General features: G+C 36.5%; 2 protein-coding genes and 2 non-coding genes across 4 annotated transcripts; 1 reads left to right on the forward strand and 3 right to left on the reverse strand.

The window, feature by feature from the left end:
* Positions 1–14,434: 14,434 nt before the first annotated feature.
* LOC145607759 (small nucleolar RNA R71) lies at positions 14,435–14,541 on the reverse strand. Its single transcript, XR_014105624.1, has one exon. It is a non-coding gene; the product is annotated as a small nucleolar RNA R71 (small nucleolar RNA).
* Positions 14,542–21,057: 6,516 nt separating this feature from the next.
* LOC145585097 (uncharacterized) lies at positions 21,058–39,770 on the reverse strand. Its single transcript, XM_081641837.1, has 14 exons — positions 39,142–39,770; positions 36,502–36,628; positions 34,899–35,118; positions 34,716–34,816; positions 30,506–30,627; positions 29,993–30,084; positions 29,720–29,825; positions 25,352–25,506; positions 23,937–24,058; positions 22,936–23,075; positions 22,392–22,489; positions 22,020–22,285; positions 21,543–21,924; positions 21,058–21,450 (listed from the first exon to the last, which is right to left on the reverse strand). The coding sequence occupies exons 1-14, from the start codon at positions 39,478–39,480 to the stop codon at positions 21,375–21,377; spliced, it is 2,346 nt and encodes a 781-aa protein (XP_081497963.1). The 5' UTR covers positions 39,481–39,770; the 3' UTR covers positions 21,058–21,374.
* Positions 39,771–40,722: 952 nt separating this feature from the next.
* LOC145598074 (uncharacterized) lies at positions 40,723–43,802 on the reverse strand. Its single transcript, XM_081654377.1, has 3 exons — positions 43,518–43,802; positions 41,289–41,371; positions 40,723–41,198 (listed from the first exon to the last, which is right to left on the reverse strand). Exons 1-3 carry the CDS (start codon positions 43,606–43,608, stop codon positions 41,016–41,018), a joined length of 357 nt encoding a protein of 118 aa, XP_081510503.1. The 5' UTR covers positions 43,609–43,802; the 3' UTR covers positions 40,723–41,015.
* A 15,279-nt stretch (positions 43,803–59,081) lies between these two features.
* LOC145607445 (small nucleolar RNA R71) lies at positions 59,082–59,188 on the forward strand. Its single transcript, XR_014105564.1, has one exon. It is a non-coding gene; the product is annotated as a small nucleolar RNA R71 (small nucleolar RNA).
* The last annotated feature ends 84,991 nt before the right edge of the window (positions 59,189–144,179 follow it).

Raw genomic sequence — 144,179 nt, forward strand, 5'->3', positions numbered from 1 at the left:
CTTCGAGCTCTGTTGCTGCTGAAATATCTCTGACGCCAAGAATTGACTCTGCCACCAGACGATGAGATCTAGCGTCAAGCGCTGAAATCTATTTCCATATGCTAGATGTTGTCGTCTGGCGCTGGAGTAGGGTCTTCCCTATCCTGCCGTACCTGTATTTATTTTTTACTATAGAACTTTGCTATTCTCTTTAATTATCTTAGGGTTAACCTAAGGTTTAGCGTCGCTTGACTCATTGACTTGACACGACTTAAGGCATAAACTTGACTCGCTGTGATTGACTCGAGGTTGACTCGACTCGAAGTGAAATGACACGTGTGACTCATGACCCGTGTTTGCATTGTATTGTGATCGTGCGACTCAAAAATGCAAAAAAGCAAAAAATTTCCGTCATTTTTGTGGAGGGTACCGACTTTCTCCCGAAAAAGAAAGATGTGAAAAAGAATCGAAGTTTTGAGGGTGCATGTTGAATGAGCTTAGTCAAATGTTGTTTGATACTATCTCTCAAGGTGCAAGGATTAATCCATCCTAGGCTATCTCAATGGTTGACTCAATGATGAAAGTATTTGGGTAACTTAGGCACGGAGGCTAAGCACTTCATACTTCGTGATGCAATGATGATTGATGTTGATATGACAATACATGCTTCAGCGTTATGTTAAGATTTCATGACAAAGGGTTCCTAAGGGAAGTATATTTGGTCATGTATCTGTGATGTGTGTGATAGTGATTCTAAAGTTAGGCCGCAAAGGCTAAGTGTGTGGAAAAATATTGTTTTTAGAAGAGTCAAATAATGGTGACTCTTAGGCTAGGTAAGCTAATGATGTAGGGATCAAGCCCCCAAGTCTAGCTCTAAGTAAATAGGGATGAGCATAGGAAATCCCTTGATATGATCATGGTGTGTGAATGTGAATATGAATGCATTTTTATTACAGTCGCGCCTCGATGTGAGGTTGCCTACGTATCTGTTAGGAATCAGGCCGAACGTAGCTCTAGCCGAACCACGCACAAGTGTGTGTAAACCTCAAAAAGGTCTTTTAAGGGGTTGTAACGTGGTTAGGCTAAAGGTTATAGAAGAAAGTGATAAAGGCTCAAGACCCTAGATAAGCCCCCAAGGTGTGCAACCTTGCTTTTGAATCTTTATTTTTATGCTTGAGGTTTCTCACTCTTTTTTATTTCTTTTTTATTTAGAATTTATTTCATTTTTATAAGTGTGGGAAATCCCGATCATGCGATCTATCACTCACTTGGCATTCATGTTTCTCAGGCACGGTACCGAGCACTCCATAAGAGACGCAATCTGAGACGTGTTCTTATCAAAGATATTTTCATATCAAAGACATTGGAACACTTACCCTTTTGTACACTTCTATTTATTTTTTTCTTTTGCTTATTTTTGCTATTATTTTTTATTTTGATCTTTTGAAATCACTCAAGCTTTTGAGATTGCATAAGTTACACACCATCCCATCCAAAGGTTAGGTTGATATGGGTTGAAAAATGAATGGCCTATCGTTAGACAAGGCTCAAAGTGGTTTATGAAGAAAGGATTGTATATTTTAAGGGTGAAAGGTGATATGATGTGGCTACAAGAGGTGCCTCAAATCATTGGTATACCTTGTGCTTAATTCGACATGAATTTTTTTTTTTAATGCAATATAATGGAATGATCATATGTAAGAGAATAAATGCTCATTTTATTATAAAGGGAAAATAAAGAATCTACAAAATTAATCTAAGAGAAAAGAAAGATGCCTATGATAGACTTATTGGGGAAAGGGTAAATAAAGAAAAAGAAAAAAAAGATGTCATGAAATCTCGTCGTTGAAGCTCGCCTCTTGTCTTGTGTTGTTTGCTTTATCATCACTCGCTCTTCTTGTTAACCCGTGTGGGAAGCTTGTTATTATCAATCAAATGTTGGATAGCCTCCTTTAGCTTCCAACAGCTCTCAGTAGCATGACCCCTACCTTGATGGTACTTGCAGTGCACATTTGGATTCCAACTAGGCACTCTCTTCTCAAGCGAGGGATCTTGAAGAGGTCCAATAGGAGTGATGAGTCCCTTGGCATGGAGTCGATCGAAGGCATCATCGTAGCTAATTCCAATAGGGGTAAAATCCCTTTTTTTTGCTTTCTAAATCCTAAGATCTCATTAAGGTCGAAAGTACCAACACTGTTGCTAGAGTAGGTGTTTTTGGAAGAAAAAGGATAGTCGTTCTTCTTCCCTTTACAGCCACTGTTGTTATTGTTACTGATCTTGGCCTTCTTGTCGCGCGGAGGAACATGAAGGAGATTTGAATCAATGAAGTCTTGAACACGATCCTTGAGGCGAGACACTTTTCAGTAGTGTGACCGCGACCTTTATGGTATCGACAATAGGAATTTGGATTCCAATTGAGAAAACGTTTTTCAGATGGAGGGTCTTGACTGGGACCAATGGAGTAAATATGACCTTGATCATGAACACAGTCAAAAGCTTCATTGTAAGTCGTTCTTATTGGTGTGTATTCTTCAATGGTCCGTTTTGCCCGTGGCTTAGGAGCATTGAATTCTTCATTAAACCCTTGGCGAGAATTTTGTTCGATGACCATCACCCGATTTGCTAATCCTTCTACCACGTTCAAGAGCATGGCAACGACATCTTGCAATTTTTTAACGTCCTCTTTTAGACTTGACGAGTCTTCCCTTGTATTATCTAAGAAAAGACTTTCATCCTCCCCAATCATGGCCACTTCATCAAGAGAGTTCATATAAGCTATCTCGATCATGGGCTCTCCTACAGGTGTGATAAGAAGTGATGGATCGAAGGATGCTTGGTCATCTTCGATGGCTAGAATCTCAAAGTTTCATTGTTATCGATCAGATTTTGAATAGCTTCTTTAAGTTTCCAACACTCCTCAGTGTCGTGACCCTTTCCTTGGTGATATTTACAGTTCTTATTGGGGTCCCACTTGGGTGGCCTGGCTTCTGGAACTGGATCTTTGATAGGCCCTATGGGCATGACTAGTCCTTTGTGATGTAGCTTCTCGAAAGCTGCTTCATAACTTATACCAAGTGGAGTGAACACTCTTCTTGACCTTTGGATTCGCGATTTAGAGGCGTTCGTAGCATGTACCTCATTAATGGGAGAGGAAGAAGAAGGATGGTCGTTCTTCTTTCCTCTCGCACTATTATCTTTCAGAAGGTCATCTTCAATGTCAATGCCTATATTATACACAGCCTTGAAAGTATTCAAGTTGTGTTGGTACTTTAAGTGCCTTGAATACTTCCCTTGGAGATTCTTGATAAACATCCTCACAGATTCTTTTTCGGTAGGAGCCTTAACCATATAAGCGGAAGTTTCCCTCCATTTATTGAAGAAAGACGTGAACCCTTCGTTTTCTTTTTGTTTTAACATCTCAAGTTGTCTATGATCCGTCTCGTCTTGGATGTTGCACTTATATCTATCTATGAAAGTGTTTGTTATCGACTCCCAAGAAGAGGTTTTCTCTAAGAGTGAGGAATAGCTCAAGTGGTTAGAGCTCCCCTCCCGGTTCCAAGAGATCTTGGGATCGATTCTCATCACCTGCCCTTGTGGCTCTCTAAGCACCGAAAAAAAGAAGAGGTTTTCTCTTTGTCAAGGGAAAAGAGCCATTGTTGACAAACGGTCTCAAGAGATAGAGAAAATATAGAGGGGAACACTTTCTTGTCAATACCCTTAATACTCATTATAGTTTCAAAAGCTCTTAGATGAAAGTAAGGGTTATCTGTTGCCTTGAATTTAGGGATGTTAGTGGCGTTGAACTTATGCGGAAGAAGTTCCTTGTCCAGCGAGACCCCTTGTGAACTAATGCCCTGAAATTTATAGTCACTAGATAGTTTGCTCAAGCTTTCTTGCATAAGATTCATTTGTTGTTGCTTCACAGGGTCATCAATTTTGAGAGTTAAAGCCTTTCACCTCAGTCACGTCATTCAATTGACTCCTAAGTTCATTGACCTCTGCTTGACTTGCCATTGTTTTTTTAGCCTTCCTCTTTTCACGAATTGGTTTATCGAAAAGTGAGACTTGAATAAGGAGGTTATCCTTGATTAATCGCCCTTCTCTCCTCGACCAAGTACTGTGGAAAAGGAATTTGGGGATATTTATGGTTAATTATTTGACTCAAACTTTATTCAACGTGCAATGGATGGAGGAAGGAATAGAATGTGGAGAAAAATGATGTAGATGGAGGGATATGAGGAATTAGGAATAGAATGTACCCCCAACTTAAATGACGGAAAAAACCGACTCATGCATGAACCTAAGACATGGTCATGGTGACATATACTCAAAGTGTGTGCTAAGACTAGTGAGTGTAGGTGACATGTTAAGACTCGTGTCATGACCATGGGACTTAGTGCCTAGACTCAATTGATGACTTAACAAAGTGTTATTGACAGCGAAGTTTAACTGAATTAATTAGCAAACTGGTTAATTAGACACTAGGTGATGACTCGATCAATAATCCGAACTGTCGGCAAAACAACAGGACTGGTGTCGCACTGTGTAGTGTGGCGCCTGGCGACAGCTTTGGCGCCATTACTGGAGCTTCAAATCTGAGATTGTTTTCGGTGTTATTAATCAATGGGGGTATGCCTAAAGTCGTACTAGGTCAATCCTGATTAAAATATTAGACTTTATTTACTCAAATTAATTAATTAATTAATTAATTAGGTAAATTTCTTTTAGTCATTTATTTTAGTCTTAACACAAGTCAAACAAACGGTTAAGGAAAACATATATCATATGCACAAAAAATAATGCACAATTAGTCAAGTAGGCACAATATGATGCAATGAGTTTGCAACTTAACCATGGCTCTAGTTCTCTAAAGTTCGGGATAAGTTTTAGTCAATAGAGGGTCCATGGTTAATTGTCCGGATGCACCGCGCGGAAGCCTAACCGTGAAGGGTTGGCGCGAGTGGATGGGACACCGCGAATTTTAGAAAAAACTCGCTTCCATGGTTTGGTGAATTCAACATTCTCGGATGTACCCTTTGTTGCTCAGAGCGTTCAATCAGGTAGATGGAGCATGAATTCCCAGAGGGTTATGTACATATGTAGAACACATATGAATTTCAGAAAAGTGAGAAAAAATTCAATCATGAAGTAGGATCGAGCAAGCAATGCGAAAAACTGGTCAAAATTAGAACGCATATTTCTGGCTCGGTATTGGAAGAATTTGGCGCCAGCAAACAGAGGTTAGCGCCAGGGTTTAGCTGTAGCGCTTGGCGACAGAGTTGTCGTCTGGCGCTACAGTTAAATGTCTGGCGCCAACTTCTGTTTGCTGACGCTAATTCCTACATGCCTCAGCAGCTTTCTGCGCTCGATAAAATTTTCCAGTTTCGCGCAGTGTTATTTCGGTCCCAGTTGTGAAAGATATTTCTCAAACTTCCTACGTGTAAAATCCTATGTTTTAACTCATTACAGATGGTCTTTCCAATGAGATCTTTTTTTTATGAATATGACAATAATGTTAATCAAAATTACGCACATGAAATACTTAGAACGTTTCGAGTCTCATCCACTCATTCTAAATCATTGCCGAAACAAATTCAGGAATTAAAATAGAAATCTTCACCAGTGGAGTCGCCAAAAAACTGTGGGGAATATTTCAAGCGTTAATCCCATAGCTTGAACCCCACTGTGATCATACACTAAAGTACGGTGGCGTCCAAAGGGAAAGAAGATAGAGCAAAAGAGTCGCCAACAAGTTTTTTAGGAACTTGTAAACCGTTCACGAGGTGAAGGTTACACCCCTTAACGATCCAAGAGATCGTCAACTCCATAAGGTCTTGAACCAAATAGGGTTCGGGGATGAAGGTACAAATCCAACCTAAAAGAGGTTGAACCTGCCCTAATAATAGGCCTCTACTTTATTCAGATCGTATTCATGTGCGCTTTCTGACTAACAAGCAATAAATAGGTTTACCCTAAACCTGTTTATCTATGTTGGTTGAATATTAATGTACAAATAAATCTATTATTGGCGATCACTTGAATTATAATCAAATTAACCCTAACAAGATTATTAAATATCTTATTAAGCGTGATTACAAATACCAATTCCCTTTAAACATGCATAAAAGGCGCGATCAAGCAATAACAATAAATATCAAGCAACATAATAATAATCATAAAAATAATTATAGTAATAATAAAAATAATCAAAATCATATTAAAGCAAAATATTAATAGCAAGATCCTAGGCATGATACTAACAAGATAAATAACAAACCCTAGCATGTCACTAAACAATAAAAATCAAAGCTTTAATCCTAACATGATACTAACAATCATAAATATTAGGAAGAACATAAAAGGCATCATAAATATTAAAGTTAACCTAGACATGATACTAGGAATCAAAATAACAATCTAAGCATGAACTCTATATCATAATATCAATAAAAACCATTAAAGTACTTACTTTGATGCCTCGTACCTCTTTCTAATAATAAAATACACGCGTTAGTAACTTGAAGGAAAATAATAAACAAAACAATAATTAAATAATAATTGAAATAAAGATTTGGGACCAAACCCTTAGAAATTAAACCTTTCACGTCTAGGGCGAAGGCAACTTCGAATATGGCTAGGTGTATCTAGATCTAATGAGTGTGGAATTTTGTATGTAAAAATCTAGTTTAGAAAAGAGAGAGAGAGAGAAAGTAATCAAGAGAATCTTAATGAGAGTTGGTAGATTGTAGATGAATGAAAATTGGTTTTTGAAAACGGAGTTTTTAGCACGTTATTTATAAAGAAAATCAGCCAAAAAGATAAAATATCAAAACAGAGTCCTGGCGCACATAAAACGATGTTGGCGCCAACGCTGGCTATTGGCGCCAGACGCCAACATTAGCGCCAGGCGCCAAGCGTAGCGCCAGGCGCTACAGCTGGCGTTTGGCGCTGATTCATAAATTCACGCGTTTTCTTAAAATCAGATAGAAATTATCGTACAGGAGGATAAAATCGTATTTTCCTCAAAAAATGTTCTTTGATTCTAATTAAAACTCTGAAAAGTCAACAAAAGTCAATTTATCAATGCTAATTGAATTAGGAATGAAAAGAACCTTCTAGAAGAATCTAGAAGACTAAAAATGATAAATCTATATTAGGCCCTCCTCTAGATCATTGGGCCGCATATAAGGCTCCAACCGGGCCCAGTACAGTAAATTGGTCATAACTTCCTCAATATTCATCGGAATTGGGATTATAAATATATCGTTGGAAAGCTCTTGTCAAGCCCCATCCAACTACACTACTATTGGACCCATATCATGGACCAACCAAACTGGATTGGCTATTTTCTTAAAAATAAGTTTTCAAAAACAAAGAGAAGAGAAAAGAAATTAAAACTATCCGCAACACTAAACTTTCTACACTTTCACTTCATTCGATTATGATTCGACGCGAAAGGTACTCATCACTGGGTTTGGTTTTGCGGAGACACAAATGGGAGTCTACAACATGCATAAAAGGCGTGATCAAGCAATAACAATAATCAAGAAACATAATAATCATAATCATAATCATAATAACCATAATTAAAATAATCATGCTAAAGCATAATATTAATAGCAAGATCCTAGCTAGGCAAGATACTAACAAGATTAATAACAAACCCTAGCATGTCACTAAACATTAAAGATTAAATTTTTATCCCTAACATGATACTAGGAAGCATCACAATAATCATACTTGATATTAGAAATATTAGTTATCCCTAAACATGATACTAGGAAGCAATAAAACATCCTAACATGATACTAGGAATCAATAAAACAATCTAAGCATGATTTCTGTAATAAAAGATCAATAAAGCAATTAAATTACTTACTTCAATGCCTCGTACCTCTTTCTTTCACGCCTAGGGCGAAGGCAACTTCGAACTTGGCTAGATGTTTCTAAAACTAATGTATGAGGATTTTGAAAGAGAGATGATTTAGAAAAAGAAAAGCGAGAGAGAAAGCTTCTAGCTTTTAGAGAGAGAGAGAGAATTAGAGAATTCTAGGTGTTGATGACTTGAAAACAGGGAGAAACTACCCCTATTTATAAGAAAAATATCACGGGATCAAAGAAAATCATATTCGAAATAAAACTCCTCCCGTCGCAAATGACAGGAGCCGGCGCCAGATGACGAGCTCGTGCCAGGCGACGAAGGCCAACGCCAGGTGACGAAGGTCAACGCCTGGCGACGACTCTGTCGTCTCGCGCTGGTCCAAAAGTCAACGCGCTTTTCCATGCGTAATTACCTTCAACACTGGTTGTAGGTAATCATTTGTACGAACAGTTTTCGATCCTAGTTGTGAAAGATATTCCTCAAATTTCCTACGTGTAAAAATCCTATGTTTTAACTAATTACGGATGGTCTTTCCAATGAGATCTTTTTTATGCATATGACAATAATGTTAATCAAAATTACGCACATGAAATACTTAGAACTTTTCGAGTCTCATCCACTCATTCTAAATCATTGCCGAAATAAATTTCACGAATTAAAATAGAAATCCTCCCTAGTGGAGTCGCCAAAAATTGTAGGGAATATTTCAAGCATTATCCCTAGCTTGAACCCCACTGTGATCATACACTAAAGTACGGTGGCGTCCAAAGGGAAAGAAGATAGAGCAAAAGAGTCGCCAACAAGTTTTAGGAACTTGTAAACCGTTCACAGGGTGAAGGTTACACCCCTTAACGATCCAGGAGATCGTTAACTCTAATAGGTCTTGAACCATGACTGGTAGTTCGGGGATGAAGCTAAGGTACAAATTCAACCTAAAAGAGATTGAACCTGCCCTAATAATAGGCCTCTACTTTATTCTGATCGTATTCATGTGCGCTTTCTGACTAACATGCAATAAATAGTTTTAACCCTAAACCTGTTTATCTATGTTGGTTGAATATTAATGCACAAATAAAACTATTATTGGCGATCACTAGAATTATAATCATATTAACCATAAACAAGATTATTAATTATCTTATTAAGCGTGATTACAAGTACAAATTCCCTTTAAACATGCATAAAGGCGTGATCAAGTAATAAAAATAAAATATCAAGCAACATAATATTGGAAATAAATTATAACGATTATTATAATCAACAATATTCATGTAATAATAGTAAGATCCTAGGCATGATACTAACAATATTAATAACAAACCCTAGCATGTCACTAAGCAATAAAAATCAAAGCTTTAGCCCTAACATGATACTAACAATAATAAATATTATGAAGAACATATGAAGCATCATACTTGATATTAAAGTTAACCTAAACATGATACTAGAAAGATCAAAACACCCTAACATAACATTAGGAATCATAACAACAACCTAAGCATGATTTCTACATCATAATAACAATGTAAACAATTAAAGCACTTACTTGGATGCCTCGTACCTCTTTCTAATAACAAAATACACGCATTAGTAACTTCAAGCAAAATATAAACCAATAATTAAATTAAATAATTGGAATAGAGATTTGGTACCAAACCCTCAGAAATTAAAACCTTTAACGTCTAGGGCGAAGGCAACTTCGAATAATGCTAGGTGTATCTAGGTCTTGTGAATGCGGAATTTTGTAAGAAAGGTAGATTTAGAAAAGAGAGAGAGAAAGAAGCTTAGCTTAGAGAAAGAATTGATGATTGTATATTGTAGATGAGTGAAAACGGAGTTTTTAGAAGGCTATTTATAGAGAAAATCAGCCAAAAAGATAGAAAATCGAACCAGAGTTTTGACGCGAAAAAACGAGGTTAGCGCCAAACGCTGACATTAGCGCCAGGCGCTAATGCTGGCGTTTGGCGCCAATTAAATTTCTGACGCGTTTTCTAAAATCAGATAGAAATTAACCGTACAGGAGGATAAAATCGTATTTACCTCAAAAACATTCTTTTATTCTGTTTAAAACTCTAAAAAGTCAACAAAAGTCAATTTATCAATGATAATTGAATTAGGAATGAAAAGAACATTCTAGAAGAATCTAAAAAACTAAAACCATTCCTAATTGCATTAGGAATGATAAATCCAAATTAGGCCCTCCTCTAGATCATTGGGCCGCATATAAGGCTCAAACCGGGCCCAGTTTAGTAATTTGGCCATAACTTGCTCAATTTTCATCGGAATTGGGCTTATAATATGTCGTTGGAAAGCTCTTTTCAAGCCCTATCCAACTACACTACTATTGGACCCATATCATTGACCAACCAAACTGGATTGGCTATTTTCTTAAAATAGGTTTTCAAAAATAGAGAGAAGAGAAAAGAAATTAAAACTATCCGCCACACTAGACTTTCTACACTTTCACTTCATTCGATTATGATTCGACGTGAAAGATACTCATCACCGGGTTTGGTTTTGGGGAGACACAAATGGGTGTCTACACGGGGCCAGCTCGTTGAGCGGTTCTGCATCATACACCTCAGTGGCGTAATCGTATCGATGTTTCAGCACATCAAACTCAACCTTGGGATGGAGAAGACCCCAAGCAATGCGCAGCCGGGCCTCTTTATCCCGCTCGTTCTCAGCAACCAGCCGCTTTTGCTCTTGGGCAATCTCGTCCTTGTGTTTATTCCTTAGTTGGATGAGTTCGACCCCTAGGCGGCTGACGTCTGCTCTCAGCTGGGTGTTTTCTGTATCAGCTCCCTCCAAGGCCTTGAGGTTTAATTGAGCAGTCTTTAGCTCCTCTTCAAGCTCGACCACCCGTTCATTTGCGACGTCATTAGCAGCCGTAAAATTCCTTATCAGCTTATCCTGTTTCAACTCTACTGCTTTAATTTCAACATCACATTGTATTTTACTATATTTAGCAGAGTTGAGAGCTTGAACGACCCTCTGTTTAGCGTCATTTACCTCTTCCCCCTTCCGCCTGAAGGGGGACCCTAAGCCCGTCTACCCTTAGCATCACCTGAAAAGGCGGGGACAGACGGTTAGCAATGTGAGCTAAAAAATTTAAAAATCTAAGTCATAAATAGAAGTTATTTCAGCCAACAAGCCCTGGATCCAGTCGAAATCCACAACCTGCACATCCGACACAGAGAATTTCTCTGACCGGGTGAGTGTTTGTACCATTCTCTTAGCAAACACCTACATGTTAGGCGGAGCTGAGGGAGTATCTGCACCAAAAGAAGTACTTGGTGAGAAAGCAGCATAGGCGGCACCCGACTCATGCCGGCTGCTCGTCGAACCTCCAGGCGGATTGATCCGAGTCTTGACTCGCATATAGTCAACCGACCAGGGGAGTTCGACTTGTGTCTTACCTTGGATGCGGGGCTGTGGATCGGAGTTTCCCCTTCAGCCGCTACAAAGTCGCCTGCAGTAGTGAGTGGCTTGCCACCCTTCGATGCCGTTGAAACATCTGGCTGTTTTCAGCAGATCGCCCTAAGCTTTCACTCAGAGCCTTCATAGCAGTTGGGCCTTTACCCCCGGTTGTAGGACGATTTGGGTTGGTAGAAGAGGAGGTAGAAGGGTTCTTTCTTCCCGTCTTAGACAGGTTTTTGGTCAGCTCATCCCTCGGCCGCTTAAAAAGCTTAGAAATTGAGCGGGGGATTGACTTGCTTCCGCCCTGTGAACAACAAGATAGAAGATACAAACAAAATTACAACTAGAATTTCATAAGTTGAACAAAGGGGGTACATCCGGAAGTTTGAGTTTAGTAGGCGGCTTACCCCTCCCTTCTTGGCTTCCTTGGCATCAAAGGCCGCCTTCTTCTCCATAAGATGCTCTTTCCTAAGAAGAACAGCCAATTTAGCAGGCATCATCTCTGGAGGCACCATGTTCTTCCCTTCGTCTGCAAAAGCAAAAGCAACAGTTGATCAAAAGATGAACAAAAAATTAACAAATAAGGCATAAATACAGACGGCAAATTGCCGGGTGTGTTATAAGTTTACCCCGCTTGAACATAAGGCTAAGCCCGCAGGCGGAGAGGAAGGCCTCGTTTTTAAAGAAGTCCGGATGAGGTATCCAGTTCCTAGGAACAATTGTTTGAGTCCCATCCTCTAAGGGCATAGTTGTGGTCTTAAACAAGCCCAGCTCCATGATTTACTCGTAAGCCCTAGAAGACATCTGGGGTAGGGCACACTTCTTTCCGACCAGCTCCGGGTCTTGATTGTACCGGTGAAGAAACTGGTTGTGCCCCAAATTTGCAGAGTATATCAAATAAATTTATCCTTCCAGCCGGACCATTTGGACAGCTTATCCAAGGTCATTAAGTATTCCGGGTGTGTGGTTAGAGTATACCACGCGCCATACCCGCCTGTGTCCTGGCTCATATAATGCATATGAGCAAACGCAGCAAAACTAGGCTCAATGTCTTGATACTTGATGCGTCTATTTTATATATTATTTTACGCCCGTCCCTTGGTCATAATTAGTAGTGTTTTTGGCTCTTTAGAGCCACATTTATTACTAATTGGTATTTTCTAGTGTTTTTGTAGATTTGGTTGACTTTTGCAGGGATTTATGCTTTTGGAGTATTTTCCCGAGTTATTTTGGAGCAATCACGAGCACTGGAGAAACACGACCAGATTCTATAGCCCAGGGCCGGTTAGAGCCATCGAACCGGTGATTAAGGGCTCGGTATATGTGATACCGGGGCATTTGGACCGAGTATTCAAGACCGGAAGAGGAAACCCAGATTGGCCCGAAGAATTGGAGCCTAATCGCAGTCCAAATAGTGGCCCAAGAGAGCCGCCCGGCCAAAGAGGCTAGCGCCAGGAGGCGCGCCCGGCCGGGCGGGAGAAGTTAAGGTTGGCGCCCGGTGACGCGCCTGGCCGGGCGCGAGATTAGTACATCGAGCAAAAAGGCGTGCCCGATCGGGCGCGTGTATTTGTTAGGAGACGATTAGCGTCGTTTTAGTTTGTTTTAGTTTAGAATTTGTACGGAGTATAAATACTCCTCCGTAATACGATTTTACTCTCTCTCTCCCCTTTTTTTACTCTTTCTTGACTCTCTTAATTGTTTTCTTAGATTTCTTTCTCTTAAACCTTTGTTCTTAATCTACTCTTAATTCCAGATTTATTTTAGTAACGATTTCTCTTCTCTTAATCTTATTTGTTTATTTTATCCCTTTAATCATGTCTTGCTTTATTGCTTTGATTAGTTTAGTTTCTATTATGTGTGAGTAGTTTTCTTTCTAGGGTTTATGGGGATCCATAAATAATATGAAGGGGTAATTTATTGTTGTTAATTATCAATGCTAGATTAATTTCCTATTGATCGATTTAATGCTCTGTGACTAGATTTGCGCAGATCTTCTATGCATGAGTTTAACAATATTGATTCGAGATTCGACATATGAGAATTGATGTTTAGGTCTAGTTTCAATAGGCAGGTTAATTTATAAATGGTTAGGTCGAGATTCGAAAGATGAGATTTAATACCGGTAAATTAATTGTGTGATTATAATACGTAGCGAAAGCCCTTTATAATCTGATTAATATATGCATTGATGAATTATTATTATATTCTACCCTGGAATATTATTTATTGGTGAACCTATGCCCTAGATCATTTTATATATTATTTTCTCCCCATTCTTGATCACTATAGTTTAGTTTATTATTCAATTATAAACATTGGTTACTTCATAATCTAGATTATATTAGTTAATTAGGAATAGAAAGATCCGTTTCTCTGTGGATTCAACCCTACTTCCCTATCTACATTAGTTAGAGGATTTAGGAATTACTTTTGATTAGGGGATACGACTTTACCCTGTCAAAATTTGGCGCCGTTGCCGGGGACACGGTTTTATTTTTGTTTCTGATTATTATTGTAGTCTAGATTATTTTCTTTTTGTCTCAAAGAGCGTTAGTTCTCTGAGGAAAATCTCATATTTGCTTCTAGTTTTTGTTTATGCCCAGGTGTTCTAGATCAGGGTACATCCCATTCGATCCTGAGATCGAACGCTCCTTCCATAGACAGAAAAATCTCTACAAGCAAATTCTGGCGGATTCTGGTGATAATAATAATCACCGCGATCCTCCAACTGATTCTAGCGATTTAGAGGTATCATCAGACGCAGAATCAGTGATGGCGGTTCCATAGAAGCTTAGTGATTACGCACAACCTAAGCTTACAGATTTTCCACATCTCACCCCTACTCCGGCTCTTGATGGGGTTCAATTCGAAATTAAACCTCAATTTATAACGATGATAGAGAGGAAGCAATTCAGTGGAGCCAAGGGTGAAGACCCAAATCTTCACATTGCCGACTGTTGTCAATATTGCAATACCATCAGGCAAGCCGGGGTCACTCAAGACCAAATCAGGGAGATTCTCTTTCCCTTTTCTTTAACTGGAAAAGCTAAATTGTGGTTTAATGGCTTAAATAGAACTGCACTTAGTATAACTGACTGGGAAACTCTTGTTTTGAATTTTTTCAACAAGTATTATCCTGCAGAGAGAACAGCCGTACTACGGAGTGCGATTCAGAACTTTGCCCAAGAAGCCGATGAATCTTTATATGAGGCTTGGGAGAGGTTCAAGGATCTACAAAGAGACTGCCCCCACCATAATTTAGCACAATGGCAGTTAATCCAAGCCTTTTATAATGGCCTTGGAAATTCTTCTCGAATAATTTTAGATTCTGCAGCTAGTGGGAGATTTATGAATCTTGATGTTGAAGATGCAGGTCAGGTTATTGAAGACATGGCGATACACAATTCCCAATATGGGAATCCTAAAGGATTTGCTAACAAGGGGAAGCATAGTGTTGACTCTGTATCCTTTTTGCAAGCTCAGCTGACCTCTATTTGCCAAAAATTAGATAATCTGAGCACTGCTAATGTAGCTAATGTTTCCGTGATTAATAATAATTCTAATGAGGCTTTCTGTGAAAATTGTGGTATTATAGGTCATTGGGAACAAGATTGCAGGAGTTCCGTGGAGCAAGTTAATGCCTTTCAAGCTTATAGGCCGAATAACCCATACTCCAACACCTACAATCCTGGGTATCGGAATCATCCGTACCTTTCCTACCGGAGTACTAATGTTCAAAATCCACCACCACAAGAACCACAGGCGCCACAGCAACAACAGCAGAAATATTATCATCCCAATGCTGGCCAGAAGAACCAACCACAACAAACCTCCTCATCTTCCGACCCTTCTCTGGTGGAAATTAGAGCAATGTTGGTTAATATGCAAAAGCACATGGAGAGTAGAGATGCGACAATTGATCAAATTCTAGCACATAATAGAATTGTAGATAATCAAATTGCGCAACTTTTCGCTACTCTACAAGCCCGCCAACAGGGAGCTCTGCCGGCACAGCCGACCAGGCCTACGGATCAAGCATTTGCAATTACTCTAAGGAGTGGTTCAAACTATGAAGGGCCCCCTATGCCCAGATTTGATGAACCTGTTTTATTAAATAATGCTAATCTTGATTCCGTTAAACCAAACAATGTAGTTGATAACCCTGCAGGGCTAAAGGATAATACTAATATATCTAATTCTACATTGCAGGGTACGACTCCAGAGAAGGTGGCTACTCCAGACAAGAGCAGCAATGCTCAAAAGCCAATTATCAAACTTCCATTCCCCAATCGTCAATTGAAGACAAACTTGGATAAGCAGTTTGGTAAATTCCTGGAGATGGTAAAAGATTTGAAGGTAACAGTTCCCTTCACTGAATTAATCACACAAATTCCTTCGTATGCAAAATTTATGAAAGAAATATTGACGAGGAAAAGGTCTATTAGTGAGGTAGAGACAGTAGCTTTCACTGCAGAGTGTAGTGTCGTACTTCAAAATAAGTCTCCGCCTAAATTAAAAGATCCGGGTAGTTTCTCCATCCCTTGTCATATAGGCAATCTAATGATTGATAATGCATTGTGTGATTTAGGTGCTAGCGTTAGTGTCATGCCGTTATCTGTGTGTTCCAAGTTAAATATGGGTAAATTAAAAGCTACCAATATAACTCTACAAATGGCCGACCGCTCTTTAAAATACCCCTTAGGTGTTTTAGAGGATGTCCCCGTTAGAGTAGGTAAATTTTATATACCTGTCGATTTTGTTGTTCTTGATATGGCTGAGGATGTGCAAACCCCAATTATTTTGGGTAGACCATTCCTTAACACTGCAGGAGCAATCATAGATGTGAGAAGTGGTAAGTTAACACTATCAGTAGGGGACGATAAAGTTATTTTTAATCTTAATAATACCCCTAAAAGCTCCACGACTGAGGAGAAATGTTTTAGTGTTAATGTGGTTGAGAATTATTCTAACAAGCCCCAAGCTCTTGAAAAAGATCCCTTGAGGCGGTATCTTGTGTTGCATCCCTTTCAGATGAGATAGACAAATGGCAGAAAGAAGTCGATGCAATAGAAAGGGCACTTTACACTGTTGGTCTTGGTTTCGAGGATGAAAAGGTGGAACCGATCAAGCAAGTTGTGCGAATTGAGCCTACGGTAAGTGTTCCGCCAGATCGAGTTGCAAGTGTTGAATGCAATGACAATTTGAAGCAACCTTCAATCGAAGAAGGTTATTTAGTGCGTAGCATTGAATATCCCCCAGTCCAAGTCAAGGAGGATCCACCAGATAAGGTGATTTGGCGTCCCACAGGGTATGTCAGGAAGCCGCATCGCAGCCTAAACACCGCTAGACCGGGTGAGAAACCACCCGATCAAGCGTTAGGCCAAAGGTCCTAGTTATTGTACTTGGTAAGAAGGTCGTGCGGGACCTAGATAAACCAGCGCTTTGCGGGAGGCAACCCGTATTTTTAATGCTTTTAGACTAGTTTTTCTTTCCTTTTTTTTGTTATGAGAGGAGAGATGAGGGAATTTAATGAGTTTTATGAGTGTTTGTACAGGTTTGAAGGAAAAGAGTTAGCCAAAATTTGGAATAAGAAGAAAATAAAAATTCGACATTTAGCCTCGGGCCCGACCGAGTGAAGCTCGCCCGACCGGGTGCGAGAGAAAGGCTTCAAAGTAAAGTAATTTTGCCCGACCGAGCGCAAAATTCGTCGTATACGGACTAAATTGTCCGCCCGATCGGGCGACTCTCGCCCGACCGGGCGCGAGAAGATGTGAAAATTCGATCGATAGATCGCCCGACCGGGCGCGAGAGCTCAGCAAAAACTAAAAAATCAGACCGCCTGACCGGGCGAGCCACCGCCTGACCGGGCGCGAGATACCCGATGCCTCTTTTCTTCTTCTTCCTTCGGTTTTCTCATTTCACTCTTATTTCTCCATAACTTTCTCTCTCTAAAACTCAAATTCTCTCTACCTTCTCTCTAAGATTTCTCCTTCATCCCTTAACCAAATTCAAAACTTTTTACATATTTGTAATCCTCTCTTCATCCTCTACATTTCCATATAAAAATTTTCAGATTTTATTCAAATAAATTTTCAAACCCATTTTCTAACATGGCTTCAAAGAGGGCTAGGTCCATTTTCGGTAGGAGCTCCAGTTCGAGGGAGGAATACGACCCGGATTTGCAACTTCCGTATTGGCCGATGATCCGTATTGCTAGCCGAGAGCAAAAGAAGAGGCTAGAACACTTAATCGGTCGTGAGGTAATTCCTTCTCGGTGGTTACACCGCACTACCTTGGAATCATTTGGTTTGTATGATTTTGTAAAACGATTTTTAAATGACATTGGCATGAGAAAATTTGTTGATATGCACTATCCTACTTTCCGAGAACTTACTTGTGAATTCCTGTCTTCTTTACATGTTGTTAATAGTATAAATGGGCCAAATTTATTTTTTAGGTTGAACAATAGAAATATTAGTTTAACTTTTGTAGAATTTTGTAAATTATTTGAATTAAATTCTGAACTATCTCACCAATGGCATGCGGACTATAAAATGGGTGACATATATTATGCTTTGACTGGCTGGCCTACCCCCAACCCCCAACATGCTAGTACCAAACCTATTCACCACCCTGTCCCAGAAATCTGGCAAAGATTTGCAGGTTTGTGTTTTTTAGGTAGGAACGAGCCCCATAATGCCCAATGTAACGAACTAGCTGTCATAGGACACTATGTGTATGGGTACGGGAAATTGAACAAAGGTAGGTTTATTGTTCACCATTTGAGTAGGCATGCCACGGCTAGCACCACATCAAAAAACCCCATCCGTTTAGGAGGCCTTATCACTCGGATAGCAGTGAAAAAGGTCGGTTTTGTAGTGGATGGACCCCACCAGCTAACCAACTGTGGACCAGATACCTATATGACTGCTAGGTATTTCGAGGAGTTGGGGTGGGTTCAACCGGATAGCGAGCAGACACCCTTTTGGTGTATTAGGACTGGGAGCGAGCAACCTTTGCCCATCTTTCCCCTACCCAGTCCTGACTTGACCGCCTTTCCCCCAGGGCAACCTTCTTACACATATGATGTTTTAGTTGTCAACGCTAGGGGGCAGGCACCTCCACCACCCCAGCCTCATCCTCAGCTCGAGGTGGCATTCTCTCCACCTAGTATGTCTCACTCCTTCCCTCATGTTGACTCTGACCCAGTTTGGGATCTTCAGAGTATAGGTCAGACCTTAGGAGGTATCGAGCATTCCCATACTGACCTTAGGAGGATGGTAGGCTCCATAGACCATAGGTTAGGGTACCTAGAGAGGAACCAGGGTAGAGCTCTCTACCCTATGTATGATGACTATGCTCGTCGGGGCAACATTCCCGACGACGCTATTCACCCTGACTGGTTTCAGCCTCCACCCTAGGGATACGATAGGGATCCCACTGCCCGTGATATTTACACTGACTATTCTTCCTTCTACGGGTACGGCCAGGACATTCCTTTCGGGGGACCGCCGGGGGGGGAGTTTTCATGCTGATTATTTTGGTGGTAGCTCTTCTGGTGCAGGTGGCAGTGGAGGTGCGGGTTTCGGCTCGATGGATGAGGATGATCAACAAGAAGAGGATTCCCCTTCAAAGGAATTTTTTTTTTTTTTACAAAAAATTAATAATCAACAAGAAGAGGGTCAGCAATGAATATTGTCAAAACTCAACTAAGGTGTAAAATGGAGGATGGTTTTCTTAGAGATGTTTTGGTTATATACATAGAAAAAGAGATTGTCGTAGATTTTAGTGTTTAATCATTGTTTAATGATTTTGCTACTCTGAAAAATCATCGAGTACGATTTATTTAATGTTTTTATTGGTGACAATAAAGTATTAGTACACTTTAATTTTTTCCATCAATTTGTTGTCTAATAAGTCCGACCCCTTAGACTTGAAAATCATGGCTTCACCCCGGATTATATCTGACTTTTTATTAGTCAAGATGGGACTTCAAGTCCCCGCATTAGTACCTTTATTCGTACTGTTTGGAGTCTCTAGTTATTTCGGAATAACAGGGTTTTCAGATTAGATTCTTTCTTCCTCAACCAATCCATTAGTTATGGAAGTACTTCAATCACATGCTCTCTTTACATAAGGTGATCCTACTATAGCACCTTTTCACACTCCCCGCCTAACTCCTACCTACATGATTCCAGTGGGATTTTATGCAGCACAACTAGGGAAATTTGCGGCTGTACTTGGCATGATTACAATACAGACAGATGGTTCTTGGTTCGCAGATTCACATAAAGAAGGGATGGGTTGGTGCATAGATAACCAAGATGTGACGAGTTAGAGGATTGTATGCGGCAGTAATTTGGGTTATGCACTTCAACTTACACTTGGCTTTAGCTTGTTTGTATCTCTACGTTGGGCTTCAAACTCAGATATTCAGTCCATCATTATATTTACTGATTCTTATAATCTTGTTACTCTCCTGAGGTGATGGTCAGGGTGACATTAATTACCTTTAGATCATTCAGAAATTAAATTGCTAGGGGATTCTTTTAAACACTACAACATTCATAAGCCAGATAAAAGGCGGGTTTACCAAGCTCACTAGATTGTGGTTGAAGCAGCATAACTTTTAATTTGCTTTTCTATTAATACGTAATTTATTTAAAAAAAAAAAAAAAAAAAAAAAACTTCCTTAAAAAAACAAAAACCAAATAATTCCAATCAAAACCATTTGGTTTCCCTCCAATTTCCTTCACTCAAGTCACTCACAACTATCACAATTCAAAAAAAAAAAATAAATAAATAAAAAATAAATAAATAAATAAAAACTTCTAACACAGAGTATGGAGTATCTTTTCTAGTCCCAATTATGTTCAACTCTACCAAATTCGTTTCCAATAAGGTAAGATTCTATAATCTAAACTCATATACTTCGGACCTACTCACATTTTAATTTCAGTTCATTTCATCTTCTTATTTCTCTCTCATAAAATATTCATTTTAGTTCAATTCAGCTCCAATCAGTTCAGTTCAGCTTCTAAATTCCCTCTCTCATAAAATATTCATTTCACTTCACTTCAATTTAGTTTAGTTCAATTCAACTCCAGTCAATTCAGTTCAGGTCAGCTCAGTTCAATAAATGTGAACAGGCCCGATCAACTCAGTTAAACATTAGTTGCAATTTTGGAATATTTTATATCTCACAAATAATACCCCAAAGTTGCAACAAATATTTAACAGAGGTAGTAATTATATAATTCTTTGTTATAAATATTAAACTCATATATTTTTTGCATTTTTTATGTTCATATACATTTTGTTTATTGTTTTTTTTTTTTTTTTTTTTGGTTAATAGCACCTAAAATTAAGTAACTAAACGGTCTTACTATTCATTAAAACTTAATTAATTTAATTAATTAATTAATATAAAAGAGTTCTTAATACTCTCATATTTTTATTTTATTTTTTTTAAAAAAATCTCATGTAGTGTATTTATAACATTTTTACCTATAATAATCTAAAAATACAAAGAAACGAATCTACAAGGTAATAAAACTATTTATGCGATTTTAAAAAAAAAAAAAAAAAATTCACACAACAAAACCCGCGATCCAATTAAACCAATATAAGCCGTTCCCGCAACAATGTGACCGACCGTGACCACGTTTTTTTTTTTTTCCATGCTTGAGACTTGACCATATTGTGATTTTATATTTAAGAAAAATGCAGTAATCTATGGTGTAATTATAATTCTACACTATTCACATAGTCCGTAATAACCAAGCATAACACAAGTCATAAATGTTAAAAAAAAAATTATGAGTGTTATACCACTTACATAAGTTACAATTATTTCAGTATTGGTCAACCACCAGAATCACAGAAATTCACCTTGTCACACACAGCAAGGCTGCAAAGAATATTTGTAAAGAAAACCATCACGTACGCTTCAGGACATGAATTGTTCATGAAAAGCACCGCGGAAGCGAACAGAAAGCAAATCCAGCTCTTTGTTGCTGTACACAAGGACTCTCCTCCATGTGTGTCGCTTAGATGGTACAAGCAGATAAGACATAGGTCATATTTATAGATCTTAAACGATTTGCAAGCCATCACCATTTATTTCCTTTTTCCGGGATTTCCACACTCTCTGCAATGCATACTGACATCTGCAGATATAGAACAAAAGTAACCAATGAAATTAAAGAGGAAAATATAAGCAGAAGCTTATTTATACAACAATTGAACAAATTCCTCTTACCGCCAGGGAAGATGATCCAGAAACATATAAGGTGAAATGAGTATCTCCTTAAAATTTTGTCGGTCAGCTATGATTGCTCGATATGGTGGCTCTGTTTCTTGAGCTCCCCAACCCTTCAAAAGAGGGAAACTAATTCCCCTTTGTCTTCGAATTAAGTGTATAACAAGGCCTGGAAGATAAAGTTCTGGTGGATCACCAGGTGATCTTCTTACAGATGATGGCACTACTTCCATAAACCGAGATACGGGATCATCATCAGGATTTTCATCAGGGACAATGGTATCAGTTAAATCTTCCAGCAAATCGTTGGCCAAGCACTTGACATTTTCTTTAGCATGAAATTCATCATGCAGGAATGCGTAGTTGCCAAGGTCTGTGTTTGCTGTCATCAGAAGATTAATATGTAAATTCAAACGGAAAGTAAGGGAGAGAGAAAAAGCTGCAAACAAAAAGAATTATCGGGGTGGAAAACATTACCTTCAGGAAAGATTTTAGAATGAGTTCTGTAAACTTTGTCAGTCGTACAGCTTTGAGTAGCATCGCCAGTGATAGCAGCAGCTGGAAGTGGCTTCAATGCCTTCCCATTCTGATACTTGCTCACATAAAGAAACAGCTGTGCCAATTTGGCAATCATAGCTGTATCAGTTGTGCTGCCTTGTGACAATGTAGTTAATGCAGCAGCTCGCAGCCTTAAGATTGAGTTGACAGAAAGAAATGATGAAAATTCACTGTCGTGCACAACGCTGCATGAGAAATAAGAAAACTTAATTCACCTTTCTTTGAAGTAACGATGAATACACAGGAGAAACATTAAGTCATAATATTTCATCCTCACTCTTATCAAACTACCTTGTAATGAAGCTTGAGCATGCATCTGCAATAACTGAGTCAACACAAGGAAGAGGTCCATATGCATACACATGTAAGTTTCGGAATTGGCCATACAGCTGCATTCATTTCAAAAGATCAAGAAATTTAGCAATCAATTTCTCTTAATAAAGATCTAAAATTGAACAGAAATGAGAGAGGCACTGGCTTCAAATAATGTTGTTAAAGAAAAATCCCAGAGAAATGCAAAAAATTATTGAATCATCAGTTTCAATAAACACAATTATAAATAAACAAAGCCACTGCAGAATTACTCATTGGGAAACAGAATACACAGGCAGCCATCAACACTTTCATTGTAATTTAAACATTGGAAATTGATATCACTGTTATTCTTTTTCCTTAATTTGATAGATTTATGGTTCAGACCATAAAACCAAAATTTTATTTAGAGCTGCTTCTAAAAATGAAGCAATACACTAGATGGATTACTACAGACATGGAGAAAACTGTAATATTCTATAGATAAAAGGAAATGCTGACTACTAAAATATTAGTGCGTTACCCTAATACCAAGCAATGCAGCAATAGAACCTCCAAGAGAGTGTCCCACAATTCGAACTGCATAACCATCACACTCACATCCTGCCCCCAGAAGTGATGAAAGATAACCACCAGATTCTATCGCAGAAACTCCACTTGGTCCTTCAACAATTAAATTACTATTAGAGAACACTTTCAAGATTAGGACCAAACTAGAAATTCAAACAAGGTTAAGATATTGTTTCTGAAAGCAGTCATATATCGATCTACAGTGGTCACTGCTTGCAAAACATAAATGGAAATTAGTAAATTCTTGGAAAACTCTGAACCTCAACAAAGATTGTAAAATCCTCAAATTGGAAGTTAACTCGTACAGAAACGCATTAAGAAAAATAATTTGAAGCCACTGCTACGACTAACAAAAGGGGCAAAAGAGAGACAAACAAGTAGTATTCATAACAGCTTATGCCAGGAACGTCTTAAGTTTCCTTGGTCTTTCCTAGTTGCAGGTTATCACTGGTGATCGCCCCTTTTCACTAATTTGGCAGATGGGGTAAAGGGGCAAGAGCTGGCAATTAGAGGAAGTAGGATAGGAGAGAAGATGGAAAGGGGAAAAAAATGTCTGGTACCTAGTTTTCAATTTAATAATTTATCACTAATGATTGCCCCAATAATCAATGGATTAGCTAGCCTCAGGGAATAAAGAACCGTAAATGGAAGGGTGAGAGGAGAATAAATATGAAAGAAGAGAATTAGCCCGAGTCTTTCAAGATTATCACTAGAACTTAACATCTAGGTCTACCATGCAATCCAAGGGTCACGATTTACATAATTCTACATAATATATTAAACAAAGGTTAACAAGCACAAATAACAATTCACTAGGCACAAAGAAAACATGGAGTACAATTATAATTTTAAGAGAATGAGATACATGAAGAAAAAAAAAATATATATATATATATATATGTAAAAGGCAGGCTAAAAAATTCCATCAATCACAGGATGACCTGTATGATTTACCTGAGTAGGCCCCTTCAATATGGTGATAAAGTTCTCTAGCAGCCTCAACTATTCCCGAGTGTCCATGATGTGGAAATGATGAAAGAACAGTTTGGCTCATAGTAGAATCAATATACAAGCCACTGTAAGCAAACAGAAATGCAACTACAGTCAGCAACATAAGTCAATAGCAAAGATCCATTATCATTAGGAGTGATCCAGAAAATCCAGATAGGATGAACATAATATAAATTTGTCTTCAGGAAATCTTATAGTTTCCCTGATATATAGGATCTTTAATATGTAACAGACAACTGTTTTCCATTTTTACATGGTGCACATTGGTGGTCCCAATATTGAGCCTTGGCATCCATATACATACTTTGAGCAAACCTTTTATAGCTAATTATAATGCCCAAAATTTCCCTCCCATCTCATCCTGCTAACCTCGACCACCCAACAAACTACCACTAACAAAATTCAGAGGAACTTCTAGTGGAGAATGAGCCTACTAAAGAGTTTGCAGTAAATGGACACATAATTTATCCATGCTTTCGTTCTTAATCTGAATCCAATGTGGCTGGAACGAAAGATTCAATATGAAAGATTAAGGTGCTTGCTTTATGAATCATCCAAGTGTTCTGTTGTGAGAGAAGTCTCCTTACATATATTCTCGGTTGTAAGATATAGACAAGTCAAGAACTTAGTACTATATTACTTGACTAGAGAATGTTGAAGGACTTAGTATCCTTGAGAGTTTTAAAAATATTTAGAATCTTGAGTCCTAATTTGTAGGCTCAATCAATAATATTCCCCAGAAAAAAAAAAAAAAAAAAAAAAAAAAAAAAAAAAAAAAAAAAACTTTTAATCAGTACTCCATACTTGGTCCCCACTTCACTTCCATTTCTGTAAATTAAGACTATTAAGATTACAACCAAAACTGCAATCTTGAACACTGCTTCTAAGTTCTAACTCCTTAATGAAATTCCTCCTATCAATAACAACAGCAAACAAGTACTCAAAATACTCTCTTTTTCTAAACCCACTTCACTTACATGTTCCAAAATACATAGATATACTCCTCTCCTTCAAGAATAAATTTCTATAACGAATATCTACAGGAGTACAGGGATGACGCTTCTTATTCAATATATCTGTAAATAAACCCTCTTTCTAATCTGTTAATCACATCCATATCAATATATCATAGATAGTCTTCTTCACAAGTACACAACCCTGCACATTCCCGAAAGTCACCTCGCTCAAAAACTTACGTTTCACTCAACAAATTGACTATATAGTCCCTTCAGGAATGTCTCAATATCTGACTATAATCTAAAAGTGTGGGTATTACATAATTGTTTCATGCTTTGTTTTCCTTGTCTAAATCCAATTTTAACTGAAAAAGATGCAATAAGAAGAAACAAGGAACTTGCTTTATTAGTCCATCTAAGTCTTCTGTTGTGAGGGAGGTCTCCCTGCAAAGGCCATCAGTAATAAGATCTTCTGGTGTCTCTGTACCTCGTACTGCTATCACTACAGTCCTTATATCATACAAAACTACAATGAAGTATGCAGCTTGGCACTTTCCCTGTTCAAAATAACAAAAATTGTCACCAACAATAATTAAAATCAAGGACCATAACACATGCATAGGGAAAAAATAAATAAAAGTACAAGGCATGGCAATCATGAGGCAAACCTATTAAAATTACATGATGGTCCATAAGATATATGTGCCAAAATGACAAAGCTGTTTCAATGTAAGGGCATTGACATGGGCTTATAATTCACTAGCTCTTAATAGAAAATATTTTTAAGGGTTCTGCAAGTTCCTTAATCCCGCGACAAAAAATTCCAACTACAGCACCAAATGGGAAGTTCAAACTACAAGATGATTATAGTAAATAAAATAATCAAACCATGTCAAACATTAGGTGTAAGTTGACCATATCTAAAACCAGAGATAAAGACCCCAAGACAAATTACTGCTTGTGACTGCATACCCGTATATCAAATTTATATAGATACTGGCAGCTTAAACATAAAACTCACAGGTACTTCCACCTTCTGTGCAGAACTTTCCGGCCTCACCTCATCATGTTAATCCCCCAGTTTAATTGCATTAACTTGCCAGCATAGACTCTTTAGTGACAATTGTTACAATTCTATGCTCAATCTTACTGATTCCAATACTAAAAAGCCCCACAATTTAGTTAGTGCTTTTAATAAATTCTAGCTAATGTTAAAAAGACTATTCCCCAACAACAACAATAACAAAGCCTTACTTCCGAAATGATTTGGAATCGGCTGACATGAATCGTCATAAGGACTCATACGTAAAAATAGAACAAATAAAGGAAAGTGATAAATGATAGTGGATGAAAAAAATGAGGAAACCATCAGTCTTTGTGAACTGAGGAGAAGGGGAGCTAGAGGAACTGAATGACCTCATTAAGGAAGTGAACGGTCTTAATAGAGGAAGTGAATCTTATGACAAATTTGATTGGAAAGTCCAATGGCAAAAAGAAGGAGATTCATTAGCTCGTTATTTAATACGAATTGGAGGATAAGCTTTATCGTTGAAAGGGAAACCGCCCGGATCACCAGCTAAGGCCCCTAAATGACCACACAGTGATAAAGGAGGTAGGGGGCTTCTTGGGCGGCTGTGAAGCCACCGGAAACAAGCGCATGTAAGATGAAAACCTAAAAGGAGGGTATAAAATATAATTCCAAAAATTTGAAGGAAGAGTAGGGGATTATAATCTCTATATATAAATATAAATATATATACATATATATATATATATATACATATATATATATACATATATATATATATATATACATATATATATATATATAATATATATATATATATATATATATATATATATATATATATATATATATATATATATATATTAAAAAATAATAATAAAAAAAATTAAAAAAACCTTATTAAGAGTTGGACGAAATTATTGATTTATTAAAGGCAAATGCTATAATAACATATTTTATTCTCCTATATTTTCAAGAAAACATAGAATATAACTGATTAATCAATTTATCCAATTACGTAATTACTACTATTCACATCTATACTAATAATTACAATGAAAATGCATTTTCTCAAGAAAAAAAAAAAAAAAACTCAGTTATTGACTTTCAATTCATCTTCTCTGAGAAATATAATCAGCCCCATATGTAATACGTACTGAAACTCACAGTTAAAACTCAATGAAAGAAAGATCTCGTGGGGGCATCAGACCCATACATATGTAACTGAAGCTCACTGATGATAAAACTCCATCAATATATATATATATATATATATATATAAAACAATAGAGCATAACATTTGATCGTGTTTCCCCTTCAATTCAAGGTATACGTATAACTTCTACCAAAAGTCTAATATTTTTTTCTTCTTTTGCATAATTGTACAGTTTCATTTATAATTTGTTACTTTTGCATAAGGATTTTTTTTACTTTTACCACCAAAAAAAATCACAAAATTGTTTTTGACTACCAAAAATTTAAAAAGTTTTATTTTACCACCAAAAAAAAAAATTTAAAAATTATTTTTTTTACCACCTGCCGTCAAAAACCTAACGGAATATTTGAAATTCTTCGATTTTTGTGCCAAACACAAAATATTTAGGGGTTTTGGGGGGCATTTTGGCTCTTTAGATCCAATTTTAGGTTGGAATCGACAAAAAATGATTGGAAATTCTTCTTTTTTCGTGTTTAAAAATACCTCGTTTTGCGTGAAACACGGAAAACGAGGCATTTTCGATCATTTTCTGTCAATTTTGACTTCAAATTGGACCCAAAGGGCCAAAATGCTCCCCTAAACCTATGAACAACATGTTTTGCGCACGAAAATTGAAGAGTTTTTTTTTTTATCCGTTAAATTTAACGGTTTTTTTGACAGTAGATGGTAAAAAACAATTTTTAAAAATTTTTTTGGTGGTAAAATACAATTAAAATTTTTGGTGGTAAAAAACAATTTCGTGATTTTTTTTGTGGTAAAAGTCAAAAAATCCTTTGCATAACCCAATTCAATGAAATCCACATGAAATTGGGATGAAAAGTGATTGTTGGAGGGTAATATATGGAGTTGAAATTGGACGGATTTAGACATTGAATTAACTTCTGCCAAATTGAATAACACTCATATGATATCATGAAATTTGGCCTATATTTTTTGACGAATTTTTTAAGGTTTATCAATTTGGGTTGAAATAATTTTGGGTAGTACTGTAATATATATGATATTGTGATGATTTTTAAGTTTTAGAGTAGATGCTATGGCTTTTGTTTGAAATGTTTGACATGTTTCTAATTAATATGCAGTAAGCTATGTTTTGTTAATAAAAGGCTAATTATTTTCATGTTCATTGCTTGGCTGAATGAATGTGTTTACAGAATTTACAATGCTTGATTTTTATGGGACATGAAGATGTGAAATGGAGAATTTTTAAAATTTGCAGGAGTTTATAACCAGTTTACTATCCTTCTAAAAAAATAAAAATAGTTTAAATGCGTTATTTAATGTAGTGTGATGACAATTTATTCTGTAAATTACACGACATTAAATGAATCAGTTTTTAAATCAATAATAATATTAGATTCCATTAGAATAAGAAAAAGAGCATTAATACTATGAAATTGTTGTTTTTTTATGCATAGCCCTTAGGGCTCTGTATAGCAAAACCCTTTATTAGAAGGTATAAATGTAGCTAAATAGCAGAAGTATATTTAGCTACATTTAAAGTATATTTAAAGTAACCAAATAGGCCAGTATTGTAGCACAAAACAAGATATAATTTACAAGAATAACAGAAAGATTGAAGGATTGTTTTGTTATTCTTGAAAATAAATATTGGCAGCACAACTTGTGATTTTTGAGGGGTTAAGGCCAAAAACAAGTTAGATGTAAATCTCTCATGGTTATACACTGAAAAGACAATGTAATCAAATCAAATAAAAGAAATTAAAAATCAAATTATCCTTTTACAATCTCTAAAGTCTCTGACCAAATGCACACGCTGAAGGAACTATACTATTACAGCAATTAACACTATGTTGTTACAATCACCTTCTTTTTGCCAAATGCACATTCAAATGCTTTTCACTACACTATTACAGCCACTAACACTATATTGTTACAATCACCTATGGCTTATGCATTAAAATGTACTTCCTCCGTTCCAATAATATTGCAACAAGGATGAAATTACGCATCCCAAAGCACATTTCATATGTTAAATATCCATAATTGTATAAGAGTAAAAATTATAAAAAGTTGATATTGTGAAAGTATTTTATGAGACAAATCTAATAAAATCCCACAAGATTATAATTTGTTTAACGTATAAATCATATTATATGGTTAAACAAGGGTGATGAATAATGCAAAAGTCCAGTTGTTGCAATAATATTGGAACAGAGGAAGTATATCTAAAAGTTACGTGAAAAGCATTGAGGACACATAAATAAAATATCTCCTTTAAAAAGAAAAAAAGATCTTAAACAGATCACTTGCAGTATGACCTCATAATTCCTATTCTCAGGCTTTAAAATTTTGCAAAATCAACTTTTCAAGTAATATAGAAAATCCGTACAGAGTTCTATAGACAAATTAGCCATCTATCCAATATGCTTAAAGTCTAAGCCACTCTAGGAATAAATTTAAAGTTGAGGCAACTTGCTAAGAATTCATTCAACCCACATAGACCTCTATGAAATTTTTCCCATCAGCAAAAAAGGTATGAATTGACATAATATGTAGAACTAACCTGATTTACACGACCACATCGAAGAGACTCTAGGGGCAAGTTAACATAATTAAGAAAGGCTGCCGCATGGCCTCTACACCAATTATCCCCTTCTAGCACAGGCCGCCTAATCTTGAAAAAGGAACTAAGGATTAATGAAATTACATCAAGGCAAAGTCGCACAGATTTCAAAAAAAAAAAAAAAAAAAAAAAAAAGCAAAATATGAGATCAAACATCATACTGAAGCAAATAAAGAACAATTTAATCAAGTAAGGTACCCGGTAGACTAAGACCTGTTACGACTCCATGCTGTAAAAACTCCTTGCCTGCGTAGCCAAGCACAGGGAAATAAAATGGGATTTCTTCCAACATCTAGCAATGGACCCTGCAAAGAAAAACAACAAAACTTAAAATCATCAAGATAAAGATAGGAAACTACAATCTCTGATTAACATTTATCAAGCATTGACTATATGCACGTACATTAAAGACAAAGAAAGTGCCTAAAAAGGTGGAGGAAGATAAATAACGTAAGCGATAGAGTTTGTAACAAAAAATTGAGTGTGTAAGAATTATGTGGATAAAGATAAGAGTGAATGAAAATGGGTAAATGTTGTGGCCTTAAAAGGGGTCAAATGAAAAATGGATACGCCAAAAAGCAACATGTGAAGAACATTTAGAAACTGACCAAAATGGCAGATGTTAACATCATTGAGGAATGGAGGTAGTATTATATAACAAGGAATTTTCATCATAAAATAGTCATGTTAACAGTAGAAATTGTAAACAAAATTATCATCGCATACCGTGTAAGCAGCTTCAGCAAAGGGGTGAAATGATGTTGCCTCCTGAATTTCATCATCAGGAGCATCAACAGAATTTGCATCTAATTGAGGATACTCATTATGCATCTGCAATAGAGCCAGACCTGCAATGTACATAACTTACAGCATCAGGAAAAGTGTTGAAACAAACAAAGAAAAGCACCTTGTGACGATAAGTGTTCGCAGAAAAGTAGTGGACTATGGTTCTAAAACTAACATATTCAACACTTGACTTACCCAGAAAAGATTACATTACATAGAGATGTAAATCAAGACTACCAAATCCAGTTCAGAAGTTCCAAAACATAGTGAGCAATGTGCAAGGGTGAGAGTGGGTAAATGGTGCGTTTCCAAGCCACTGGAAGGGCTGGTGCACATGGTTGTTGAAATTGCGATTCATATCTTAGAACACTAGAATTCTACAATCCCAAAATATGTTATTAATAGTAAATCTTAATTCAAAGAAGCATCTCGAAATGGTAGGATCTTAGAATACTATCAAGACTAACATGTGAAGTGTTGCGTATTTAATATGATTCTACAGTTTAAGAATCTGTTCCTACAATAACAGCTTGAAATGATAAAATCATTCTTACATGTTATCGTTTACTAATTAGTTTCAGGAGGTACATATGATTGTATATGTTTATAAAAAAATAAATATATAAATACATATATAAAAAATAAAAGAAAATTAAAACATCTTCAAATATGAATAATTATTAGTATATTGGGATTAAAAACAGCCCTATCAATCCCAAGTAGAATCCCAATTCTAATAACTTTGGTTGTTAGAACTAAACAAAATACACAGAAGCCTATTTTCAAAATAAATTTAGAGAACTGCAATTTTTTTTTTCCCATAATTAATTCAACTTTGAAGTACAGTTTATACTCTTTATAGGGACTTAACATACTTTTCATTGTCACAATGGGATCCACACTATTTCAACTGAGCCCAATGACGTGTCTAATTTATAATATATACTTCCTCCATTTCACAAGATCAGAACACTTGAGATAGGCACACTATTAAATGCAAGAAGAGCAAGAGGGCAAAAAGCTAAAAGTAAATTGTAAATTTTAAAACCAATAGATATGACACAAGAGAAAAAGATTGGGCCAAGTATGAATAAATAGGTGTAGAAGATGTAAAAGTTGTAAAAAAAAAATTATAAATAATAATAATAAATGTGTTGCAATTATTTTGAAACATCCCAAATAGACAAGGGTTGCAATATTAATGAAACAAAGGAAGAATATACTTAACCCCAGTTCTTAACTATTCATTTACATATATAGCTCTCCGAAGCAATAATAATCTCTTTTAGTGAGAATTGGACATCTATAAGTTTATAGATATTTGGAGGATTTTCCATTGTTTTGTACTACCAGAAATTGCCAAGAGAGATTGTGTAGAAAGAATCTTGGTTTGACTATTGCTACATCAGGTCACCTTTGGCTCGTTACATGTGCGCCCAATCGGTGCTATGTTAGAATAGGCCAACTCATAGTTCTAAATTCTTCAACGCACTAGTTTTGCAACAAATGATGTTTTTCTAGACACCGAATTGTGTCTCCCCAAAAACTAAACCTAGTGATAAATACCTTTTATGTCATTGATATTGAGCAAGGTGAAATGTTAAAGAGTATCGTGAATCCCTCTGTTTTCTCAAATGTTTTAATAAAATTAATTCATTTCTGTTTTCGGAAATCATTCATTTCGTATCCTATTAATGAAAAATGTCTAATCCAGTTTGTTTGGTCCATAATATGGGTCCAATAATTGTGCGGTTGGATGGGTCTTGAAAAGACTTTTCCCACGATATATTATAAGCACAGTTCCGTGAATAATGAGGAAGTTATGGCTCAAATATTAAATTGGATATTAAACGAGTATTATAGGTGACCCAATGATCAAATGGAGGGTCCATTTAATCATCATTCCTAAAGTCATTAGGAATTACTTTAATTTCTAGAATAATCTAGAAGGTTATTTTAAGTTCTAAAGAGATTAGGATTAATAATTATATTTTAAGAAAAGAAAAAGAATTTTAGTTGGAATAAAACAAGTGTTTTAAAGGATTTCATCTGATTTTAAAAGATAAAGTACGGACTCTAATTATCGAATAATATTCGAAAAAGGATTCCATACGGATAAAAATTGTCTAGCCGCATCATCGTGCCGCGATGGAGCCATCGTGTTGCGATGGTCCTGTCGCGCCGCGATGGATGCAGTTTTAATCTCATTTGAATTCGATTTTCCCTGATCGTTTCCGGATGTTTTTCTCTATAAATAGCGGGGATTTTGCCAGTTTTTAATCATCAACCATCACCATCTTTCTCTTCTCTCTTTAAGCAAAGTTTATTCTCTCTCTCTTAATTTTCTAAACCTTGCCTTTTCAAAACACCATTCGACCATCACGAGACTTAGACACACCTAATCAAGCTCGAAGTTGTCTTCGCTCTCAACGTAAAAGGTTGATAATATATAAGGGTTTGGTCCCAAATCTCTATCACAATTATTTAAATTAATTATTTGATTTTATATTTTATTGAAGTTTACTAACATGTGTATTATGCTAATAGAAACAGCTACGAGGCATCAAAGTAAGTTATTAGGTTATTTCCTTCTTGTAGAAAGCATGCTTAGATTCTATTAATTTCTAGTACCATGTTAGGATGTTTTTAATGCTTGCTAGCATCATGTTTAGGTTACTTCCTATTTCTTCTATCATGTTAGAATTATGTTAGGCTTAAAGCTTTGATCTTTATTGTTTAGTGACATGATAGGATTTGTTATTAATCATGTTAGTATCATGCCTAGGGTCTTGCTAATATATTTCTATGCTTTACTGAGATTATTGAGAAGATGATGATGATTGTGGTACGGATACGCAAAACGCTACTTGTGGTGAATCCGGTACGATTAGGTACGAAATAGTAAATTAATAAAAAAAAAAAATATAGGTGATTTTTATTAATAGATTTTATATTAGAAATTAAAATAAATACAAGTATATAACAACTCCTCAATAAAATATGTATTTAGGTGAGTGGATTGCTAAAAAATTAGAGTATATAAAATAAAAGGCCCAAGTTGCTCATTAAAAAAAGGCACAGTGGTTAGAGGTTTAAGCCCATTCACTAATTGAAACAAAACCCTAGCCGCCATCCTAGTAAAATGTTACTGCTATGTAAGAGAGAAAAAAAATTCAGAAAATTTCAGAAATTAAATAAGCAAATGCACGTGAAAGAAGGAAGAGAGAGAATATTGCACTGCAAATGTGAGGAAACAGCCCATTAGAAGTTGTAGAGGAAGAACAACCGTCTTTGATCAGCCACAACTAGGAGTCTCCACCTTCAGCATTCTGGTTCGCGACCACCAGCGACACAGATCGCGTTTGTTCCGCATACCGGTTCGCCCGAATCATTTCGCGATTCGTGGCACCGTACCGCATTTCTTGTAACGTTGGTCTATAATTATAATTCCACAAGGTTAAGACATTTCTAGGATGCTCCATTTCTTTACAGATTTTGTGGAAGATGTGTTCTGGAAGGTGTGGAAACCTCCATAATCTCACTACATCAATTTTCCTCGTGGAGGTCATGACGATGCCACCAGGAAGTCTAATGCAGTTTTTATAAGTCAACCTTATGCATACATCAAATCAAGTCTTGCGATCGTGTGAAAAGGATAGGAAACGACTTTAGGAGAAATGTAATTTCCCTAAACAAGTGTATGAGGTGATAAATTCATGGGATCATTCGGTTTTGTGTGGAAAAATTACATCTAGGTAACCGTAGACTCCATCTCCAAAAAGGTTAAAGGCCATCACGACCCTCATGACGCTCATGTAGTGAGTAAATTTTTCCAGAAATTATTAATCGGGTCGGCATTTCTTAGAAAACCGGTTTAAGGCAATGTAATATGGAGTATATCATTGACTACGGTTTGAAATCACCCAAAAATGATTACACTTTATTTTAAATCCTTGCGACATCTAAATCACTTTGGCAACTTCCCAACAACACAAGCTCCAGTAACCCTATTTGTACCAAACAATGACACCATACCATGTACCAAAGCTCTAAATATATAAATAAAATAAAATGATAAGGAGGATGAATTTCTTCAACACAAATAGCTCATAATAGGAAGTTTGTACAAAGAAAAAAAAAAACCACAAACCTGCCAAGAATTCTAAGTGTCCTGTGCCAGAGGCACGATATGTGACAAGATCACCTAACATTTGTGCCACTGAGTTTACTTCATCCTCCTCCATGTTTTTCCTGAAAAAAAATTCAATCAAAAAGTTTAAACTTATTATCATAATCTAAAATTAAATGGAAAGCCAACTGCAAAGTGGCTTACAAGTATTTAACACGGCCCAGACAGCATAAAGCCTCGCGAATACCGTGGTCAAACACCTCCTGATAATGAGCTTTCCATGCGGTATCTTGCATGTCATAAAACGATCTCCATCGTAGGACATCAGAGCTGGCAAAACACTGCAGCATTGCTATGAAGCATGCCATTATCAGAAATACAATCAACAGATGCTTCCTCCACCATCCATCACTTGAAAGTGAGACTGCATTACAGGCATATCCAAGGTAAGGCCTAGTCCGAACACTCTGAAGTACAAAGAAAGGAGGAAATGCCAATACAAGAAATGACAAATAGGAAAATGAGAAGCTGCAGCTTACAAAGCTGCTTATATATGACAGCACTATAAGTACCTCCAAAGTGACAAAAGAAAGATATCAAAGACCCAATTAAAGAAATATCACTCATCTGGAAAAACTAGTACAGAATAACAGGAGCCAGTAACAAGAAAAAACAAGAAATTAATCATAACCCAACCAATGTTTTACAATTGTCCTCTCTGATACTGGATAAACTGCAATTGAATATGAGAACATATGTTTATTGGAAGTCACATGTCAATCAGTACATTGAGCATAATCCTTTGATCCTTTCAACTCTAGTTTTGATATCCTGACGTCCTATGGGCATGGCAAGAATTCCCTAGTAACATGCACATCAAAAACAACAGATTGCCTAATTTGAGCACAAAAAGGTTTACCATCACATAAACATTCTCCATTGAGCTAGTACACGAGACAATTCAGAAAGATAAAACAATTATTGATTTATTGCTTTCGGTTTTGCATTTCTACATATTTCATTGTCTCAAAACTGATTAACAGTTTCCCACTATTTTTCAAAATTTCAATTACCTGATTTGTATTACAATGCAAACATATTTATCAACAACCTTCTCCTCCTCAGTCTCTTACTTTTTTCTTAAACTTTGTGGCATTGCACATTTTGTCAATTTTACTTTATCCAGTTAGAGCATGTGACAAGAAATTTTTATATTAAGCAGTTAATACCGCAGTCAGAAATAGGAGCCTAAGAGGTTTCTTGCCAACAATGTCTCATAAATGTGAGTAATATTAGCCTATCAGATACAGTTTCAAAATACCCCTGCCGTCCCAAAACCTGTCCCTTTATCTACCTTTATAAATACCTGACATTCCTTTTATACCCGAAAATCTTTCACTGTCTTCATAAAAGATAAATGCACAAGAGTTTGCCCAGCCTCGTCATCTTGTTCAGCAAATTACATCTTGAAATCGCTAAATTTCATGTTTTTGTAGGAGTTTTAATCTTGCCTAAATAAAAAAAAATTGCTTGAAGAAGAGTCTTGTTGAGAAATTACAAATCCTTCCCTATTATTGCTCTTGCTAAATTTCACCATGTTCAGATTAACTTTGACAAGAATCACAGCTAATTTCTATATGCCATCACTGTAGTCTGAAAATTTACTTTTCCATAGTCTAGAACTCTAGACTTCTTAAAATCACCAAAGTTATGATCTTTTAATAAAAAGAAAGCTAAACAAACCTGAATTTGAAGTGAGTAAATAAAAGGTGTATTTATTAAATAATTATAGAACATAACATCTTACCTAAAGCACAGTCATTTGATGATATATTACTACCCACCACAAACATGATGTACATTGCTAGTAAAAATTGCACCATGGTAACAACTGTTGCAAACCTCGTCCACCAAAGCCAGCTTTTGTATCTTAACTGTAAAACATATGATAGCAACATAAATTTTGTGTCAAGGTATGTAATAGCTAAACATAATAACTGTACAAGACATAAACTATACCAATTCCATAAATATACATTCAAAATCTAGAACGCAAAGAATATGCTGTCGCAAAGAACTGTGTGTCACATTTGCTACCTGTTTAATTTTTTATTTTTATTTTGCTACAATCCAAATCCCTAAAATATTTATTTCACTACCAAATGACTTACGCCGTTACTATTTCCGTTAGTTGGGTTTAGCCACCGTTCAACCACCTTGTAGCCACCCCTCCCCTCAACTGCCACCCCTCCCCCGGCCGACGCCGACGCGAACCCACCCCCCTCCCTTTCCCCCACCCCTACGCAGCCAGCCCCCCATCCCTTCCTCGTTCTTGCTCCCCCAACCCCCACCCCGAACCAAAACCACCCCCTTTCCCTTCCCCCCCCCCCCCCCACACCGAAATCGACCCCCCTCCCCTTCCCCTTCCCCCCATCGAAATCGACCCCCTCCCCCTCCCCTTAGGTCGGGCAGCAAGAACGGGGAAAGGGAAGGGAGGTTGGTTGCGGTGGGGGAAAGTGAGGGGGGTGGGTTTGCTCTAGGCGCCGGCGGGGGGGGGGGGGGGGGGGGGGGGGGGGGAGGAAGGGTAGCAGTGACGTGGAGGGGTGGCTGGGTTACTTTTTTTAAAATTTTAAATTTTTTTTTTTTAATAAACTTAACGGATTCCGTTTTTTTTTTAATAAACTTAACGGAACCTTAAGGGATTCCGTTAAGTGGTAGTGAAATTTTAATTATTTGATTTTAGGTGGTAGCAAAATAAAATAAAAAATTTAACGGGTAGCAAATGTAACACAAGGTACTTTCACTAGTAGTAAATGTCAATTTTTCCTAAGTTTTAACCCAACAAAAAAAAAAAAAAAAAAAAAAAAAAAAAAAAAAAGTCAAAAATAACCTCTTTATGAGTGCCTAATAATTTTATTGTCAGCTCACATGTCATGACTGGATAATCAACTAGTTTATCAATATCCAAGAAGATTCAAAGTAGCTCATCACAGAGTAATGCAAAATGCAAAATATTAGCACCTTAATTTCAATTCATTCTAACAAGCTCCACAGCTTCACAATCACCCTAAGTGAGTTTTTTTTCCTTTATTTCCTTTGTAGGAAGCAGGTAAGATTATTAGGGTAGACAAGTGTCTTGAGGGGCAGGGGAAATAATAATATAAATAAATAAAACTTTGCTTCACAATCACCCTAAGTAAATCAAGAATTTCATAATAAATGCATGAGTTTTACCAATTACTCATGTTAATCATATAACACAATCATCGAAACATAAATGTTGTTAATTAAACGAAACAAAAGGTACTTGCATAAAGTCTCATAAATGGCTAAAGCAATAGACACAAATGACATATGCAGCCGTTCAGCCCAAGCCATTAGTCCTCCTCTTTTCCTTAAAATTGTTTTAATGGTAAATATCCAAAATCGATTCATCCAAAGAAATGTTTGAGAAAAGCTACAGTATAATTATATTGCCTAACAGATTCCATAGTGGCATCCAATTCTAAAATTGTATTAGCATTAAGAAAAACAAGAGAACTTTTCTACATGTATATGAAGTGCGCGAAGAAGAATTTGATAGGTGACAGATCCCACATCAAACAGACGGGCAAAGACCTAAGTTTACTTTATAATTTTCTAAGAGCTACTCGGCATATCTTTCTCTTAAAGCTCTTTTGAGGCATTTTATACCAGCCATAAAGCACTGATACAGTAATACCATGAACTAACTCCCTATAACAAAACATTTGTCACATCGTACTCCTAAAAGCATCATCGCTAAAGCTACACTCTAGGTAGTCAATGCTCTATCTAAGTTGTACTTCATCCCATCCTCTTTAACTCAAAGAAATCATTCAAAAGTTACATACACTTAAATATGAATAATTCTCTTCAGCACCACAATTGTATCCACAAATACTATCCCACAAACACCGTGCACACTTGCATAGTTACATAGCCACAATGGTGAAAATGTTTACGCTTTCCGAAAATTGACATGGGCAAAGAAGTCACAAACATTCCACAACATCCCATATCATCTTAACAACCAAAATATCAAACAATTTATTTTCCTTGACAAAACTGAAACAATAATAATATAAAACAGCTTAACTCACTACTATCAAACCCACTAATTCAGTCCTCAAAACATAATCACAAGACAAGTCCTGTGGCGGATCTTGACCGAAGATATGAGAGAGGCTGCGATTTGAATCTTTTGCCTCTCGCTTTAAACTAGTGACTATAAGTAAAATAAGGTTATTTAAATTTATTAACTAATTAATTACAATTATTTACCAGGGCCGAGCCCAAATGGCCCCGGTGGAAAGTCTACCCCTAGACATGACATCCACATTACCAATACACAAACTAAACAACAACAATCAAGAAAACAAAAACCCCAAATAAAATCTTCAAAGGCGATAACAAATTCGCAACATACCCGTCTTTGAACACGAGAAAGATTATCAGAAACAACCGAAGCATCCGGAGAAGAACCCAGAACAGCAATGGCAGCAGCTTGCTGTTCAATTGCGCAGCGTATCATAGCCATAACACGAACCCCAGCAGCAGACATGACCAAGAAAAAGGGGAGCAACTGGCTCCGACTGCAAGACTGGCTATGCCCACAAAAGAAGAGTGACCCACCAATGGCAATCACAGCAACATTGCTGATACCCAATATTATGCTCGTCCATCTCAGATTTTTCACCAATTTCTTTGATGATGTACTCATTTTTGCCCGATTTCTCTCTCCTACCCTTTTAAGGCGTTTTCTCATTGCGTGAAATCGTACAAGATTTGATGGTACATTGATGGGAAATGATGGATATCGATCATTGTTGGATTTTCCTCTTACCCCACGCAAACGAAGAACAATTGTTCAATTTTCTGGTTTCCTGTATTTCTAGTTTCTGTTTCTACGAAAAATATATCCTGACTCCCTGAGCACGGTGCACCTTCGTGTACAATGTAAATTGGTAAAATTCAATTGATAAATTATCTTTCACCAAAATTATTATGTTATTTCCACTTTTTTTTTTTTAAACTAATTTTGATCTGGGTTAGTTTCTTTTACCAATGGATCCGGTAAGTCTATAAGTCAAAAGATTCGATCATTTTAAAATAGGTCTAGATCAATGGAGTCGCATCCATTCACCATTTGCGATTTTCATTATTTAGGTAATTTATCTTCATAAGAAAATTTTGTAGGTCGGAAAACATTGTCAATTACTTCAACAAATAATTGATTCAAATTGGTTAAACTAACAAAATGATTAGTTCACTAGGTTACAACATGTGCGATGCACGGTTTATATAAAGTCTATTTTTAATTTGTACATTTTAAAAATAAATCTCTATTATACATGAATATGAATAAGAATTACGTATATTTGGTAATTTTAAAATTTTTTATTTTATAATCAAAATTATGATATTGTATATGTCCAACGTTGTCTAATACATAGTTCAATGTAGGAGGTCATTTATTAGTGTGCTATTTAAAATTGTTTCAATTTCCTACTGTAAATTGATAGGTTTTAATTGTAATGTAGAAACTGGACAATGGTGATGTCAGCAACTTTTGTTTTACTAATAGTTAATAGATTACAATTGTTGTAGTTATGTGTTAGATTATTTTCAAAATTAGCATACTAGGATTTCAAATTATTATTATTTATCTTGGTAGCTTATAAGTACTTAATATTCCTCGGTGTTCCTGCAATGAATCACCTCTACAGTTCCAAACTGTTGCATAAGCATTATCAAGGTACGATGTGCACGAGCGTAGATCTCAAAAACAGCTTGCCTATTCAACTTTTAAAGGAGAGTAGGAAGTTTACCTTCCTACATAAACTCAAGATGGTTGTGGTAGTTTCCTAATGGGCAATTAGTTAGTAATAAAAATCTAATATTTCCCTCGTGAGGCGAGATTTCTAACACTTTCCCTCTTTTTCATACCTTAATATAAACAAATAAAAAAAGTAATAAAATTCTAATGGAAGTTTAACAAGCTATAATGAAGTCAAATAGATAGCCTAATAAGAGTCGCCAAAATTTTATATTCTCTAAAAAGGCTCATCCCTATTTTTCTACTAACACATACATGAACTTGAACCTAAGAAGACTAGTAGGAGAGTAAAAACGAAGCTTACAAATGGTAAACACTTACCACATCTGGGGCTCCATCCTACTCCTTGCACACAAACTGGCTGCAATAAAAGTAGGAGTGGGCCCCACGTAATACATACGAAATAATACACGTCTATATAGCTATAGGATATGGTCCATATCTCATGACTCCTGGCACAATAATCACCTATGGCAAATACATTTGTAACGATATGCACTGTTCAAAGGGTCATTGCCATCAACAGGAATCTGTTCAGCCCGGCACCTGTATTTGCATCCTTTGCATTCATTATAGGTACATGTTGGTGCCGTCGATCCTATTAACATAGCCTTTGGCTTTTGGTCTTTGGATTTATCATGATCTCCCTATTGTCCACATGGTGATGTATTAATGAAAGAAGCAAAGCATAGAGATAAGATATAACGAATTGAAGAACACAAACCGAGTCTTTTTACCTGGAACTGTAATTTCCTAGCAGATAGATGTAATCTCGATGCTACTGTTTGACTCTCACTTGACGTTGAATGCAAGGCAATTACTGCACAGTTAATTGAGGATTTAGCAATTCACTCCAATTATGATAAGCAAGCAGATAGACAAGCAAAGGAAAACTAACATTGCAAACCAATGCTCTTTTTTTTCAAAAAACTAACAAAGAAATATGAAGGAGTGTGTATAAGAAAGCCTCACAACAGCAAGATAAGCAATGCAAGTAGAAATTCTAGATTGCCACCCTCTAGGAGAGATCCAAGTCACCCAACAAAGACCATATATGTACTTCACACTAGATTAAATACAAATGCATAAAAAAAATTCTTTTAACTATACAGCAAAAACAAAGACTTGGAATCTTTATCATTTCAAAATTAAAACCAATGCATCACAATATAATCAGCCCTGAACCTGTCCTCCAATATAGGAGAGATGGAGTTTTTAAAACTTTAAGTTTGTATTCACTTTAAAAACATTACATAGGAGGGTTACATTTATTTACAAGAGTTTTAGCTTATAGATAAGTAGCATTTACAAGTTAACATTAGAGTTGATAAGTCAGCAGTATAAGAAACAATGCTCAAAGCTCTAACTGCATCATACGATACATGATAAATGCAAGTATAAGAAAAATTATACAATAAGAACTCTAATCCAATGATAGACAACTATAACTAACACTATGTTTGGATAGAAAATATTAAGGGAAAGGAGGGAGGGAAGTATAAAGAAGGGGGAGGGAAGTATAAAGAAGGGGGAGGGAAGAAAGGGTAGGGAGAGAGTGAACTTCTGTTTTCTTTCCAAATCTTTCCAATATTGTAGGATTTGGTTTAAATAATGAGAAGGAAAATGTATCATTCCAATTCCCTCCCCTTCCCTCCTTCCATATGCTATCCAAATACGGGATGATAGCAATTAGTAATAATGTTTGCATGATATTATATGGGCTTACAGTGCTCCTAGCTACAATCACCAACAATTGCTAAACAGTCACATAACAACAGAATCATGCTTGATATAACTATAAAGGTAATTGAACCAAAGATTTTTAAAACCTAATGGATGCACACAATTGTTTTATTTGGGGAAAAAAGTTATTTTAAATCCTTGATTTTTTTTTCATGGACTGTTTCCTTGCCTGTAGTGTACCATTTGTAATGAATAAAAAACTATAACTTTTAAAAATTTCCTTTTATTAGCTCTTCAGGTCATCATGCTAAGACATAAACAGAGTGATGGTTACATACTTTTAACATTGTGATAAGCCGGATAACTATGGAATACCTAAATATGGTCTTTAAAATGCCTGTTTTACGACTAAGGGCCAACTGGATCGAACTCTTTGGTATTTAAAAGGTAAGACACCGACCACCTTACCTCTGTCGGAGGAGGAACTTTTAGCAATTTTAGTCATTAAGAAAGATAATATCCAAAGTTTTGTTAACTACGTACCTTTAGCAATTCGACAAAAAGATGGGTGCATATGAAATTGAAATTGGGAACTGAAAACTAAAAAAGACTGGTAAAGACTGTACTTTGAGAAAAGCATACGCATAATTCCGAGTAAATGCCAATAAAACTAACTATATCCATACAGTATTCATAAGATGGTATTAACAACTAGATTAAGACATGATTACATACAAAATTAGTAAATTACAAAAGATTCTTTAATTATTTCAGCAAATCTATTATTGCTGTCTACTCGGCACACCTTGCTAACTGAAAGAACAATAAAGTCTTAATGGTCTAATTTTTTCTCGGTTGAAGCTTGGTTGGAAAATTAGATTTAAGAAAAAATAGAAAAAGGTATAGCCTTGAATCCTTGAGGTACAGTATTGTTGAGAGAAAGAGGTACAAAGTATAGAAGTTGCAACTTCCCTAAAATGTGCAGCTATTTGCATTATTAAAAACGAGTCAAAAACTTTGGAAAGAATTAGAAATCCTTTTACTGAAAATCAAACCAAAGACAGACAATTTCCAAGAGAATCATACACCAAATCAGTTTAATAGAGTAAACCACATTATTGAGAAACTCATTGATAAATGGGTGAAACAAAGAAGTCATAAAAACAATAATAGCAGAAGCAGAACAAAACTTCTCTGACTTCAATGAACAAAGAAAACAAAAAAATGCAGCATTACACATCGTTAAAACACACTGCATACAGAAACAAAGTAAAAATTTTGACCTGAATCAAAGAGGAGTGACGCAATCAAAACCGTCATGAAGACTGAAACCACGACGTTAGCTTGTTCACCCCCGAGCACTGTTGCTGCCATATTTTCACACGCTAACTTAAACTAATCTAATCCTCTAGACAAAGGATGATTATGGCGGAGGATGAGCAAAAGAGGATGCACATATAAAAAGATAACAACGATAAATCGTGGGTGAATAATGACCATTGATCCCATAGCTATAGCAAATGCTGATAATAATAATAGATAAACAAAACAACGAAACACGAATACATACATACGAGGTCCCCCCGGTCCTCCCCGGAAACTGACAAAGGTGGGGGTCTCTCTCCATTCATACTACCAACTAGCAAGTGAAACTCATCATCTATGTAACTAAATTTGAGCTCAATGAACACGCGTTATTCTGATTAATGCATAATTACAAAAATTCAGACAGCATCTTCAGTCTTGTTAATTATTTTGGACCCCAGTTTTTCCCTGTCATTCGGATCCAAAATTTTGCAGCAAATTTGGGGCCCATGAATGTGCGATTGATTATTCTGGAAGTTCATTCAAAGTTCAACGGTAATTCATTCATTCTGACACGTTGTACTGCCGTTTTCTTCATAATTGAGCTGATTAAACTTCAATTATAGGATTTCAAAGCGAAAACCCTAAATTTAAAATCACAAATTTACACCTTATAAATTAAAATATATCTGAATGTAATTATAACAAATTAGACTGTAAATGTGGAAGATTTGAGCAAAGTAAACTTCAAGGAAGGGATTTCAAACATAAACCCTAAATTAAAATTTACAAATTCGATAATGCCTTAAAAAATTGGAAACAATGGGATGCAATTTTAACAAATTCGGCGATAATATTCGAGATTTGAATTGGAACTATGTAGAAACTGTAAATTTAGAATGTGATTGAATTGGAAGCAAAATTGAAGAAGAAAGACCTAGAAATTTACCTTGGTGCAGTCGAGTTTAGCGGTGAATTTCGAGTTCGATGAGGCCAAAATGATCATCGATTCTGATAGCGGACAAGAGCTAGCGGGGGAGGCTACATGTTAGAATGTTTGAATTTTTCAATCTCAAATTCTCAATTGTTTATTATAGAAATAAATAAATACGAAATAAAAATAATAAGGTATTGTTTGGTTGACATAAAAATACTGAGTACTCTGTAAATTCTTAATGGAAATTCATTTTATGGGAAGATTTTTTGGTTGTTCACTAATGGCTGATACACATGCAACTGTTTGCCTCATCCCCATATAAAGAGCCTAGGTTGCTCTTGATAAATTTTTTTGTAGTTTTTTGTTTATCTCAATGGCATTTATGTTAATATGTTCAAAATTGTTATGCCACATAAGAACATCCAAAAGCTTGTACTATTGACGGAGTTTAAAACGAATCACCCAACCTAGATCTTCTTCTTCCTCTTGCTAATTGTTATGGGTCATTTTGTACGACTATTGACTGACATTGACAACCAAGACTAAAATACACAAGACAAAGTCAAGATAGTTATGGGTGCTCCCTAAAGTCATGGAGATAATATCTACCACTAAGAACAAGTCAATGAAGCCAGTGCATGTATGTGTACTCAGCTGTCTACATCCATTAGAAGACCAAGCAAAGAAATTAACCGCCGCTACAACTTTTATGGAGGACACCCCTCACTACTCTCCAACAACCTATCCAAAGCCTTATAAATAGAAAAGTCTTCCTTCCCTAAACTCTATACATATCCCCACATAACTAACCCTCTATACAATTACATACGAATGATTATCTAAGCCTAAGCCTCCCCACTCCACCTATTGCTTATACGGAAATATTCTCATGAGCTTAGTCCACATATATACTCCATTACAAAAGCCATACCAGCCATGTAGCCTTATTACTCCTATGCTATGATACCTATTCTTATTAACCAATAATCCATTTGCACAACTCACCAACTTTGCTACTATATTTTAATCCTCAAGTACAACTACAAATACTAGTATAAGCTTCTACCAATGTCACTCTAAGTATCCTCATGCTAGACTATGAAAGATATGTAATACGTCTTGTAATACCCCATATTTTCATACGTATTTTTCTAATTAATTAATTAAGAATTATTTTATAAAAAGGGTATTTTAGTATATTTATTATTTGGAGTCAAAATAATATTTGAATTTTGGCGCCAAAAGTATTTTGAAAACTAATCATTATTTTGGATAAGATTTATTATCCATTTATCCTATTTTAAAAACCGAATTATTTATATTTCAGATATTTTAATTAAGGCAAAAACTATATTTTATTATTATTTTAATAGGTCCAAAAATCCCAATTAATTAGCTAATAATTTCGGATTTTCCTATGTGAAAATCTGATTTTTATTTAGTTAAATTATTTGGTGAATATTTAGTATTTTATTACTTAATTATTTATTACAATAAATATTATTTACACAATTATTTTTAATTCCTTAAAACTAGCAAAATATATTCCTAAATACTAAATAGGAGGGCCGAAAATATGAGATTAGGAAAGCTCAAAAATTTCGGCCATCCCATGAAGATTTTGGGAAAATATTTTGGTAATTTGTATTTTTAATTATCTTCTTAAAATCTCCTATTTTCCATAATTCTAATTCTCCATCTTTTTGATATCCAATTATTATATTTTCTTGCCATTCATTCTTCTTAATTATTCCCCAAGCAATCCCAATTTCCTTAATATTTTTCATGACATACATACGTACCTTCCATATTCAATTATACACAATCCCTTCAAATATCAAAACTTTCCTTAAATCTTTGCTCACTTCTCCAAGTAATCTCTTAAACTCTAATTACCATAATTCTTCCTACATTTTCCTACCATAATTCATGCTCATACTAGCCTATAAATACCCCTTCATACCTCTCACATTCTTCACACCAATTCTCTTCTTTTCTTCTCCTCAATTTTACACAAATCATCCCGTTCATCTTTGAAGCCAATTTTCGGGCACTTTTGGTCAGTTTTTGGGGTAGTGACGTTTCACAGAAAGTTGTTCCTTTCGAAAAATCCTTTAGTTTAGGCTCAAGAATCACCCAATTAGGAGCTATATCAAAGGAGTTATAGCCTCTGAAAGTTCTGCCTATTATTTCCTAAGCAAATCCAATTCTTTTCTTCTCCGTTTCTTTTATTCAATTATTATTATTATTATTATTATTATTATTATTATTATTATTATTATTATTATTATTATTATTATTACGATTATTATTATTATTATTATTATTATTATTATTATTATTATTATTATTATTATTATTATTATTATGGGAGATTAATATGAAATTATTATAAGTATTTTTAATTATATAAAATCAGATTTTAATAATGTTCATGTTGAATTAATTTAAGAAGTTCATGTACATATAGTTGGGAGGGTTTAATTTAATTATTTGTGATTATTTGTTAACCTTATATTGATTAAGGTTATATTTAATTGTAGGGTGTTTTTGATCAAGCTACTTGAGAGTTCTTTTGAAGTGTTGTTGGCTAAGTGAAGATCAAGGTAAGTTAGGTGGCTAGATACCTTGAAAGTGATCGATTTGAATGAAAATGTTTGAATGACTTTATGATGAATTGAATTAAATTGAATTGAATTATGGTTTATGAATTAAAAGTATGTTTAAAAGGTTGGTTTTAATGATTGAATTGGAGTATTGATTTTTATAACATGTTTTGATTAATTAATTTATTATTCATGTTTAAAAAGGATTGATTTTGAAAGTAAGTTGGATTTATGGAAAAGGAGTTTGGATTGTTTTCATTAAAAGTTGAATTATTGGATTTAAAAGAGGATTTATTGAATCATGGATTTATTATTATTTATGCTTTATAAGCATGTTGGCAATCCCACTATGCGGATTTGGTTTATTGATAAGGCCTTGGACTTTGCATGACCGGGTCTGTCTTCAAGAATAGTCTTGTAACATAAGGAGACTAGCTTGGGGGGTGTGCACACTTGGGAGAGGAATTGGTTTTAATATGAGGAATTGGTTTTTAAATAATTGGAATTGGTTTTATTGATTATTGATATTGGAATTATTGAGAATTGGTTTTAAACCATGAGTTTGGAATTATTGGATTATTTATTGGAAATTGGTTTTAAAGCATGTTTGCGAATAAATTGAGTTTAATTATCTTGCACTTACCGTACTTATCATATTTTGCTAACTCGTACTTCTTATTTGTTTTGGTTCGCCCTGTTTACCGTAATGGTAAGCAGTGTTGCTTATTTCAGGTTGGAGTCAATAAATGATGCATTGGAGTCCCGGGATTGGTTTTCACTAAATTAGGAATTTGGTCTTGTATCTATTTTGAGTACTCATAACATTGGTTACTATTATGGTTATTATTAATAAAGAAGAGTATTTTAGTTTTCGCTGCAAAGTATTGTTATTTTTAGTAAGTTGAGTAGCCTTGCGTAATCACGCGGCGGTAATACGCCTAAGTCTATCTCTACGGTATAATTATACGGATAATACTAGTATTTCCGTTGAGGGAGATTTGGGGGTGTTACACGTCTACTCGTATTTATAATCTACATTATACTTTTTATATATCAAATGTACAATGTAGTTGTAATCATTAGCTTTATCACTTTATGCTATATTATAGTGGATTGGTGGACTCATTGCCTCCCGCAGCTTTAACCCATTTTTATTGGGGGTTTTCGCGTCACCATATCATGTCTCCTCTCTCACTCTTTATTTTTCTGTCATTTGCTTTTCACATTTAACGTTCGTGATTTTAATATAGTTGATTTGCAGCTCCTATCCCACATCATATCCTAAGTCCAAAATTTAGCATAAACATTTTGGCGCCGTCTATAGAAATACAACTTGATTAAAATCTCATCCCTACAAAAAACCCCTCAAAACACACTCAAATCCATATCTATCAACAAGCTACATCTACTTCCATTCATAGTGATATCGACCATTTAAAAATTATTTGTCATCTCGACATCATGATAGCCATCATCGACAAAAGTCACCGATGGCGAGATGGTGATCGTCGACCAAGTGATAGCTTAAATAATTTAGGGTCTCTAGCCATATTGGGGTCATCGTCAATTCGACACCAATTACTGTCAATTAGTAATCGTCCTCGTTGATGGAGATAAGCTAAGTGATGTCATAGTTGAAAGGAATGGTGTCCTTCGAACAAGTGTACTATTCCGTTAGTGGGTTCAGAATTATTAGAAAGCTAATATATTCAGTAAGGTCAAGTGATCGGAATGCCTATATTAATACTATAGCTTAATCTTGATTGAACCCTTCGGGTCACACCCTTAGCAGTAAACAAACCGAATCGACGAATTAATTCGAAAGAAATTAATTCGTCGCCCAAGTATTAAATATTTAGACGTCGGTAATTTGAGCTTGGAGCGTCGAAACCGAGCGTTGGAGAATCTCAAATGTCGAGCCAAAATTTAGGATTTGGCAAGACGGGAAAATGCTTCAAGTAACAAGTAAAATCCTAGCCACTCGAATGGCTAAAAGAGTGTGCCAAATAGGAGCGTGCCACGTGGCAGCACACATGGCAGCGTGCCACGTGGCAGCGTGCCATGTGGCATCGTGCCATGGTGGCAGCACGCCACGGTAGCGGCACGTGTGGCAAGGAGCCATGGACCCGGGTGACGGGTCATGGACACTGGCCAAAAGAAAGTGGCCCAACCGAACCCAACTTGGGGCTCAAGGTTGGGTGACACATGGTTAGCTCACAATGCATGTGAGTTGCCTTGGGGACCAAGTGGGAAAGTGGTCCTCACCTAACCATGTGACACTTGTTAATTATTCCTTGGTTTATTTAACTAAGGATTGAATTCATCAATCTTTCCATGTGGGATCTTTTTGTGAAAATGTCCCACATTGAAAGATGAGTTGAATTCACAAGCTATCCTTCCTTATAAATAGCCAAAGCATGTCTTGAGAATTCTTTGCTTGAGTAGGAGTTCAATAGAGCATTGCATTAGCAAAAACTTTTAAACTCATATAATACTCGGGTTTTGGTCGGACCTCGCTAACCTCGAGGTAACGGACCTAAAAGTCGCTAGTAGTTTTTGTGGGTGGATTTCCGTAGGAGGCTCGCGTATTTTAGGAGCTTAAGCTTTCAAGTAAGAGCCCGACTTTGAGGGCGAAGCACGCTTCAAAGGTAATTCCGATTTTATCCTTTTATTTTATTTGTTATGTTTTATGGTTTTATTAATTGCGAGTGGTTCTTTGGGTCAGGGTTGTTTCCGCGGTGAGTCGGACTCACCAAACCCCAACAACGGTATCGGAGCCTCGCTCGTTTATTTTCAAAATCATAATTTTTTCAAGGTGTTTTTTATGGCTTAATTTTTCTGGTATTAAGTTGCCAATCAGATTAGTAGCTCGTTTTATTTATTTTAACCTCGTATAAGAGCTGTCTTCAGCTCTCAAACCCAGATTTCGACCCAAAAATAGTGAATTTTGGGTGGAAAAGGCGTTATGGAAATGGTTTTACCCTTTTAGGACTCGGTTTTTAGCCCAAAAACGACCAGAAATGCACTTTTCGAGGGATTTTTCGTTTTGACGAAAATTTTTAAGTCTTTCTAACCTTGAAAATTAATTGCATATTTATGGTTATTATGTAATTGGTTCAATACATATTTTATATGCAATTTTAAACCTCTTTAGGCATGATTACCTGGTGGTAATTTGTGTTTGAAAGCTTAGTTTTATTTTTCACATAATTGCAAACTAATTGCATTAAGTGTGAAATTGTTGTTCTGTGAGGCTTCCAAGTACTAAAGATTCAATCTTTAATTATGTTAAATGATTGAAACTTTGAGTTACTATATTTCATGAATTTTTGTTGAACTTTGTTGATTTAATCATTTTTTAGTTGATTGGAATCATAAAGTTTGAAACTTGTAATAGAAATTTGTTTATCTTCATATAGGAAGATATAATTTTTCAAGGATTCACAAGTATTAAAGTTGGAATCTTTATTGAACTTATGTTCATTTTTCCAACTCCCTTTTATTTTGTCAAAAACTCAAGATTTAAAATAATTAAATTGATAGTGAGTAATTGCCCTCTTATTTTTTTTTTGTTGCACCAAGTTAAACCAATTTAATTAAAGAATGGTTCTTGGGAATTATTTTGGTTAGATGCACTTTGAAAATTTTATTTTAAGTTAGACTTGTTTAAATTTTCATTTTGCTCGATGAATTAGTTCTAAAATTAATTTAGAATTAATAATAATGTCACGGAAATTTTGGGATCAAAGTCCCGTGGCAAATGACACGCAAATCAAGGCGTAAGCACCCTTGGCTAGCCGGGCTGCATAGAAGCCCGCATGTGGCTGCCAAGGGGCTGACCCGATGGTGCGTGCAGCCAAGTTGTGTCTGGTGCGCACGGTCGCAAGCAGCAGCATCACAGCAGCAACACGCTGCCTTGATGGTGCGTGCGTGCGTGCTGTGGTGCGTGGTGTAAGGGCTGCTGTGGCGCGGGTGTGGTGCACGAGTATGGTGTGCTTGGCCTTGGTGCATACGTCGTGTAAAGGGGCAAGCAGCCGTGGCCTCGTGTCTAGCACCTTGTAACCCGTAGCAAACGCTACTAAGGTGTACCTAGCTAGTGCTACGTGGGGTGGTGAAAGCACGTGCGCCAAGCCGTATAGTGTGGGGTTGTTAGTCAACCTTGACTTTCATGTGGCACGTATAAAGTGCGTGAACCACTTGAGTCCTAACATGTCGTGGCAAAGTGAATAAATTGTTAAGAGAGCATTAGATGCGACGATTTATTCAACAAAGAGTTGCTTGGAGCCATTAGCAAAGCGTTGCTTACCTTAGGAGATTGAGTGTTAAGACAAGCTAAAGCATGCTTAACCACTCTTTGTTTCTTTGGATCTTGGAATCAACTTATTCTTGCCAAATGGGGACAATTTTAATGCGTGGATAAGACGTTTAATAAGATTGAAGATTAGCTTGAATACCTTTTAATTTTCAAACTTATTATGTATTTAATTGATAAATGGTTATACTTTGCACTTATATTTATAGTATTCTAAATCAAATAATATTGTTTCCATGATTGGTAAAGGAAATCTTTGAGAATGATTGACAGGGTAAAGTCGTATCCCCAAATCAAAAATAATTCCTAAATCCTCTAACTAATGTAGATAGGGAAGTAGGGTCGAATCCACAGAGAAACATATCTTTCTATTCCTAATTAACTAATATAATCTAGATTATGAGGTAACCAAAATTTATATTTGAATAATAAACTAAACTACGGAGATCAAGAATAAGGAGAAAATAATATATAAAAGGATCTAGGGCATAGGTTCACCAATAAATAATATTCCAGGGTAGAATATAATAATCGTTCATCAATGCATATATTAATCAGATTATAAAGGGCTTTCGCTACGTATTATAATCACACAATTAATTTACCGGTATTAAATCTCATCTTTCGAATCTCGACTTAACCATTTATAAATTAACCTGCCTATTGAAACTAGACCTAAACATTAATTCTCATCTGTCGAATCTCGAATCAATATTGTCAAACTCAATGCATAAAAGATCAGGCCTAATCTAGTCACAAAGCATTAAATCAATCAATAGGAAATTAATCTAGCATTGATAATCAACAACAATAAATCACCCATTCATATTATTTATGGATCCCCACAAACCCTAGAAATTGAACTACTCACACATAATAGAAACTAAACAAATCAAAGCAATAAAGCAAGACATGATCAAAGGAATGAAATAAACAACTAAGATTAAGAGAAGAGAAATAGTTACCAAAATAAATCTGGAATTAAGAGTAGATTAAGAACAAAGGTATGAGAGAGAGAAAATCTAAGAAAAACAATTAAGAGAGTCAAGAAAGAGTAAAAAGAGAGATCCTAAAATCGTATTACGGAGGAGTATTTATACTCCGTACAAATCCTAAACTAAAACAAACTTAAACGACAAAATTAACTCCTAATAAAATCACGCGCCCGATCGAGCGCGCCTTTTTGCTCTTTAGGTTGAATCTCGCGCCCGGCCGGGCGCGTCACCGGGCGCCGACCTTTGCTTCTCCCGCCCGGCCGGGCGCCAACCTCTTTGGCCGGGCGGCTCTCTTGGGCCACTATTTGGACTACGATTGGGCTCCAATTCTTCGGGCCAATCTGGGTTTCCTTTTCGGGTCTTGAATACTCGGTCCAAATGCCCCGATATCACCTATACCGAGCCCTTAATCACCGGTTCGATGGCTCTAACCGGCCTTGGGCTATAAAATCTGGTCGTGCTTCTCCAGTGCTCGTAATTGTTCTATAATATCTCGGGAAAATACTCCAAAAGTGTAAATCCCTGCAAAAGTTAACCAAATCTACGAAAACACTAGAAAACACCAATTAGTAATAAAAGTGGCTCCAAAGAGCCAAAAACACTACTAATTATGACTAAGGGACGTGGGTAAAATACTATATAAAATAGACACATCAAACTCCCCCAAGCCAAACCTTTGCTTGTCCCTAAGCAAAGATCTCATCAATGAATCAATAAATATGCTTCACCCCAAAAAGTAAAAATCAAGCACAACTGGTTCAGGGTAAATCAAATAAACATGCTTCAAAATCAACCAATCAAATCCATCCAATTACCTTTCCTCCCTAACAATTGTCAAATAGAGCAAACCACAAGAGCATATAGAATTCAAGACTAGTGCTCACATACTCAACTCTCATTTATGTGGCGAGTAAAAGATGTACTCGATCGCTCTCCAACCAACCCTTTTATGTGAACAATGCCCTCCCAACTCACACTCTCGTGTGTATAAAACAATGAACGCTCAACCTACTAGTCGACTCGAAATATGTCAAATCATAACTTGTATTGATAAACAACACTTTCACATTCATACAACTCTATGCACAAAGGTCGGAAGGTCTTTAAAGCTTGTAATGTAAGGCTAGGGTAAAGGGTAGGAATCATTTGGGAACAAGTGAGAGAAAAGCCATGCTTAAGGGAGCAAATCCTAGTAGCACCCATGATCAAAATAAATAATGATCAACATCTCCATAACCAACTCTAACATCAACCAAATATACTCCAATCATAATAAACAATCCCAACTCTTACAATTTCACTCATAAAAATATAATAATGAAGAAGTGGAGTGAATAAACAAACTTTATTTCCAAACTTGAATTTTTCATTGAAGCTCTATTTTTTTCTTTTGATCAACCTCCAACTAGAACATTTGAACATTGAACATTTTTTCCTCTTTTTGCTTTTTTTTTTCCTCTTGAAGTTCACTTATTTTTTTTTCTTGAACTTCTCTTTTATTTCATAGCATCATGCTTTATTTTTTTTTCAAGAAAATATAACTCTCAAACTCATTAAAAATAAACATGATCAAAAACAAAAAAAAAAACTTCTCAAATCCCACCCAAATTGTGCAAATAATAAGCACACTACAAACTCCCTCACCTCACTCACTAATAGCTCCCCCAAGCCAAGCTTGGGACTAGTAACCAATGGGGCAAAATAGGCTTGTAATGTGGCTAATAAAACAACAAAAAGTCAAGGCAACAACATGGGTAGCAAGAAGGGAACAAATGTATCTACAATCATCTGGAGGCCACCTAAAAGAATGAACGCCTTCGTCCTCCTCAATGTGCATAATAATGAATCATATAAACATTACTTATAGTTGCAAATAAATACTCAAATTCATTGACATACCAGGAACTAACACACATTCATAACCAAATCAACTAGTCAAGCACTATATTCACAAGCAGTTGGACAAAATTGACGCATGTTAAGGTTTCAAGGCAATCAAACATCAAATCATGATCAACTAATCCACAATTCTTATCATCATATACCAAGAATCAAAACAATTTTCTCAAGTAAGGGGCACAAGGAAGCATAATTTACAATTTATTGGAACGTATTTTTGGATTTTTTATTTTTTAATTTTTTTTGTATTTTTCATATATAAGAAAGCAATAAAACTAACCTAGAAAGCAATAGATCTAACCTAAGAAAACACACCAAAAATAAAAGAAAAGAGAAAAAGAAAGATACCAAATAAAAAATCTCCCCCAAGCCAAAATCAGACAATGTCCTCATTGGCTCGAGAACTATCCCAACATAGCTAGTCCTGATCATCCTCATCCATCGAGCCGAAGCCTGCACCTCCACTGCCACCTGCACCAGAAGAGCTACCACCAAAATAATCAGCATAAAAACTCCCCCCCGCCGGTCCCCCGAAAGGAATGTCCTGGCCGTACCCATGGAAGGCAGAATAATTAGTGTAAATGCCATGGGCAGTGGGATCCCTATCGTATCCCTGGGGTGGAGGCTGAAACCAATCAGGGTAAATAGCATCGTCGGGAATGTTGCCCCGACGAGCATAATCATCGTACATAGGGTAGAGAGCTCTACCCTGGTTCCTCTCCAGGTACCCTAACCTCTGGTCTATGGAGCCTACCATCCTCCTAAGGTCAGTGTGGGAATGCTCGATACGTCCTAAGGCCTGACCTATACTCTGAAGATCCCAAACTGGGTCAGAGTCAACATGAGGGACGGAGTGAGACATGCGAGGTGGAGAAAACGCCACCTCGGGCTGAGGCTGAGGCTGGGGTGGTGGAATTGGTGGTGGTGGTGCTTGCCCCCTAGCGTTGGAAACTAAAAGATCATATGTGTAGGATGGTTGCCCTGGGGGAAAGGTGGTCAAGTCAGGACTAGGTAGGGGAAAGATGGGCAAAGGCTGCTCGCTCCCAGTCCTAATACACCAAAAGGGTGTCTGCTCGCTATCCGGTCGTACCCACCCCAACTCCTCAAAATACCTAGCAGTCATATAGGTATCTGGTCCACAGTTGGTCAGTTGGTGGGGTCCATCCTCTACAAAACCGGCCTTTTTCACTGTTATTCGAGTGATAAGGCCTCCTATACGGATGGGGGTGCGAGATGTGGTACTGGCCGTGGCATGTCTGCTCAGATGGTGAATAATATACCTACCTATGTTCAATTTCCCGAACCCATACACATAGTGTCCTATGACAGCTAGTTCGTTAGTTTGGGTGTTATGGGGCTCGTTCCTACCTAAAAAACACAAACCCGCAAATCTTTGCCAGATTTTTGGGACACAATGATGAATAGGTTTGGTACTAGCATGTTGGGGGTCGGGGGTAGGCAAACCAGTCAGAGCAAAATAAATGTCACCCATTTTATAGTCCGCATGCCATTGGTGAGGTAACTCAGAATTTAATTCAAATAATTTACAAAATTCTACATAAGTTAAACTAATATTTCTATTGTTCAACCTAAAAATTAAATTCGGCCCATTTCTACTTTTGACAACTTTTAAAGAAGACAAGAATTCACAAGTTAGTTCTCGGTATGTAGGATAGTGCATATCAACAAATTTTCTCATGCCAATGTCATTTAATTAAAAACCGTTTCACAAAATCATACAAACCAAACGATTCTAAAGTAGGGCGTTATAACCACCGAGAAGGAATTACCTCCTGCCCGATTAGGTGTTCTAGCCGCTCCTTTTGCTCTTAGCTAGCAATACGGATCGTCGGCCAGTACGGGAGTTGCAGATTTGGGTCGTATTCCTCCCTCGAACTAGAGCTCCTGCCGAAAATAGACCGAGCCCTCTTTGAAGCCATGGTAGAAATGGGTATGAAAATTGATTTGAAAGAAATTCGAAAATTTTTATATGGAAATGTCGAGGATGAAGAGGGGATTAATAATATGTAAAAAGTTTTGAATTTGGTTGAGAATTGGAGAAGAAATCTTAGAGAGAAGCTAGAGAGAATTTGAGTTTTAGAGAGAAAAAGTTATGGAGGAAGTAGAGTGAAATGAGGAAAAAAGACGAAGAAAGAAGAAGAAGAAGGAGAGGTCGGGGCGTCGCGCCCGGTTAGGCGGGGGCTCGCCCAGTCGGGCGATCTAAGTTGCCCGATTTTACGTAAACTCTTGCGCCCGGTCGGGCGCCCTTCGCCCGGTCGGGCGATCTAACGCTCGAATTTTCGCCTCATCTCGCGCCCGGTCGGGCGGACAAAAATGTCCGTATATGACGAGTTTCGCGCCCGGTCAGCGCCCATCGCCTGGTCGGGCGAAATTACTTGATTTTAAAACCTAGCTCTCGCGCCTGGTCGGGCCCGAGGCTTATTGACGAAATCTCTACTTTCTTCCTTTCTTAAAATTTTGGCTAACTCCTTACTTTCAAACCTGTATAAACACTCATAAAACTCATTAAATTCCCTCATCTCTCCCCTCATAAGAAAAAGAAAGAAAAACTAGTCTAAAAAGCATTAAAAATACGGGTTGCCTCCCGCAAAGCGCTGGTTTATCTAGGTCCCACACGACCTTCTTACCAAGTATAATAAATAGGACCCTTGGCCTAACGCTTGATCGGGTGGTTTCTCACCCGGTCTAGCGGTGTTTAGGCTACGAAGCGGCTTCCTGACATACCCTGTGGGGCACCAATTCACCTTGTCTAGTGGATCCTCCTTGACTTGGATTGGGGGTTCTTCAATGCTACGCACCAAAGATCCTTCTTTGATCAAGGGTTGCTTCAAATTGTCATTGCATTCAACACTTGCAACTCGATATGGCGGAACACTTACCGTAGGCTCAAATTGCACTACTTGCTTGATTGATTCCACCTTTTCGCCCTCAAATCCAAGACCAACAGTGTAGAGGGCTCTTTCTATTGCATCAACTTCCTTTTGCCATTTGTCTATCTCATCTGGAAGGGATGCAACACAAGATACCGCCTCTAAGGGATCTTTTTCAAGAGATTGGGGCTTGTTAGAATAATTCTCAACCACATTAACGCTGAAGCATTTCTCCTCAGTCATGGGGATTTTAGGAGTATTATTAAGATTGAAAACAATTTTATCATCCCCTACTATTAGTGTTAACTTGCCACTTCTCACATCTATGATTGCTCCTGGAGTGTTGAGGAATGGTCTACCCAAAATAATTGGGGTTTGCATATCCTCAGCCATATCAAGAACAACAAAATCAACGGGTATAAAGAATTTACCTACTCTAACAGGGACATACTCTAAAATACCTAAGGGGTATTTGAAAGAACGGTCGGCCATATGTAGAGTAATATTAGTCGATTTTAATTTACCCATATTCAGTTTGGAACACACAGATAATGGCATAACACTAACGCTAGCACCCAAATCACACAATGCATTATCAATTATTAGATTTCCTATATGACAAGGGATAGAAAAGCTACCCGGATCTTTTAATTTGGGTGGAGATTTATTCTGAAGTACGGCACTACACTTTGCAGTGAAAGCTACTGTCTCTACCTAACTAATAGACCTTTTTCTTGTCAATATTTCTTTCATAAATTTTGCATATGAAGGAATTTGTGTGATTAATTCAGTGAAGGGAACTGTTACCTTCAAATCTTTTACCATCTCCAGGAACTTACCAAACTGCTTATCCAAGTTTGTCTTCAAGTGACGATTGGAGAATGGAAGTTTGATAACTGGCTTTGGAGCATTATTGCTCTTATCTGGAGTAGCCACCTTCTCTGGAGTCGTACCCTACAATTTAGAATTAGATATATTAGTAATATGCTTTAGCCCTGCAGGGCTAGTAGCTACATTGTCAGGTTTAACGGAATCAAGATTAGAATTATCTAATAAAACAGGTTCATCAACTCTGGGCATAGAGGGCCCTTCATAGTTTAAACCACTCCTTAGAGTAATTGCATAGGCTTGATCCGTAGGCTTGGTCGGCTGTGCCGGCAGAGCTCCCTGTTGGCGGGCTTGTAGAGTAGCGAAAAGTTGCGCAATTTGATTATCTACAATTTTATTGTGCGCTAGGATTGAATCAATTGTCGCATCTCTACTCTCCATATGCTTCTTCATATTAACTAACATCGCTGTAATTTCCACCAAAGAAGGGTCGGAAGATGAGGAGGATCGTTGTGGTTGGTTCTTCTGGCCAGCATTAGGATGGTAATATTTCTGCTGCTGTTGCTGGGGCGCCTGTGGTTCTTGTGGTGGTGGATTTTGAACATTGGTACTCCGGTAGGAAAGGTACGGATGATTCCGATACCCAGGATTGTAGGTGTTGAGTATGGGTTATTTTGCCTATAAGCTTGAAAGGCATTAACTTGCTCCACGGAACTCCTGCAATCTTGTTCCCAATGACCTAAAATTCCACAATTTTCACAGAAAACCTCATTAGAATTATTATTAATTGCAGAAACATTAGCTACATTAGCAGTGCTAAGATTATCTAATTTTTGGCAGATAGAGGTCAATTGAGCTTGCAAAAAGGATACAGAGTCAACACTATGCTTCCCCTTGTTAGCAAATCCTCTAGGATTCCCATATTGGGAATTATGTATCGCCATATCTTCAATAACCCGACCTGCATCATCAACATTGAGAATCATAAATCTCCCACTGGCTGCAGAATCTAAAATTATTCTAGAAGAATTTCCAATGCCATTATAAAAGGCTTGGATTAACTGCCATTGTGCTAAATTATGATGGGGGCATTCTCTTTGTAGGTCCTTGAACCTCTCCCAAGCCTCATACAAAGATTCATCGGCTTCTTGGGGAAAGTTCTGAATCGCACTCCGTAGTACGACTGTTCTCTCTGCAGGATAATACTTGTTATAAAAATTCAAAACAAGAGTTTCCCAGTCAGTTATACCAAGTGCAGTTCTATTTAAGCCATTAAACCACAATTTAGCTTTTCCAGTTTAAGAGAAGGGAAAGAGAATCTCCCTGATTTGGTCTTGTGTGACCCTGGCTTGCCTGATGGTATTACAATATTGACAATAGTCGGCAATGTGAAGATTTGGGTCTTCACCCTTGGCTCCACTAAATTGCTTCCTCTCTATTATCGTTATAAATTATGGTTTAATTTCAAATTGTACCCCATCAAGAGCCGAAGTGGGAGTGAGATGTGGAAAATCTGAAAGCTTGGGTTGTGAGTAATCACTGAGCTTATTTGGAGCTGTCATCTCTGATTCTGGATCTGATGATACCTCTGAATCGCTAAAACCAGTTGGAGGGTCTTGGTGATTATTATTATCACCAGAATCTGCTAGAATTTGCTTGTAGAAATTCTTCTATCTATGAAAGGATCCTTCGATCTCAAGATCGAATGGGATGTACCCTTATCTGGAACACCTGGGCATAAACAAAAAAACTAAAAGCAAATATGAGATTTGCCTCAAAAAACTAACGTTCCCTGATACAAAAAAGAAATAACCTAGACTACAAAAATAATCAGAAACAAAAATAAAACCGTTTCCCCGGCAACGGCGCCAAATTTTGACAGGGTAAAGTCGTATCCCCAAATAAAAAATAATTCCTAAATCCTCTAACTAATGTAGATAGGGAAGTAGGGTCGAATCCACAGAGAAACGGATCTTTCTATTCCTAATTAACTAATATAATCTAGATTATGAGGTAACCAAAATTTATATTTGAATAATAAACTAAACTACGGAGATCAAGAATAAGGAGAAAATAATATATAAAAGGATCTAGGGCATAGGTTCACCAATAAATAATATTCCAGGGTAGAATATAATAATCGTTCATCAATGCATATATTAATCAGATTATAAAGGGCTTTCGCTACGTATTATAATCACACAATTAATTTACCGGTATTAAATCTCATCTTTCGAATCTCGACTTAACCATTTATAAATTAACCTGCCTATTGAAACTAGACCTAAACATTAATTCTCATCTGTCGAATCTCGAATCAATATTGTCAAACTCAATGCATAAAAGATCAGGCCTAATCTAGTCACAAAGCATTAAATCAATCAATAGGAAATTAATCTAGCATTGATAATCAACAACAATAAATCACCCATTCATATTATTTATGGATCCCCACAAACCCTAGAAATTGAACTACTCACACATAATAGAAACTAAACAAATCAAAGCAATAAAGCAAGACATGATCAAAGGAATGAAATAAACAACTAAGATTAAGAGAAGAGAAATAGTTACCAAAATAAATCTGGAATTAAGAGTAGATTAAGAACAAAGGTATGAGAGAGAGAAAATCTAAGAAAAACAATTAAGAGAGTCAAGAAAGAGTAAAAAGAGAGATCCTAAAATCGTATTACGGAGGAGTATTTATACTCCGTACAAATCCTAAACTAAAACAAACTTAAACGACAAAATTAACTCCTAATAAAAACAGGCGCCTGATCGGGCGAGACACCGCTTAATCTGGCGCGCCATCGCCCGATCGGGCGCGCCTTTTTGCTCTTCAGGTTGAATCTGGCGCCCGACCGGGCGCGTCACCGGGCGCCGACCTTTGCTTCTCCGGCCCGGTCGGGCGCGCCTCCGGGCGCTAGCCTCTTTGGCCGGGCGGCTCTCTTGGGCCACTATTTGGACTACGATTGGGCTCCAATTCTTCGGGCCAATCCGGGTTTCCTCTTCGGTTCTTGAATACTTGGTCCAAATGCCCCAGTATCACCTATACCGAGCCCTTAATCACCGGTTCGATGGCTCTAACCGGCCCTGGGCTATAAAATCTGGTCGTGCTTCTCCAGTGCTCGTAATTGCTCTATAATATCTCAGGAAAATACTCCAAAAGTGTAAATCCCTGCAAAAGTCAACCAAATCTACGAAAACACTAGAAACCACCAATTAGTAATAAAAGTGGCTCCAAAGAGCCAAAAACACTACTAATTATGACCAAGGGACGGGGGTAAAATATTATATAAAATAGACACATCAATGATTATTCTCATAAATGATTTTTATAACAAAGTCTGAAAGGACGGTTGGACATCATGTATTCAAAATACTGGGTAGTTTTGATAAAACATGAAGTATTGAGTTGCAAACTCAAATTGTCTATATTGACAACCAACATATCTTTTCGCTTAATACATAGATGAGTAGGACTCATTGATGTAGTAATTCAAGTGTGAATTAAAGGAAAAGATGGAACTTTATTTTACGGCTTATTAGATGCTTAATTATGCCTAACAAAGTATCAAAGTCAAAGACTCTTAAAGAAATGGTTCTTAAAATATTATGAGATAAAGTATGATAAGAAATATAGGAAACGAGGAATGAAGAAAAGGAATAAGATTCCATTTCAACCCATGAGTTCATGTTATTGTAGTTAACTTAACAATTCGTTATCTTCACAAGTATCGGATACTGCTTGAGTGTTCCACTTTGAAAGTAACCTCAAACTATTGAAGATAAGCTAAGTTATCGACTTACAAGCTAAGAATGAAGCAAGTGGTGCTACATCAGTTGTAAGGACGTATGCTTTGTTTAAAGACCTTAGCTTTAAGCTAAGGCTGGAACAAATAAATGGTTATTGTGTTCCATAATCAGCAATTGATCCGTTTACACACGGAAAGACTCACATTCAAAGCAATGACAAATAGTTGAAAATTTATTTGAATGGCATGGTTGTCTAAACCACGAGTCAAGAATGCTTGATTATAAACAAACATTATCTTAACATGATAAACTAGCAAAAGCTCAAATTCATGGGCATGATTTGCGTTCCAAACATCTTTAGCAATGTCACATCGACAAGAACATACTCAAGGCTCTATTAGATAGGCTCTAGATAGTTGATCGATTTCGGAATCGTTCTAAGACAAGCAAGTCTTACTTGTTGAAACCGACAAAGTAAAGAGCTATTGTTCTTGGTATAGATTATTGACTCTGAAAGCTAAAGAGGATTCATTTACTTCAACGTTTCACAAAGAATTTGAAAGAATATGGCTATATTCATCAAATGTGAACAAACTTGAACTTGAATAGTTCAAGAGTTTAGTGAAGTACAGAATCGACTTGGCAAGATATCAAAACGTCTAGATTAGATCGAGCGATGTTTGCTTGAGCCAAGCGTGACCATCACAAAGTTATGAAATTGAAATTTTCATAAATAACTCCACAAAGAACATAGTGTGTCTTCACGGAGACCTCGATGCCATTTAAAAATGACTCGAACAATGATGGATCACATCCCTTCCTATAAAGTTCTTAAGATTTGCACAAAGGACTAATGTTACACTAAACAAAATGTCGAAGCTAAGAAAGGACACCATATTAAATTATGGATAATATTATCTTATAAATGTCTTTTCAAATATATGTCTAAAACTATGAGCCACAGTGGGAGTTCATTGGCTTAGTGGGAGCTAATTGGCTCAGTGGGAGCTAAGTGACTCAGTGGGAGTTCACCAGCTTAGCAAGAGCTAGGTAGTTGAGTGGGAGCTTAATGGCTCATTAAATGCTAAGATAGCTCAAGTGGGAGCTAACTGTTTATTTCACAACAAACTTTACCCAAAGACAATATACATGTCTCTTTGTAAGCATTTAAGTGAGAACATTGGCATTACCTCCACAACCTAATTGAGAACATAGTGTTTGTTTCTCTAAGTGGTGTCTTTTTGGAAAGTAACAAGTTTCCAAAACGACAAGTGGGAGGAAAATGAACTCGATGACAAACGAGCTTAGCAACAAACTAGAATTGAGAATCTCGGAAAACCTTAAAAGGGCTTCGTGAGAATGCTTGATCAAGAATACTCAAAAGGACTTTACAAGTGCCTTAAAAGAGAATTCATTACTCACAAAACATCAGAAATGTTGGAGTAAGATCAACATAATAAAAGGGCTTTGGAAGCGCCTTGAAACTCAGTGGTTGATGCAATTGCCCCATATAGGTATAGAATTCACCAAAGGCTTGGATTGAATCCTATAAATTTCTATTAAGTTAGAAATAAACCTAAGACTTACAAGCATACTATTTACTATTAGATAGTAAAGGAATAATGTCTTGTAAGATAGCTACGACAAAACCAAATTCCGAATAATGGTTAGAGGCCATGAAAATCCGAAACAGACCCCATATTTGAAAATCATGTTTGAAACTTGATAAATTTGCATAAAGAGTGAAAGACCCATCGATTGCAAATAAGTTTTCAAGTAGAAAACTAAAAAATGTGGAAATGTATATGCATACATAGCTAGATTCTTTGAAAAGGATACAATTAAATTCACGGAGTTGATTTTAATAAAAACCTATTCACCAATTGGAATGCTAAAGTCTTTTCTTGATTGTTTTAGCAAAATTGCTCATATGAAATATGGTAAAATAGATACCAAAACCGCCTTCCCAAAATAGGATTTTGGAAGTGACTATGGAATAGTCTAAGGGTTTTGAAAATCTAAATAATGCTAGATTTAAAAGCAAGCTTAAGGAATCCGTCATGGGATTAAAGGAAGTACTGTTTATAGGAATTGGAACGTGTTTTCTCATGAAGTTAATAAGAGGATTGACTCATGGAGAAACATAGAAATTCTCATGAATAAGAAGTTTAGTGGGAGCAAAAGTAAAGGTCCAACGAGAAGTTTACAAACTCTATTGTGAAATAACTATCAAATGCTAAATGCTTAGATTTGAAATTATTTTCAACAATGGACCAAGCAAAAGACGATACTTAGTATGTATTAGGTATTAAGTTATATTGTATAGACTTAATAAAATGTTTGAACGTGTAAAGGATTTTACCGTGTTAAACATGAATTGAAGGACTTTGAAAGACTTTTGTCCCGTATGTATAAAACTAAGTAAATGTTTGAACTAAGTATAAGCTAGGCTAAATACTAAGTGAAACATGAAAGACTCTAATAGAGACTTTCAACCATATCACACAGCAAATTGTTTAGCAAAGACTCAGTGAAACTGAATGAGCTAAAATGACAAATTGATGGAATAAGATTGAGAATTACTCTGCAATTTAATCCATCATGTACGCTGTGATATGGAATCGTCACAGGACTTACTTGCTTAGAGTATGTGAAGTATGTATGTAGTACCAATCAACCTGAATCTATGTAATAGATCGTTAGATTATGGCCAAGAACATCCAAAGTACGTGGATAAGTAACAGGATGAGTTCTTGCCTTGTGGAAACAAATACGATTTGAGAATTGTTGTTGCAAGCACAAACATTAACAAGGATTAGATCCTTAACAAGGAAGCCGTTTATAAGCACGAGCTAACAATAAGTCGTGGCTTGAGAATGTTAACATGGACGTGGATCCATGTGTAATGTGCAGGAATTTAAGGAAAATTTCCATGATCACAAGTGATTAGGGTATCCCAAATCATTGTGAGCCGTTTGGAGTGAAGCCCAAGCAAAGCATCATCAGGAAGTCTACTAAAATATATGTTGAGAACATTGTTGCCTTAATGGCGGTAATAAAGAAGATGTTCTATGAAAAGTTCGTTGCTGAACGTTAATGATTTTAGGTTGTCAAGTTGAAAGTCACAATCATGAAAATGAGTGGTAGCCATCACTTGGACAATAAATCCTAAATCACATATAATCCATGACACTCTCAAATTTTATCATCTTATTATGAAAGTGATCAGTAATGAAGATGCTAAGATTAGCAAAGTAGTTATAACTAAACCTATGCAATAAGTGAACGACAACATTCACAATTGCATGAAAGAAATCAAGCATATTAGATATGGGTGTGATTTCTATAGATGTTTTATAAAGAGTGATACTCTTAAAATATTCGGAAAAACCATTTATTGTAAGATGAACCATTCAGGTTTTGGAGTAATTTAAAATTTCATGCATTTTTTTATCACTCTATTTGCTATTTAATTGTGGTTTAGAATTAAATAATGAGTCCATTCGATTCTTGAATATTCAAAATAGGGTATCAAGACCAGTCTTGGTAAGGAAACACCTATTAAGTGAACGTTGAATATTATAATCAAATATATCCCTAATCGAGGTCATTTAAACGATGGACGATTAATGACCAGTTGAGATTAGTGTGTAGTTTAATTCATAGCACTGTTTCATGTGCTACAAGGACATGATTGTCATGAATCATTTGCACAGGTATTGGTTTAGAACCATACTGGATCGACCTATGAGAATACTTTAAGAGATTAAAATTGTCATAAGTATACTTCTCATTATGGCTATCGGAACCTATTTCGTCGACCCTGAGTATTGTGAGTTCTCTTGTTTGAGTACTAGTCCTCTTTGATGTTGTCAAACGCCTGCCGTAATAGGGGATTATAACGGCAACACTCGGGCGGCTAGGTCCTCTCAGTAAGAGGAGCTACATTACAAGACTGGGAATGTCCCCATACTAAAATAGGGAAGATGTCTTTGTACAATACAAGGCCTCTTGTAGAGCGAGAATGTGAAAATGCATGGCCGTGCTCGGATGGATTTTACAAATCATCTGTTTATTGACAGTTGAACTCGGAATCGAGAAACACTTCTGGACGTAATAAGGATGACAAAATAATCTTACCTTATAGTTCATGAAGAGACATTAAGCGACATAGGAAAAAGGCTATATACTAAATGCGCCTTTGTCCGGAAGGATAAGTGGGAGATTGAAAGGAATGATGTCCTTCGAGCAAGTGTACTATTCCGTTAGTGGGTTTAGAATTATTAGAAAGCTAATATATTCAGTAAGGTCAAGTGATCGGAATGCCTAGGTGGAGGCCGCTTCCGATCAGTAATATTAATGCATAATTAATACTACAGCTTAATCTTGACTGAACCCTTCGGGTCACACCTTAGCAGTAAACGAACCAACTTGAAGAATTAATTCGGAAGAAATTAATTCGTCGCCGGAGTATTAAATATTTAGACGTCGGTAATTCGAGCATGGAGCGTCGAAACCGAGCGTCGGAGAATCTCAAATGTCGAGCCAAAATTTAGGATTTGGCAAGACGGGAAAATGCTTTAAGTAACAAGTAAAATCCTAGCCACGATAAAGGCTAAAAGAGTGTGCCAAATAGGAGCGTTCCAATTGGCAGCACACGTTGGCAGCCACCAAGTGGCAGAGCGCCATGGTGGCAGCGTGCCATGTGGCATCGCGCCACGGTGGCGGCACGTGTGGCAAGGAGCCGTGGACCCGGGTGACGGGTCATGGACACGGGCCAAAAGAAAGTGACCCAACCGAACCCAACTTGGGGCTCAAGGTTGGGTGACACATGGTTAGCTCACAATGCATGTGAGTTGCCTTGGGGACCAAGTGGGAAAGTGGTCCTCACCTAACAATGTGACACTTGTTACTTGTTCCTTGGTTTATTTAACTAAGGATTGAATTCATCAATCTTTCCATGTGGGATCTTTTTGTGAAAAAGTCCCACATTGAAAGATGAGTGGAATTCACAAGCTATCCTTCCTTATAAATAGCCAAATCATGGCTTGGGAATTCTTTGCTTGAGTAGGAGTTCAATAGACCTTTGCATTAGCAAAAACTCTTAAACTCATATAATACTCGGGTTTTGGTCGGACCTCGCTAACCTCGAGGTAACAGACCTAAAAGTCGTTAGTAGTTTTTGCGGGTGGATTTCCGTAGGAGGCTCGCGTATTTTTGGAGCTTAAGCTTTCAAGTAAAAGCTCGACTTTGAGGGCGAAGCACGCTTCAAAGGTAATTCTGATTTTATCCTTTTATTTTTATTTGTTACGCTTTATGGTTTTATTAATTGCGAGTGGTTTTTCGGGTCGGGGTTGTTTCCGCGGTGAGTCGGACCCACCAAACCCCAAAAATAGTGTAGGTGTCAAATGTAGTGCGCCTACATAAGCATGTGTGAATATGCTTAGCAATCATAGGAAGCGGGATTTGACATAACGATTAGGGACAAAGCAAAGTAGGGAGTCGCCAATTAACAAGTTTTTAAGGAACTTGTAAACCGTTCGCGGATCACTTAAGGCAACCACGAATAAGGGACAATGATAGACAACAACGATTGACCCATGAAGGTTACACTCCGTTCATATTCCATGAGATTATTAACTCCTTATTGTTCGGAACCATGAAATGAGGATCGGAGATGATGGTACGAAGTGAGTCATGTAGTCACATTTTCCCGTATTGGCCTCAACTTTATTCTTATTGCAAAAAGTAATTCCTGAGATCTCAAAGGCGTACAAACAAAGTTTCAATTTTCTCCAAACTAATACTATGTATTAGGTTAAATTGGTTGAATGTTAATGCAACATATGAAAGGAATGGTGTCCTTCGAACAAGTGTATTATTCTGATAGTGGGTTCAGAATTATTAGAAAGCTAATATATTCAGTAAGGTCAAGTGATCGGAATGCCTGGGTGGGGGCCGCTTCCGATCAATAATATTAATGCATAATTAATATTACATCTTAATCTTGACTGAACCCTTCAGGTCACATCCAAGCAACCAACGAGCCGAAGCGACGAATTAATTCGGAAGGTATTAATGAGTCGACCGAGTAATATTTATTTAGACGTTAGAAATTCAAGCTTAGAGCGTCGAAACCAAGCGTCGAAAGTCGAGTCAAAAATAGTAAAAGACGAGACGTGCAAATAGTAATAAATCAACGTATTTCCCAAAATACCCCTAGCTTCGGAGTGCCCCGAGCAAACCGAGTGCTAGGGGCACAATGCGTAGCATGGTGGCTAGCATGCGCACCAAGCCGAGCCTTGGCTTGCTGGTGCGTGCCAGCGTACCAATGCTAGAAACCAAGTACACGCACAAGGCAAGCCTCGGCAGCAGCCTACAGTTGAAATGCGCGGCTTGCTAGACGAGAACAGCAGCAACCCGCAACACTTGGGTGCGGGATGGCTGGGCCGAGACTAAGGGGAGCAACAAATGAGAAGCCCACTTGGGTGCCTTGGTGCCCAAGTGGGAGTTGCCATGTGGCGCAAGGTGAGGGAGATAGTGGGGAGCAAGTTTAGTCCCCCCCTCTCCAAGTGGTCCTCACTTGTTCTCTCATGTATAGTTGACACTTGTTGATTTATTACTAGCTTGCTTAAAAAATTTTATTTTAGCTTTAAAATAAAATGTGAAAATCTCATTATCCCACATTTATGGGAGAGACAATCATACTCTCATCATTCCTATAAATACCCAAGTAGGGGCAATGGAAACTATGCTTGAGTAAGAGTTGGAAATGGGATCACTAGTAGTGAAAACCTTTGAACTCAAGAGTTGAAAAAGGTATCACGTTTGTGAAAGCCTTTGAACTCAATTACTCGGGTTTTTTGGTCGGGTCTTGCTAACCCCAAGACATTGGACCTAGTCGGTGATCGTGTTGCGGGTGGATCATCGTTGGAGGCCTTTCGTAATTTCGAGGCTAGATTTCAAGTAAGAGTCCTAGTGGTCGGGCGAAGCACGCTCCAAAGGTAATCTTATTATCTTAATCTTGTCATTAAGTTAATTATGTTTATGGTTTTATTTATTGCGAGTGCGGTCTTGTTTTTAGGTTTATTTCCGCGATGAGTCGGACTCACCAAACCCCAACAGCGGTATCAGAGCCTCGCTTGTTTATTTTTAAAATCATAATAGTTTTTAAGGTGTTTTAATGGCTTGATTTTTCTGGTTTTAAGTTGTTAATTAGATCAGTAGCTCGTTTTATCCGTTTTAACCTCGTAATAGAGCTGACTACAGCTCCCGAACCCAGATTTCCACCCAAAAATAGTGAATTTTGGGTGGAAAAGGCGTTCTGGAAATGGTTTTATCCTTGAGGACTTGGTTTTTAGCCAAAAAACAACCAGAAATGCACTTTTTGAGGGGGTTTTCGGTTTTACAAAAATTTTTAAGTCTTTCTAACCTTGAAAATTAATTGCATATTTATGGTGGTTATGTAATTGGTTCAATACATATTTTATATGCAATTTTAAAACTTTTTAGGCATGATTACTTGGTGATAATTTGTGTTTGAAAGCTTGGTTTTATTTTTCACATAATTGCAAATTAATTGCATTAAGTGTGAAATTGTTGTTCTTTGAGGCTTCTAAGTACTAAAGGTTCAATCTTTAATTATGTTAAGTGATTGAAACTTTGAGTTACTAAATTCTATGAATTTTTGTTGAACTTTGTTGATTTAATAATTTTTTAGTTGATTTGAATCATAAAGTTTGAAACTTGTGATAGAAATTTGTTTATCTTCATATTGGAAGATATAATTTTTCAAGGATTTACAAGTATTAAAGTTGGAATCTTTATTGAACTTATGTTTATTTTTCCAACTCCCTTTATTTTGTCAAAATCTCAAAATTAATTTAAATTGATTAAATTAATAGTGAGTAATTGCCCTCTTATTTTGTTGCACCAAGTTAAACCAATTTTATTAAAGAATGGTTCTTGGAATAATTTTGGGTTTATGCACTTAGATGAATTTACTTAAGTTGGACATGTTATATTTTCATTTTTCCTCAAAATTAATTTATTCTAAAATTAATTAAGAATTGATTAAATATGTCACACAAAGTCGGGATTTTTCCCGAGGCATGAGCACCAAATCGAGGCCTAAGAGCCTTGAGCATGCTCTCGGCCAGTCGGGTTGCTCACGCAACCCACATGGGGCTGCCAAGGCTACTGGGCGCCTTGAAGTGGTGCGTGTGTGTGGGGTGGCTGCTGTGCGTGCAGCCTTTGGCGCACCATGGAAGCCTTGTGGCTTGCCGTGGCTAAGCCGCCTAGGGTGCTTGCATTTGAGCTTACGTGAGGGTTTTTTTTTGTGCATAGCTTGGTACATCATTAAGGGGAATATGCGTAGACATTGCTTGCAAAGCAATGTGGTGCAATGAGCTCATGTAACATGACCATAATGGGCCACAAATTGTTGTGTGAAAGTTCGCTGATGTCGGCGGTGTAACGCCTAGCGACATCGTGATCCACTCCCACATTCCTTGAGCATCATTCGGTTGTGCGAGTTGTGAGCACTCCAAGTCTTAGTGCTAGGCACTTGGATATTTTGGACCACGTAAAATTTTTCTTATTTTGCCGATTTAATTATTTTGTTAATTTAATATAATTTGATTTTAATTATTTTAATAAATTTTGGAGGCTAGGCCTCGGTTTTAATGAACGACATTTGCAAAATTTTATTTTGGCAAGTAATTGAGTTTTACCTGCTTAATTAATTGGATTAATTGAGTTGGATGCGGAATTTAGTGGGAGCTTCAAATATTAATTGGGCTTATTTACATAATCGGTTAAAACAACTTTGACTAGTTTTAATTAGGCGTGTTAATTGGATTAACCACCTAAATTAGTTACTAGTTATCGCATGTTTATGCATTGTGTTGAAGCATAAAGGTTTTGATGATGAGGAACTTAAACTAAAGCAAACTCAACTAATAAAGGTTTTCAAGTGTTTGATTAGTTTATGTGAAGTTGATCGTGGTGATGGAAGAAGTAGCTGGAACTAAGAAGACATGAAAAGATCTTTATTGAAGGAGTTAAACAAATCAGAAGAAGAGTTTTCTAACAAGAACTAGTTCTCTAACAAGAACTAGTTCTCTAACATGAACTGAGTTCCCTAACAGGAACGTTCCCTAACAGGAACGTTCCCTAACAGGAACTTGAATAGCAAGCTTAAGTTCTTTGGTGGAACTTAATAAGCTTGGAGCCCAAGTAATCTACCTGATTAAAAGCGCGACGCAGCAATTATATTTAGTTAAGGTTTTTATCTTCTAGATTATTGTTAATATGATAAGTAGGTTATTGCGCGAAGTTTATTAGAAGCATGACAAGTTGGCTTGGTAAATAAAATAATATGGAAAATTATTAAAGATAGGTTTTAGGAAAAGATTTTCTAAAAAGATCGTTTTCTTTAAATTAGTTTGTTAAAAAGATAAATCTTTTTAACAAATATCTTTTTAATCTTATTTTCCTGGAAAGATTTTATTCCACTTGATGTACATAAAACCGTGTTTAAAGATAAGTTAAGTTAACTTATTTATCTTTTAGAAAACCTACTTTCTATACGAGTGATACTTGTATAAATAGTAGAGAGCAAAAAGGTTTTAGATTTTTGTGAATTTATGCGTGGAGAAATCACAGTGCTATAATTGAGTAAGTTTACCAAGCTTCTAACTTGTCATATTAGTTTCGGATTTCGTGCATTGCTTACCTATCATACTAGGTGTCGTACACTTGTATTGGGTTGGGTTATTTGGGTGAGTTTATTGTTTGCTTTATATACAGTTTTGTAAGCTTCGAGGTGAGGTTGAGAGTTCTGTACTTAGGTGGTGCAAGTAGTTTGTACTTTGGCAGTACGTGTAGTACTTTGGTGGTACGAGTGAATCTAAGTGTGGTACTTAGATTGGGTAGGATAGGGTCCTATCAAGTAGCAAGTCCAGTGAGGATCTTGTGAAAATAAAGGTCCGTGTCTAATAAGTTGTAACTTGGTGTTTGCCCTATTATAGTGGAGTTTGTGTGTTTGAAATCCCTAAGGCAGGGTCGAGGTTTTACTTTCAGTTGGGCCCTGGAAGGTTTCCTCGTAAAATCTGTGTGTTCTAGCAAGTTCCTATATGCATTTGTTTATTAATCCACAAAAAGTAGTCATTAGGAACTCAATACAATTCACCCCTCCTCTTGTATTAATCGTCTCAACTAACAATTGGTATCAGAGCAAGGTTTTCACGTGTAAGCAGATAACTTTGCTGAGTAAGTTCCTGGAGAGATGAATTACAAGGAGAAACTTGAAGAAGGGTATTCAACCCAACATCCACCCATGTTCAATGGTAAGTTTTACACCTATTGGAAGAACAGGATGGAGATCTTTATCAAGGCTGAAAATTACCAGGTTTGGCGTGTTATTGAAACTGGTGATTTTGAAATAACTGTAACCAATGATAAGAACGAGGTAGTTCCTAAACTTATTTCTGATTATGATAAGGAAGATTATCAGAAACTTGAATTAAATGCTTTAGCTATAAAGTATTTTCACTGTGGACTTGGACCTCATGAACATAATCGTATCATGGGATGCAAGTCTGCTAAACAGATTTGGGATCTACTAGAGGTAACTCATGAAGGTACTAATGAGGTAAAACGTTCTAAGATTGATTTGTTAATGTCTAGATATGAAAGGTTTGAAATGCAATCAAAGGAATCTATAGAGGAAATGTTTACTAGGTTCAATGATATTATTAATGAATTGAATTCCCTTGTAAGACACATTCCTATTGATGAACAGGCAAGAAAGATCTTAAGGAGCCTACCACAAGATGAGCGATGGAGATCCAAGGTTACTGCGATGCAAGAAGCCAAGGACTTCACGAAGTTTAACATGGAACAACTAGCTGGATCATTGATGACTCATGAACTTCACCTGAGTTCCAATACTGAAAGTTCCAAGAACAAGAGTCTTGATCTTAAGGCTCAAGACTCAGAGGAATTGGAAGCTGATGAGGAAGAAATGGCAATGCTAGTTATAAATTTCAAAAGGATGATGAACTACAAGAAGTTTGATAGGAACAAGAAGTATGCAAGTTCCAGAAACACAACTTGTTTCAAATGTGGGTCTAAAGATCACTTCATCAAAGATTGTCCACTACCAGATGGTAAGAAAGGAAAGAAAAAGGGCAAGGAGCAATCCAAAGAGTCAAGATTCTATAAGCCTTACTTCACCAAGGACAATGTGAAGAAAGCTATGCTGGCTGCTTGGGGAGATTCGGATTCAGAAGAAGAGGAAGATCAACCGTCAGAGGAAACTGTGCATCTATGCTTGATGGCAAAAACTGATGAAAAAGCAAAACTGAAGGAACTAGAATCTGAGGTATGGTTTTCTCAAAAAGAACTTAGACATTTCTCTAAAGAAAACTTAATATTTGCTATTTTTAGAAATTCAAGAAGAATTGAAAGAATTGCATAGAGCTAAACAGCAAAGTGATGAAGCTTTGGTAACTTTTAAAGAAAACAGTGAGTGGGTTGATAATATGAAATTTGATATTCAGTATAGATTCTTAAGTCTGTTTGATGATAATAATTATTTGAAAGAAACTATAGACAGGTTGAAACATGATAACATAATGTTAAATGTGGAACTATCCTTGATGAAACTCTGTCTTGATACTCCTGATTCTGAAGTTCCTCCACTTGCTCAATATCCGAATTTTGAAAAACTAAAATCTGATTTGGAAGATATAAAAGCGGATAAGGCAAGACTTGAGGGGGAACTTGAGAAAGCCAGGAAAGGTAAACAACCTGTAGGATACAGAGTTCCAGATTGGATCACCAAAGCTCAAACTAAAAGAACAGAAGGTTTGGGTTTCAAAAAGAAGTTCCAAAAGGAAAAGAAGTATGTTGACCTGCCTAGTAGTATTGTTTGTTATTTCTGTGGCAATACTGGAAACAAACAGGTTAAGTGTCCTAAGAAAGAAAAGAGTACACATAAAAATGAAAAACATGTAGAACAGATTTGGATCAAGAAGAATGATGAACCTGCTGCTGTTACACAGGAACCCAAGGAAACCTGGGTTCCTGAAACTAACATTTGATTTATCATGCAGGTTCCAGTGAGGGGGAACAACACATGGTACCTTGACAGTGGTTGTTCTAAGCACATGACTGGAGACAAATCTAGATTTCTCTCACCGGAGGCCTACTATGGGGGAACTGTGACCTTTGGTGATAACATGACAGGAGATATAGTTGCTATTAGCAAAGTAGGAAGGTCAAGTTCCCATGCAATTGATAATGTATTTTTGGTCGAGGGCCTCAAGCATAAATTGTTAAGTATTTCACAATTTTGTGACAAAGGTAACTCTGTAAGCTTTACTTCCAATAAGTGCAGAATCATTCACAATGACATTGGGAACATTATTTTAGAAGGAACTCGTAAAGGGAACACATATGTTGTGGATCTTAATGACGTTCCTAATAGCAGTTTAACTTGTCTTAGTGTAATTGAGAATGATCCTCTATTATGGCACAAGAGATTTGTCCATGCAAGCTTTACTTTACTTGATAAATTGAGATCTAAGGAACTAGTGGAAGGACTTCCTTACATTAAGTTCCTGTATGACAAAGTGTGTGATGCTTGTGTTAGAGGAAAACAGACTCGAATTTCTTTTAAGTCTAAGAAAATGGTAAGCACCAAAAGACCTTTGGAACTTATTCATATGGATCTATGTGGTCCTATGAGAATCCAAAGCAGAAGTGGTAAGAGATATGTTATGGTTATTGTTGATGACTTTTCAAGGTTTACTTAGGTTTTCTTTCTTGTTAGTAAAGATGAAACGTTTGATGAATTTGTAGCTTTTGTAAAGAAAGAACATAGAAGAACAGGTAATCCACTGATTCACCTCAGATCAGATCATGGAACTGAATTTAAGAATTCAAAATTTGATGAATTTTGCACTGAGCATGGAATGGATCACAACTTCTCTGCCACAAGGACCCCACAACAAAATGAAGTGGTGGAACGTAAGAATAGAAGCCTTGAAGACATGGCTAGAACAATGCTGATCTCAAGTGGTTTGCCTAGGAACTTCTGGGCAGATGCAGTGAATACAACATGCTATATTCTTAATAGAGTATCAGTTAGATCCATCACCAACAAAACTCCTTGTGAGCTAATCAAAGGGAGAATGCCTAACATTTCTTACTTTAGATCTTTTGGTTGTAAATGCTTTGTTCATAATAATGGTAAAAGAAACTTAGGAAAGTTTGATGAACGTAGTGATGAGGCAGTATTCTTAGGATATGCCTCTAATAGTAAAGCATATAGAGTTTATAATAAAAGGACAATGTGTGTTGAGGAATCTGTACATATTATATTTTATGAAACTGAACAATTGAATGATGTACATGATTGTGATGATGATTTTGAAATTGGACTTGTACGCAAGACAGATCCAGATGAAGAATCAACATCATTGTAGAAGCAGCAAGTTGAATTGAAATTGCTGAGCAAACGAATCCTGAAGCAAATGAAGATCAAGAAATAGAGAATGCACCAGGAACTCCTCCTCAAGAACAAAATCAAAATCAGAATGAGGAAGATCCTGTTGAAGTTCCAATTGAGACTCAAGAACGAGTTCCTACAGAAGAAACAATCAATAATGATCAGGAAAGATTGTATCCAGTAAAGGACTTTACACCTAAGCGATGGAAATATCAGAAGTCACATCCTTTAGATGCAAATATCAGAAGTCACATCCTATAGATGCAATTATAAGTGATATCTCAAAAGGAACTCAGACCAGATCTCAGCTTAGAAACTTCTGTGCATTCTATGCATTCCTCTCTTCTATGGAACCTAAGAACTATGTTGAAGCTTTAACTGACGCAGACTGGATTAATGCTATGCAAGCTGAACTAAATGAGTTTGAAAAAAATAAAGTCTGGCATCTGGAACCTAGACCCAAGAATAAGAAGACTATAGGCTTAAAGTGGGTGTTCAGAAATAAGCTAGATGAGCATGGGATTATTGTCAGAAACAAAGCAAGACTTGTTATACAAGGTTTCAATCAACAAGAAGGAATAGACTATGAAGAAACATTTGCTCCAGTAGCCAGGTTAGAGGCTATTCGTTTACTTATTGCTTTTGCTGCTTATATGGGATTCACGTTGTTCCAGATGGATGTTAAATGTGCATTTTTAAATGGATTTCTAAATTAAGAGGTCTATGTGGAACAACCTCCTGGATTTGAAAGTCAGGAGTTCCCAAACCATGTCTATAAGCTTGACAAAGCTCTTTATGGGTTGAAGCAAGCTCCTAGAGCATGGTATGAAAGGTTATCAAAGTTCCTTTTGAAAAATGATTTTAAACGAGGCAAAATTGATAAAACTTTGTTTTTGAAAATCAAATGGAACTGATATCCTAGTTGTACTAATTTATGTAGATGATATTTTATTTGGTGCAACTAACGAATCTTTGTGCAAGTATTCTGCTGACCTTATGAGTGGAGAGTTTGAAATGAGTATGATGGGAGAATTAAATTTCTTCCTCAGATTGCAAATCAAGAAAACTGAAGAAGGAATCATGATCCATCAACAAAATTATATCAAGGAACTGATCAAGAAATACAAGCTTGAAAATGCTAAGACCAATGATACTCCAATGGGTTTAGCAACTAGATTGGATGAAGATCAAACTGGAACTTGTATTGATCAACCTATGTATCAAGGTATGATAGGATCTCTACTTTACCTAACAGCTAGTAGACCTGACATATCTTTCAGTTTAGGTTTGTGTGCCAGGTTCCAAGCAAACCCAAAGGAGTCTCACCTGAAAGCAGTAAAGAGAATCCTTAGATACTTGAAAGGAACTGATGACTTGTGTCTCTTCTATCCTAGAAGTGACTCATTTGATTTAAATGGCTTTACTGATGCTGACTATGCAGGTGATTTGGTTAATAGAAAAAGCATTTCAGGTATGGTACAGTTTTTAGGACCTTGTTTAGTTTCCCGGGGTTCCAAGAAGCAAAACACAGTTGCATTATCTATAGCTGAAGCTGAGTACGTGGCAGCAGCCGCATGTTGTTCACAAGTACTCTGGATAAAGCAACAGGTTAGAGATTTTGGTATTATTTTTGAGTGTGTGTCTATTTACTGTGATAACACAAGTGCTATATGTATTTCTAAGGATCCAGTTCAACACTCTAAGGTAAAACACATCCACATTAGCTTAGGCATCACTTTCTAAAAGATAATGTGGAACAAGGGAATATTAAATTGAAATTTTGTAATACGGAATATCAAATTGCATATATTTTGACCAAACCCTTGAACAGAGAAAGATTTGAGAAATTGAGACTGGAACTTGGGATGATCAAGCTGAATTGATTGCTTCTGAAGTTCCAAGATATGGCAAAGTCGAAAATAATGTAAATAGAGCAAAAAGAGCATCTAGTACAATCTTGGTGTGCTAAACATAGCTGAAGTGTCACTGTTGTTGATCACTGAAGGTTAGTTCATTAAACGCTCAATTAAATTTGCTAGTAGTAACGTACATTGCATGTGTGTAGAAAGCGTGTTCCCATTGCGTGTTTTATTTTTAGAAAGTTTTCTTTAAATTAAATGAATTTGGAAAGAAAATAATTTTGGTAAATTCATCCTGCATAATTTAATTTCGAAAAATTAGTTGAACTTGTTCAATTAATGACTGCACAATAAAACCCCTTAAATCCCTCACACCTCTTCATTTAATATAAAAAGCCTCTTTCAACCACCTTACATCATCACTGTTAAATCAAATTTACACCACTGTGAAAAGGCTCTACACCCTTCTAAAACCCTCTAAAAGATAACAATGGCCATAATTACCTCTCTTAGCTCCTCTAAAAACTCACAAAACAATCATCCCACAGAACAAGAAGAAGTTCCATCACTTCCAATTGTCACCTTCACCGGAACACAATCAGTACCCCCTTCTTCAGACAACATGTAAAATCCAAAACCCGCTGCAACCGAAAACCTAACCTATGAGCAACTCATCGAAAAATTAAAAGAATGGAAAGAGAAGAAAGGACAAAGGAAGACGGTTGAAGAGCACATTAAGGAAGTTGAGGATTTCGCTGAGAAGATAGGGAATTTTGACAAAGAAGAATCGGAGAAGGAGGAAGAAGAGGAGATCGCTGATCAAGCGGAACTTGAGTCACAAGCAAGGAGGTATATAGATGGTCACAGAATTTATTTGAATTGGGTCAAACAAGCTAAGTTCCTAGAATTTCTTGATTTAATTAAATTCCAAGGGTGGGAGTATTTGTTGAAAAAGCCTCAGATAATTTCATGTATCCAATTGCAATGACTGAATTTTGTCAAAATTTTGAAGCAAAATTGGGGGTAATTACTAGTGAAGTTGACAGTATTAAAATCGAACTTGATGTTGAAACCCTAGGTAAAATCTTGAAAACTCCTACTGAGGGATATGAAACATACATCAAAGGAAAGGCTAGTGTAAAAGTGGGAAATTATCTGAGTGGGGATATAGTTGAAGCTTTAGGAGGAAAAAGGGGGAAGAACATTATGAGTCATAATGATCTAAGCCCTATGAACAAATTGCTGTTTAACCTTGTTAAGAAAACAATTCTGCCTAGAACTGCTAAGGAAGGGGAAGCATGTTTGATGGATATGGCAGTAATTTTCTGCATTTAAAGGAGAATTAAGGTTAATTTCCCCTCCTTAATGTATCAACACTTAGCACATTGTATTCCTGGAAAGTCTAAAGTAGGGTATGGAGCCATTTTGTCTACTATTTTTGAAAGTCTGGGTGTGGTGTTAAAAGGGAAGTATGGTGGCTTGGATGAAAAGCCAAAAAATGTGATCAATGAAGAAACACTGGCTGGTATTAGTCTGGAGGTGGTGCAAGGGAAAATACAGAAGTTGAAGAAGAGTGAGGAGAAGAAAGAAAAGGGAACATGAAAAAGAAAGGAAAAAGAAGTGGTGGATCAACCTGTTAGGAAAAGCAGGAGGCTATCAACAAGTACTCTTCCTCAAACCAATCTAGAGAAACCTTTAGAATTGGATGTTGATGAGAAAGTGCTTGATGGGCAAGTTAACTGATGGATAGAATGGAAAGAGTTGAAACTCAAGTGAAGGAATCAGTTGGAAAGGTTTAGGTTCAAAAGCTGGAAAATCTTATACAAGAGCAAGGGAAGGCACTAAAAGAACAAAAGAAGCTTGTGCAGGAACAGGACAAGGCTATGAAGGAACAAAAGGAGGAGTTCCAAGAGCAGATATAGAGTCTTGAGCACAAGCTGGAAGCTCTTATTGCGCAACAAAAGGAAGACAACAAACAGATTCTAAGCCTCTTGCAAACTTAGCCATTTACCTTTCAGCTTACTTATATTAGCCTATCCTTACTCCTTTTGCAGTCATGAACATTTTCAGCTTATGTTTTTAAATGCTTGAACAATTTATTTTGGTTTGTAAAATTTTGTTCAGCAGGATGTTTATTTTGGTTTTAAATGAATGCTTTTTGGAACTGTCTATACATATATGTCTTTGTATGTTATGAATGCTTATGCAGGAGAGTGGAACTAACTTAAGGGAAGTTAGCAGCGCTGCCTTCAGTTTCCCACCTTCGATGAATTGCTTGTGGGGCTGTGGCTAGATGCTCAATAACTTGAAAAACAAGACTTTTTGATAATGCCAAAAGGGGGAAAAGAAGAAGCAAACTTGGAGGCTAAAGTTGTTCTGGGTTTCAGTTGAGAAAGTATCAGAAATTTCTCTGATATGATGCTATAGTAGTTTATAGTAGTTTAGTTTATTTCTATTTTGTTTGCTTTGTTTATTTTTGTTTTTGTTTTGTTCTTTCTGTTTCTGTTTTTATTTCCGTGTGTGTTTACTTTCTGTCAATAAACCAAAAACACAAAAATACGACCTTCTATTTTGTTTAACTTGTTTCTAGAGTTTGCTTAAGTTTTTCATCATTAAAAAGGGGGAAATTGTTGAAGCATAAAGGTTTTGATGACGAGGAACTTAAACTAAAGCAAACTCAACTAATAAAGGTTTTCAAGTGTTTGATTAGTTTAGGTGAAGTTGATCGTGGTAATGGAAGAAGTAGCAGGAACTAAGAAGACATGAAAAGATCTTTATTGAAGGAGTTAAACAAATCAGAAGAAGAGTTCTCTAACAAGAACTAGTTCTCTAACAAGAACTGAGTTCCCTAACAGGAACTTGAAGACATCAAGCTTAAGTTCTTTGGTGGAACTTAATAAGCTTGGAGCCCAAGTAATCTACCCGACTAAAAGCGCGGTGCAGCAATTATATTTAGTTAAGGTTTTTATCTTCTAGATTATTGTTAATATGATAAGTAGGTTATTGCGTGAAGTTTATTAGAAGCAGGACAAGTTGGCTTGGTAAATAAAATAATATGGAAAATTATAAAAGATAGATTTTAGGAAAAGATTTTCTAAAAAGATCGTTTTCTTTAAATCAGTTTGTTAAAAAGATAAATCTTTTTAACAAATATCTTTTTAATCTTATTTTCCGGAAAAGATTTTATTCCACTTGATTTACATAAAACCGTGTTTAAAGATAAGTTAAGTTAACATACTACCTCCGTTTCTTATTAGTTGCAACTTTGGGGTATTATTTGTGAGATATAAAATATTCCAAAGTTGCAATTAATACGAAACAGAGGTATTATTTATCTTTTAGAAAACCTACTTTCTATATGAGTGATACTTGTATAAATAGTAGAGAGAAAAATGGTTTTAGGTTTTTGTGAGTTTATGCGTGGAGAAATCACAGTGCTATAATTGAGTAAGTTTACCAAGCTTCTAACTTGTCATATTAGTTTCGGATTTCGTGCATTGCTTACCTATCATACTAGGTGTCGTACACTTGTATTGGGTTGGGTTATTTGGGTGAGTTTATTGTTTGCTTTATATACAGTTTTGTAAGCTTCGAGGTGAGGCTGAGAGTTCTGTACTTAGGTGGTGCAAGTAGTTTGTACTTTGGCAGTACGTGTAGTACTTTGGTGGTACGAGTGAATCTAAGTGTGGTACTTAGATTGGGTAGGATAGGGTCCTATCAAGTAGCAAGTCCAGTGAGGATCTTGTGAAAATAAAGGTCCGTGTCTAATAGATTGTAACTTGGTGTTTGCCCTATTATAGTGGAGTTTGTGTGTTTGAAATCCCTAAGGCAGGGTCGAGGTTTTACTTTCAGTTGGGCCCTGAAAGGTTTCCTCGTAAAATCTGTGTAATCTAGCAAGTTCCTATATGCATTGTTTATTAATCCGCAAAAAGTAGTCATTAGGAACTCAATACAATTCACCCCCCTCTTGTATTAATCGTCTCAACTAACACATTGTTACTTGTTTATCGTTGTAAAATGCATGGGTCATTCACAAATAGTGAATGGATGAATGGAATGCATATTCTCTTACATGTTTTATAAAATGGCAACTAGTGGGGCCCGATTTGGATAGAAAATACGGACTACGATCCGTGATGTATTTTTGTAAATCTAAATACGGTCTGCGTACCGTTGAGTATATTTGTACCTTATTATTTAGATTAGTCCTAATCGTAGATACTAGTAGTTGCATAATTTTGGTCAAGTCTTGAAGACGGAGGTTCTAGGAAGACAAAGACATGAAGTTGCAAAAGAAGACCTTTTGAAGACTTGAAGAATTCAAGGAGTCATGCTAGTTGCCAATATGCATCAAAAGGCTTATGCTTTACATATTTATGTTCATTTATATGTGAATTATATGTTAGATGCATGTTTAGGATTTCAAATGTTGCGATGATTAATTAAGTTCACTTAAATCAACCAACATAGAAACCCTAGGTCCCTAAATATTGAGTAAAATTGCCATTCCAAAACAACACTTATCGACCTATTGAGAGTAGTGATGGGCTACGCCAAAGTGAGGCATCATTACTACTCCCTAGACTCATAAGGCATACCGGGTATGCAAGTTGGTTTTGGTTGTACTCAACGATATGAGTGAAGAGGATAAATTGTTGAGAGAACATTAGATGCGACGATTTATTCAACCAAGAGTGGTTTGGAGCCATTACCATTAGCAAAGCGTTACTTACCTTGGGAGATTGAGTGCTAAGACAAGCCAAAGCATGCTTAGCCACTCTTTGTTTTCTTGGATCTTGGAATCGACTTACTTTCACTAAATAGGGACAATTTTAAGTGTAAATAAGAAGTTAAATAAGTTTGAAATATGCATGAATTAAAATTCAATCTTATTTAAGTATTATGAATGGTTTTTCATTAAAATTATTTCAATTGTAGAATCATGTCTTCAACTATCGACAACAATCTAATATTCCCATATCTTCCCGAGAAGTTACCATTTAGCTTGAATTTGGTAAAATTCAAGGGATGGGAGGAAGAACTCCGTTTGACCCTCCGCAATTGCTACCTAGAGCATATCTTGGATACACCCATCCCGAGTTTCTACTCAAAAGTAGTTATGAGCAATGAGGCTCATGAGGAGTGGAGTTATGATTGCAAGAGAGTCTCTCAACTCATGGCAAACTCCATTCCAGAACAGTGGAAGAAGAAATTCTCCAACTACCTTCCAGATGTACTCCTCAAGGCTCTAGAAGATGTGATCAATCTGAGAGTCACAAAGAGCGACAAGGGCAACTATTATGGACTTGTGGAAGAAATGACTAGGTCACTGTCTAACATGAGGATCAAGCCACCGCAAGATGGGTGTCTCAGCAAAAGAAGGCAAGAAGTATGGGTTAGGGTCAATAGTGCAAGACTTAGACCCGAGATGCCACTTTAAGCTCATGTGAAAAAGATGACAAGGTTATTTAACCATCTGAAACTGATTGGTAGACCGGTGGAGGATGAGCAAGCGACTCATATTCTTTTAAGCTCACTCCACTCAGGGTACGTTGCAATTAAGATGCGACTTACCAACAATCGGAACAAACTATCCTACTAGGAAGTTGTCCAAGAACTCCAGAAAACCTATTCTTGTAAGGCTGCTAAGTTTGCTCTAAGGCCCAAGAAGAAGGAGTTCAAGAACAAGGCTAAGATGCGCTGTGGATCTATTGTATTAAGCAAGGTCACTACAAAAGAGAATGTAGCGAGTATCTGGAAGATGAGGCGAGAGGAAAGGAACCCTCAATCTCAGGTATCATCTTGACACTTGAATACAAGCAATTTATAAGTTATTAGATACCGGAAAATTGACTCACTTTACGCTCCTATTTCAGGAACAAATTGAGCGGCGCTTTTCAAGTGGACATGAGTACACAAGTGGAAGATGAAGATAATATATCCAAAGAAAGCTTATAATCTCATGTGTTTTGTCTAAATTTTAAAACTTGTTGAGTTTTATCTACCATACTTTGATCTTATGTCGTTAGACGTCGTTTTAACCTTGATCGCAAGACTTTTGTTTCATGTCTTTTTTATATTTATGGAAATGACACTTTTGTGTGTTAAGACAAAATTGTTTATTATGATACCAAAAGAGCTAAGACCATGGAGTCAAATCAAACTCACTTGTGGCATTGTTGTCTTGGCCACAATAACATCAAACGCATCAAGAAGCTTCTTCAAGAAGGCGTTCTTGAATCTTTCGATTTAGAATCTTTTGAGAATTCGAAGGATGTTTTATTAGGCAAGATGATAAATTAGCCATTCTCCAAGTTGGGAGAAAGAGTAGGTGACTTATTAGGTCTAACACATACCGATGTACAGACAATTATAGTAGATATGGCTATGTCTGCCTAATGTCGCACAAATCTGAATCGTTTGACAAGTTCAAAGAATTTCAAAGTGAAGTGGAAAGTTAGCTTGGCAAGAAAATCAAAGCCCTTCGATCGAATCAAGGTGGTGAATTCTTGAGCCAAGAATTCGATGACCATCTGAAAAATCATGGTATACTTTCAGAGTTGACACCTCCAGGAACTCCACAATGGAACGGAGTATCCGAACGGAGAAATCGAACATTGTTAGACATGGTACGATCAACCATGGGTCTTAGTGATCTTCCTATCTCTTTCTGGGGACACGCACTTTTAACTGCGACACTAACACTGAACCGTGCTCCATCGAAAGCTGTAGAAAAGACTCTATATGAGTTATAGACGAAGAAATCTCCTAGGTTGACTTTTCTAAAGATATGGGGATGCGAAACATATGTCAAGAAATTGATTTCTGACAAACTTCATCCCAAATCTGATAAGGTTTACTTTATGGGCTACCCAAAAGAAACCAAAGGGTACTACTTCTACAACAAATCGGAGAACAAAGTGTTTGTTGCTCGCGATGGTGTCTTTTTGGAGAAGGAGCACCTTTCCAAAATGACAAGTGGGAGGAAAATCGAACTCGACGAAGTTTGTGATGATGAGTAACAAAATCAGAATGACAGTCAAAGTGCTCAAACAACATCTGTTAACGAAGGTCAAAGTGATCAAAATATGCAAAGTCAAACCGACAATGCAAATGCTCAATCCCATACCCTACGTAGGTCTCAGAGGTCGAGATCTCAACCTGATAAATATCTTGGATTAGTTTTAACCGAGAATGAGGACATCCTAATCATGGATGGAGATGAACCGGAAACCTACAAGCAAGCGATGTCAAGCACCAACTCTGCTAAATGGCAAGAGGCCATGAGATCTGAAATGGATTCCATGTTTGAAAATCAAGTCTGGGACTTGGTTGACTTACTGTAGGCATCGCTCGAAGTGCGCCTACGTTAAAGCATGTGTGAATATGCTTGACACTCTTAGGAAGTGGGAATTGACGTAATACAATTAGGGACAAGGAAAGTAGGGAGCCGCGAACAAGTTTTTAAGGAACTTGTAAACCGTTCACGGATCATAAAAGGCAACCACGATTAAGGGACAGTGATAGGCAACAACGATTGACCCATGAAGGTTACACCCCATTCATAATCCATGAGATTACTTACTCCATATGGTTCGGAACCACGAAAGGAGGATCGGGGATGATGGTACGAAGTGAGTCATGGAGTCACATTCGCCCGTATTGGCCTCTACTCGATTCTTATAGTGAAAAGTGATTCTTGCGATCTCAAAGGCATACAAACAAAATATTCAATTTGCTCCAAACTATTATTATGCTAAATTGGTTGAATATTAATGCAACATATAATTCTAAAATATCGTGATCACTTGATTAAACAACAAGATTAAAAAGGAACCTAAACCGGTTGTCCAAATTATCTTATTAGGCGTGATTTTCAATTACATATTCCCTTTAACATGCAATATGGTGATCAATAAATAATATAATAAACATTAATATTGGAAAATAAAATAATAATAATAACCCTAATCATGATACTAGCAATAAGAATAAAAATAAGAGTAATTAAGTGATTAATTACTCACATTCCGCGTTTCCTTGAATTGCTACATCATGAATAAACTGTTAGTAACTTCAATAAAAATAAATCAAATGGAAATTAAATTAAATAAAGGTAGAGTTGATTTGGTCCAAACCCTCAGTTAATTCTACCTTTCACGCCTTTGTTAAAGTATAGAAGTTTGGGTATTGTATGAACTCCTTGGAGTGCTTAGGGGAAGTATTTTGAGAGAATAAGAAGGCTAGAAATTAGACTAAAGAGGGAGAAGAGAATGATTTAATGATCAAGATTGTTGATGATTGAAAAAGGGGTGATATGACCTCTATTTATAATGAAAAAAAGAAGGGTCGAAGAATTAAGATAAGATCCGAATAAAATCGAAATAAAGCTCGATAGACAGCAGTTTTTGCGGTTTTTATTTTTATCATATCTTTTGATCCAGAAATCAGAATAAGATGAATAAGATATTTTTGAAAAGATCTTGAAGTATACTTTCTAACCCAATTAAAATCAGATAAAAATATTTTTTATAATAAAAGATATAGCCGAAATAGTGAGACGGTGTCAGTTTTGGATAGAGTTTGACATTTTATTCATATCTTTTCCGTTATAGCTCGGAATTGATATTATAATATATCATTGGAAAGATAATTTAAAGTTCTATTCAACCAAATAAAATTTGGATAAAAAATATGAGGCAAGAAAAAAATATCTGTCTATCTTTGAACGTCTTTCAATTCGAACAGAAATAGGATTTTCAAAACGAAAAATTTTATTCAATTTCAAACTCTTTAATATTATCTTTTTAAAATGGATAATTAAGATCTTTTAGAAACTTTTATAAGCTTCCAATTAATCCTTATTGGTTTAGGAATGGGATTAAATAATTTGGACCCTCCACATGATCATTGGGTCGTAGGTAAGGTGGGCTTAGGTTCGGTTTGGGCTCAATTTACTATTTTGGTCATAACTTATTCGTTATAACTCGGATTTGGGCTTATAATATATCGTTGGAAATATCTTTTAAAGTCCCATCCAAATTTTTAATCATTGGACTCATATTATGGACCAAAATAAACTGGATTAAACGTTTTTATAAAAAGGACACGAAATAAATGATTTTAAAGGGCACGAAATGAATATTTTGGGTTTAAAGGCACGAAAAGAGGAAAATAAGTTATGGTTTGGGGAAATGGGCTAGGAATTGAGGTTGTTTATGAAATGGAAATATGGATTTAAGCACTCCAAGATTAAATACTCAACCCGACTAATAATGGCGGTGAAAGGTTGTTCATCATAGGGTTTGGTTTTGGGGAGACATTTTTAGGTGTCTACACTTACCTGAAGGCTACACACCTATCGGATGTAAGTGGATTTTCAAGTTGAAAAACTAAAAATATTGAAATGTATTCATTTACAAAGCTAGATTGGCAGCAAAAGGTTATAGACAAGTTCATGGTATTGATTACGATGAAACCTTTTCTCTAGTCGCAATGCTTAAATGTGTTCGGATCCTCCTAGCGATTGCTTCATATTACAATTATGAAATATGGCAGATGGACGTTAAAACCTCATTCGTAAATGGTATTTTGGAAGAAATTGTGTATATGACACAGCCTGAAGGTTTTGTCGACCAAAACAACGCTGGAAAGGTATGCAAGCTTAAGAAATCCATTTATGGATTAAAGCAAGCAAGCAGAAATTGGAATCTGCGATTTGATGAAGCCATTAGTAAGTTTGGTTTTATCAAGAATCCAGATAAGTCTTGTGTTTACAAGAAGGTCAGTAGGAGTGACATCGCCTTCCTAGTCTTATATGTCGATGACATTTTTCTCATTGGAAACAACATTCCATTATTAGAGTTTGTAAAGGCTTGGCTCGGAAAATGTTTTTCAATGAAAGACTTAGGAGAGGCTTAGTACATACTAGGCATCAAGATCTATAGGGATAGATCAAAAAGGATGATAGGATTGAGTCAAATTACTTATATTGATAAGGTACTAGCTCGATTCTGCATGGAAGGAGTCAAGAGAGGCCACCTACCCATGTCGCATGGCATAACCCTAAGCAAGAAGCAGTGTCCAAAGACAACTGATGAGCGAGAAAGGATGAATCAGATTCATTCCATATGCTTCGCTTATTGGATCGATCATGTATGCCATGATATGTACTAGGCCAGATGTGTCGTATGCCTTGAGCGCTACGAGCCGATACCAATCAGATCTAGGAAAGGCGCATTGGACTGCGACCAAGAATATCCTAAAGTACCTGAAAAGGAACAAGGATAAATTCCTGGTCCATGGTGGCAGAGATGATTTAGTTGTTGAGGGTTATATCGACGCAAGCTTCCAGACAGACAGAGTTGACTTCAAGTCACAGTCTGGGTACATATTGTGTCTCAATGAAGGAACGTTTAGTTGAAAGAGTGCTAAGCAAAGCACAATTGCAGATTCTACAACTGAAGCCGAATACTTGGCAGCATTTGAGGCAGCTAAGGAGGCAGTTTGGATTCGCAAGTTCATTGGTGAACTTGGTGTTGTACCCTCTATCAAGGGACCAATAGATCTCTATTGTGACAACAATGGAGCTATTGCTCAGGCCATAGAGCCAAGAGAACATCAGAAGGTCAAACATGTCAAGCGACGGTTTCACATGATTCGAGAATGGAAATCAGAAGGTGAAATATGAATTTGTAAAGTTGGAACGGATGACAATGTAGCCGATCCACTGACTAAACCTTTGCCTCAAGTGAAGCACAACAAGCACGTTGAGGCAATGGGAATCAGACACATCGAAGATTGGCTTTGATTTCCTTATTTTAGTGTTTTAATTAATTTTAGAAAATTTTAATGTAAAGCTCTATGATGAACCATTCAGTTTTGGAGTAATTAAATTTTTGGGAAATTCTCTTTGGTAAACTTCAATTTTATAAAATTCTAAGTGGTAAACAAAATTTTTTAAAATTATCTTTGGTACTCTTTAAATTTTTATAATTATTAGTGGTGCCATTAATTATTATATTTTATAAAAAATTTAACTATAGTTAGGTTTTTTTATTTTTTTAACAATAATATTTAACTATAGTTAGGTTTTAAATTATTTTTTTAATTTAAAAAAAAATTTAACATTTAACTATAAATTTTTTAAAAAAAAAAAAAAATCAACCACCCTTCCCCCCGCCCACTGCCAGCTCCCCCTCCCCTACACCACCCACGCCGGCGCACCGGCCGCCCAACCTTCATCGGTGCGCCGTCCTCCCCAACCCCTGGAAACGCCGACCTCCCCCAACCACTGTTCGCCGCCCTAGAAACACTAAACCCAGCCCAAAAACACCAAAAAAAACCCCAAACCCGTTTAGGGATTTTAAACCAAACCCAGAAATCGGGTTTGAGTTTTTAGGTGGTTTAGGGGGCTGGTTTTCGGGGAGGCAAAGGGGATAGGGGTCGAATCGGGGTGGGGGTCAGGGGAGGAGGGCTGATTTCGACAGGGAGAGGGTCGTGGTGTGGGGGAAACGGGTTTGGGTTTTGTGGTGGTAAGAGGTTATTTTTGAGGGAGAGTGAGCGATTTTTGGGGTTGGAGTGGGCCAGTTAGGGGTGGTTTTTGGGGTTAGGAGTGGCTGGCCGGCCATTTTTGGGGGATAGGGGAGACGGCCGACAATTTGCCGACGAGATGGGGGTTGGTCATGGGGTTTCGCGGTGGCGGGAGGGGAGGGGGGACAATTCTGACGGGGAGAGTGGAGGTGTCGTAGGTGGAGGAAAGGGAGGAGGTAGAGGTCGCCGACTCTAGGGGAGGTCGGCGGCATTTTCCGGCCACCGGGAGGGGGCTGGGTTGGGGGAGGGGCTGGGCAGTGGGTTGGGGGAGGGATTGGTTTTTTTTTTTTTTTAATAATTTCAATATAATTAAAAAAAAATAAAAAACTAACTATAGTTAAGGAAATAACACTTATCAATGGTAATTAATTATTTAGGTTTACCATTGATAATAAAATTTAAGAATGTTTACCACTTAGAAAATGGAAAAGTTAGAGTTAACCAAAGAGAATTTCCCTAAATTTTTCATGCAATTTAAATCACTCCGTTGACTATTTAATTGTGGTTTAGAATTAAATAATGACTCCATTCGATTCTTGGAATATTCAAAATAGGGTATCAAGACCAGTCTTGGTAAGGAAACACCTATTAAGTGAACATTGAATATTATAATCGAAAATTATCCCTAATCGAGGTCATTTAAACGATGGACGATTGATGACCATTTGAGATTAGTGTGTAGTTTGATTTATAGCACCGTTTCTTGTGCTACAAGGACATGATCGTCATGAATCATTTGCACATGTATTGGTTTAGAACCATACTGGATCGACCAATGAGAATACTTCAAGAGATTAAAAATCGTCATAAGTATACTTCTCATTATTGCTATTGGAACCTTTTTCCTCGACCATGAGTATTGTGAGCTTTCTTGTTTGAGTACTAGTCCGCTTTGATGATTGTCAAACATCTGCCGTAATAAGGGATTATAACGGCATCACTCGGGCGGCTAGGTCCTCTTAGTAAGAGAAGCTACATTACAAGACTGGAGACGTCCCCCTATTAAAACAGGGAAGATGTCTTTGTTGTTTACATGGCCTCTCGTAGAGCGAGACTGTAAAAATGCATGGCCGTGCTTGGATGGATTTTAGAAATCATCTGTTTATTGACAGTCGGACTCGGAATCCAGAAACACTTCTGGACGTAATAAGGATGACAAATAAATCTTACCTTATAGTTCATGAAGAGGCATTAAGCGACATAGGAAAAAGGCTATATACTAAAAGCACACTTGTCTGGAAGGATAAGTGGGAAATTGAAAGGAATAATGTCCTTCGAACAAGTATATTATTCTGATAGTGGGTTCAGAATTATTAGAAAGCTAATATATTTAGTAAGGTCAAGTGATCGGAATGCCTGGGTGGAGGCCGCTTCCGATCAATAATATTAATGCATAATTAATATTACAGCTTAATCTTGACTGAACCCTTTGGGTCATACCCAAGCAACCAACGAGCCGAAGCGACGAATATTTATTTAGACTTCGGAAATTCGAGCTTAGAGCATTGAAACCGAGCGTCGGAAGTCGAGTCGAAAATAGTAAAAGACGAGACGTGCAAATAGTAATAAATCAACGTATTTTCCAAAATACCCCTAGCATCGGAGTACCCCGAGCAAACCGAGTGCTAGGGGCACAACGCGTAGCATGGTGGCTAGCATGCGCGCCAAGCCAAGCCTTGGCTGGCTAGTGCGTGCTAGCGCACCAATGCTAGCGGCTAAGTGCACGCACAAGGCAAGCCTCGACAGCAGCCCGCACTTGGAGTGCGCGGCTTGCTAGATGAGAACAACAGCAGCCCGCAACACTTGGGTGCGGGATGGCTGGGCCGAGACTAAGGGGAGCAACAAATGAGAAGCCCACTTGGGTGCCTTGGTGCCCTAGTGGGAGTTGCCATGTGGCGCAAGGTGATGGAGAGAGTGGGGAGCAAGTTTAGTTCCCCCTCTCCAAGTGGTCCTCACTTGTTCTCTCATGTGTAGTTGACACTTGTTGATTTATTACTAGCTTGCTTAAATAATTTTATTTTATCTTTAAAATAAAATGTGAAAATCTCATTATCCCACATTGATGGGAGAGACAGTCATACTCTCATCATTTCCTATAAATACCCATGTAGGGGCATTGGAAATGATGCTTGAGTAAGAGTTGGAAAAGGGATCACTAGTAGTGAAAACCTTTGAACTCAAAGTTGAAAAAGGTATCACATTTGTGAAATCCTTTGAACTCAATTACTCGGGCTTTTCGGTCGGGTCTTGCTAACCCCAAGACATTGAACCTAGTCAGTGATCGTGTTGCGCGTGGATCATCGTTGGAGGCCTTTCGTAATTTCGAGGCTAGCTTTCAAGTAAGAGCCCTAGTGGTTGGGAGAAGCACGCTCCAAAGGTAATCTAATTATCTTAATCTTGTCATTAAGTTAATTATGTTTATTTTTTTATTTATTGCGAGTGCGGTCTTGTTTTTGGGTTTGTTTCTGCGGTGATTCGGACTCACCAAACCCCTACAACATATAATTCTAAGTATTCTGATCACTTTAATTAACAACATAAGATAAAAAAACCCCTAATTGGTCGCCTATCTTATTAGTTGTGATTCGCAATTACATATTGACGGAGTAAAATTCTTTGCTGGTGGATTCTAAAGCTCCCCCGATCAAACAAAATTTATAACCAAACCTACTCCTAGCATAGGGGTAAGTTTGAGTCGAACCTAAGAGAATGGAGGTAAGAGCTATGTGTAGGGAATTATAGGTACTACGCAGCGGAAATACATGAATCATATTCATACAGTACCTAATCCCAAGATCTAATGCATAACACATAAAGAACATATAATCGTACCTTTGAAGCGCGATTCCACATGCGATCGAGCAAGAACAATGGGAGATAAAGAACCCCAAGCGTGATTCCTCTACTTAGTCCACGAGTATGGATTAAACCTCCACTAATGCTAGTTAGTCGTGACTGAACACTTCAATCAACCTTCAACGGAGATTTAAGCCCCGAACACACCACAACACCACCCACGCACCACCACACGCGCCACCCAAGGAGGAGGGCTGTACGGACAGGGAGGAGAGAGAGAGGGCCGAGTAGAGAGAGAGAGAGAGAGATAGGGTTTTTGGGAAACCTGGTTGCTTGTGTGACAATTCAATGTATATCAATTGTTATGTCATGTAACCCTAGGCATGGTTTATATTTATAGATCATATCTAGAAATAAAACCATGTCAAGTCCAAAAACCCATTAGACTCTTCTAACTATCCAAGCCCGATTATCAACATGGTATGTCATGAACTCATGAGGCCCAATAATGGGCCTCTAACTTGTTTAACCCAATACTCTTATGTGTGACCTTGTAGGATCCATTCTATAAGGCTTTGGGCCATTAGGCTAGCCCAAAGATCAATTGTCATATCTAGCTACAAACATTGACGACCCTATAGAATGAACTAATTATCTCCATAATCGTGATCCTTGATATATCTAGTAATTGCACTTATCGAAGACATAACTCCTTCAATCTCCCACTTGTCTGAGACAAGTGCGCAATATTCAAATTCCTTAAGTCAATGTGTGTCGATTTGATAATATGATTGCATCTTATGTCGTGATTATATTAGTCTACAAATATTTTCTTGAAAAAATGAGTGAGATTCACAGAACAAATGATTACTATGTAATGCATTTGAGCACGACCATGCATTTTCTGAATTCTCCCTCTTCAAGGGGCCAAGACACATTCCTATTTAATAGGTAGACTCAATCAAATCTTGTGGCAACCAAAGCTCCCACTCAACTCATGAAGCAACCGGGAAACACCCTTTATAATCCCCAGTTACGGCTGGACGTTTGAGTGTACCACAGTTAAATCAATCATTGAATGGAATCAGTGTTCCACTCATGTCAAAGGAATCCACTAATATATCCGGAAGCTCTATACTTGAACTTCAAGTAGGTCTATAGTTTGATCATGCATCATTCATGCATACCCATGTGATTGACCGAGCTTCACTACGCTCCTTTAGCCCATGAAACTGCGCTATCCAATCAATCTTACATGCTAGTCCAATTTATGAAATCATTTATGTCCACTTTAATGATTCCGAACTAGGAACTTAAATAATGTATGAATTTAGTTCACCTGTGGGGTTTCATTCAACAGGTCATCAACCTGATGAGCCCATCAATTCATAATTATTTTGGACATTTTATTTAATCTTGAAACCACGATTAAATAAGATTGAAACTTTGTTTCAATTGATAAACATAATTCTGCAAATGAATGTACTACACATGTAACTTGTTTTTCTCCAAAAACAAATACAACTTCTAATTACATTATTTGCCTCAATCCAGTTTCATTAGCATGTTTCTCATGCTTTGGAAATGGAAGGGGTTTATTAAGTAGAGTTCATGAGACATTCTCATAAACATGAATTTTGCAATTTCTAAATCTTATAATCATTCTCATCTCCATACACTAAGAATTTTCCTTCGTCCTTTCACAAGGAATTTAGAAATTTCTAATTTGTATTCCAACGTTACATAGGATTTCGATTGAAATCTATCATCACTTGTTCTTAAAAAACATGTGAATCAAATAGACGAGTATAGTCCATGACATGCATGATGCATCCTTTGCATATTACATGAGGATCATCAATTAAAACCTTAATTTCATCAACCTTTATCAAAGCATTGAATCATTAATCAATGTGTCATGTTACATGGGATTGAAACTCCTTTCAATATAATGTTGAACCTTATAAGAATCTTATCAATATAAGTTTCTTAACTAAGCTCAAACATCCATCAAAACCTATCTCTATAGATTTTGAATCCCAAATGTACTCATCATTCTCTTCAAGGTTTTTCATATAAAATGCATCAGCCATTACTTGACCCTTCAAGCAATGAATAATTTCTATTTATACTAGACCAAGAATAATTCATAGCTCCCACTAAACATCTTGTACACACAAGACATTTTCTTCATTTTACGAGAACATCAAACGATTTGATTTACTCACAAAATTAAGAACACTAACTCCATGATGCTATGCATCCCTAGGATTATTGGATCTTCAAACTTTTGATTGTATCATATACAAATCTTCTTTCATGAACAATTTCAATAAAGTGTTTTGAATTCCATCTACCAAATCTTATAAGGTAGTAATCACTAAAATATCTTTAATAGATATTTGCAACATGACTAATATAAAGTTTTAATCGTAGTCATAGTCATACTATGAATTAGTTGAATCCTTTAATAAGTCTTTGCTTTAGTTAGAAAACATTTTTTTTTCTTGTCTGTTTTTCTTATAATGGGTATCACCCAATTAGGCAAATTATTAAAGTGTCATACACTTGCTTACAGACTTAGAATCTATTTCAGATTTCCTGGTTTTTAAACCACTTGGAGTTATAACTTGTCAAATCATCTTTGTTACTTGCATAATCATCATGTTCCAAACGAATGTTTTATAACTCTTAATCAATATGAAATCATATTTGTTTGACTAAGTTTTACATATGCTAGTCATTGTTGTGGGTTTGATGCAACAATTGAAACTCATACAACAACTTTGTTTAGTTTTCAATGAGAAACGACAATAGAGAATGTGCACTTGGAATGTTCTACCTTCGACACATGGTTATTATTCCCATTACACTTAATAAGACCACGCGTTGTCATTTGTAACATGAGGTGAATCATGCTCATATTGTTGCTTTGATTCGATTATTTCTCAAATTTCTTCAAGATTTTCGAAATCACTTTTCTTGAACTCTTCAAGGTTCTCGAACTCTTTCAAGATTCTTATACTCCCACTTGCCTTTTGAGGAGGCACATTTAGCATAGGGTGAACCAACCATGGTTTGAACCATGTTTGTTTGTTGCTTTTCTCGAACTCTTTCAAGATTTACACTACTCCCACTTGACCTTTTGGAACAATTTCCATAAGGGCACTTACTTGAGCAACAAACATTTTGTGCTAAGTATGATTTGTGTAGTAGTACCCCGTGCTCTGTATAGGAATTAATCGTGCATTAAACGATTTAATACAACATTTATTCCTTGCTGTGTAGAAAGACTTAATAAGAACTTTTCTTATCCATATCACATATGAAGCCTTTGCTACAATTTGATTTGACCTATGTAGTTTGTTTAGTTTTGTAGCTTATCTTAAAAGTATATCCCCTGAATAATGGTTGGAAGATAGGTAATTTACATTCATTATCAAAATGTATCTCATATAGATTGATAGCTCCATTTTATGAACACTACATAAGGTTTTCTTTCGGAGTTTGTTGTAAAACGATTTCACAACTCCTGGATGTTTATCAAGGTCTTGGCTTAAATTTTCATTATTACGATCATATCGCAATAATTTGAATGTGTTGCCGAGTAAATTTCTTGACTTAAATTTTCACAATTACAATCATATTGTAATGTAATCATTATCTTGCCAAGTTAATACTGAACTTCATACTGAACATTTTTTAACTTTTCAAAATTTTCATACTTATGCTTCAACTAAGCACAAGTAGTGATCGTATCACAAATGAAGTTTCATTGTCCGTCTCTAGCCTTTGAACCTTTGGTTTTCTTACATCGATATGTATTCGACCTTGAGTTCACATCATCATTTCTGTAAATGGTGACTTTTTAAAATTTCAAATTAGAATGATAATTACATATATCAATGGATTCATAATCTAATGATATTGAAAGTCCATCCCTTTGGATCTTCCGCATGCAATGTTCATTTCATTCGAATTAATTGACATTTTAGAGACAATTTATATATATATATATATATATATATATATATATATATATATATATATATATATATATATATATAAATGGTTTAATAATTTCTATCATATAGAACTTTGAACCTATTTAGCAATCTCAAAACACATTATGACTCAATGAAGCATAGAATAACATTTATTCCACGTTTTTGAATCTTCAATGTTTAGTCATTACTAACATTGAATGGTGTTTTGATAATGGCAAGAATGAATAACATTTATTTAATTCTAGTCAATAACAAGGTAAGGTGAAACATAGGTTCTACTTGTAAAGTTGCAACTTTTGCTTCTAGACTTGTAGATTCTACTAGTGAAGTAGCAACATTTTGCTTCTATACTTCTTCATTTAGTTCAAACTCATTCTCAATGAGAGAGAACTAAACAAGACATCATATGTCCAAGAAGTAGCAATGTGCTAAATCAATTTCTATAATATACTTCTTAAATTGGAACATTTCCATTCTTTTACCTTCCAACTATATGAGGTAATTTCTAATCAATTGGAATTGGTCCATTTAATTTGAAACATTTGTTGTTCATAACAACTTTTAGCATATAAGTAGTTCTAGGTTTGAGAAGTAGCAACTTGTTTGCATTTCTTGGCCCATAACTTCTTAATGCAATCCTCATATATTCCTAAACCTTTCCCATTTGAGCCACTTAGAACACTTCTCTTAGGTTCAAAATGATGCTTTTCTTAACTACTTTGAGCACATTTCATGATTTTCTAAGTCTATTCAATCATCATTTATATTAGGGTTTAATCAACTATTTAACTCTTATATAAAGTGGATGAAGAATAGCGTCATTTGATCAACTTTTGATCACAGAGATTTCCAATCACTTTCTTATATTCAATCATATTGAAGATAAGAGATTTTATTGGACTTCTGTACTTGTCTTTTAGAGGGTTTGTACCTCCCATCTCATTATATCCCTTGAAACACTTTTCAAAATGAAGATGTGTTGGCATTTTACTCAAAAATTTTGAATAAAACCAACCTTAGACATGTGACATGGATTTCTAAAACATAACTTGCCTTTTAGAACCATCTTAACAAAATTGGAATATAGGTTTATCGATTATCTTTTAAACTTTTGAGAACGTTTCTCAACTTTATTTTCAATCGAGGATATTATATATAATAATAAAATTAGAACGACATGTTACTTGTAAGTAAACGCAAAATTCAATTATGTTTAATAAAAAATTTAAAGTGCCATAAGCGAATTAAATTGGCAACTTTAAAGCATTTATTCAATTTTAATTGATCCCTATTGAATAAAATGATTCCAAGATCCTTTATTTGTGCAATAATTGACCGGACTGAGGCCCTACCATCAAGTATTGAATTTTTAAGGTGAGTAAAGTCTTTACTGATTACAACTCTTTGTAATTCTTGGTTGAATAATTATCCATCACATGTTTAATTATTACCCTTAGCTTCAAGGTTCTAAACTCTTTAGGTAACCTTTTTTAGTATAACCAATTAAAAGTGTAAAACGTGATTTACCCCCACTCCCCTAAGATATAGTATGACACCCAGCTAAGGCATGACCTGTCATAAATATCAAAGGTTTCATCGGGTTTTTAATTGGAAAAGCAACCTCAATATTACTGGGACCTAGATTTATTATGTTGTGATTAAATAGTGAACTCTAGCGCATCATCACAAAACATCAATAAAATCTAACATGCATAATAAACTGAATGCATAGATAAGACATAGCATGGCCCCTAATCCTAAGAAACTAATAAAGCAAAAAACTCCCACTTGAACCTTCATGGATCTCATCCACCTTGCTCCTTTGGGCCTTCACTTCATGGGCTTCTTGGATTAACTGCAACCTGTAATTTTACTCTATTCTATCTACTACTTAAATAAAATGAAATAAAATTACAAAAATACTTTATCGGTACGTAGACCGTACTAAGATTACAAAAATACATCACGATGCGCAGATCGTATTTAGTAATATACTGGGCCATACTAGTCATTATATAGCAATAAATAACATCATATATTATAAAATTGCCACATAATAAATCACTCATCATGCTTTCCTAAACTACAACATCGAATGTTCACAATTAAGGAAACATGGCACCAAAATATCTCATATTTTAATTAATGTAATTAGATAATATCATATATTATTCATGACCATCAATAAAATATCATATATTCTAAATTAGTCATGAGATAGAATCAAATCTTATTTTAATCTTAAAAGATAAATCATATTTATCCTCAAAGATTATCCTAACAAAGTTAGGAAATTCTATCCTAATTACTAGCCAATCACAAAATTTTAAATCAATTATTATCCAAAAATAATTATGGGATAATCACATTATTCAAATCAATTATTATCCTTTTGGAATATGCTCAGAATATCATAACAAATCTTATCCAAAATTAACCACTTTAATTATGGATAATTACCAATTTAACAACTTTAAATATGGATAATATCAAATATAACAACTTTTGAAAGATTTGACTTTATCCTAAAATAAAAGATTTTATCCAAATAAAATCGATTTTATCTTTCAAAATAAAAGATCATATTTTCAAAATATTTTATCTCATCCAAAATAAAACTGATTTTACCTCAAAATAATTCATAAATATCTTGAAATAATTTTTTTAAAAACATTTTTTTTAAAACATTTTTTTTTTTGAAAAAATGCAAGCCACCACCGCCGGCCACCGTGGTTGGCTAGTGAAGCTAGCCACGGTGGCTGGCTGCCATAACAGCAGCCATTGCCGCAAGGCAGAAGCGGGCAGCTGCTCTGGCAGTCGTGGTAGCAGCCGTGCAACACTTGCACGCTGCTTCCATAGCCACCCCTTCCCTCCGCCCTCCCCTTCCCTCCCTCTTGGACCACCACCTGGTCGGCAGCCGCCATGGCTGCGCCACCCAGCCGCGGTTACCAACCAAAATAATAATTTTTTTTTGTGTTTTTAATTTAATTAAAATAACATTTATTAAAATTAAATCAACATTCAATCTTAAAATTAGGGTTCATTATAAAATTAATCCCAATTTAATTTTAACTTTTAAAATTAAATTGATCATCATACATAAAACATTTTTATGCATAAATCAATCCGATTAAAATTATGAATCATAAAATAAACCAAATTTGATCAAAATCAAGCACAAAAATCATATTTTAGGGCTAGGATTTTCGAAAAATTCGAAATTTAGGGTTAGGGGGTTCGAAATTTTCGAACATATTAGGGCTAAAACCGGTCATCTTCATGGCTATTTGAGCATAATTAAATCACATTTAATCGATTCCAAAAGTTTAATCACATTAAAAATAATAATTGAACCATAATTAAATTAATCTCCCTTTTAATTGAATTAAAATTGTGGACTATCAAAGAATTATAGTCAATATACGTAAATGCAATAGGCTAACTGATACCACTGTAGGGAATTATAGGTACTACGCAGCGGAAATACATGAATCATATTCATACATTACCTAATCCCAAGATCTAATTCATAACACATAAAGAACATATAATCGTACCTTTGAAGCGTGATTCCACGTGCGATCGAGCAAGAACAATGGGAGATAAAGAACCCCAAGCGTGATTCCTCTACTTAGTCCACGAGCATGGATTAAACCTCCACTAATGCTAGTTAGTTGTGACTGAACACTTCAATCAACCTTCAACAGAGATTTGAGCCACGAACACACCACAACACCACCCACGCACCACCACATGCGCCACCCAAGGAGGAGGGTCGTACGGACAGGGAGGAGGGAGAGAGGGCCGAGTAGAGAGAGAGAGATATAGGGTTTTTGGGAAACCTGGTTGCTTGTGTGACAATTCAATGTATGCCAATTGTTATGTCATGCAACCCTAGGCATGGTTTATATTTATAGATCATATCTAGAAATAAAACCATGTCAAGTCCAAAAACCCATTAGACTCTTCTAACTATCCAAGCCCAATTATCAACATGGTATGTCATGAACTCATGAGGCCCAATAATGGGTCTCTAACTTGTTTAACCCAATACTCTTATGTGTGACCTTGTAGGATCCATTCTATAAGGCTTTGGGCCATTAATCTAGCCCAAAGATCAATTGTCATATCTAGCACCAAACATTGACGACCCTATAGAATGAACTAATTATCTCCATAATCGTGATCCTTGATATATCTAGTAATTGCACTTATCGAAGACATAACTCCTTCATTATGGCCTTAAGTCAAGATATTCTGAAGTCTAGGTAAACGGGTTGGTCTAAAACAAACTAATCAACACCACTATATAAATATGAAAAACGATAGCAAGGATGCTAGCTAGGGCTCGACAATCATGATAATTGGATAGGAAATCAATCAATTCAATAATGAAAGGGAAGATAGTAAATGCAATCAAAAGCAATTCAATAGTTATATTCTAGGCGTCAAACTTGTGGTCTCTACGAATGACTATCTTAGGAATATCACGAGTCAGGTTCAATCGATAAGAGTGAAAGGAATAGTGTTCTTCGAACAAGTGTATTAGTCCGATAGTGGGTTCATAATTATTAGAAAGCTAATATATTAAGTAAGGTCAAGTGATCGGAATGCCTGGGAGGATAACGCTTCCAATCAGTAATATTAATGCATAATTAATATTATAGCTTAATCTTGACTGAAGCCTTTGGGTCACGAACAAACGAGCCGAAGCGATGAATTAATTCAGAGGATCTAATGAGTCAACCGAGTAATAAATATTTAGACGTCGGAAATTCGAGGTAAGAGCGTCGAAACCGAGCGTCGAAAGTCGAGTGAAAATAGTAAAAGACAAGACGTGCAAATAGTAATAAATCAACGTATTTCCTAAAATACCCCTAGCATCGAAGTGCCTTGTGCAAACCGAGTGATAGAGGCACAATGCGTAGCATGGTGGCTAGCATGCGCACCAAGTCGAGCCTTAGCTGGCTGGTGCATGCTAGTGCACCAATGCTAGCAGCCAAGTACACACACAAGGCAGCAGACCTCGGCACCATGTCTTGGCAGTAGCCCGCACTTGGGGTGCGCGACTTGCTGGCCGAGAATAGTAGCAGCCCGCACTATGTGTTGCGGGGATGGCTGGGCCGAGGCTAGGGGCAGCAGCAAAATGAGAAGCCCACTTGGGTGCCTTGGTGCCCAAGTGGGAATTTCCATGTGGCGCAAGGTGAGGGAGAGAGTGGGGAGCAAGTTTGGTCCCCCCTCTCCAAGTGGTCCTCACTTACTCTCTCATGTATAGTTGACACTTGTTGATTTATTACTAGCTTGCTTAAATAATTTTATTTTAGCTTTAAAATAAAATGTGAAAATCTCATTGTCCCACATTGATTGGAGAGATAATCATACTCTCATAATTTCCTATAAATACCCAAGTTGGGGCATTGGAAATGATGCTTGAGTAAGAGTTGGAAAAGGGATCATTAGTAGTGGAAACCTTTGAACTCAAGAGTTGAAAAATGTATCACCTTTGTGAAAGCCTTTGAACTCAATTACTCGGGTTTTTCAATCGGATCTTGCTAACCCCAAGACATTGGACCTAGTTTGTGATCGTGTTGCGGGTGGATCATCATTGGAGGCCTTCGTATTTTCGAGGCTAGCTTTCAAGTAAGAGCCCTAGTGGTCGGGCGAAGCGCGCTTCAAAGGTAATCTTATTATCTTAATCTTGTGATTAAGTTAATTATGTTTATGGTATTATTTATTGCGAGTGAGGTCTTGTTTTTGGGTTTGTTTCCGCGGTAAGTCGGACTCACCAAACCCCAACAAAGAGTAGCTTCCAAATCAATGTGTCATATCAATGAAAACTACAATACAATCTAGCTTGATAGTTAAGGTTGGTCACTCCTCAAGAAATCAAACACATGCACAATTTCTACCAACCAATTTAATTACAATATGAAATCAATCAAAATCCCCCAATTAGCTATGTATTATCATTCATACATGCTTCACCACATCCCTAGCACTACAAGAAAATTGTCTTTTTGTAACGGTTATATTGTAGCACGTCTATATTTTGTAGCGATTGTACGCCACTCGCTACAATATGCAAGTATGTTTGTGGAATAATTAAGGAAATTGTATCATTTACAATTGCCATGGTCTCTCCAAATAAAATCGATCCGGAAAACATAATAATACATATCCACACTATTTTTGCACATTTATAAAATTATGAGAACTCGTATCATTTACAATAACCACTAAATCCCAAAAATCGATACGAAAAGCCTTTTTTACACTAGATATATAAATATTGTTTGACAAAGAATATATAAAATATGTCATAACTTATTAGTGAAATATTTAATATAAGAGTTCGAGGTTGCATGTTCAAATCTTGTAAAGTTCAAAAGTATTTTTTTTTTTTTGAAGAAAATGAGTTCAACATTGATAGCAATTATAATCGCTACAATAATAACCACGATTGGATGTAGTTTTTCATATCGATTATTGAGGCCAACCCTAGCGATATTGAAAACCACTACTAAAGGCTAAGACAATGGCGGATATTGTATCGAATGACGACTATCCACTGGGAAATCTTTTTGTTGCAATTACAATCGATATTTAAGGTTAAAATAATCACTACGAAAAGCTTATTTTCTTGTAGTGTAGCAAGCAACCTACTCACTACACATTGCAAAATTGAATAGCAAAACTAATAATCACCAATTCCATCATCAACATTGTATTCAAATTATCAAAAAAATCAAATCAAACATTCAACTATAATTTCAACCAAATATCAAGAATCAAACACTAAAATTGCCTTAAAGAGTAAATAATTCTTACAAAACTTTGATCAAAATTAAAGAGGATGAATATTAGAAGTAGCAATCATCAAATCACCAAGTTTCTCTCTCTAGAATCTAAGAACCAAAGATTCCCCAATTTGAGCTTTTCTCTCTAAAAATCTAATCTCAATCAAATTCTAGTCTAATTCTCTCTCTAAAAAGGAAGAAAGAGTATAAATAGTAAAACTAACAAAGGAGAAGTTAGTTAGACATCCAAAAAGAACTCGTACAGGCATGCCCTCTCCTCATAATGCGCAGTTGCGGAGAAATGGGTACAAAACGAGGAAATAGGGCTGCGTGCCCGCACCCCTGTTCTGCGCGCTCGCGCTTGGGAGCAGGGCAACTTCTCTCAAGCGTCCATCAATGCGTTCGTGTGCTCCACTTGATGAACATTGGGGGTGTCAGTTTCCAAGGGCTCCCACGATGGGTTCAACTCCATTTTTGATGCCCACGCAGCTTGAGAGCGTGGCCTAGAAGGGTTGGACCTTGCACCCCTCAACATTCAAGCTTCAAAGGAAGATATCGGGCTTGCATCTTGAACCTTACAAATCCCAAGAAAAAGCAATGTGATGGGAGTTAGAATGGTCGCACATTCCACACTCAATCAAACACATTTATAAGTAAACATCCTAAAAACCAAGCATAATGATAAGTAAGAGTTCGGTCCGCAAGGAACGGGATATGAATGCTAAAGATCTTGGCACTTAAGCTTATTCAAAGTCTTTGGTGATTGGAGGTTCGTCAAGTACACAAACAAACTATATTTCTAGTTCAAGTAATTAAAGACACTAGGGAATGGGATCCACTCAACCATGGTAATTAGGCAAATTGGGAGTAAAATAGACAAGAGATAGCAAAGACTATATGCAAGCTAAACCTCATGCAATTAGGAAACAACTCACACTACTAAACATAGATTCTTCATTAGTTTAGCAATGGAATATAAATAATCAAATTGCAATAAGTAATGTTATAATCAATTCACATTTCCATGTCAAACTAAGCATACCATGCTATCAAGTTCCTAAATCAAGGGAAGCTAAACCTATCATGAATAACTAACAAGCAATCATATACAATTAATTTAATTGCAAATCAAACATAAAAAATTCTCCCACATTTACATAACTGACCAATAGGTTGAGCTTCACCCAACCCCTATCAAGAGGACAACTCACAACTCATCTTAAGTAATATGCAAGCAAGGGTTAGGGATCTAATTACTTCAATAATTAGGGAAAAATGATATTATAAAGAACTAAAGAGATTTAAATGACATGGAAATACAAAATAAAATCAGAAATTAAATAGATGGAGGTGGAAGAAGATACTAATTGAAGCTTCAAATGTTGAATACAATGTGCCAAATAAACCTTGAGAACAATCCTTGAAAATCACTATTACCATGATTAATTTGATGAAAAGTAAACTAAATTACCAAAGTGGATTGTTTCAAACTAAGAGGAGATGCTAATTAATATGCTACTGCTGTCTTCCTATCAAATGAACTAAAGAGGAAGTATTTATACTCCCCGAATTACATAGGTTAATCCGTCAAAATAAGACGGATTTCCAGCGAGGAGAGCCCGCTCCAAACAACTGCATGCCCGCTCATGCTTGCTTCAGAGAAAGTCAGATTCAAAAGGGATGGGAAGGAGAGCCCGCTCCTCACAGGGTGCACGCCCGCTCCCCTGTTCCTCAGCATAGGTCAGGTTCAGCTTGAAAGGGGAGGAGCGCCCGCTCCTTAGTTAATGCACGCCCGCTCCTCATAGGCCATGAGAAGGGAAGAATGGGATGAAGTGGCTAGGAGCGTCGGCTCCTAATCGGGTGCACGCCCGCTACTAGGAGGCTCAGAACTTGGGAAAAATGTTTTTTGTGATGAAGGAGCGCCCGCTCCTGGAGAGGTGCAAGCCCGCTCCATCAGAAGCGGGCTATCCTTTCTTAGTTTTCTTGCCTTGAACGCCATTCTGAGCTTTTAATTGCTTGTCAAATTGAGTTATAACACCTGCAAAACATGGAAAAACACATAAAAAGAGGGGGCAAGACCGAGATACAACTTCTATATACAAAATGGGTTAGAAAAAGGGGAAAGGATAGAAAAATCGGGTTAAAATAACCACAATAAGTGGTCAAATAAACCACTTATCAAATCCCCCTAAGCTAGCCAAATGCTTGTCCTTAAGCAATTCTTATTTCCTAAAAACAAACCAAAAGATCAATTTTCTTACAGAAAACCACATGCATAGATACAAGAATCCTTAAGTAATAAAACTCGAGCATGAGGTATATGCCTAAGATTAACTACGGTCATGACTAACCAAGGCCTAGCTAACCTACTCGAAATTACTCAACTTAGGCCTATTCAACACATCTTACCGCACCCCCATCACAAAGTTCAAATCCCCCCTAATGGTAGTGTCTCGTGACTCCTCAAAGGAGCAGGAAAAACATAGATTAAGCGGGTTTTAAAACACTTGACATCTCAATGAAAAAGTACCCTCTCCATATGCTTGTGAATCAACTCCCTCCACCGAAAATGGTTTCTACTACTCTACTAACATTACGAAATTCAAGGATTACGACACAAAGTTAAGGCATAGACAAAACTAGAAGGTTTTTGCAAATAAAGACAAACTAAGATGTATAAGAACAAACCCAAAGAGGTTTCTAACTTTGACCCAAATTACAAACTATGAATAAAATCGAGACAAAAACAAACCCCCAAGCTTGTTTAATTGCTTGGGTGTTGGCTATTCATGACTTCTTTTCTTTCTTTTTCTTTTCTTTTTTTCAATTCATCATTTTTTTTACTTGGACATTTACATAATAAACTACTAATTACAAATAGACTAAAGATTGATCTAAGGAAACAAGAATGATATGCCTCAACTTTTTGTGAATAAATAACACATAACAACCTTTATCAACACTAAGAGTAGTTTAGGCCGCCATCTTGGGAGTTGAGACTAAAGTTCTCGATCTAGGTACTAAATTAAAGAGGATCCTTTCCACTCATACAAAATGTAGTAGGCTTGAAAAATATTAAAACCTTGCTTTTGGGGACAATGTGGGAACAAATACTATCTTTCGAAGTTCAAATTCCTTTAAGATAGGCGACACCATCTTACCACAAACCTAGACTTTAAGTCTCGCACATTCGATAAGGTTATCCTCACACTAGCCAATTCTATGTTCAACCAAGGGCATCTAAACCATGCTCGAAATTTTATTACAAAAAGAAAACAAGTATCCACCACATACAATCCAATATCATCATTGCAAACTGATCAAAAGCAAAACAAACACTTATTTTTTTTTTCAAAGCTCAATTTTCCGGGTTTTTTTTTTTTTTTTTTTTTTTTTTAAGATGAAGCTAAAAATGGGGGATAAGAAAACTAATTAAAGAATTTGGATATTAGGGGTATGGATGTTAGGGAATTTAGATATTAGAGGGGTAATAAGATAAGAAGAAATTTGGATATTAGGGAAAAACCAACATCATCAATCATCACAAATCATCATTAAAGAGACCAAAAAAAGCCAATCATACCATGCATTCAACCATTACACTAGCCAACCAATAAATACACCAAAGCTAATAATAGAAATAAGATGCTCCAAAGCACACATATAATGAATAAGTGAGACAAAAACATCAATATGCAATCGTTCTAGCCTAGGCATGCCATATCATCGTGTATAGAACAACAACCAACCTAAAATAGGCATACAATCCTAGAACATATAATACAACATGAATCCTACCACAAGTCCCAAAGGCTAAGCTAAGCCTTTCATGCTAAACATTCCACATACAAACTCAAAATTATTCATACATTACACAAAAGCATCACATCAAAGCAAATATCCTATCAAAACTAAAAACTACCCTATACACAAGGACCTCAAGATCTCCCTAAGCTAGACATTTGATTACTATTCCCACAAAAAGTGAATACAATGTGAATATCTCCCCCAAGCTAAAACTCGACACCGACCTCAGTGTTACAAATGACGGGAAGGAAGAGAAGGGAACGGTAAAAACAAATGTCTAATGGCTACTCCCAATCATCCCCTCTAGGCGGCGATGACATGTAATTGTAGTTTAGGTCTACATCACAGGAATAGGAGGGTTGATCCACGTATGGAGGAAGATTATAGTTGGGGCTACTTTGGTAGTGACCGAAGTCCGGTGCTCTACTAGTGCCCCAACCACCATCATACCCGGGTGGAAACCCGAAGTATCCCCCTTAAGGGGTGGTTATTGATCTCATCGGGAGCCACATTACCACATGTCTTGGGGACGTGGTAATAAGAAGCCCCCCCCCCCTAAAATCACAAGCCCGGTTTGTGTATAATCATAGGGAAAGAAGGATCGTAACTCCAAAATGGAGCTACAAGGTCCTTGTCAATAAGAGTAGGTGGGTTGGTTGTTGTTCCAACCCGCAACCGGCCCCGCTTGGACGGGGTAGTTAGGATAGTTGACATAGGGGAGAAAGTCTCCCCTCTCAACTTGGTTTTGATAGGACATTTGGGAGACATAGCTTTGATATTCATTTTCTTGCAAGATTCTTTGGTTGGTTAATTTAGATGGTGAAAAGCCGATTCGAGGTTAAAGGAGTGTAGACACCCAAATGTGTCTCCCCAAAACCAAACCTAGTGATGAATACCTTTCATGTCATTGATTATCGAACAAAGCAAAAGTGTTAAAAGTCTAGTGATGAGAATGTTTTTATTAAAATATCTCTTCTTTCTGTTTCTGAAAATATTTCTTTTCTTACCCTATTTTTAAAAAACGTGAATTTAAGTTTAGTTTGGTCCATATGGGTTCAATAATGGTGTAGTTGGATGGGGCTTGAAAATACCTTTCCAACGATATATTGTAAGCCCAATTCCGATGAATAATGAGGAAGTTATGGCCAAAATACTAAACTGGGCCCAAACCGGTTTTTACCTACGGCCCAATGATCATGTGGAGGGTCCAAAGGTCTAATCCTATTCCTAAACTAATTAGGATTAATTAAAAGCTTCTATCAGTTTCTAAAAGATCTTAATTATCCTTTTTGAAAAGATAAGATTAAAGAATTTGAGTTAAATAAAAACTTTCCTTTTATAAAAACTTTCCTTTTTTTAATCCTAATTCTATTTGAATTTAAAGATGTTCAAAGACACTCAGATATTAATTTTGTGCCTCATAATCTTTAGCCAAATCTTATATGGTTGGATAGATCTTGAAATTATCTTTCCAATGATATATTATAATATTAATTCCGAGCTATATCAAAAAAGATATGAATGAGATACGAAACTCTATCCAAAACTGACATCCTTCCACTATTTCGGCCATATCTTTTTATCTATAAAAGATATAATCTGATTTCAATTGGGTTGGAAATTAGAATTCAATATCTTTACAACGACATATTATATGCCTTATTTAAACTTCTGGATCAAAAGATATGATAAAAACAAAATCCGCATTAACTGTCTTGCAGCGCCGGCGACATACCCTGTCGCGCGGCGACAGGGGCAGTTGTGTCGACATCAGCGTGTTTTATTCCTCTTCAAACTCTGATTCTTTTTTATCAAACCCAGACTGTTTTTATTTTAAATAGCGTTCTCAGACCTCCGTTTTTAATCATCAATTCTCATCAATTCTCCATCTAATTATCATCAACTCTCATCAAGAATTTCTTGATTCTCTCCCTGTTTTCTAAACCAACTTTTTACAAACAAAATTCCGCATTCACAAGATCTAGACACACCTATCCAAATTCAAAGTTGCCTTTTCCCTAGACGTGAAAGGTTTGATATATCTAAGGGTTTGGTCCCAAATCACTATTTCAATTATTTAATTTAATTGTTTTGATTTTATTATTTTCCTTGAAGTTACTAACGCGTGTATTTTGTTATTAGAAAGAGATACGAGGCATCCAAGTAAGTAAATTAATTGTTTAATTTATATTTTGATATAGAAATCATGTTTAGGTTGTTATTTTGATTCCTAGCATCATGTTAGAATGCTTTTCCTAGTATCATGTTAGGATGCTTTTCTTAGTATGATGTTTAGGGTAAAGAATAAGTTTCTAATATCAAGTATGATTAAAAGAATGCTTCCTACTTTCTTTCTTAATATCATGTTAGTATCATGTTATAGCTAAAGGTTTGATCTTTATTCTTAGTGACATGCTAGGGTTTGTTATTAATCTTATTAGTATCATGCCTAGGATCTTGCTATTATTATGCTTTAACATGATTATTATTATTATTATTGTTATGATGATTATTGTTGCTTGATTTTTATTTATTTTTATTGCTTGATTACGCCTTTTATGCATGTTTAAAGGGAATTCGTACTTGTAATTACGCTTAATAATATAATTAATAATCTTGTTTTGGGTTAATATGATTATAATTCAAGTGATCGCCAATAATAGATTTATTTGTGCATCAATATTCAACCAACATAGATTAAACAGGTTTAGGGTTATCCTAATGATTGCATGTTAGTCAAAAAGCGCACATGAATACGAAAAGAATAAAGTAGAGGCCTATTATTAAGGCAGGTTCTTTCTCTTTTAGTTTGGATTTGTACCTTCATCCTCGAACTTCCAGTCTTGGTTCCAGACCTATTGGATTTAACGATCTCTTGGATCGTTAAGGGGTGTAACCTTCACCCTGTGAACAGTTTACAAGTTCCTAAAACTTGTTAGCGACTCTTTGATCTAGCTTCCTTCCCTTTGGACGCCACCATGCTTTAGTGTATGATCATAGTGGGGTTCAATTTTGGGGTAATGCTTGAAATATTCCTTACAGTTTTTGGAGACTCCGTCGGGGAGGATTTCTATTTTAATTCCTGAAATTTATTTCGGCAATGACTTAGAATGAGTGGATGAGACTCGAAAAGTTCTAAGTATTTCATGTGCGTAATTTTGATTAACATTATTGTCATATGCATTAAAAAAGGTTCTCATTGGAAAGACCATCCGTAATGAGTAAAAAACATAGGATTTTTACACGTAGGAAATTTGAGGAATATCTTTCACAACTAGAATCAAAATAATGCTGCGAAAAAACTGGAAAATTTTAAGATCACAGACAGCTGCTGAGGCATGTAGGAACTGGCGTCTAGAAAACAGATCCTGTCGCCGAAGATAGTGTTCTGTCACCAGGCAACAGGGCTTATATCTCGTCAACAATCCCTGTTGGCTGGCGCTGCGTTCTTCCAATACCGAGCCAGAAATATGCGTTCTTGTTTCGACCAGTTCTAGCACTATTCGCTCCAATCTACTTCCTGATTGAGTTTTTCTCACTTTTCTGAAACCCATATGTGTTCTACATATGGACATAACCCTCTGAGAATTCATGCTCCATCTACCTAATTGAACGCTCTGAGCAACAAAGGGTACATCCGAGAATGTTGAATTCACCAAACAAAGGAAGCGAGTTTAACTCGCGGGGTCCCATCCACACGCTCCAACCCTTCAAAAGGTAAGTCTTCCTCGCGGTGCATCCGGACTCATAACCATGGACCCTCTTTGACTAACCCATATCCCGAACTTTAGAGAACTAGAGCCATGGTTAGGTTGCAGACTCATTGCATCATGTTGTGACTACTTGACTACTTGTGTACTCTTACTTGTGCATACTTATTATGTGACTAAACTAACTGTGTTGGTTTGACTTGTGTGTAATACCCCTGTAGAGAATAATTTCAAGCCTTTAAAATCCCACTAGCTTGAACCCCACTGTGATCATACACTAAAGTACGGTGGCGTCCAAAAGGGAAGAAGATAGAGCAAAAGAGTCGCCAACAAGTTTTTAAGGAACTTGTAAACCATCACGAGGTGAAGGTTACACCCCTTAACGATCCAAGAGATCGTCAACTCCATAAGGTCATGAACCAAATAAGGGTTCGGGGATGATGGTACAAATCCAACCTAAAAGAGATTGAACCTGCCCTAATAATAGGCCTCTACTTTATTCTGCTCGTATTCATGTGCGCTTTCTGATTAACATGCAATCAATAGGATTAATCATAAACCTGTTTAATCTATGTTGGTTGAATATTAATGCACAAATAAACTATTATTGGCTATCACTCGAATTATAATCACAATTAACCCTAACAAGATTATTAATTATCTTATTAAGCGTGATTGCAAATACCAATTCCCTTTAAGCATGCAATAAAAGGTGATCAAGCAATAACAATATAAAATAATATCAAGCAACATAATAAATAATAATCATGAATAATAATTATAAATAATCATGACAATAATGAATATCATAATCATAGCAATCATATATATTAATAATCATAATTATAACAATATTCATGTTAAAGCATAATAAAAGTAAGATCCTAGGCATGATACTAACAAGATTAATAACAAACCCTAGCATGTCACTAAACAATAAAAATCAAATCTTTAGCCCTAACATGATACTAACATGAATTAATATTAGGAAAAACATAGGAAGCATCGTACTTTTAATCATACTTGATATTAAATTTACCCTAGACATGATACTAGGAATTAAAATAACACTCTAAGCATGATATCTACATCATAAATCAATTAAACCATTAAAGTACTTACTTGGATGCCTCGTACCTCTTTCTAATAACAAAATACACACGTTAGTAACTTCAAGGAAAATAATAATCAAAACAATTAAATTAAATAATTGAAAGAGAGATTTGGGACCAAACCCTCAAAAATTAAAACCTTTCACGTCTAGGACGAAGGCAACTTCGAATATGGCTAGGTGTTTCTAGATCTTGTGAATGCGGAATTTTGTATGTGAAAACAAAGTTTAGAAAAGAGAGAGAATAATCAAGAAAATCTTGATGAGAGTTGGTGAATGCAGAGAGTTGATGATAACTAATTAAAACTAATTGTTGATGAGAATTCGTGAATGAAGAAAGTTGATTAAAACGGAATTTATTAAAACTTAAGAATAAAGAGAATTGGTGAATGAAAACGGAGTTTTTGATACGATATTTATAGAGAAAATCATCCAAAAAAGATAATTTATCAAAACAGAGTCTGAAGACCACAAAAACCCCTTGGCGCCAGCCCTGGCTAATTGGCGCCAGAACCAGTGGCTAGCGCCAGGCGCGAATGCTGGCGTCTGGCGCCAATCCCGATTCCAGGCGCCAAGGCCTGGGGTTGGACGCCAAACTGACTTTTAACACGTTTTCCAAAATCTGATAAATTTCCGTACTGGAAGATAAAATAATATAATTCCCATCGAAAATGCTATTTGATCTAATTAAAACTCTGAAGAGTCCTAATTGAATTAGGAATGAAAAGAACCTTCTAGAATGTTCTAGAAGACTAAAACCATTCCTAATTGCATTAGGAATGATAAATTATATTAGGCCCTCCCCTAGATCATTGGGCCGTACTTAAAGCTCAAACCGGGCCCAGTTTAGTAAATTGGCCATAACTTCCTCAATATTCATCGGAATTGGGCTTATAATATATCGTTGGAAAGGTCTTTGCAAACCCCATCCAACTACACCACTATTGGACCCATATCATGGACCAACCAAACTGGATTGACTGTTTTCTTTAAAATAAAGTTTTCAAAAACAGGGAGAAGAGAAAAAGAAATAAAATTTTCCGCAACACTAAACCTTTCCACACTTTTGTTTCATTCGATTATGATAAAGGCACTCATCATCGGGTTTGGTTTTGGGGAGACACAAATGGGTGTCTACAACCCCGTATTTTTATACGTATTTTATTTAAAATATATATTTTATAAAGTATTTAAATAAATTTAACGTTTTAATTACGGTATTTTAATTATTTATTTTAGGCAAAATTGGCCTCAACACTCTGAACTTTGGCTTGGGTGCTCTCAGCACCCTGAACTAAGAAAAATAGCCAAAACACCCAGAAGTATTAGCATGGGTGCACTTAGCACCAAACAAGAAAATTTCCGGCCAAAAGTGGCCGGATTCCGGCGACTTTTTTTTTATTTTCTTATTATTATTATCATTATCATTATTATTATTATTATTATTATTATTATTATTATTATTATTATCATTATTATTTATTATTATTATTATTATTATTATTATTATTATTATTATTATTATTATTATTATTATTATTATTATTATTATTATTATTATTATTATTATTATTATTATTATTATTATTACAAAAATACCTCGATTTGCGTGTTGTTATTTTTTGACGAAAATTGTTCAGGTATGGTTTTGGGGGTCATTTTTACCCTTAATGGATCCAAATTTAGCCCAGGTTTTGCAAAAAAAAAACGGAAATACCTCGTTTTGCGTGTCGAGAAATATCTAAGTACCTAAGTCACGCAAATCGAGATATTTCTTGACACGTAAAACGGGGTATTTTCTTTGCAACTCCCGAGCTGAATTCGGACCCAATAAGAGTAAAAATGACCCCGAAACCAATACGCAAATTGAGATATTCCTCGACACGCAAAACGAGGTATTTCCATTATTTTTTTGCGAATTCCGAGCTTAATTTGGACCCATTAAGGGTAAAAATGACCCTGAAACCTTACCAAAACAAATTTCGTCACAAGAAATAACAATACGCAAATCGAGATATTCCTCGACACGCAAAACGAGATATTTCCATTACTTTTTTGCGAATTTCGAGCTTAATTTGGATCCAGTAAGGGTAAAAATGACCCCCGAAACCTTACCTGAACAATTTCCGTCACAAAAAATAACAATACACAAATAAAGATATTCCTCGACACGCAAAACGAGGTATTTCCATTATTTTTTGCGAATTCCGAGCTTAATTTGGACCCATTAAGGGTAAAAATGACTCCCGAAACCTTTTCCGAACAATTTCCGTAAAAAAATAAATAACAACACGCAAATCGAGGTATTTTTGTAATAAAAATAATAATAATAATAATAATAATAATAATAATAATAATAATAATAATAATAATAATAATAATAATAATAATAATAATAATAATAATAATAATAATAAGAAGAAGAAGAAGAAGAAGAAGAAGAAGAAGAAGAAGAAGAAGAAGAAGAAGAAGAAGAAAAAAAACATTTTTTTATTAAAAAAAAAAGTCGCCGGAATCCGGCCACTTTTGACCGGAAATTTTCTTGTATGGTTCTAAGTGCACCCATGCTAATACTTCAGGGTGTTTTTGCTATTTTTCTTAGTTCAGGGTGCTGAGTGCGCCCAAGCCAAAGTTTAGAGTGTTGAGGCCAATTTTGCCTTTATTTTATGTAAATCTGGAAATATTTTATAAAAAGGAAAGTATAATTAATTAATTATTTTATAAAAGTTGGGTTTATTTTAGCAAAGTATGATTTTAGCAAATTTTATTAGGGAAGGGATTAGGAAAACTAAAAGAGGAAAGTTTAGGGAAAAGGGTTAGTAGAGAAGGGGTATAAATATCCCTCTTATGAGGCAAATAAACTTTACCTAGAGTGGAGAAAACCCAAGGTAAACTTCTCTCCCTTTTCTCCTTATTTTTCTTCTTTCTTTTTCTTTATTCTTCCCATTCCCCTTTTATTTCGGACCACCACTATCGACGGTAACCACCACCGTTGGGCCGCCGACCACCAGCAACCCAGCCGGCAACAGCGGTGACCACCAGCGCTGGCAGCAGCCGCAGTGGCGCCAGTCTGCTGTTGTAGGGAATATTTCAAGCATTACCCCTAGCTTGAACCCCACTGTGATCATACACTAAAGTACGGTGGCATCCAAAGGGAAAGAAGATAGATCAAAAGAGTCACCAACAAGTTTTAGGAACTTGTAAACCGTTCACGAGGTGAAGGTTACACCCCTTAAGGATCCAGGAGATCGTCAACTCCAATAGGTCTGGAACCATGACTGGTAGTTCAGGGATGAAGGTACAAATCCAACCGAAAAGAGATTGAACCTACCCTAATAATAGGCCTCTACTTTATTCTGATCGTATTCATGTGCGCTTTCTGACTAACATGCAATCAATAGGATTAGCCCTAAACCTGTTTAATCTATGTTGGTTGAATATTAATGCACAAATAAAACTATTATTGGCGATCACTTGAATTATAATCATATTAACCCTAAACAAGATTATTAAGTATCTTATTAAGCGTGATTACAAGTACCAATTCCCTTTAAACATGCATAAAAGTCGTGATCAAGCAATAAATATAAATATCAAGCAACATAATAATAACAATGATAAATCATAACCATAATCATGTTAAGGCATAATAATAGCAAGATCCTAGGCATGATACTAAAAAGATTAATAACAAACCTTAGCATGTCACTAAACATTAAAAATCAAAGCTTTAACCCTAACATGATACTAAGAAAATCAAAACGCCCTAACATGACACTAGGATTCATAATAACCTAGACATGATTTCTATATCATAATATCAATAAATCAATTAAAGCACTTACTTGGATGCCTCGTATCTCTTTCTAATAACAAAATACACACGTTAGTAACTTCAAGGAAAATAATAAAACAAAATAATTAAATCAAATAATTGAAAGAGAGATTTAGAAAGTTTAGACTAGATTTGGGACCAAACCCTCAGAAATATCAAACCTTTCACGTCTAGGGCGAAGGCAACTTCAAACTTGGCTAGGTGCGTCTAGTGCTAATGTATGAGAAATTTTGAATGCAAAAAGGTTGGTTTAGAAAATATAGAGAGAATAAGCTTTAGCTTAGAGAGAAAAGAGAATTAGAAAACTAGAGAGTTGATGAGAAGAATTGATGATTGAAAACGGAGGTTTTAGGAAGCTATTTATAGAGAAAATCAGCCGGATATGATAAAAAAACGAATCAGAGTTTTAAAAAGAATAAAAAACGATCGCAGCGTCAAACACGCGCGTGGTGCCAAACGCTGGAGTCTAGCGCCAGACGCCAGGAGTGACGCCACGCGCTGGAAAACAGTTTTTACGGATTTTGTTTTTATCATATCTTTTGATCCAGAAGTCCAAATAAGTCATATAATATGTCGTTGGAAAGCTCTTGAAGTCTACTTTCTAACCCAATTGGAATCAGATTAAAATAATTTGTAGATAAAAGTGGAAGGGTGTCAGTTTTGGATAGAGTTTTGTATCTCATTCATATCTTTTTCCTATAGCTTGGATTTAATATTTTAATATATCATTGGAAATATAGTTTCAAGATCTATCTAACCATATAAGATTTGGATAAAGATTATGAGTCATGAAAATAAAATCTGAATATATTCCACTTTGTACAAAACAAGGATTCTAAAAAGGAGTAGTTTTATTCAATTTCAAACTATTTAAAACATAATTATCAATCCTAACTCCATTAGGATTTAAAAGAACCTTCTAGAGTATTCTAGAAAACTATAATCAATCCTAATAGCCTTAGGAATGATAATTAATAATAGGCCCTCCTCTAGATCACTGGGTCGTATATAAAAATCAAATCGGGCCCAGTTTAGTATTTTGGCCATAACAGCTCTCAGTAGCATGGCCCCTACCTTGGTGGTACTTGTAGTGTTCGTTTGGATTCCAACTAGGCAATCTTTTCTTAAGTGGGGGATCTTGAATAGGTCCAATGGGAGTAATGATTCCCTTGGCATGGAGTCGATCGAAAGCATCATCGTAGCTAATTCCAATATGGGTAAATTCCCTTTTCGGTTGCTTTCGATTACCCATGGCTAGGATCTCACTAAGTTCGAAAGTACCAACACTATTACTAGAGTAGGTGTTTCCAGAAGCAGAAGGATAGTCGTTCTTCTTCCCTTTACAGCCACTGTTACCATTGTTACTAATCTTGGTCTTCTTGTCGCGCGGAGGAACATGAAGGAGATTTGAATCAATGAAGTCTTGAACACGATCCTTTAGGGCGAAACACTTTTCAGTAGTGTGACCACGACCTTTATGGTATCGACAATAGGAATTCAGATCCCAATTGGGAAAACGTTTTTCAGGTGGAGGGTCTTGACCTTGATCGTGAAGACAGTCAAAAGCTTCATTGTAAGTCATTCCTATTGGTGTGTATTCTTCAATGGTTCGTTTTTCCTGTGGCTTAGGAGCATTGAGTTCTTCATTAAACCCTTGGCGAGAATTTTGTTCGATGACCATTACCCGATTTGCTAGTCCTTCTACCACATTCAAGAGCATGTCAATGACATCCTGCAGTTTTCAACGTCCTCTTTTAGACTTGACGAGTCTTCCTTGGTATTATCTAAGAAAAGACATTCATCCTCCTCAAGCATGGCCACTTCATCGGGAGAGGTCATATAAGCTGTCTCGATCATGGGCTCTCCTACAGGTGTGATAAGAAGTGATGGATCGAAGGATGCTTGGTCATCTTCGATGGCTAGAATCTCGGAAGTTTCACTGTTATCGATCAGATCTTGAATAGCTTCTTTGAGTTTCCAACACTCTTCAGTGTCGTGACCCTTTCCTTGATGATATTTGTAGTGCTTATTAGGGTCCCACTTAGGTGGCCTGGCTTCTGGAACTGGATCTTTGATGGGCCCTATGGGCATGACTAATCCTTTGTTATGTAGCTTCTCGAAAGCCATTTCATAACTCATACCGAGTGGAGTGAACACCCTTTTGGATCTTTGGATTCGTGGTTTAGAGGCGTTCGTGGCATGTACCTCATTAATGGGAGAGGAAGAAGAAGGATGGTCGTTCTTCTTTCCTCTCGCACCATTATCTTTCAGAAGGTCATCTTCAATGTCAATGTCTATATTATAGACAGCCTTGAAAGTATTTAAATTGTGTTGGTACTTTAAGTGCTTTGAATACTTCCCTTGGAGATTCTTGATAAACATTCTCAAAGATTCTTTTTCGATAGGAGCCTTGACCATATTAGCGGAAGTTTCCCTCCATTTATTGAAGAAAGACGTGAACCCTTCGTTTTCTTTTTTGTTTTAACATCTCAAGTTGTCCGTGGTCTGTTTCGTCTGGGATGTTGCACTTATATCTATCTATGAAAGCGTTCGTTATCGATTCCCAAGAAGAGGTTTTCTCTTTCTCGAGGGAAAAGAACCATTGTTGACAAACGGTTTCGAGAGATAGTGGGAACAGAGAGGGGAAAACCTTCTTATCGATACCTTTAATACTCATTATAGTTTCAAAAGCTCTTAGATGAAAATAAGGGTTATCAGTTGCCTTGAATTTAGGGATGTTAGTGGCGTTGAACTTATGTGGAAGAAGTTCCTTGTCCAGCGAGACCCCTTGTGAACTCATGCCCTGAAATTTATAGTCACTAGATAGCTTGCTTAGACTCTCTTGCATGAGGTCCATCTGTTGTTGCTTCACGGGATCATTGATCTTGAGTGTGAGTAACTTCAGTGTCTCAGTCACGGTAACCAATTGGTTCCTAAGCTCATTGACTTCTTCTTGACTTGCCATTATCTTTTTAGCCTTCCTCTTTTGACGAATCGGTTTATCAAAAAGTAAGACTTGAACAAAGGTGTTGTCCTTGATTAATCGCCCTTCTCTCCTCGACCAAGTACTGTGGAAAAGGAATTTGGGGATACTTATTGTTAATTATTTGACTCAAACTTTATTCAACATGCAATGGATGGAGGAAGTGAAGAAAGATTGGAATAGATTGTGAAAGAAGATTTAGATGGAGGGATATGAAGAATTAGGAATAGAATGTACCCCTAACTCAAATGACGGAAAAGACCGACTCATGCATGAACCTAAGACATGGTCATGGTGACATATACTCAAAGTGTGTGCTAAGACTAGTGAGTGTAGATGGTACGTTAAGACTCGTGTCATGATCATGTGGCTAGACTATGTGACTAGACTCAATTAACGACTTGACAAGGTGTGATTGACAGCGAAAATTAACCGAATTAATTAGCAAACTAATTAATTAGACACTAGGTTATGACTCGACCAATAATCCGAACTGTCGGCCAAACGACAGGACTGGCGTCACACTATGTAGCTTGGCGCCAGACGACAGAGCAGTCGCCAGGCACCACACTCCACAGTGTGGCGCTACAGCTCAGACTTTAGCGCCAATATTGGAGCCTCAGTCTGGGACTATTTTCGGTATTATTAATCAACTGGGGTATGCCTAAAGTCGTACTAGGCCAATTCCGATTAAAATATTAGACTTTCTTTACGCTAATTAATTAATTAGGCAAAGTTCTTTAAGTGATTAATTTATTTAATCTCAACACAAGTCAACAAACGATTAAGAGAAACATAGAATATATGCACAACAAATAATGCACAATTAGTCAAGTAGGCACAATATGATGCAATGAGTTCGCAACCTAACCATGGCTCTAGTTCTCTAAAGTTCGGGATATGGTTTAGTCATTAGAGGGTCCAAGGTTAATTGTCCGGATGCACCGCGCGGAAGCCTAACCTTGAAAGGTTGGCGCGAGTGGATGGAACACCGCGAGTTTTGAAAAAACTCGCTTCCATGGTTTGGTGAATTCAACAATCTCGGATGTACCCTTTGTTGCACAGAGCGTTCAATCGGGTAGATGGAGCATGAATTCCCAGAGGGTTATGTCCATATGTAGAACACATATGGGTTTCAGAAAAGTGAAAAAAAATTCAATCAGGAAGTAAGATCGAGCAAACAATACGAAAAACCGATCGAAATTAGAACGCATATTTCTGGCTCGGTATTGGGGGAGGTTGGCGCCAGCAATCAGAGATTGGCGCCAGCTTTTAGCTGTAGCGCCTGGCGCCAATGATGGCGTCTTGCGCTATGGTTTAAATGCTGGCGCCAATGCTCTGGTCATTGGCGCTACTTCCAACATGCCTCAGCAGCTTTCTGTGCTCGATAAAATTTTCCAGTTTCGCGCGGTGTTATTTCGGTCCTAGTTGTGAAAGATATTTCTCAAATTTCCTACGAGTAAAAATCCTATATTTTAACTCATTACGGATGGTCTTTCCAATGAGATCTTTTTTATGCATATGACAATAATGTTAATCAAAATTACGCACATGAAATACTTAGAACGTTTCGAGTCTCATCCACTCATTCTAAATCATTGCCGAAACAAATTAAGGAATTAAAATAGAAATCCTCCCCAGTGGAGTCGCTAAAAACTGTAGGGAATAATTTCAAGCGTTAACCCCTAGCTTGAACCCCATTGTGACCATACACTAAAGTACGGTGGCGTCCAAAAGGGAAGAAGATTGAGCAAAAGAGTCGCCAACAAGTTCTAGGAACTTGTAAACCATTCACAGGGTGAAGGTTACACCCCTTAACGATCCAAGAGATCGTCAACTCCATAAGGTCTTGAACCAAATAAGGGTTCAGGGATGAAGGTACAAATCCAACCTAAAAGAGATTGAACCTGCCCTAATAATAGGCCTCTACTTTATTCTGATCGTATTCATGTGCGCTTTCTGACTAACATGCAATCAATAGGTTTAACCCTAAACCTGTTTAATCTATGTTGGTTGAATATTAATGCACAAATAAACTATTATTGGCGATCACTTGAAATTATAATCAAATTAACCCTAACAAGATTATTAATTATCTTATTAAGCGTGATTACAAGTACCAAATTCCCTTTAAACATGCATAAAAGGCGTGATCAAGCAATAACAATAAATATCATCAAGCAACATAATAATCATAATAACCATAATAATAATCTTCATATTAAAATAATCATCATAAAATCATCATCATAAAATTATAATAATAATATTCATAATCATCATAAATTATAACAATTATAATTATAATCATGTTCATGTTAATATTAAATCATAATAAAAATAGCGAGATCCTAGGCATGATACTAACAAGATTAATAACAAACCCTAGCATGTCACTAAGCAATAAAAATCAAATCTTTAGCCCTAACATGATACTAACAATCATAAATATTAGGAAGAACATAGGAAGCATCGTAACAATCATATTTAATATTAAAGTTATTCTAGACATGATACTAGGAATATCATAATAACAATTTAAACATGATTATAACATTAATTAAAAATCGTTAAAGTACTTACTTTGATGCCTCGTACCTCTTTCTAATAACAAAATACACACGTTAGTAACTTCAAGGAAAAAAATTAAACAAAACAATTAAATTAAATAATCGAAAGAGAGATTTGGGACCAAAACCTCGGAAATTAAACCTTTCACGTCTAGAGCGAAGGCAACTTCGAATATGGCTAGGTGTTTCTAGATCTAATGAATGCGGAATTTTATTATGCTAGTATTTTTTGTTTTGTGGCTTAACCAGTTTTCCATAAGTATTCTTTACTTCAATCCAACACGAAGATGGTTTTATTTATCGTCATTGCACTTCCTGTCGGGACAGGAGGCCAAAAGTAGATGTCTATAGTTAGTCCCCACTTTGATCGATTCTAGAATAGACGATGATGAAAGTAGTCAAGGAAATCAATCCGAGACTCATTCTGCAAAGTTCTCCAAGGGTAGAGAATCTTTCAAAATGTTCAAGGATGTCGAAACAATCCTTGGTTAGCTAAGTGTTTGAAAGATGTAGCTATTAAGGCTAGAAAAAAGGTTTCCCTAGTCTTAATTCGCTAAAGAATCTAGATTGATCCTTTGCTATTGTAGAACGCTTTTACAAGTAAAGGTGTTCTGGGTGATGTCAAGTCATGAGAAGAGATCGGTTTTAAAAGGATAAAAGTGGAAGATTTCCTCTGATCTCAATCGTGTTATCATTGGTCTAAAGTCCCTCGATATGTCATTGAAACTTTAGCCTGACTTTAGCAAGTAAAAAGATGAGAAAGGTGTTTTCAGTATTCGAGCCGAAAAGGTCTGGTATTCGAAACGTTTCCGGTATTCGAGCCGGATGTCCACAAGATAGAAATACATGTCTTAGGACTGGAGGCATATATCCAAATCCAGTGAGAGGGAAGAAAGTCAGCAACTCTCTCAGCAGTTTTGTCCACAAGATGAGTACACGTGTCTCAAGACTAGGGGCACGTGACTACATAGGCGCAACATCATCTCGTCGCTTCTTTATACAGGGGATGATTGGACACCCTAACTGTCCGGTAAGCTAGTAAGTGCACTAACTACCGTATTTGCTCCCATTCAAGAAGTGCCTGTTCCTGATGGTTCGGTGCGCCTGTCGACTCGTGAGCTAACGCCTACAGTAATTCTCTACCTTTTAGTTTCGAGAGGTAGATCTCGCAAAGCTTGGGCTGAAGTGAAATTTTACGCAACACCTACGTCGTACAATTTTGCGTCGTACGATACGCCATTTGCATTTTAAGCTGCATGAAAACGCCTTCTTTTTTGCTCCGGACGTGAAAAAAGAAGAAAACCCGGACATTTGTAACGTCAGTACAGTAAAATGACAAACCTGTCTATGGGTGCTTTTACGTAAAGCACCACCACGGAACGTCTTAAGGCACTCTCACGAAAAACGTTCAAAACGTATGCTTGGGGAAGGCATAAAGCACGGTGTGCATGCAAGAATGATGCAAAAAACTAACAAAGAAGAAAACAAGCTACAATATGCAAAGCAATTTAAAAAGATTTTGATAATTTGCGCGCCATTACGTCTAATAACGAGCAAAAACCGTTAAAAATTGATCAAACGGATCAAAATCAAGATTCCGGTCATTTTAGTGACCTGTATCCGTGCGCAACTCAGTGGGTTGCGCTGGCCAAGCGCGCGCATCATTATGAGTTGCGCTGGTATGTCACGCACAACAGATTCAGTTGCGCGCGACATTTATGTCAATAAAATGAAATCGTTGAGCGCGTTTTATTTTGCTCTTTCTTTCTCCTTCCTTCGCCATTTTCGCCCCTTTCTCTCTCTAGGAAGCCCAGATTCTCTTGTTTTTCGAAGCTAAAGGAAGTAGATCTCGTCCCTTATTCATATTTTCCATAATCCAATGTAAGTTTTTTGTTATTTTTCGTTTGATTTAGGCATAATTGGGACTATTTTCGCACCGTTGAACCCTAAACTTCGAATTTGGGGGTTTTTGATTCGGTCCATTATTCTTGAAATTGTTAGTTCCATGTTGATACGCTATGTTTGAGGAGTGTTTTGCAACAAATTTCATGAAAAATGGTTAAGTATTGAACCTTGTACGAGCATTTCTTTGTGTGGGTGCGTTTTTTGCAATTCTACTCGAATTTGGTTTGATTTAATGTTACTTTGTTTGCTCATTCTGGTTTTACTTGTTAATAATACAGCAATTGTAGTATTAGAACTAGTTTTGCTTCCATAATTAATATTTTGAAAATTTTAAATCTGAAAAAATTGGTGCGAAGTGTATACTTAGCCTATTTTTGCCATATTCGAACTTCAAGATTGTTTGGTGGACGATAATTGTGTTTATATTACTGTTATTTGTCTAGAAGTAGTTGATTCTTTGAGATTTTGGAATATTATCCCTTGAATACTTATTTGAAACTGGTATAGGATGGCTTTTGTGGGTGTTAGAATCCCCCATCTACTGAGTTTAACTGCAGGTATCGTAGCCCCCAAGTATGGGTGGCATTCGATTTTCGTGTTTTTCCATATCGGCAGCTGTTATGCTGCCGAAATGGGTCTAGAATATGTATATTAGTTTAGTTTAGGAAATAAAGTAAAGAAACTTTATCCATCATGGCATGGACTCACCTCCATTTGTCGAGGCTGAGGAGATTCTAGGTGGTCCAGTCTAGGCGGTTTGCCCTCGAAAGAGGGTAACCTGTCCTCGAGAAAAGGTTCAAGCGCGACGCATTGCAGCCGATCGTTGTCGCCAGGAGGATGTGGTTTGGGAGGCTCCTCCCAACTGGGACCCAAGGGTCCATAAATGGGACCCAAACCATCATGTCTTGATCAGAGGGTGGCGCGGCATCGTGAGTTCTTTGCGCCTTTGTCTCTTTCTTTTTTCTTTTGTTTCTTCTCCTTTTTAAACCATAACCGTTCTTTTTATTCTTTTATTTTCCTTAGAATGAGCCTAGTATGCGTTTATACGGCTCTAGTGACCTGCGAGCCCGTTTTGAGAGTTTGCCCGAGGCGGTAAATGAGATTGTGGCACTTTCCGGGATTGACTCCCAGCTGGTGGCTCTTCGGGATTTATCAAGTCAGCCTGCATCGTCAGCTTTCCTCCGTGGAATACTAGAGTTTTGGTGGTATTCCACCAACACTTTCCACTTTATATGGGGAGAGATGACGGTTACCCCTTTTGATTTCTCTATGATTACGGATTTTTCTTTTGGAGGCGAGCCCGTAGTCATAGAGCTCATTAAGGGGTCAGACGAGAGACTGCGCGACCTTGTGGGGGACCGTCTTGCGTCGGCCCTTCACGTGTGCGTGCAGTCTTGTCCGTACTCGGTTCTTACCGACGAGTTATCGGCTGACGAGCTTGATCGGCAGTGTACACCTGAGCAGCTGGCTCGGATATACATTGCTCACGTTCTTTCCGTCACCATCTTGAGTGATCAAGAAGAGAGTTTTGCCATTGGGTTACTTATTTGCCTCAGCGATTTGGGGCAAGTAGGTGAACTGAATTGGGCGGAGGTGTCGTATGCCCGTATGCTTACAACTATCACTAGTAGAATAAATTAAATTGGCAGCCCTAAATTGGAAGCGGTTTTCCAATTTCGCTTCCAAAAACCCAAAAATACACTCCAAAAAAAAATCACTTATTACAAAAAGGGAGTGGTTTTGGGTTAACCGCTCCCAATTTGCTATAAAAACCCTAAAAAATAAACCCACTATTTCTCACGCTCTCTCTCCTCTCTTCCCTCTTTCTCACGCCGCACGTCTCTCTCTCCTCTAATTTCTCAGCTAATTTTATTTTCCCCCTCATGCCTCACTTCTCTCTCCTCTCTCCCCTCTCCCCTATCGCCCTCCTTCCTTTCTTATCTCCTTTCCTCTCTCCTCTTATCACCAACAACGAGCACCACCGAGCAGCCCACACCGACCACTGACACCGAGAACCACCGAGCAACCCTTCCTCTCTCCTCTTATGGTAAGAATTTTAATCTAGTTTTTTTTCCTCTTCAAATTTCATCTTCTATATGAAATTCTGGGTTGTTGGATTATGTTTTGCTTTGAATCGGTTAGATTTGTGATTTTTTTTTTTTTTTTTTTTTTTATGTTTTTAAGTTCTAAATTGGTTAGGATTTGTTTATAGTTCTAAATTTCTTGGTTCGTTTTTTTTTTTTTTTGGATTTTAATTTCTGGATTCGTTTTTGAGTTTTTAAAATTTTTTTGATATTTTTTTTTAATCTAAATTAGATCTTCCCTTATTAGATTGTTCAATTTTTTATCTAATTTTTTAGGTCTTTCGTGTTTTTAGATCTTTCGTTTTTTGATTTTTTTTTTATTTTGTTTGTCCATTTTTGCTTCAGATTGCGGTGGTGAACAGCAGGGTGGTGGCGGCAGAACAGCACGACGGTGGTGGCAGATTAGCACGGTGGTGGTGGCAGAATACCACGGCGGTGGTGGGCTGGTGGCTTCATTAGATTTTTTTTATGGTCAGTAGATTTTTTAAATTAAAATGTAATTTTTTTTTTGGAAACAATAATATTAAAATGTAATATTACATCAAATTATCAATGGAAAAATATATTTTTATACATATGTATAGTTGTTGTGTATTAATTTATGAGAAAAAAGCAAAAAATAAAATATAAAAAATAAAATAAAAAATTATTTTTTAAAGGCAGAAAGGGAAGCGATTTGGCGCCAAAACCGCTTCCCTTTCACCCTAAAAGGGAAGCAGTTTGAACTGCTTCCCTTTCACCCTAAAAGGGCAGCAGTTTGAACCGCTTCCTTTTCTAAAGCCTAAAGGGAAGCCCTCCAAATCGGAGCGGTTCAAAATCGCTTCCCTTTTGGGGGTTTGAACCGCTTCCAATTTGGTTTTTTCGACTAGTGTATGGGCAAGGCGACCCGGGTGATGGATTCCGCGGCAGCTACTGAGGTGCCTCGGATCTCCCTTACATGGCATGGTCGTATCCTTGAGGTACGTGTTTTAAGCTTCTTTCGGTTATTACTTTTGCTTTTTTCCTTTAGGCTTATCTTTTCTCGGTTTCAGGCTTGGGGATACTCGTACCTGCCTTAGGGTGCTTGAGGCTGCTCGTTTTCCTATCGGCCATAGATTGGTCGCGATTAAGAAGAGACAAGCCACTTCTGCCGGCGACTTTCACCAGAGGATCCTTTCGGCGACTCGTGCGTCGGTGAGTATTCCAGCTACATGTGCATTTTTTTATTTTATTTATTTTCTGACAAATTTTCATGTGGTTGTGTTTTATAGATCGATCTCCGTCCTTGGAGTTTGATCGTCGGAGTCCCTAAGGTTATCGGGTATGGCATGATTCGTTGCCGTTTCCAGGCCCTCTATTCGGGACTCTTGGTTTTTAGGTGAGCGTGTTCTCTGGCAGCTTTCGTCCGAGGAGCCTTTGGTTCCAGCGGATCCTCCGGTCCAGATGATACGTCCGGACTTGCTTTCTACCGAGGATCGAGCTCAGGCGATCCTTGGTTATCCAACGGAGCAGCTAGTGCTGCTGGAGGTTTCTTATCAGGCTTTTATAGCATCCAGGCTGACTCCTTTTCCGGCTTTTGTTACGGTTAGTACTCTAACTCTCTCTTTTCCTTGTTTCTATTTATCTTTCGGAACTTTGACCCTTTTATCGTTTTTTGTCATATATATATTTTTTAGCGGGTCGAGCTAGGTGGTTGGGTGCCTCGTACAGCGGAGATCACGTATACTAATGCTGTCGGATCGGTAATTCGTGAGACCCTTCACGTAGCGGAGGATGATGAGGGAATACCGTTTGTACCTGAGATGGTTGAGTCGGTATGTCTTTTGTGTATATGTACTTAAACATTTCTATTTATTTTTTGTTTCATATACATTTGTTTACTAACTGTCCTTGTATTCTTGGAAAAGGTTCCGCGATAAACCGTGAACGGCATGGGGAGGACTTTACGTGCTTTCCGAACTTCTGATCGGAGAGCCCTCGTGACTTTATCATGTCGTGATCATCGGATGATCGCGGTAAGTTTTATTTCTTTTCTTTTCAACGAAGTTATTACATTTCGTGTATTAATCTTCGTTTTGGATTTTGCAGGATGTGCAGCAACCGTCTAGTAGTCGCCGAGCACCCTGATTCCTTTTCTACACATATTGTTATTCATTTTAGGAAACATATGTATGTATATTTTTTGTAAATATGACACATTTGTATATATGTCATCATTATTATATTTTTGTTTCCATGTGTACATTATTATTATTTTTATTATTAAAAGCAAAAAAATTTCGAGGGAGGGAAAGGGTTCCCGACTTACCCTCCTCGAAAAAAGGAAGGCGAAAAGAAAACAAAAAAGAAGAAAAAAGAGAAAAAAGAAAATAAATAATAAAAAAGAAAATAAGGAAGTAGGAAAATAATAAAAAAAAGAAAAAGAAAAAGAAAATAAGAAAGTAGGAAAATAATAAAAAAAAATAAAAAAATTAAAAATAAGAGAAAATTAAAAGAAAATAAGAAAGTAGGCAAGAAAAGGGACACAAAGGGTTAAAAGGCAAGCGTATGATTCGTCTTAAGATTTCGTGAAGATTCCGTCATTATGTGAGCCAAAATAGGGAAATAAATCCAGCTCACATGCTGCGATATGGGAGATGCGCGCAACTGTGTGAGTTGTGCGCGGCTGTCGCGCGCATGTGAATTAGTTGCTCGCGGATGTCGCGCGCAACTCATGAGTTGCGCGAGCCACCTGTTGGTGAACTTTCCTTTAAGCCGAATTTGCCGAAAATTTGCCCCTCTTGGTTCTATTTAAACGTGGTTTCGTGTAGGCTTTTGATCATCTCCTATTCATTTGCTTAGTAATATAAGAAACTAAAAAGAATTAATCTCTCTAAATTCTTATTCTCTCTTTTTTTTTGAACAATGGTGAAGACCTTTGAACAACGTTTGAAGCAATGGGTCACTTCCCTTTCAACCGAGGACAAACTAGCTTTCAAAATTTACCACCTAGACCCTCTATTGAATTATATGCAACTAGTGGTTAACTTTGATTTTTTTCATGCCGCAGTCAACCATTGGGACTCTAACCACCATCTTTTCTTGTTTAAAGGGGATGAGATTGTCCCTCTACCCGGTGAGTTTGAAGCCTTGCTAGGTTTCCCTACAAATACTCTCCCTGTGACTTATTCGCCTACCTTGGTGGATCCCAAACCTATATTCCAAAGATTTTTTGGCTTGTCTGACAATGACATGACCAATATTGGAACTGAAGAAGGCGTGAACTTGATTCAATTTATTGAACATTTTGTCGCCCCTCGTGACAACATGACTAAACAACGCTTTAAAATTCATGCTTTATGTTATTGTCACGTTGTTAATTGTTTACTTAGGACAGGCAAAGAATACGGAGATTATTCCATGGTGTCCTTAGTAGAGCAAATAGAGGGATGTCATTCACCCGCTCCTTTGGCTTTAGCGGAAACTGTTCTATGTTTGAATCGCTTTAGAGGAGACCTTAACGAAAACGGGTTCACGGGAAGTCCACTCCTATTACACGTACGTTTTTTTTTCGTCGTTTATCAGCGCAAGTAACGAAGTTGCGCTAGCATGACCAGCGCAACCTTCTATGCTGCGCGCAGATGGGGCGCACAACTGGTTTTGATGCGCGCGCCACCTGCTTGTGTAAAAAATCATAAACTGATTTTTTTTTCTTTTTTTTTTTTTGTAGATTTGGCTCATGGAGAGTTTGCGAATTGTTGATCATCCACAAAACGTCGTGGCTAATGAAGTAAGGACATTCCCTGGACATCGAATCCTTTATAAGCATAAGAATGAAGAGGAATGGACTTCGTTTTTCTGTCATGGGGTTCCTAACATACGTTTTGTGATTCCTTGGTGGAATATAAATAGTATGGTTGGGAATAATCTCAATTTCCCTTACATTAGGCTTTTAGGCCTATCTAGTTTACTTATATTTTTCCTTCCAGGGTAATGAGACAATACAAGATGAAACAAATTATTCCCCCGCAAGATTGTGATGCCCCTAGAGATGTGACTTTTAAACCCGAGCAAATTTTTCGTTGGGTGGAGTATTAGTCAAGTCTTCCTAGATGGGTAGTACAAAATCCTACTGCAAGTATTGCATTATCTTCCTTTTACAAAGCTTGGATGAATGCGGCGGATAAGGGCGAATTAAATAAGGCTCGATCTCAATATCAAACCGTCACGGCTCGCAATCAACCCAAGCCCTTCATGCATTCGGCCACCACTACTCCTCCTAGTGGCCAAAACAAAGGGGTAAGAAGAAAATTAGACTTCTCACCTCCTAAGGCGCGTTCGAAGGAACGCGCAACGAGGTGTGATAATCAAGGAACCTTCGCAACAAACTCGAAAAAGGACTCTAACGAAATCTTTGGAAAAGGGAAAAAAGGTTGAAAAGACCCCAATTCCCAAATTGAAGAACAATGTATGGGTTAAGAAGAAGAGCGTAGGAGAAAGTTTTAAGGTTTCTGAAAATACTGCGATGGAAACTACTCCTCCATCGTCCGTGAAAATTGAGGATATAGTAAAACCTTATAGTGTTACACAGTTTCGCTATTAGTTTTAAATTAAATAAAGTGTAATCACTACTATGTTTTTTTTTTCGTTTAAAATCTAGCTCAACAATGTCTCTCCTTTCTTTGAAATTTGAATGAAATAAAATGAGCTTTATATTTTTATATTTTTATATGACCAAGTCATAAAGATTGCCTATGTATTCGCATTACGAAATAAGGTCTTTGCGTAGTTCTAATGTTTTTTTTTTTAATTATGTATTATTTTTTTTTTCTTTAATCTCTTAAGTGGAAATTAAATGAAAATTAATCAAACCTTGTTTAAAAAGAGTTAAATCAAAGTTTAATTTTATTTTTCGAGTATATGTTATATTTAAGAAAAACCCTCTTTTTGCCGCATGTAGAAGTTGCAACTTCGTTTAAACGTAAAAATTCGGGTTCGCAGTTGTCATCAGGTGGTGCGCGCAACATCTGTAGTTGCGCGAGCCTATCGCGCGCAATGAAATTTGTTGCGCGTGACATCCGCGCGCAACTATTCCTGTTGCGCGCGACACTTGTGCAACGAATGTCTCAAAAAAAAATTTTGTTTTTTAAAAAAAATTTCGTGATGTTCGAAAAATCTGAACACTTAGAATGGTTTATTATTTCTAAATTACCCCCCCCCCCCAAGTGTTATGTATTTTACCGTATTATTCGGTAAAATGCATAATATTTAGAATCTTTCCATTGAAAGCTAATTAAAATTGGTTGTATGAGTGAACGAGTTTATCCGGATTTCATATGTAATATTTCTTAAGTCGATCAATGTTTATTAATTGGCGAATTTCATCTCCTGCGATATCCATTAATCTGACGGCTCCTCCTAATAGGATTTCAATTACACGGTAGGAACCTATCCAATTAGGTTTGAATTTCCCTCTTGGATCGGTTGGTGGACCCCTGACCTCCTTTAGTACAAAGTCACCTTCTTTTATGTTTCTGGGTTTGAATTTTTTTATTGAAATGACGCACAATGCGCTTTTGGTAGACTTGCACATGATGCAAAGCTCTTAATCGTCATTCATCGAGGAATAAAAGCTCTTCATACCTCGCTCTTACCCATTCAGCTTCCGGTAGCTTACTTTCAAGTACGATGCGTAGGGATGGTATTTCTAGTTCGACTGGTTGAACTGCGTCCATTCCGAAACTAAGGAATAAGGAGTTAATCCTATTGATGTTCGTATAGACGTTCTATAACCCCATAGTGCGAAGTGTAGTTTATTCGGCCAGTCTTTATAATTCTCTGCCATTTTCTTAATGATGATTGTTATATTTTTATTTACCGACTCTACAGATCCATTCATTTGAGGTCTGTATGGGGATGAGTGATGATGTTTTACTTTATAACGAGTTAAGAGGGTCTCGACTTCAGCTTTAAATTGAGATCCCTGATCACTAATTAGTTCATGTGGAACTCCATATCTAAAAAATATGTTTCGTTCGAGAAACTTTGCGACATGTTTAGAAGTGATATTCACGTAAGAAGCAGCCTCAATCCACTTAGTGAAGTAGTCGATAGCAACTAATACGTACTCGTGCCCTCCTGCTCCTGTTGGAGAGATTTTTCCAATTATGTCAATTCCCCAAGTTGAAAAAAGGCCAAGGGGAAGTGAGATTGTATAGTTCGGATGGTGGAAGGTGTTGTAAATTAGTGAACATTTGGCACTCTAGACATTTTTTAACATATTATATGCAATCATGTTCCATAGTGGACCAATAGTACCCTTGTCGTGAAATTATTTTTGAAAGCATTTTACCATTCATGTAAGGTCCACAAACACCTTTGTGAGTATTTTCCATAAGGCGTGTGGCTTCAGGTTGGTCTATACACAATAAACTTTGACCATTAGGTCCTTTTTTGCATAATTGACCATTTAATATACCATATTGGGCCGCAAGTGTTCGTAAGGCTCGTTGGTCTTTCGATGAAGTATTTTCGGGATATGTGCCGTGGGTAATATATTGGAGTATATGATCATACCAGGGACTGTCTCCTTCGATGTCATTTATTTCCTCTATTGTGTTGCAATATGCTGGTTCTTCTCTTCTATCAACGCATAATGACATCATATTTAAGTGATCTGGAATGTTGACCATTGAGGGTAATTTTGCTAGCGCATCGGCAAATTGATTGTCATCCCTTGGGAGATATTTAAAATCTATATGTTCAAAATGCTCAATGAGTTGCTCTAGGTGTGCTTGGTATAATATCATTGTGGAGTTCTTTATTTTCCATTTTTTTAGTATATGATTTATAATCATACTAGAATCTTCATATGCCTCTAATTTTTGCACACATATGCTAGCTGTTGCTTCTAATCTAATAATGCACGCTTCACATTCTACGACATTATTGGTAACCTCAAAGTCTAGTTTAACAAAGATTGAAGTATGTGCTCCCTCTGGACTTATGAGTAACACTCCTACGTCGCATCCTTTTTTATTGGGCGCATCGTCGAAGTACATTACCCATTTGTCATCTTGTGTCATGAGAATCTCTTCATCCGGAAGATGAGTAGTTTCTACACGACTTGTTTGAATTGGATGTTGTGCCAGAAAGTCGGAAATTACTTTTCCTTTCATTGATTTTTCAAGAATATATTTTAACTCAAATTCGGCCAACATCACCGACCACTTAGATATCCTTCCTTGTATAGGTGGTTTTTAAAACAAATACTTTACCGGGTTTTGTTGAGAAATCACATGAACAGTGTGTGGTAGCATATAATGTCGTAATTTTTAAGTTGCCCACACTAATGCTAGGCTTGTCTTTTCCAAGGTGCTATATTTTGTTTCATATTAAATGAATATTTTACTTATGTAATATATTGCACGCTCGACTTTTTCTACCTCTTGTGCTAACATGGCGCCTGTGGCTGTGTCTGTAACTGTAATGTATATCCTAAGAGGTAGTTTAGGTACTGGTGGTGCTAAAATTGGTGGACTTTTGAGATAATCTTTGATTTTCTCAAAGGCCTTTTGGCATAGATCGTCCCATTCATGTTTCTCCTCTTTTTTCAATTTTTTAAAAATTGGCTCACAAGTCATAGTCAATTTGTTGATAAATCGACTAATGTATTGTAGTTTGCCAAGGAATCCCCTAATTTCTTTTTCTGTTTGAGGGGGAGGCATGTCAACAATTTCCTTTTTTTAGACTTCACGATCATATCATCCACATATACTTCTATTTCTTTACGCATCATATCATGTAAGAGAGTCGTAGCCGTTCTTTGATACGTAGCTCCTGCAATTTTTAAACCAAATGGCATGGCTGTGTAGCAATAAGTACCCCAAGGGGTAATAAAGCATGTCTTTTCTTCGTCTTCTTTTGCCATCAAAATTTGATTGTAACCTGCGTATCCATCCATATAAGATAACATCACATGTTCAGCCGTGTTATCTACCAATATATCAATATGTGGTAGAGGAAAATCGTCTTTAGGGCTCGCTTTATTAAGGTCCCTAAAGTCGACACATATGCGAACTCGTCCATCCTTTTTAGGGAGTGAGATGATGTTCGCTACCCATTCTGGGTAATTACATACGCAAATAAAACCTGCGTCCAACTGTTTTTTTACTTCTTTTATTTTTTTGCGACATTAGGTTCCATTCGTCGAAGTTTTTGTTTTACTAGTTTAGAGGTAGGGTTCAAGGGAATGGTATGTTCCGCAATTTCCCTATCTATTCCAGGCATGTCCTTGTATGACCAAGCAAACACGTCTTCGAATTCTTTGAGCGTCAATATGAGAGTCGATCGCTCTTCTGGATTTAAAGTTAAGCCAATTTTGACTTCTCTTTTATTTTCATTAGTTCTTATATTAACTATTTCAGTTTCTTCAATGATAGGGTTCTTTTGTTCTCGTTCATTCATTAGTTCAACCAATTTATTAATGTTATCATCTTCATTAGATTGATTGTTATAGCATTCAAAAGATTCAAGAGAAGGAATATACTCGGAAATAGAGCTCATATTATTAAAATAAAAAGAGAATACATCAAGAGAAGAATCCTTTTTGGGATCATCGACCTTAGAACTAGAAAATAAAGACTCAGTAATGGCCACAAGGCCTAGATTTTCAGCTTCCCTAGGGTCTATAGTAGATTCATCGTTCGATTCTTCAAACATCTTCCCTTCTCCTGTGACGATTTCATCCTTATCGCCTTTGTGATTGGTCCATTTGAAAGATTTCCTCCATCCATGCTCAAAAGTTTCATTTGAAGGGGTGATCAACGAGGTTGGGTCAAAAGCTTCATCTTGAATGGCGTTTTGATTGGTAATTGTAGCGACATGATTTTGCTCTAGTCCAAATAGCAAGTTAAATTCTTGCCTATCATAGCACCCTAGAGTTGGGTATTTTGATTTAACAATACTAAGATCGTCATCCAAGAAGTAGCAATCATGAAATATTTCAAATCCAGGCTTCTTGATTCCTTCCAGAACTAAGGGTTCTGGAAAGTCGTAGCATGGATAATCTTCTCCATCCCTAATGAATTTTCCATTAAGGGTTTGTTGGTAGGATAGGAGTAAAGTTATTATCCCTTTCTTATTATTGTCTCTACGTGCTTTGTTTTTTGCATCGTGAGACTCCAATTCTTCTTTGGTTGGTTTATATCCCAATCCAAAGGAGAAGCTTTTATTTGGGATAGGAAGTAAGAGAAATTTCTTCATTCCTATTCCCAAAGGCATCCCAGGAAAGTAACTACTCTTGAGTAAGATGGTGTTTACTATCCGAGTGGAATATAAATCAAGCTTGAATGGTTCTTCAAAGTCTTCTTCCATTTCAATTGTGAATATTGGCTCCGCGGTGAATCCCCACGTGTCCTCTTCATCATTATCATGGTTTATTTCTAAGAGTGATTGATCATTTATTGCTATTTTGAGTGGAGAAGCATGTATAGTCATAGGAATCCCTTGATAGTTCAACCTAATCATTTAATGAAGTGAGGATGATATTGCACCAAGCTCATGTATCCAAGGACGTCCAAGTAAAAGGTTGAATGTAGGTTTTATGTCCATTACATGGAATTCAACCATCTTTTGAATTGGGCCTGTGGTAATTGGTAACTTAACAGTTCCACACACCGATCTTCTCGAATTGTCATAGGCCCTAATGCTTTGTGTTGTTGATTGAAAATCTTTTTCTGGATTTAGGCCTAAGTATTTTGCCGTTCGCAATGGGCATACGTTTACAGCTGACCCATTGTCTACCAAAGTTAGAGGGATATTGTACCCCTTGCACCCCACAGTTAAGTATAATGCATTGTTGTGGGTAGTGTCTTTTGAAGTCAAATCATCATTAGTGAAAATGATTGATTTGTCGGATTTCTCGCTAGTAAGCAAGCTAATGAGATACTGAGGAGTTGTGTCTGTGCTTACAGACAAAGCCGTTAGAGCGTTCATGAGAGAATTCCTATGTTCTTTAGAAGTACTTAGGAGTTCCCAAATGCTAACATTCGCCTTGGATTGGAAAAGTTTTTTAACCAATGGATCTTCCACCTCAAGTGGAGGTGGTATTGGATTTGGTACTTGACCTTGAGTTTGATTTTGTGTGGTTGAAGATCCATTTGGCGATGGTGCTTTGTAGACTCGCCCTGAAAGAGTTAAATGATCTATTTTGTTTGGGTTAGTTGTAGGACTCACAAACCAACTTTCTTCTAGAGGCTTTGGATGTGCCTTCATTTCAAGATGTTCCATGAGTTGTGCTTGATAGCATTGCTCATCCAAGGAGAGATTCGATAAATCTTGCGATTCCCCCAAGCGCTCCATTTGTTTCAGTTTGTAAACAAGATGGAGGTGGGACGGTGGCATACTTAGAGACATATAAGTCTTGAAAGTCGTCGTCCCATAGTCCACATACTTCATTATTTGCTCCTATGAGTATTGTGGATAGAGGTTCTCCTATAGGTGTGATATAATCAAAAGGATTGAACATATCACTTCCCATATGGTCCTCATCGATGTGAAACACCCCTAAGGGGGATGCATTATTGTTAGGTTTAGGCGTGGAAATTCTCCCATTGTCTACTAAATCTTGTATTTTGTGCTTTAAGATATAGCAACGTTCACTATAATGTCCAACGCCTCTGTGATAAGCACAATAAGCATTACCATTCTGTAGACACCCATTTGTGTCTCCCCAAAACCAAATATAGTGATGATTAGCTTTCATGTCATTTGATTATCGAACGAAGCGAAAGTGTGAAAAGTCTAGTGATGAGGATGTTTTTATTAAAATAACTCTTCTTTCTGTTTTTGAAAATATTTCTTTTCTTACCCTATTTTTGAAAAACGTGCATTCTAGTTTAGTTTGGTCCATGATATGGGTCCAATAATGGTGTAGTTGGATTGGGCTTGAAAAGAAATTTCCAACGATATATTATAAGCCCAATTCCGATGAATAATGAGGAAGTTATGGCCAAAATACTAAACTGGGCCCGAACTGGATTTTACCTACGACCCAATGATCATGTGGAGGGTCCAAAGGTCTAATCCTATTCCTAAACTAATTAGGATTAATTTGAAGATTCTATAAGTTTCTAAACGATCTTAATTATCCTTTTTGAAAAGATAAGAGTAAAGAATTTGAGTTAAATAAAAACTTTCCTTTTTTAAAACTTTCCTTTTTCTTAAATCCTAATTCTATTCGAATTTAAAGATGATCAAAGTCAGTCAGATTTTATTTTTGTGCCTCATAATATTACCCAAATCTTATATGGTTGGATAGATCTTGAAATTATCTTTCCAATGATATATTATAATATTAAATCCGAGTTATAACGAAAAAAGATATGAATGAGATATGAAACTCTATCCAAACTGACACCGTCCTACTATTTCGGCCATATCTTTTTATCTACAAGAGATTATAATCTGATTCTAATTGGTTTGAAAAGTAGATTTCATGATCTTTCCAACAACATATTATATTCCTTATTTAGAATTCTAGATCAAAAGATATGATAAAAACAAAATCCGCAAAAATTGTTGTCCATCGAGTTCTATTTCAATTCGAATTCGGATTCTCTTCTTATTCTTCGACCCTCTTTTTTCTTTATAAATAGAGGTCATATCTACCCTTTTTTAATCACCAACTCTCATCAAGAAATTCTTGATTACTCCCTCTCTCCTTCTCTCTCTCTCTCTCTCTCTCTCTCTCTTTCTAAACCAACCCTTTTGCATACAAAATTCCGCATTCACAAGATCAAGAAACACCTTGCCAAGTACGAAGTTGCCTTCGCCCTAGACGTGAAAGGTTTTAATTTATGAGGGTTTGGTCCCAAATCTCTCTTTCAATTATTTAATTTAATTGTTTGATTTATTATTTTCCTTGAATTTACTAACGCGTGTATTTTGTTATTAGAAAGAGGTACGAGTCATCCAAATAAGTTCTTTAATTGATTTTATTGATGTTATGATATAGAAATCATACTTAGCTTGTTATTTTGATTCCTAGTATCATGTTTAGGATGTTGCTAGTATCATGTGAGGATGCTTTCTCTAGTATGATATTAAGGGTCGTGATTTGCTTATATCAATTATGATTTCTATGATGCTTCCTATTTTCTTTCCTAATAGCATGCTAGTATCATGTTAGGGCTATATATTGATTCTTGATGTTTAGTGATATGCTGGGGTTTGTTATTAATCTTGTTAATATCATGCCTGAGATCTTGCTATTAATATTATGCTTTAACATTATTATTATAATTATGATTATGATTATGATTATTGTTGTGTTAAATTATATAATTTAACGTAATTTGTTAATTAGCGAATTGTTTCATGTAATTTGTTAATTTACGAATTATTTAATGTTATTTGTTAATTGACAGATAACTTATATATAATTGATTATTATTATGTTGCTTAATATATATATTTATTGTTATAGCTTAATCACACCTTTAATACATGTTTAAAGGAATTAGTACTTGTAATCACGCTTAATAAGATAATTAATAATCTTGTTAGGGTTAATATGTTTATAATTCAAGTGATCGCCAATAATAGATTAATTTGTGCATTATATTCAACCAACATAGATTAAACAAGTTTAGGGTTAATCCTATTGATTGCATGTTAGTCAGAAAGCGCACATGAATACGATCAGAATAAAGTAGAAGTCTATTATTAGGGCAGGTTCAATCTCTTTTAGGTTGGATTTATACCTTCATCCCCGAACTTCCAATCTTGGTTCAAGACCTATCGGAGTTAACGATCTCCTGGATCGTTAAGGGGTGTAACCTTCACCCTGTGAACGGTTTACACGTTCTTAAAACTTGTTGTCGACTCTTTTGCTCTATCTTCTTTCCCTTTGAACGCCACCATACTTAAGTGTATGATCACAGTGGGGTTCAAGTTTGGGGTAATGCTTGAAATATTCCTTACAATTTTTTGGCGACTCCACTGGGGAGGATTTCTATTTTAATCCCTGAAATTTATTTCGGCAATGATTTAGAATAAAAAGATGAGACTCGAAAAGTTCTAAGTATTTCATGTGCGTAATTTTGATTAACATTATTGTCATATGCATAAAAAAGATCTCATTGGAAAGACAATCCGTAATGAGTTTAAACCATAGGATTTTTACACGTAGGAAATTTGAGGAATATCTTTCACAACTAGAATCGAAATAATGCTGCGCGGAACTGAAAGTTTTTATCGAGCACAGAAAGCTGCTGAGGCATGTAGGAACTAGCGTCAGAAAACAGAGTCTAGCGCCACTGATTTGACTCTGGCGCCAGGCGACAGCTTCTGTCGCCAGGCGCCAAAGGCAAATCGTTGGCGCCGTCCTCTATTTGCTGGCGCCAAGTTCTTCCAATATCGAGCCAGAAATATGCGTTCTAATTTTGACCAGTTTTTAGCACTGTTTGCTTGATCCTACTTCCTGATTGAGTTTTTCTCACTATTCTAAAACCTATATGTGTTCTACATATGGACATAACCCTTTGGGAATTCATGCTCCATCTACCTGATTGAACGCTCTGTGCAACAAAGAGTACATCCGAGAATGTTGAATTCACCAAACCATGGTAGCGAGTTTTTCTTAACTCGCGGTGTCCCATCCACTCGTGCCAACCCTTCACGGTTAGGCTTCCGCGCGGTGCATCTGGACAATTAACCATGGACCCTATTTGACTAACCCATATCCCGAACTTTAGAGAACTAGAGCCATGGTTAGGTTGCAAACTCATTGCATCATGTTGTGACTACTTGACTAATTGTGCATCTCTTACTTGTGCATACTTATTACGTGACTAAGCTAACCGTTTGGTTTGACTTGTGCTTGTAAATAAGTCTTAATAAACTAATTAATAACTAAAGGACTTTGCTTAATTAATTAATTAATTAATTTGATCTAATAAATATGTCAAAAATCGAGTCATAGTTCCTTTAAGTCAACCTGGATTTTTATTCCCGTATACTGCACAAACGTCAACTTGTTTTGGTCATAGCCGGAGTTCTAAGAAGAACTACGAGTTGTAAAACCTATGGATCTGTAGCCCCGAGTTTTATCTTTAATTTGGTTCTGGTTTCATCCCAATCAAAGTCACAAATTAAAAGTTATGACTAAAATATTACAACCTGTCCAGTTTAATGCATATACATGAAGTCTTAACTTAGTCTTTGCTTGAGTCTAGTCACATAGTCTAGCCACATGGTCATGACATGAGTCTTAATATGTCACCTACACTCATTACACTTACTAGTCTTAGCACACACTTTGAGTATATATCACCATGACCATGTCTTAGGTTCATGCATGAGTCGGTTTTTTCCGTCATTTGAGTTGGGGTACATTCCATTCATAATTCTTCATATCCCTCCATCTACATCATCTTTCATCACTTCCTCCATCCATTGCATGTTGAATAGAGTTTGAGTCAAATAATTAACAATGAATATCCCCAAATTCCTTTTCCACAGTACTTGGTCGAGGAGAGAAGGGCGATTAATCAAGGACCACCTCTTTATTCAAGTCTTACTTTTTGATAAACCGATTCGTCAAAAGAGGAAAGCTAAAAAGATAATGGCAACTCAAGAGGAAGTTAATGAACTTAGGAGTCAATTGACTGACGTGACTGAGGCGTTGAAGGCTTTAGCTCTCAAAATCAATGACCCTGTGAAGCAACAACAAATGGACCTTATGCAAGAAAGCTTGAGAAAGATATCTAGTGATTACAAGTTTCAAGGCATTAGTTCACAAGGGGTCTTGGTGGACAAGGAACTTCTTCCGCATAAGTTCAATGCCAACGACATCTCAAAATTCAAGGCAACAGATAATCCTTACCTTCACTTAAGGGCCTTTGAAACTATAATGAACATTAAGGGGATTGATAAGAAAGTCTTTCATTCCTTGTTTTCTTTATCTCTTGAAACCGTTTGCCAACAATGGTTCTTCTCCCTTGACAAAGAGAAAACCTCTACTTGGGATGCTATTGTAAACGCTTTCATTAATAGATATAAGTGTGATATTCAAGTCGAAACCGATTATAGACAGCTCGAGGTGCTAAGACAAAAAGAGAATGAAGGCTTTACTTCTTTCTTCAATAAGTGGAGAGAAACTTCCGCTAAGATGATTGAGGTGCCCACTGAAAAAGAGTCTGTGAGGATGTTTATCAAGAACTTACAAGAAAAGTATTCAAAGCACTTAAAATATCAACACAACCTGAATACTTTCAAGGCCGTTTATGACATCGGAATCGAGATTGAAGACGACCTCGCAAAGCAAAAAGCTACTAACAATAGTAACCACGGTGGCTGGAAAGGAAAGAAGAACGACAATCCTTCTTCTTCCGAAAACGCCCACTCTAGTAACAATGTTAGTACCTTTGATCTCTGTGAAGTTTTAGCCATGGATAACCAAGGATCTAAGAAGCAACTAAGGAAAGACTTCACCCCCATTGGGATGAGCTACAATACTGCCTTCGATCGACTCCATGCCAAAGGACTCATTACTCCCATTGGACCTATTCAAGATCCCGAACCTGAAAGGAGATTGCCTAGTTGGTATCCAGATGAACACTGCAGGTACCATCAAGGTAGGGGTCATGCTACTGAGAGCTGTTAGAAGCTAAAGGGGGCTATCCAACATTTGATTGATAATAACAAGGTTCCCATGCCTCTAGTTAACAAGAAGAGCGTGTGATGATAAAGCAAACAACACAAGACAAGAGGCGAGCTTCAAAGACAAGATTTCATGACCTCTTTTTCTATTTCTTTTTTATTTACCCTTTCCCCAATAAGTCTAGCATAGGCACCTTTTTATTCCCCTTAGATTAATTTTGTAGATTCTTTCTTTTTTCCTTTTAATAAAATGATCATTTATTTTCTTGCATATGATCATTTCATTACATTGCATTAAAAAAAATCCATGTCAAATTAAGCACAAGGTATACCAATGATTTGAGGCACCCCTTGTAGCCACATCATATTACCTTTCACCCTTCAAATATACTATCCTTTTTTGATAAACCACTTTGAGCCTCGTCTAACGATAGACCTTTCTTCTTCAACCCATATCTACCTAACCTTGGGATGGGATGGTGTGTAACTTATGCAATTTCAAAAGCTTGAGTGATTTCAAAAGATCAAAATAAATAAAATAAGCAAAAAAATAAATAAAAGTGTACAAAAAGGGCAAGTGTTCCAATGTCTTTGATATGAGGGTTTGGTCCCAATTCTTTATTTCAATTATTATTTAATTTAATTATTTGGTTTTATTATTTTCCTTGAAGTTACTGACGTGTGTATTTTGTTATTAGAAAGTGATACGAGGCATCAAAGTAAGTGATTTAATTGATTTTATTAATTTTATGATATAGAAATCATGTCTAGGTTGTTATTATGATTCCTAGTGTCATGTTAGGGCGTTTTGATCTTCCTAGTATCATGTTTAGGGTAAAAGTTATAATATCAAATATGCTTATTATGATTTCTGTGATGCTTCTTATTTTCTTCCTAATATTCATGTTAGTATCATGTTAGGCTATATATTTGATCTTTATTGTTTAGTGACATGCTAGGCTTTGTTGTTAATCTTGTTAGTATCATGCCTAGGATCTTGCTATTATTATGCTTTAACATGATTATTTTAATTATGAATATTATTATGAATATTATTATTATTATTATTATTATTATTATTATTATTATTATTATTATTATTATTATTATTATTATTATTGTTATTATTATTATTATTATTATTATTATTATTATTATTATTATTATTATTATTGTTATTATTATTATTATTATTATTATTATTATTATTATTATTATTATTATTATTATTATTATTATTATTATTATTATTATTATTATTATTATTATTATTATTATTATTATTATTGTTATTATAATTTTATGATTATAATTAATTTATGATTATTATTATGTTGCTTGATTATATTTTATTGTTATTGCTTGGTCACACCTTTTATGCATGTTTAAAGGGAATTGGTACTTGTAATCATGCTAAATAAGATAATTAATAATCTTGTTTAGGGTTAATTTGATTATAATTCAAGTGATCGCCAATAATAGTTTTGTTTGTGCATTAATATTCAACCAACATAGATAAACAGGTTTAGGGTTAATCCTATTGATTGCATGTGAGTCAGAAAGCGCACATGAATAAGATCAGAATAAAAGAGAGGCCTTTTATTAGGGCAGGTTCAATCTCTTTTAGGTTGGATTTGTACCTTTATCCCCGAACTACTAGTCATGGTTCCAGACCTATTGGAGTTGACGATCTCATGGATCGTTAAGGGGTGTAAAGTTCACCTCGTGAACGGTTTACAAGTTCCTAAAACTTGTTGGCGACTCTTTTGCTCTATCTTCTTTCCATTTGGACGCCACCGTGCTTTGACATAACATGATTTGACATGATTGAGTATTCGATTTGATTACAATTGCAAATAAGTGATCGACCTGACAAAAGATCGTCTCACTGAGCTTAAAGCACCTAAACATCGGCATCGCAAAGGCACCGACATACTGGTTCAGAAGCACCGACATACTGGTTCATAAACAGCAGAGGCACCGACATAATGGTTCACAAGTAGCAAAAGTGCCGACGTACTGGCAAGGTGGAAGCAAAGTTCAAGCGAGCTTTAATGATCGACAAGCGTTGGTCTTCGGTAGTTTTCATCGGAATATTATCGCAACAACTGAGGATGACTTCAAGAGAGGTTATTTTAGACAGCATTCGCTAAGATTGTGGAGGTTGTCACCAAGATTGTAGAAGATAGCACGAGATGGGCGGTCTTCGACAGCATTCGCTAAGATTGTGGAGGTTGTCACCAAGATTTGAGAAGATATCACGAGATGGGCGGTTTTCAACGGCATTCGCTAAGATTGTGGAGGTTGTCACCAAGACTCGAGAATATGGCACAAGATGGGCGGTCTTCGACGGCATTCGCTAAGATTGTGGAGGTTGTCACCGAGATTTGAGAAGGGCGGTTCGTGATGAGGCGGTCTTCGGCAAGTTTTGCTATGATTGGGAAGGTTGTCACTATGATTCAAGAAAAAGAAGCTCTTTGTTCAGAGACGCGTGAACATATCCATAAAAGCTCTTAGTTCAGAGACGCGTGAACATATCCAAAAAAGCTCTATTGTTCAAAGACGAGTGAAAATCAAAACAGCAAAATGCAACAAATCGGTTACCTTCAAAGACGTGTGCTTGACGGTGCAAGATACGCGTTTCTTAACTCTTATATCTGTTTAAACTAACACTAGTTTTGCAGGTATCGGCGTTACAAGAGTGATTTAGGATCGTAGAACGTTCTGAATCATTCTCCGTCCCTATCGATACTTTTACTTTTGTTTTCGAAACTTGCGTTTCTCCAAACTCAGTCAAAGTGGGGGCTTCTGTAGACACCCATTTGTGTCTCCCCAAAACCAAATCCAGTGATGATTACCTTTCATGTCATTTGATTATCGAACGAAGCAAAAGTGTGAAAAGTCTAGTGATGAGGGTGTTTTTATTAAAATAACTCTTCATTCTGTTTTTGAAAATATTTCTTTTATTACCCTATTTTTGAAAAACGTGTATTCCTATTTAGTTTTTTCCATGATATGGGTCCAATAATGCTGTAGTTGGATGGGGCTTGAAAATACCTTTCCAACGATATATTATAAGCCCAATTCCGATAAATAATGAGGAGGTTATGGCCAAAATACTAAACTAGGCCCAAACCGGATTTTACCTACGACCCAATGATCATGTGGAGGGTTCAAAGGTCTAATCCTATTCCTAAACTAATTAGGATTAATTAAAAGCTTCTATAATTTTCAAACAGATCTTAGTTATCCTTTTTGAAAAGATAAGATTAAAGAATTTGAGTTAAATAAAAACTTTCTTTTCTCTTAAATCCTAATTCTATTCGAATTTAAAGATGTTCAAAGACAATCAGATTTTATTTTTTTGCCTCATAATCTTTATCCAAATCTTATATGGTTGGATAGATCTTGAAATTATCTTTCCAATGATATATTATAATATTAAATCCGAGTTATAACGAAAAAGATATGAATGAGATACGAAACTGTATCCAAAACAGACACCGTCCTACTATTTCGGCCATATCATTTTATCTTCAAAAGATTTTAATCTGGTTCTAATTGGGTTGAAAAGTAGATTTCAAGATCTTTCCAACGACATATATGCCTTATTTGGAATTCTAGATCAAAAGGTATGATAAAAACAAAATCCGCAAAAACTGTTGTCCATCGAGTTCTATTTCGATTCGAATTCGGATTCTCTTCTTATTCTTTGACCTTCTTTTTTCTCTATAAATAGAGGCCATATCTCCCCTTTTTTAATCACCAACTCTCATCAAGAAATTCTTGATTACTCTCTCTCTCTCTCTCTTTCTAAACCAACCCTTTTGCATACAAAATTCCGCATTCACAAGATCAAGAAACACCTAGCCAAGTTCGAAGTTGCCTTCGCCCTAGACGTGAAAGGTTTTAATTTCTGAGCGTTTGGTCCCAAATCTCTCTTTCAATTATTTAATTTAATTGTTTGATTTATTATTTTCCTTGAAGTTACTAACGCGTGTATTTTGTTATTAGAAAGAGGTACGAGACATCCAAGTAAGTGCTTTCATTGATTTTATTGATGTTATGATATAGAAATCATGCTTAGATTATTATTTTGATTCCTAGTATCATGTTTAGGATGTTCCTAGTATCATGTGAGGATGCTTTATCTAGTATGATATTTAGGGTGATTTGCTTATATCAATTATGATTTCTATGATTGTAATACCCGAATATTTTAT

This window comes from Chenopodium album, chromosome 2 (genome assembly GCF_948465745.1).
Source record: "Chenopodium album chromosome 2, dcCheAlbu1.1, whole genome shotgun sequence".
Classification (NCBI taxonomy): Eukaryota; Viridiplantae; Streptophyta; class Magnoliopsida; order Caryophyllales; family Amaranthaceae; genus Chenopodium; species Chenopodium album.

Excerpts from the sequence above, each read along its gene's own strand:
- LOC145585097 (XM_081641837.1), bottom strand. The coding sequence starts at position 39,480 with ATGAGAAAACGCCTTAAAAGGGTAGGAGAGAGAAATCGGGCAAAAATG. Across the intron at positions 24,059-25,351 it reads GACTTAGATGGACTAATAAA|TGGCTTGTATATTGATTCTA; the intron begins GCAAGTTCCTTG and ends GTTTGCTTACAG. Across the intron at positions 21,925-22,019 it reads TTCTAAAATCTTTCCTGAAG|CAAACACAGACCTTGGCAAC; the intron begins GTAATGTTTTCC and ends TTCTGATGACAG.
- LOC145598074 (XM_081654377.1), bottom strand. The coding sequence starts at position 43,608 with ATGGCAGCAACAGTGCTCGGGGGTGAACAAGCTAACGTCGTGGTTTCA. Across the intron at positions 41,372-43,517 it reads GTCACTCCTCTTTGATTCAG|TAATTGCCTTGCATTCAACG; the intron begins GTCAAAATTTTT and ends TTAACTGTGCAG. Across the intron at positions 41,199-41,288 it reads CTAGGAAATTACAGTTCCAG|GGAGATCATGATAAATCCAA; the intron begins GTAAAAAGACTC and ends TGTGGACAATAG.